The sequence below is a fragment of the Choloepus didactylus genome, chromosome 16 (assembly GCF_015220235.1).
Source record: "Choloepus didactylus isolate mChoDid1 chromosome 16, mChoDid1.pri, whole genome shotgun sequence".
NCBI lineage: Eukaryota > Metazoa > Chordata > Mammalia > Pilosa > Megalonychidae > Choloepus > Choloepus didactylus.
The window spans coordinates 6371884-6516062 of record NC_051322.1 but is presented as its reverse complement, the minus strand read 5'-3'; the positions used below and the strand labels follow the sequence as shown (position 1 = coordinate 6516062).

Here is a 144179-nt window from a genome sequence, read left to right as displayed (position 1 = left end):
CGTCTGCTGGGGTCATATTTTTAAGTCTTAGATAGATACATTCATCACTCCTTATGGAGTTTGGCCAGAAGCAATAATCACAGAAGTTCGGAAACTGACGTTAATTTCTTTTTACCAAGAGTGATCATTTTGGTTACAATTCAGAAAATCATGTGTCAGGTATTAATTATGAGCCATTTCCAATAAAAAAAAATAAATAGTTCTGAAGTTCTCTTTTCCCAAGACTCTCTCTTTCTAATTCAGATGATCACACTACCCAATCACCAGGGTTTGGAAGCCTTTTCAAGCACCTGCCTTGTCTGGAGCCTGGGACACATTCTGGTGTAGTGAAGGTTGATCATCTATCAGCCTCTGCCCAGAGGACTTGTAAGCAACTCCCATGCTTTTCTGCGCATCTCAGTGATGCAGACTAAGAAATCACCCACATCAGTTTTGTACATTCCATGAAAATATATGGCTTGTTTATATGGAGTATTTTCCATTGCATAACAGGACTGCTTGTTAAGTTTCATTTAAAAGCAAACGCGAAAGGTCTCAAATGATGGGGCAGAGGAAGAATCTTCCAAGTGCTAAGAAGAGCCTGGTCTTCCACTGCATTCTTCTCCGGAAGGCGAAGTCAGGTAGAGCATCAGCGTTTGGTCTCGGCAGCACACTCATCCTCATGCCCTAACCACGAGGTGACGAGGCCACCTAATCCTGCTGTGCGAGGAAGGCTGTCCCCGTTTCCAGCTAATGTGAGCGCTGATCGGCCATGCTCCTGCAAATATGTTGGCATACATACATACAAATTTTGCTACACCAAGACACACACCCTCTTGTGGCTCAGGCACATAATGATCCAGGAGTTGAGGTCACCTGACTTCCTTAATAAACGGTGCTGAATTCAAATCAACAGACATGACTGGAGTACATGCTACGCCCAAGGCCTCGAGGGAATTACCGAGAGAGGTAAAGGCCAGCAAGTCCTGCAGTCCCTCCCCGCGGGCGCGTGTCATGGAAGAGGCGGGGGGGGGGGGTGCACCAGCCACCCGGAGTGCAGGAGGCGTGGGGGGCAGCGGCGGGGGCGCGGAGAGGGGCGTCCCCTTCCAGAGGACAGTGGTGTCTGTGTGCGCCTAGGAGGGTCGTCAGGATGCCGAGGGCAAAGAGGAAGCTCCAGGACAGCAAAGGTGGGACCCGCTGGCCCAAGGCTGTTGGTGGCTGTTCAGGCGGCGGGAGGGGAAGAAGTCGTGGGCGGTGCAGCGGGACACCGAGTGGGAGGCAGATCATCCGAAACCCAGAACGCCACGCTGCGAAGCCCGGCCTTGGCTCTTCAGGCCCTGGGAAGCCACTGGAACGACTGCCGGGCCGCCTGGACGTTGAACAGGTGAAGCCAGCGAGCTTCCGATTTTGCTGTTCAGGATGAGCTTCTGCCTGGGAACACCACAGCAGGTGCTGGCTCTTACTCTGGGGATGCAGTGTCTGAGCCTCGGACCTGGGGAGCCCCAGAGAGGGTTCTGTCACCCAGAAACAGCCTCCTGAGAGCCAGGCGTTCAGCACACTATTTAGTAAAGGAAGCTGAGGGTGCCTTTGGCCTGGTGAAGAAGGCATGTGGGGTTGTGTTTGCCTGTGGATTGTTTCCTGGTACCGCCCATGATGGGTGAGAGTGTTTCTGCGTGGCATGTGCGCGTGCACCCGCTGTCTGCTCACGGAGGCACAGCATGAGAGTCAGGGGGGCAGATCTTCCTACACCTCCCACCCCAGGGAAGGCGGTAGACTAAACAGGACCCCGCGCAGCCTGGGCAAGGGGCTGGGAGCTCTTGCCCACCCTCAAGTGCCCACCCTCCGGCTGAAGGCACCCTCCACTCCTGCAGAGCTGGGGCCGAGGCCTGCAGGGTGCCCGATCCCAGTATCAAAAGACTACACTTACCAAAGGTTTGTCTGTGCAGAAATTCTGCTTTTCTACCTGAATTGAATGATACGTAAACATGATGCAAATGGAGAAGAGCAATTTCTATCAAGTCAAATGCTTGGAAGAACTCGCCAAAGATGAGTTGCTGAAAATGTTGTCAAATCAGGTGTTGGCAAGAGACTTGTGAAAGATTAGAGGAAACAAGAATACAAATCTAAAGGACTCTGGCAAAATATTAATTAAAGGTTTTAGGTTTTGCATAATTGAGGTTCACTATAAAATTCTTTTATCATTTCTGTAAGTTTGGACATTTTCATAGTAAAATATTAAGGGAAAGGCATTTTGGAATCTAGAGGGATGATTCTGAGTTTTGGGCAAGATGGTAAAGCAGCATTCAGTGTTGACTGCTTCCCCCAATCCAACACTAGAGATCCTACACAAGGGCAGGGGAAGGGCCAGGACCCACGAAATAAAATGAGGGTTATGCAGTGCAAAAACCTACATGGACCATTTTCCAATTTTTTGCCCTTTCCCTTCCATACTGTAAGTTTCTAGTTTCTGAGTCCCACTTCCAACCCTCACAGGCATTCTGTGGTTTAACTATCAAAATTCTAGAGCTTGGCCAAGAAAACAACACAGCCTCCGAACTTCCCGCCAATGAAATCTCAGCAAAATGGTAAGATGAAAATGTGGCCCCTTTATTTGCTACTAAAGAAATGAAGATCATCATCTTCATTATAAAACTACCCTTCAAAAGTTATTTCCACCAAGATATCTAGTAAGCACTCAGCTTGAGGATCTGCTTCTATGTTCTGTGACAGTTACTTTCAATCTCCAGACAGCTTGTGAATCCAATAGGGAGCAGGGTGTGCAAACCAGATTTAAAATTTGTGGCCCTGGCAACAATATTAATGTTTACATCCTTTTTTCTTAAAGGCAAACATTCTTGTGAGTTTTCTTTGTAAACCAGAGAAGATAGTCTGTAACTTATTTAAATAACTTTTTATTTAAAGAGTTTTATTGAAATAACACTTTGAGGGCTTTTATTTAATCCTTTGAATTATCAAGGGCGGCACCTCCTGGGGACAATGGCAGCCAGGGCAGAGGGGGCTTGGAAGGCGCTTGGGGGAGCAGACGTTCTCCATGGCGCCCCCTCGGTCACACAGCCCCGGCGGACTGCTGCCCACCCCTGACCACCGCAAAAGTGAAAGGCAGCGAAGGCCCCAAGCCCGCAGATGTTGGTGGGGGCAGGGGGACCCCAATGACTGGCCAGAGCCAAGTGGGCCGCAGAGGGGCTGATGACCGCCCCTGACATTTCCCCGTTTATGCTTCCCCCTCCACCCCGAACACCCGGCCTCTCCATTCTAGGGAGAAAGTCCTCAGGGGCAGAAACTGAGCAGACCAGAAATGATAAAACAACCAGATGGAGAGTTTAAAACAAGCCTAACAAATATTCCCAAAGAAATGAGAAGATACAAATAACATAAACAAAGAGCAGGCAGTTAAAAGAAAAACCATAGGGTGTGAAATAATAAACTCAATAGATGGAAAACAAAATGGATATAGGTAGAGAAAAAAACTTGGGTGCCAAATAACTAGGTAAAGGAACTAATGAAGAAGTACTGGGAATAAATACAGAAAATATTAAAGAAAAGATAAAAGATACATAGGGCAAGAAGGAGAAGTGTTTATATGCAAATAATGAGAATGTCAGAGGGAGAGAAAAAAATTAATTGAGGGAAGATATTTGAAAAGACAATACCTGAGAATGTCCTGACATAAAGAAAAGTGGAGGACTGCAGATTAATAGGGTACCTAGAGAGACAAACAAAAGAGATAAAGAATAAAAATTTCACATGTAGACATATTATAGTAAACTTTAAGGGCATTAATAGTGAAAAGAAACTTCTAAAAGGTTCTGGTCAAAAGAATAAATCATTCCAAAGCCCTGTCATCAGGCTTCCCAAGAGCATCCCTGGAGGAAAGAAATGAATGAGGTGGTATTTTCAAAGTCTTAAAAAAAAATTACCCAAAGCTTGGAAATGGACAAAAGAGATGACTGGGCCCCTTCAGTGGGGTGCCAGCTGATGTCTGATGGACTTTCTAAGGGATTATCTGATTCCATGGGGACTTGCACCTTGGATTGTCTGTCTATTGACTACAACACCATTGGGGTAGAAGTTTACTTTTAGAAAACAGAAATCAATGCAAGTGATTGTTGTCCATTTTTGTCTGGTTGAGATAAAATTAATTTCTTCCTGGTAGAAAAGATAACCTCAAACATTACATTATAGGGACATTTGCATCCACTAAGAGATTCATTTCAGTATCCTAAATGATATGCATGTTTATATGTGTACTTATACACAAATATATACTCTTCAAATTCTCCCTGGAATCCTACCGGTTCCCTTGAGTTGAAAAGTTTGAATTTGATGTGTGCTCATTTTTTATTTGCATGAGAGCCATGCTTTTAACTTTTGAAAATTGTACTCTGACAAAAGACTTAAAGGAAAAGAACTTTGGAAATTTTTATCCAGCTAAATTATTCTGTAAATGTGAGTGGCCAATAAATATATTCTCAGACACATTTAGACCCAGAAGGATTACCAGACAGAGACCCTAAAGGAAGCTCTCTCAGTAGACTTACTCTAGTAAGATGAGAAATAAATATAGGAAGACCACTGAAATACGTGGCAAAGGTGAGTAGACAACTGGTAAGTAGATAATTGGTAAGCCAAGTTTAAGGAAACAAGAACCTAAACAGAGGAAAGGAGAAGGGAGAAAGGGAAAGAGAATATCTGTACCAATCCAGAATTTAAAAGCTAAAGGAATATGAAACACTGATTTGCACCCACCAGAATAGCTAAAAGGAAAACAAGGAAAATATCAAGTTTTGACAAGTATGTGGAACAACCAGAAATCTCCTAAACTGCTGGGGGGAAGTAAATGTGCCCACCAGTTTGGAAAACTCCTTGGCAGCATCTACCTAAGCTAAACATATGCATACTCTATGTATGACCCAGCAACCCTCCTGCAGGGTGTGGGCCATGAGGACCAGCAGCTTTACCACTGGGGTCGAGGGTGGTGCCCTCAATTTGGAGTGTCTGTGGATGCTCACACCCAGCAGCGTTGTTCCGGGGGTGAGGGTCTCCACCAAGTCGAGCCAGAAGGGCCTCTGACTGGGGCCACGTGGGGGCAAAATCATTCCCGGCTAAGGTTGCGCACATGTTCTGCAAAGACGGGAGAAGACCCAGTCAGTCCTCTCTCTCAAGGCCGACCCTGAACTGTGTTCATGTGCATAAGAGACACAGAAGGCCCCCTGGACACTAACACTGGGCAGACCCGGAAATGGCCTGCAGCTTGACGTGCTGCCCTAACCACTCACAGATCCAGCGACAGAGGATTAGAGCTTGCCAGCTCCCGTGTTGGTGCACAACTTCCATCCGCTGAGATGCACTCACAGGAGCCATCTCTAGGAAGCCAGGCTTAAAATAAAAGCAAGAATTAAAAGGAAATCTGAGCACAGACATCAGTGGCCACACACTGGGGAAAACACAGATTTCAAAAATTTAGCCCAGGCATGTTATTAAAAAATGAACAAACAAAAACAGCAATAACACTAACCATCAGGGGACAAATGAGAATCCAGTGTTGCCACAATATATTACCTAAAATTTTGTTTTCAACAAAGAAAATTTTGAGACATGCAAAGAAACAGGGAAGTGTCACCCATATTCAGGGAGAAGGGAGGATCGGTAGCAGTAAATAGAAAATGTCTTTGAATTTCCCCAGATGTTAGATTTAGCAGACAATGACCTTAAGCTATTGTAAATAAATTCAAATAAATAAAGGAAACCACGTTTAAATACTGTAAAGGAAGTATGAAAATAATGAGTCAACAAATAGGAAATCTCAGCAATGTGAAAGAAATTATAATAAAGAACCAAACAGAACTTCTGGAGTTGAAAAATACAAAAACTGAAATAAAAAATTCAGTAGAGGGACTCAGTAGCAGATTCTAGATTGCAGCAGAATCTACATGGAGGAGGAGAGGAAAAAGAAGGGAAAAGAAAGGAAAAGAAAAATTAAAGGGATCTAGTTTGGAAAGGAAGAAGTAAAACTGCCTTTATTAAAAATTGAAATAATTTTGAAAGTAGAAAATCCAAAGGAAAACATACACACAAACAAAAACTACTGTAACAAATAAGTGAGTTTATTAAAGTCACAGAATGAAAAATCAATATACAAAAATCAAATACATTAATGTATGTTAGCAACAAATCTGAAAACTAAATTAAAACAATTAAAACAATTCCATCCACACTGGCTCTGGTAGGAAAGCATCTGACTCACGTGGAGAAGAGATGGAGCAAGGTCAGCTTCACTTGGGGGCTTCGGTTCCCCATCACCAGCAGGTCTCAATCCGTGGCCTCGGGGAGATGCTCTGTGCACAGAAGCCCCCCACCTCCCGTCCAGAGAAAGACATACCACGGGTGTGCAACGGGTGCACTGAAACATGCCCACCAGTCAGACTGTTTCCACTGAACACTTATATGCTTGGGGCAAAAGGGGAAGGAAGGTAGCAGTGGTCCCCATTATCTACCAGGGGTTTGGGTTTCATCCCGCCAGGCCGGCACACTTGGTGCTGTGTTTGTGGGTCCCAGAAACAGACCTCAGGCAGAGTTAGGGCTGCCCCCTACCACACCAAATAAATGGAGAAACTTTCCATGTTCAAGTATTGGAAGATTTAATATTGTCAGGATGGCAATTTTCCCCATATTGATCCATAAATTCAACTCAATCCCTGTTGAATTGCCAGCAGACTTTTGTTTTTGGTAGAAATTGACAAGCGGATCCTAAAATTTATATGGAAATGCAAATAATCTAGAACTAGTCAAAACAACTTTGAAGAAGAAGAAGGTTAGAGGACTTACACTGCCTTGTTCCAAACTTACTATAAAGCTACATTAATGAAGACAGCGCAGTCCTGACACAAAGGTAAGATGCAGACCAGTGGAAAAGAATCAAGAGCCTAGGAATAAACTCTCGTATAATGGTCAGTTTAATTTAGACAAAGGTGCCAAGATAATTCAATGGGGAGGGAACAGTCTTTCCAACAACCAGTGCTGGGAAAACTGGATATCAAAATGCACCCAACATACCCCAAATTAACTCAAAATGGCTCATAGCCCTAAATGTCAGAGATAAAATTATAAAAAAAAAAAGCCTAAAAGAAAACATGGGATAAAATTTTTCTGATCTTGAGTTAGGCAAAGAGTTCTTGGCTATGTGACTTCCACAATAGAAAAAAATCAGCGTTAAATGATTGTTCAACTAAATAAATGTAAAAGGAAGGAACAATTCTTAAAATGTAAGGGCAGAAATCAATGAAATAAAGAATGAAGAGCAATAGAAAATATTATCAACATCAAGAACTATTTACTTAAAAAAGCAGAAAATCCTCTGGCCAGGTTAATTTTTTAAATAAAAGATGCAGAATGGAGAGGAAGATATAACTACCTATGCAACATATAACAAAATATCATAAATAATTGCATGCTAATAAATTTGATAACTGAGAAAAATAGATAAATTCTTGGAAACATAAAATGACAAGATTGGTACATGATGAAACAGAGTAGGTTAACAGGTGTTTTGAAAGTTTGACTAAACTCATCCATCAAAATATTTGGTTCAAGGAATCTAGAGTTGATGACTTTAATTGCTGCTTCTTTTATGTGTTTGTGCTACTATCATTTTGCTTTTTATTACTGTGGATTTGTGGAATGTTAATTCGCTCCAAGTGAATCTATAAATTCAATACAATGTCAATCAACATTCCAGAAAACTATTTTTGAGGAATTTCTCAAACTCATATAAAGAATGATAAAATTCCAAAATAGCTAAGTGAACTTTAAAAAAAGAAGAGCAAAGAGAGGGAACTACTGTTACTAGACACTATAAAAAATCCCACAAATTTGTGCAACAAAAGTAGTATTGCACTAGTACAGGAACAAATATTACCATGAGATAGAATAAAAAGCTAGCAAACTTGCCTGTGATTGCAAGGAAAATAGAGCAATGAAAGGTTGTTCAGCAATTTTTGGTAGGAAAAGGTGGCACATTCTATGAGGAAGGACATAGTTGGATTCCTATTTTACACCACATACAAATTAAAGACTCAGAAGTAAGGTGTGAAATGATAAGGCTAATAGAAGTAAATATACAGGAATCTTTATATGACCTAGATGGGGAGGGAAAAAGCTTCTTAAGCAAGACCAAAACACAAGCCACGTGGAAAAAGCTGACAGATGAGGGACTGCAAAATGTGATACCTACATTTATAAACAACTCCTGCAATCAACGAGCAAAAATAAGCCTGATGGAAAAATGGGCAAAGGATATGAATAAAACAATTCGTCAAAAGAGAAGCCCTAATGGCTAATTAGTATATGAAGAGCTACTCAACCTCACAAGTAGTCAGAGGAATATTAAATAAATGATACGTTGCCTTACAACCATCAGAAAGGTACAAATTAGTAAGACATAATATCACACACTGGTGACGAGCAAGGAGACAAAGTCTCTTATGCACAGCTGGTGGAACTGGTACTGCAGCCCTGGAAGGCATGTGGTGAGTATGGTGCAATTTAGAGAAATAAGGTATGTGCATGCCCCATGATCCAGCAAACCCACTCCTCGCTCTATTTCTCAGAAAAAGTCTCACAGACCCTTGAGGCTCAAGTACAAGGATATCCATCACTTTGAGTGTCAGGAAGTTGGAGGCCCCTTGGCATCTGTGCTAGGTCACTGCAGCAATGACCCCCATGCAGAATCCACACCCCGTGAAGCCCCGTTCTCTCTTGCCTGGCCACGTGGCATGCTGTTGCCAGTGGGATATTAGCAAACAGCACACACAAAGACTCGAAAAGTGCTTGCACATCGGGGCTTGCCCCCTCTCTTGCTGCCTTTGAGCCCTGCGACAGCCAGCACTGCCAGGACACACACCAGGCAGCCACCCTGACGACCCAGCCCGGGAGGTCAACCAGATGGCTGCAGCCTCCCGAGGGACCTGGGCAAGACCAGATGCTCCCTCTCCTGTCACCCCACAGAATCACGAGCAAGGAAAAGAGCTGCTTTGAGGCACCAACTAGTAGAGCTCTCTTTTGCTGCAAGAATGACACCAGAGGAATGAGTTAAGAATTAGGTGGGAAAATACATACTTTAGGTGAGATTGTGATATTACAGTTAAAAGCAACAAACTGGCTATGTATTCAGCAGAATGAACAGATCACAAAAAGCAGAAAGTTGAGAGAAAAAAAGAGTAACGGTAAGAAGTAACGCAATTTGGGTAAATTAAAAACAAAAATCACCCTATATTTTACAAGAATACCTGTATACTGAAGTGTAATCAACATGAATGGGTCTCTCTGGAGGAGGGCCATGGACTGAAGAGAGGTGACGAAGGTGGCCGTTTAACACATAAAAGGGCACGGCACCATGCACCTCCGTGTGTAGCACACGTAGATATATAGTGCCGTGTCATTTCATAATAGTTGCAGAGAGTGGGTTAATCTAACCCCAGGTCATAACCTATTTATCACAGTCCATGCAAGGCGCCTTTCCCAATTCCCCTCCAGCTTTTGCATTTCAGCCCACGTATACCGCTAGGTAATAAGACACAGACATAATTCATAATACACGGCTCCCTACAAATACACGGACAGGATAAGTGCACGAGCTGAACATTATTATGGACAAGGAGCTCCACCTTGCACTCAACATGCACAGCTATCCACTCCATTACACAGGTGACATTTTAAAAATGACAAAAGTGAGATGCAGAGAATTAAGTCGCACACGTAAGATTACTCAATTGATGGTGGCAGAGCACAGACGGCCAAAGCAACCACGATTCCTGCCTGCCTGCTCGCTGAAGGTCACTTAGAGATAAACAAAACCCAAACGCTCCCAAGAGAGACAAAAACTCTTTAACTTGTTAAAATTATCTAATTTCTACCATTCAACCTTTTTCTCTTTTTTTTTCCATTCTATTTAGATCACCACATTAAAACCTCAAAATAAAGTTATCTGAAAAAGAATTAATAAAAAAACAACTTTTCTGAAAACTTAGGGAGAAAATGTTTGTGAGACCAGACAATCCTTTTCAATCTTACCATTTTTTTCTCTCAAAATATTTATGTATATTTCCTTCTCTTCTCCAAAGATGTCAGTGTGTTTCCTATTTCACACACTCAGACACACTTTCACACACACTCACATGTGCACAGATCACACACAGTGAGCCTTACTACTTGTCATAAATTTGTTTCCATTTCCTTGTTTCCTAAAAAGAAACAAGGGGCACTGTACCTAATTATGACGGGCAGATGACTCTAAACCCCACCATATAAACTGTGGGCGTGAAGTACAGTTTCAGAAATGCAGTCTCTGGAAAAGATGCCTCATAGAGCACCTGGGGTGACAATCCAGAGCTCAGTGGGGGCGAGCAGCTGGCCCAGGCTGTCACGTCAGCACAGGGCCAGCTGCGGAGCCCCGGGAACTGATGGGCAAGTCCACAGGGGTCCCTCTGCCCTCCACCCTGCTACAGGCACGGAGAGCTCCTGGAAGTCCAGATCATGCAATCAAATGAGCACTCTGAGCCACCATTCCGCTTCAGCAGAAGGAACTAGAGCAGAAGTTCAAACAAGTACTCATCCAATATTCGACCCCAGAAGCACCTGCACACGGTTCTGCCGAATGGAAAGCCCTGAGCAGCCCTTGGGCCACAAAAGGCTTTGTTCTCCCCTGACATTGCTTCTCTGCCTCACACCTGTTCAGATTCCCCAAGTCGCACCGGAAGAGGAAGGCTTTAATGGGTGAAGGGCACCTACCACGTGCCCACCTGCATTGTCTCCACACGGCAGAAGGGAACTGGGAAAACTGAGCAAGAACACATTTCCAGCAAGTGGCAGGTACGGTTTGAGTCTGGATCTAACTCCAATGTGCATATGCTTTCCACATCACCCTCCTGATTTTACATTTAATAAAATACCGTTTCTCTAGGAAACTCAGGTTTTTAAAGTGACTGTATTTCAATACATCCAACAGGCATAGCCAAAGCGCAAAGACAGAGGTAAAGACAGGTTCCTTTGGCTTTTGGAGGAGCCCTTCTGTTGCCAGGGCGATCTCAGCCCCCTTCCAGAGCTGACGTGCCCCCAGGCCCAGCCGGCAGAGGGGCCTTTTCCTCACACCTCCCATCTTCCAGGTCCTGGCAGCCAAAACTCATGGTAACGCTTCATTCTCCCTGCTTCCCATTACTGCTAATAAAAACTGTGCTTAAAATCGTAAGACTACAACTTTTCATTTTATCAACTGTTTTTATCTTCTCCAAAGCACTTGCCCATTGGAGACATCATTTTATTTCTTCCTTCTGGGTACCTCAGGGCCTTCTGATTCACACTGACCAGATAACGGTTAGAAGCGAAAGGCCAACTCAGAGAACAGAATGAGGATGCGGGGCAATAAAGTTACAAATGCAAAGCCTCAGGACTGCCCTTCACTAGCCGAGACATCAACTTGCTTTTCAAATATTAAATAGCAATTATCCCCCCGATCTACATAAAGATACAAGAGCAGTAAGGAATTTGCCAAGCGTGGAAAATCAGGCAGTGTATGTTCAGAAATAAAAGCCATTAACGTGTTACCCACTAAACCAACATGGGCTATGGTGGCAAACTAATAACTGGATTTCATTCATTTATTCATTAAGTAAATTACACTTTTGCTGGGTGTTAATAGTGTGCCAGGCATTGTGGTTGATCAGTGCTCCAAGGGGAAACAAGAAGTGCAAATATCTTGTCCTCGCTTCTCCTCTACAGTTAAACTGAACCTCCCAGCACTACCCAGAAACAGACAAATACCTGATGCTACCTATCAGCTGAGACTGAGCTTGCAGGTGGAAGACAGAGGGAACCTCTGAGAATTTTAGAAAACTGGTATTAGATATTAGGTTAGGTTAGGATTGTAGGGTATGTGCACTGCCAACTTTATTAGAGAAGACAAATTTATTTTCCAAAATGGATGTATCAATTTGTGCTCCCACAAGCAGAGCATATGGGTTTCTGTGTTAAGAACCCTGGCCAATACCTGGGATTGTCAGATTTTCACATTTGCCTTCTCTGTTGACTAGCGATGCTGATTATTATGCATAATTTTAGTGCCATCTGTGGTTCCTCTTCTGTGACTTGCCTATTCCTTTCCTATGCCATCTTTCATTAATTTTCTGGTCTTCAGTTTATTTCTTTGAAGGATTTTTTTCTATATTTGGATAAGAATCATTTATCAATTGTATATTTTGCAAATATCTTTAATCTGGGCTTTTCTTTTCAGTTTGCTATATGGAAGTTTTTGTTTGAAAGTAGTCAATTTGAAAAAAAAGCCAGGAACTGCGTGGACTGGACACCACAGAGCAATCTGTCTTTGGGCATACTTCATACAACACTCATGAAAACGTGGAACTGCTGAGATCAGCGAAATCTGTAAGTTTTTGCGGCCAGGGGACCCGCGCCCCTCCCTGCCAGGCTCAGTCCCGGGGGAGGAGGGGCTGTCAGCTCCAGGAAGGAGAAGGGAGAATTGCAGTGGCTGCTCTCATCGGAAACTCATTCTACTGATTCAAACTCCAACCATAGATAGACTGAGGCCAGACACCAGAGACTCTGAGAGCAGCCAGCCCAGCAGAGAGGAGACGGGCATAGAAGGAAAACAACACGAGAAGCTCCAAAGTAAAAGCAGAGGATTTTTGGAGTTCTGGTGAACACAGAAAGGGGAAGGGCGGAGATCAGGCCTTGAGGCGCATATGCAAATCCCGAAGCAAGGCCGATCTCTCTGCCCAGGGCACCTTTCCTTAATGGCCCTGGTTGCTTTGTCTATTAGCATTTCAATATGAAGCTAACATCAATCTAATACCAAAACCAGGCAAAGATGCTACAAAAAAGGAAAACTACCGGCCAATCTCCCTAATGAATATAGATGCAAAAATCCTCAACAAAATACTTGCAAATCGAATCCAAAGACACATTAAAAAAATCATACACCATGACCAAGTGGGGGTTCATTCCAGGCATGCAAGGATGGTTCAACATAAGAAAAACAATCAATGTATTACAACACATTAAAAACTCAAAAGGGAAAAATCAATTGATCATCTCAATAGATGCTGAAAAAGCATTTGACAAAATCCAACATCCCTTTTTGATAAAAACACTTCAAAAGGTAGGAATTGAAGGAAACTTCCTCAACATGATAAAGAGCATATATGAAAAACCCACAGCCAGCATAGTACTCAATGGTGAGAGACTGAAAGCCTTCCCTCTAAGATCAGGAACAAGACAAGGATGCCCGCTGTCACCACTGTTATTCAACATTGTGCTGGAAGTGCTAGCCAGGGCAATCCGGCAAGACAAAGAAATAAAAGGCATCCAAATTGGAAAAGAAGAAGTAAAACTGTCATTGTTTGCAGATGATATGATCTTATATCTAGAAAACCCTGAGAAATCAACGATACACCTACTAGAGCTAATAAACAAATTTAGCAAAGTAGCGGGATACAAGATTAATGCACATAAGTCAGTAATGTTTCTATATGCTAGAAATGAACAAACTGAAGAGACACTCAAGAAAAGATACCATTTTCAATAGCAACTAAAAAATCAAGTACCTAGGAATCAACTTAACCAAAGATGTAAAAGACCTATACAAAGAAAACTACATAACTCTACTAAAAGAAATAGAAGGGGACCTTAAAAGATGGAAAAATATTCCATGTTCATGGATAGGAAGGCTAAATGTCATTAAGATGTCAATTCTACCCAAACTCATCTACAGATTCAATGCAATCCCAATCAAAATTCCAACAACCTACTTTGCAGACTTGGAAAAGCTAGTTATCAAATTTATTTGGAAAGGGAAGATGCCTCGAATTGCTAAAGACACTCTAAAAAAGAAAAACGAAGTGGGAGGACTTACACTCCCTGACTTTGAAGCTTATTATAAAGCCACAGTTGCCAAGACAGCATGGTACTGGCACAAAGATAGACATATAGATCAATGGAATCGAATTGAGAATTCAGAGATAGACCCTCAGATCTATGGCCGACTGATCTTTGATAAGGCCCCCAAAGTCACCGAACTGAGCCATAATGGTCTTTTCAACAAATGGGGCTGGGAGAGTTGGATATCCATATCCAAAAGAATGAAAGAGGACCCCTACCTCACCCCCCTACACAAAAATTAACTCAAAATGGACCAAAGATCTCAATATAAAAGAAAGTACCATAAAACTCCTAGAAGATAATGTAGGAAAACATCTTCAAGACCTTGTATTAGGAGGCCACTTCCTAGACTTTACACCCAAAGCACAAGCAACAAAAGAGAAAATAGATAAATGGGAACTCCTCAAGCTTAGAAGTTTCTGCACCTCAAAGGAATTTCTCAAAAAGGTAAAGAGGCAGCCAACTCAATGGGAAAAAATTTTTGGAAACCATGTATCTGACAAAAGACTGATATCTTGCATATACAAAGAAATCCTACAACTCAATGACAATAGTACAGACAGCCCAATTATAAAATGGGCAAAAGATATGAAAAGACAGTTCTCTGAAGAGGAAATACAAATGACCAAGAAACACATGAAAAAATGTTCAGCTTCACTAGCTATTAGAGAGATGCAAATTAAGACCACAATGAGATACCATCTAACACCGGTTAGAATGGCTGCCATTAAACAAACAGGAAACTACAAATGCTGGAGGGGATGTGGAGAAATTGGAACTCTTATTCATTGTTGGTGGGACTGTATAATGGTTCAGCCACTCTGGAAGTCAGTCTGGCAGTTCCTTAGAAAACTAGATATAGAGCTACCATTCGATCCAGCGATTGCACTCCTCGGTATATACCCGGAAGATCGGAAAGCAGTGACACGAACAGATATCTGCACGCCAATGTTCATAGCAGCATTATTCACAATTGCCAAGAGATGGAAACAACCCAAATGTCCTTCAACAGATGAGTGGATAAATAAAATGTGGTATATACACACGATGGAATACTACGCGGCAGTAAGAAGGAACGATCTGGTGAAACATATGACAACATGGATGAACCTTGAAGACATAATGCTGAGCGAAATAAGCCAGGCACAAAAAGAGAAATATTATATGCTACCACTAATGTGAACTTTGAAAAATGTAAAACAAATGGTTTATAATGTAGAATGTAGGGGAACTAGCAGTAGAGAGCAATTAAGGAAGGGGGAACAATAATCCAGGAAGAACAGATAAGCTATTTAACGTTCTGGGGATGCCCAGAAATGACTATGGTCTGTTAATTTCTGATGGTTGTAGTAGGAACAAGTTCACTGAAATGTTGCTATATTATGTAACTTTCTTGGGGTAAAGTAGGAACATGTTGGAAGTTAAGCAGTTATCTTAGGTTAGTTGTCTTTTTCTTACTCCCTTGCTATGGTCTCTTTGAAATGCTCTTTTATTGTATGTTTGTTTTCTTTTTAACTTTTTTTTTCATACAGGTGATTTGAAAAAAGAAGGGAAAGTTAAAAAAAAAAAAAAAAAAAAAAAAAAAGAAAAAAGACAAACAAGGGGAAAAAAAAAAAAAAAAAGATGTAGTGCCCCCTTGAGGAGCCTGTGGAGAATGCAGGGGTATTCGCCTACCCCACCTCCATGGTTGCTAACATGACCACAGACATAGGGGACTGGTGGTTTGATGGGTTGAGCCCTCTACCATAAGTTTTACCCTTGGGAAGACGGTTGCTGCAAAGGAGAGGCTAGGCCTCCCTGTATTTGTGCCTAAGAGTCTCCTCCTGAATGCCTCTTTGTTGCTCAGATGTGGCCCTCTCTCTCTGGCTAAGCCAACTTGAAAGGTGAAATCACTGCCCTCCCCCCTACGTGGGATCAGACACCCAGGGAAGTGAATCTCCCTGGCAACATGGAATATGACTCCCAGGGAGGAATGTAGACCTGGCACCGTGGGACGGAGAACATCTTCTTGACCAAAAGGGGGATGTGAAAGGAAATGAAATAAGCTTCAGTGGCAGAGAGATTCCAAAAGGAGCCGAGAGGTCACTCTGGTGGGCACTCTTATGCACACTTTAGACAACCCTTTTAGGTTCTAAAGAATTGGGGTAGCTGGTGGTGGATACCTGAAACTATCAAACTACAACCCAGAACCCATGAATCTCGAAGACAGTTGTATAAAAATGTAGCTTATGAGGGGTGACAATGGGATTGGGAAAGCCATAAGGACCAAACACCACTTTGTCTAGTTTATGGATGGATGTGTAGAAAAGTAGGGGAAGGAAACAAACAGACAAAGGTACCCAGTGTTCTTTTTTACTTCAATTGCTCTTTTTCACTCTAATTATTATTCTTGTTATTTTTGTGTGTGTGCTAATGAAGGTGTCAGGGATTGATTTAGGTGATGAATGTACAACTATGTAATGGTACTGTAAACAATCGAAAGTACAATTTGTTTTGTATGACTGCGTGGTATGTGAATATATCTCAATAAAATGATGATTTAAAAAAAAAAAAAAAAAAAAAAAAAAAAAGTGATTCAATAACTAGAAGTAAATACCTGAAACTACCAAACTCCACCCAGTAGCCTTGACTCTTGAAGACGATTGTAAAACAATGTAGCTTACAAGGGGCAACAGTGTGACTGTGAGAACTTTGTGGATCTTACTCCCTTTATCCAGTGTATGGATGGATGAGTAGAAAAATGGGGACAAAAACTAAATGAAAAATAGGGTGGGATGGGGGTGATGATTTGGGTGCTCTTTTTTAGTTTTATTTTTTATTCTTATTCTGATTCTTTCTGATGTAAGAAAATGTTCAAAAATAGATTGGGGTGATGAATGTATGACTATATGGTGGTACTGTGAACAGTTGATTGTACACCATGGATGATTGTATGGTATGTGAATATATCTCAATGAAACTGAATTTTTTAAAAAAATGAAAGCATTGAAAAAAAAAGTAATTCAAGTCATGACACCAAAAGCACAAGCAACAGAAAGTTAAAAAAAATAATAATAATAAATTGGACCTCTTCAGAAGTAAAACCTTTTGTGTACCAAAGGGCGTATTATCAAGAAAGTGAAGAGACAACCTATGAAATGGGAGAAAATATTTGGAAATCATAAATCTGATAAGAGTTTAATATTCAGAATATGTAAAGAACTCTTATAACTCAACAACAAAAGGAAAAACAACCCATTTTAAAAATGGGATGATGTGGATGAAGGCACAACCTTATGTATGTAATTAATACCACTGAATTGTATATTCAAAAAGGGGAAAAAAAGAGGAAATTTTAGGTTATATATAAGTGACCACACACATCTACAAAAATAATAATAATAATAATAAAAGCCATAGAGCTTTACAATACAATATAAAATATAAACGAAGGGAAAAAAGGGCCAAGGACTTGAACATACATTTCTTCAAAGAAGATACACGAATGGCCAAAAAACACAAGAAAAGATGCTCAGCATCATTAGCCATTAAGAAAATGCTAATCAAAACCACACGGAGATAAATGAGGTACCACTCCATGCCCACTAGGATGACTGTTATTTAAGAAATAAAAAACAAAACAAGTAAAACAACAAGTGTGAGTGAGGATGTGGAGAAATAGGAATCCTTGTACATCGTTGACGGGAATGTGAAACGGTGTAGCCTCTATAGAAAACAGTTTGGCAGTTCCTCCGAAAGTTTAACACAGATCTACCATAGCAATTTCACTTCTAGGTTATACCCAAAAGAATTGAAAGCAGGGACTTGAACATACATTTGTACACCAATGTTCATAGAAGCATTGTTCACAATCAACAGAAAGTGGATAGGCAACCCAAGTGTCTATCAGTGGATGAATGGATAAACAAAATGTTGTATTCCCATAAATAGATCCATAAATGGAATATTATTCAGCTATGAAAGGAATGAAGTTCTAATATATTTTACAAGATGGATGGACTTTGAAGACATCATATTGAGTGAAATAAACCAAACATAAGACTATTCTTACATGATTCTACTTATATGAAATGTCTAGAATAAGAAAACTCATAGAGACAGATAGTAGAGTACAGGTTACCAGGGGCTGGGGGGTAGGGGAAGGTGGTTCTACTGCTTAATGGGTACTCCATTTCTGTTTGGAGTGGTAATGAATGGTAGTGATGGTAGCACAACAGCGTAAATGTAACAAACATCACTGAATTGTACACGTGAAAGTAATTAAAGTGGGAAAATTTATGTCATATATATGTTAACACAATAAAAGTGTTTTAAAAAGTGAAAAAAAAAAAAAAAAAAAAAAAAAGAAAGTAGTCAATTTGACCTGCATATTTTTCAATTGTCTGTGTTTTTATGTCTTCTTTAAAACCACTCTCTACCCCGAGTGTTAGTCTCTAAATTTTTCACTACAAATTTGAAATTTGCTTCTGTCTTTAGTCCACCTGGAAAGGAGGGGGTCTAATTTTAATTCTTTTGCTTATGGATAGCTAATTGTCCCAGCACCATTTATTGAACAGTCCATCATTTCCCATCTGATTCATATTGTCATTTTGCCACAACTTGTTTCCATTATGCATGATTTGGTTTCTGGGTTCATAACTGTGTTTGTCTACAAATCAGTGTTTTATCCTTGAGCCATTTTCACACTATCCTAACTACTATAGCTACAAAATAAGTTTTAAAACTAAGTCCAACCACCCTGACTTCAAAGTTGCCTTCTCCATTCTTAGACTTACAGTTTTCCATATGATTTTTAATTTAACTTGCTAAGTGAAAAGCTTTTTGCATCTATTACTGCAGTAGTATTGAGTTTGCAGATTAATTTAGTGGAAACTGACATTGTTAGAGTAAATCTTCCAAAGTATGAATATGGTAACTCATCATTTTAGGTTTTTCTTAATGTCTTTTGAGAAACTTGTAAATTTTCTCTATAAAGGTCTTGCATATATTTTGTTGGGTCTGTTCCCAAGTATTACAGACTTGCTTGTTTGTTTATTTTGGGTGGGGTGGATTTGGGGGCAATTATAAACAATATATTTTTTAACTAAACTTGATGATTGAATGATTTTTAAAAGTAATGACACTGATTTTTATACATGATATTTTATCCAGAAGTCTTGCTGAACTCTTGTATTCTAATAATCTGTCAAGAGGTTAGTTTTGGGTTTTGATTTAAAAAAAAAAAAATCATATCATTTAAAATAATAGTTTAGCTAATTCTTTCTAATCCTTATTCATCTGTTTCTCTTTTTCTAAGTTTAATGCACTGACCAGGACCTCTATACACAGGTCATTTACAAAAAGTTCGCAACCAGGCAAAATGAAGGTGTTTTGGAATGCATACTTAGAGCATAAGAGTGTGAAGTGATTATAAGGAAGTGATTAACAGAAAGTTAGGATAGTGGTTACCCTTAGGGAAAAGAGAGGGGGTTTGTGATTGGCAACGGAGCCATGGGCCTTCCTTCTAGAGCAACTGTAATATTTTATTTCTTGCTTTTGGTGGGGGTTACACCAGTTTTTGAATTATAGTAGTTCATTAATCCCATAATTTTATGTAGTTTCTCTGTATGTGTTATATTTTACAATTTAAAAGTTGTTTTTTTTTTTTTAAGTTTAAAAATGAATTGGGACTGATGCTGGAAGATGACAGAGTAAAGAGAGACAGGACATCTCCTCCTACAGAAGCAGCGGGTGCCTAGGCAGAATGGTCTGAATAAACATTTCTGGGGCTCTGGAGACCAGGGGAGAGTGAACAGCATCCAGGAAGAGCAGGGTGGGGAGACTGAGAGGTTGCAGCAAATCCCGTGGGTAAATCACTCCCGAGGCAGTGGCTGGCTGCCCTGGGCGGAGAGGGGCATTAAGGTATGGGGTGGGGAGGCATGGTCAAGTGCTCGGAGTGGCTTCTGATCAGTGAGTTCAGACCGCTGGGTTCCAGCTCTCAATCTCAGTTCTAGACTGCCCGGAACTGCAATCCCTACCACCATTGTTTCAACACCGCCCAGTAGAGTTTGAAAAAATAAACTCCTTCCTTAGGGCTGTGGGGAAAGGTTGCCAAAGAGCACCATCTGCTGGGCAGGCCAGGAAAGTGCAGCTTCAGGGATGAGGGGAAAAAAAGGCTTTTTGGCATCTTTCCTGACCCTGTCTCCAGGGCCCTTTGGAACTATGCCCCATTTGTGGGTCCTTGGCCCTGTTTTTATCAGTAAAACATGGGAAATTCTAAAGGTCTAGCATAAGTTGAACCGATTGTCAAAGAAGAGCCTTAACACAAAGCCAATCAACAATAAAACCCTAGGCAAGAGAGAGAAACTGACCATCAGATTAAACACTTCCAGATAATCAGATGCCTAGACATCAGCAAAAATTACAAGCCATACTAAGAAACAGGAAGATATGGCCCAGTCAAAGGAACAAATTAAAATGTCAGAGGAGAAAGAGAATTTGGAACAACTAAGCAAAGATGTTCAAACAAATCTCCTAAATCAATTCAAGGAGATGAAGGAAAATATAGCTAAAGGGATAAAGGGCATTAAGAAGACACTGGATAAGCATAAAGAAGAATTTTAAAGCATGCAAAGAAAAATAACAGAACTTACAGGAATGAAAGGCACAATAGAAGAGATTAAAGATACACTAGAGGCATACAACAGCAGATTTGAATAGGCAGAAGAAAGGATCAATAAACTAGAAGACAGGATATCTGAAATAACACAGACAGAAGAATGGACAGGGAAAAGAATAGAAAAAAATGAGCAGGGTCTTGGCGATTGAATGACAGCACAAAGCACACAAACATACATGTCATGGGTATCCCAGAAGGAAAAGAAAAGGGAAAAGGAACAGAAAAAATATTTGAGAAAATAGTGACCAAAAATTTCCCAACTCTTATGAAAGACATAGCTATACATGTCCATGAAGTACAATATACTCCAAACAGAAAAAAATCTAAACAGATCTGTCTACTCCAAGACACATACTAATCAGAATGTCAAATGCCAAAGATAAAGAGAAAATTCTGAAAGCAGCAAGATAAAAGTGATTCCTCACATGCAAGGGACATTCAAAAAGACTAAAGGATGAGTTCTCATCAGAAACCATGGAGGCAAAAAGGCAGTGTTACTATATATTTAAGAGACTGAAAGAGGAAAAACTGACAGCCAAGAATTATTTACCCATAAAAATTTTCCTTCAAAAATGAGGGAGAGTTTAAAATATTCACTGATAAAAGGAAATTGAGAGTTTAACAAGAAACCTGCCCTGTAAGAAACACTAAAGGTAATTATGCAGGCTGAAAGGAAAAGACAGAAAAGAGAGGATTGGAGGAGAGGGTAGAAATGGATATTATCAGTAAGGGTAACTAAACAGGTAAAAAGAGAAACAAAACAAGATATGACATATAAAAGCCCAAGGATAAAATGGTTGAAGTAAGTACTACCTTTATAAGAATAAATTGAATGTTAATGGAATAAACTCCCCAATCAAAAGACACAGATTGGCAGAATGTATTTTAAAATATGATCCATCTATATGTTGTCTACAAGAGGCCCACCTTAGACCCAAGGGCACAAATAGGTTGAAACTAGAAGGCTAGAAAAAGATATTCCATGCAAACAGTAACCAAGAAAGAGCTGGGGTAGCTATACAAATATCATTAAAAAAATAGACTTTAAATGCAAAACTGTTATAAGAGACAAAGAAGGACATTATATATCAATAAAAAGGACAATCCACCAAGGAGAAATAACAATCATTAATATTTATGCACATAACCAGGGTGCCTCAAAATACATGAGGCAAACAGTGTTAAAACTGAAGGGAGAAATAGGCACCAATACAATAATAGTTGGATACTTCAACATACCCCTCTCATCAACAAACAGAACATCTAGACAGAGGATCAATAAGGAAACACAAAACTTGAATACTATGATAAGTGAGCTAGACCTAACAGACATATACAGATCATTGCTACCCAAAACAGCAGGATATACACTCTCTTCAAGTTATCATGGATCATTCTCCAAGATAAACCACGTTTGGTCACAAAACAGGTCTCAATAAATTCTAAAAGACTGAAATTATGCAGAGCACCTTCTCTGACAATAATGAAATGAACCTAGAAATCAACAAATGGAGAATAGGAAAATTCACAAATGTATAGAGGCTAAACAACACACTCTTACACAATCAGCGAGTCAAAGAAGAAATAATAAGGAAAACCAGTAAATATCTCAAAATGAATGAAAAAGAGAACACAACATATCAAAACTCATGGGGTGCAGCAAAGGCAGTGCTGAAAGGGAAATCTGTAGCTCTAAATGCCTACATTAAAAAAGAAGAAAGCTAAAATCAAAGACCTAGCTGTACACCTGGAGGAACTAGAAAAAGAACAGCAAACCAATCCCAAAGCAAGCAGAAGGAAAGAAATAACAAAGATTAGAGTGGAAATAAATGAAATGGAGAACAAAACAAAACAAAAGAATCAATAAAATCAAAATTGGCTCTTTGTGAAGATGAATAATATTGACAAACTTAACTAAACTGACAAAGAAAAAAGAGGGACAATACACATAAAATCAGAAGCAATGAAAGAAAAAATACATAAATGGGACCTTTTCAAAATTAAATACTTTTATGCATCAAAGGACTTTAGCACAAAAGTGAAAAGACAACCACTCAATGGGAGAAAGTATTTGGAAACCACATATGCGATAAGGGTTTAAAATCCTAATAAATAAATCCTACAGCTCAACCATAAAAAGACAAACAACCCAATTTTAAAATGGGCAAAAGATTTGAATAGACATTTCTCCAAAGAGGTTATACAAATGGCTAAAAAGCACAAAAAAGATGCTCAACATCACTAGCTACTAGGGAAATGGAAATTAAAACCACCATGAGATATCATTTCACAACCACTAGAATAGTAACTATTTAAAAAAAAAACAAAAAATTACAAGTGTTGGAGAGGATATGGGAACCAGGAACACTCGTTCACTGCTGGCAGGAATGGAAACTGGTGCAGGTGCTGTGGAAGATGGGCAGCTCCTCGGGGAGCTAAATATAGAATTACTTTTGACCCGGCAATCCTGCTACTGAGGGAAAGCAGGGACTCAAACGGATATTTGCACACCATTGTTCACAGCAGAATTATTCATAGTGGAATTGCCAAGAGATGGCAGCAACCCAAGTGTCCATCAATCGATGAATAAACAGAAAGTAGAATATACACACGATGGAGTATCATTCAGCTGCAAGCAGCAGTGAAGTCCTGATGGATGCGACAACAGGAGTGAACGTGGAGTACCTTATGCTGAGTAGAATAAGCCAGGCACAAAAGACAAATATTGTATGCACCCACTGATATGACCTAATTATAACAAGCAAACTTACAGAGTCAGAATCTAGAATACAGGTTATCAGGTACAGGATAGGGGTGGAAAATGGAGAGCTGATGCTTAATTTGTACAGAATTTCTATTCAGGTTGAGTGTAAAGATTTGGAAATGGATGGTGGTGATGGAGGCACATATGTGAGTGTAAAACAATGCTCAACTATGTATGTGAATGTGGTTGAAAGGGCAAGTTTTCGGTCATGTATGTTTCGAGAAGGAAAGTTAGAGGATGAAACATGAGACTGTATAACCCAGTGAGCACTGTTGTGGATGATGATCTGTGGTTAATAGTACAAGAATGTTCTTTCATGAAATATAACAAATATATGACACTAATACAAGGTGTTTAATAATAGGATTATTATTTGGGAAAAATACACCTGATGTAAACTATGGACTTCAGTTAATTTTACTTTTTAAATATCCTTTCATCAGCTGTAACAAAGATACCACACTAATGCAGTGTCAACAATAGGGGGGCATATGGGAACATTGTTGTTTTTACATGACTTTTCCGTAAACCTACAACTTCTCCAATTAAAAATAATATCTTTTAAAAATGTTCTGTTTCTCTAAGAAATTGTCCATTTTTAAGTTTTCCATCTTACTGGAAGTTCATAATGTTCCCTTATGTTTGAAGTCCTGCCCTATCAGCAGTTCTGTCCATTTTTCATCACTAAATATTGTTTTTATCTATCCACTAGAGGGTAATTTTTATTTTCTTCTTTGTTTCGTACTTTTTAATTTCTTGCAAAGGGCACATATTACTTTTATAATACCCAAAAATCTAATAAGGCTATTTCCATGGAGGAAAAAAGTCCTCTGAGAATTCTTTCATAACGTGAAGCACTTCATGAAGAGAAAAAAATCTCTCCACGGTACCTAGTTAATAATCTAATATTTCATACATCAGGTTTCTTTAAAATGTACTTCTACTCATGAAAAATGGATGTCAGATGACACTTTTTTTTAACAATGTACATATGGGGAAGTTTATCCCAGGAACTAGATTCACCTTCCTATTTGCATCTGACCCTACAGAAACCCCCATGGTTTTAAAAGGTGCTGTGAGCAAAGGCAGCACAATTTCTAGTATTCATTTGCCTCTAAAAATAACATGCTCAATCACACAAACAAAGCACTGCTTTTCAGACAATATTTGCAGTTTAATTCTTTGAGTCAAGTCAGGAAAAGATGCTTGATTGCATTCACTTCGACAAACTCCCTATGGTTCAACATTTCCTGCCTGCCTGCCACATAAGGGATTATGTCAGTTTATTACTGTAATTTCTTTCCCTCGGCAAACTTTAATGAAGTACAAAGCTTTGTCAATTCAACACGTCCTCTGTGAGGGCTTTATTTAGCCTCCTTTCTTGTTCAGCAAGATTCTCTTCTAAATGACACTCTAAAGGTCATTCTGAAAGTGAACCGTGAAGTTGGAACGGGGACATAACATCCTCCCCACTCTCGTTCAATGCCCAGATGGTTACAGTAAACGCCATAACCTCTACGCCAGCACAGTGCTCACTTTCTAAAATTGAATGTTCTCAGCTGCATCCTGCCTTCCTCGGCCACACACCCAGTGCCCTCCCTTCCTCTGGCTGCACTCAGAGTTGGGTTGCTGAGCAGGAAGGAGGGAATTAAGCTGCAGCATTCAAAACCATCTGCAGCTGGTGGTTATATATAACCGGATTTCTGATCCCATGGTGGGCATAACCAACTTCCTTTCATATGGAACAACTTCTCTAAGATTCCAATACAGCAAGTGAAAATCCAAGTTATGAACCCATTTTCAACTCGTGGGGAGTGCCACTTTCCTCGTGGAAAGTTATCTGGGAACTTGAACTGGGGCTCTGAAACTTTAGGCGTATCTTTGAGTTAAATAGACACTGAAGGTTGAAAAGAGGGAAACTGTCCCATCGTAGACACATTTTAATATAGAGTAAAGTAAATGTTGTAGACAGACAAGCAATAATTTGTACCTGCTATATACTCAATAAATAAGTGTTGAATTGGATTTAATCACTTGGGAAGAGACCTGAAACACAGTTGCTTTTTCAATCTATCATAGCTGTGGTTTCTTCTGTATTTCTCAGTCTGAGACCCTGTCCTCCATTTGACTTTTTAAGGACACACATGAGCTGCACCAGGGATTTCTACTCTCATTTCCCCGTGATTTGTCATACTGTACACTGCACCAGCGGGACAGTAAGCACACAATTATCTACCTGCAGGTGAACTCCTGGCAGACTTGATTTATGATTCAGACTTCTTATGGAATATTTTCCCAGAAAAGTTAAACCTGCTGATGTTTCTGGAGGAAAGAGAGGGGATAGGGAATATGATTGTGCCTGAAGAGTGTCATTATGTGTTTGCCACTGCCCCCTCCTCAGTCCTCCCTTAGGTCTACCTCCAGGTCTGACTCTGCTCTGTGCCTGTACTACACCATGGACTTGGACTTGCATCCCTCGCCTATTTCTTTGGAGAGCTCCAATCTGGGTTTTATGAGGCCTGAGGATTCTCACCCTATTAGCAAAGGGGCCACTCTCTGCTAAGAGAGCCACGCCTATTGGGTTCAACAACATTGACCATTATTGTTGTTCATTGTGAACCTGCAGGATAAGTGGCCCTAACCCTTGGTCCTGCCCACCGCAAGGCTCGTTTCCAGCCTCCTCCACCTCACTTGGCAGCATGTGCCAATGTCTGGGAAGGAGCGGCCCCATCTGCAGCCAGCACTGCTTCATCTCGCTGAGCAGGGATCTGCATCCCCTTAGCCCAGAATACAGTTCACAAGATGGTCCGGGGCCAGGCTGAGCATGTCTTGAAGGCAGGGAGAGACTGGGACATCCCCCATGTGGATAAAACAGAGCCTGCTGCAGTCAGAGCTTACAAGGGTTTAGGAAATGAACGAATGAAGGAGTGAGTAAATGAATGAATGCTGACCTCTTGGGCAGATTTTTACTCTGTAGTTGCTTCTGCGAGCTGCTAGTATAATCCTGAGTTTCCCAAAGGGAAAAGAAAAGTACAAACATCAACTGGTGGATTCAGGACAGGTAAGAAGAGAATAAGTCTTTCTGCACGGATTGAATATCTGCCATTACATAGGAGTCTGACATCTAGTTCTGATTTCTATATTAGTTCAATGAGAGACAGACAGACAACAGACAGATGGACAGAGCCAGAGCCAGAGCCAGAGCCAGCAGCAGAGGGGAAAGAGCTCCCCAGGGGCAGTGGGCCCTCTTGCTGTGGCTCGCTGGTCCCCTCTTGGCTAGGCGGGTCGCAGCAGTTGCTGATGCTGCTGCCAACAAGCCCGGGCCCCTTCCAGGGACAGCCCGTTCCATCGTGTCCAGCCGGCATCCCAAGCACTAACCATCCCCACCCTTGCTCCACGCCAAGCTCCCGTCTGCCTGAGTCAGAACCGGTCATTTTCTCCACCACACCAGAATGTGTGGGGGAATGACACGTGTTGACAACACGCTGAGGGGGTGGCTGGCAGCACCCGAGGCCAGGGCAATAGCAACTGTATGCTCCGGAGACATGCCATGACGCTGCGGCTCAGGGGACAGGTACAGGAGGGTGGTGGCATTCCCCCGGGTGAAATCCCTCCTTTGAGCTTGCTTACTCATCACTTAGCTGTTAAACGCTTGCATTTCTCTCCCTTTCCTTTTTTTCCCTAGTCTTTCCTTCGGGTTCCTAATCTTTGGAGGGTGACTCAAATGACAAGTCATCCACTGGACACTGAGTTAGTCATTCTGCATTAGCTGACTCGCATCGAACAGTGCTGGGACAGGTGGGCCCGCCAGCGCTGCGTCCGGAGACCAGCATCCCTCCTGCGCGGGTCTGGGGTGTGGCTTCTGACATGGTCCATCGATTTGTGAATAAATCCCATTCATCTTTGCCTGTGGTAGGAACTCAGCAATGCCCAGTTACCTCTGCAATTCCCCCCAGAACTTCTGCCATCCATGGAAACCCCATAACTAAAGTGCACTGACGGATAACACAGAGCAGTGTAAGCAACATGTATTGACTGAGAATGTGAGCGACCCATGATTACACTCATATCAAACACATCCGAGTGAGAGACCAACAGCAAGGCTATCATAAGATTTGAATCCCTTTAGGCAAAGGAGAGGCAAACACTGGTCTTTGGAAGCGGCCACTTTGCCCGGTTTCCTCTCCCCCACTCTGCTCCAACCCATTTCCTTCTTTTTCCTTAAGTTTCCCTCCTCCTACTTCTGCCTCTCTCTCCCCACACGCCTCTTGCCCTAGGTTCTAATTTCTCTCTTACTTTCCTTCTCTTTTTCACACTCATGTGAAGAACTTTCAATTGTTGTTGTGCATACTGAATTCGCTCCAGGCTCCCTGCTCACTGTGAAAACCAGGCCTGTTGGATATCGAAAAGGCAGCTGACATCTTCACCTGTTCTCTCATTTTCTTTCCACCCTCCACGTCCATCCTCATGATCGTCTCCCTCCCGGACCTCCTCAACTCTGTTAAGCAAAAATCTCCCATCCGTCGAGGCCACAGCCGGCTAGCACACCCCTCTGCGGGTCTGGGGCGTGGTTTCTGACGTGGTCCATTGATTTGCGAATAAATCCCGTTCATCTCTGCACCCACGGCTCTGAGCCCTGTGCCTCACGCTGCACAGACACAGCACACGTTTGTCACGTTTCATTCTGAGGGTCAGTGGCCCTGGCTGGGGTGGGGGGATTTTTCTTACCTGAGGCTTAAATGTAAATAAAGTGTCAACTGCAGCTCAAGGAATTTATATGTTTAAAACCCAGAGCTCATGCTGAAGTCTGAAACAAAGAGCTTAAATTCATTTGCTACACTATAATCTCACTAATTTGTAGAGAGTCCAGTATATTTTAAATAATTGAGTGCATTATTAAGTATTCTGTCCAAGAAGCCATATCCAACTCCTGATATAGGACCAGGTCTCACACCCACAGAGAAAACTAAGGCAACTGTCTATTCCCCACTCCCGCCATCCACAGGTGGGTGGGACAGATTCTGCACCCAGGAGTCACACTTTCATTACTGTTAGGTTTTGATCCTGAATCACGGTGAACAAAACGCATGGTTCTACTTCTAATTTACTAACACCCCTGAGGAATAAATGTGAATGGTACATAAATCTATGAGATTACAGTATTCTGTCGGCCTCCAGAATGAAACTTTTTACATTTCCTGATGCCAACATCTCAGGTTTCCTATTTTCCTCCCTCCAGGAAATAAAGTTTAACCACTAGGGACTTTTTCCTAGAGGATAGCCTTGAGATTCTATAAAAAAAAAATTTTCAATATGCCATAATTATCTCCTTGTGAAAAAGAAAAGAGCAGACACCTACAATTTGTGGCCAGGTGCCCTGCAGGTCTATCTTAGCCATCACAGTGCAGGGCAGGTAGTAAGCAGAAACGGCGGTGAAGCGATTCCAGGGCCTGCTTCTGGAACAGTCTCTGCTGCATGACCATTTATTCCACTTAAGCAGGAGGCATCAGCAAATTAGCAATTTAGTTGTGGAACAGTGGCCAACAGAATCTTATTACAGAAAGAAAGAATTCTGTCTGGGAAGACAGGTAGATGGAGTTTATAATTCTGTAAGCAAACAGATACCACTCAATCTCTTGTACCGTGACAACTGCAATTTCCTTCCCTAATGAGGCCAACCAAGATCAGTACATATTGGAAAAGAACGAAATGCAGGGACATTAGAGGACTGCTGAATTGTAGGTTGTATGTCAATAAAAGATCAAATAATTTTTATAGCAGTCTCCATAGTCTAGCTACATCAGAATTCAACATTAGATTTAATGTAACCAGAAACTAAATTTCAGACATTTAAGTATTTTATTACATTAGAGGAACTTTAATAGAATTACAAATAAAATGTATTCAAAGTCCCATGACTTCAAAAAATCAAACTGAATTTATTTATCCATTTTTCCTTCTAGTCCTTGTTATAACCATGTATAATTTTTGCATAGTTTAAAACACATTGCACTTAAGAACTGCCTGGCATTTTAAATAATTATAGAATGTTCAGAATGTTTTTACCCCAACATTTTGACCCCGAGGATGTTTAGACTCAGGGTTAGTTTCCTCAGAACTGTAGCAACATTAAATGTCATTAAACTAACCTAATCCTTTGATATGGTTTCTAAAATACATAAGTAAGTTGTTTGCTTTTTGGGACCAATTCTTTTCCATGTACGTTTCACAACAAAGATTTGATTCATTGTTTTTTTTTTTTTTTGGTCCCAAATTTCACCAAATGAACATTTTTGAAACTGATCATTTTCTTAAATGTCTATAATTTGTTTTAACTCTTATTTGGGGTCTACTATTTCCTAATAACTCATGCAATCACAATATCATTTGGGGTTAAAATGGTAGAGTCAAAATATCCTGCTTTATTTATAAAAACACTGTACCAAAAGACACTCCTTTTGCTTCTCATCCAGATAACCGTCAGTGCCTGAGCCAGTTCCACCAAGCAGATGCCAGAGGTCTCTCCTCCGGCTTGTTCCATGGATTGGTCAGACTGGCTGCAGCTTGCCCTTCAGACACCACTGTGTGGGGCCAGGTGAGAGCCGGTGTATTCTATCTGTATCTAGTGGGTGGAAGTAAGACCAAGGGGTCATATTTTTTGGACAGCTACAGAGAGGCAGGTGCTGGCTCAACATGAATAAGGAATATTCCAGCAAAAGTTATCAAAACAGAGAATATGTGTCCTAAGATAAGTGCGTGTCCTGTTCTAAAGATGAAAGGGACGGTGCCCGAGCAGAGGCTGCCACGGAGGCTGGCCCATGGACACACAGCCCCCACTGTCTTCCAGGAGCTCCCTTAGTTTGCTCCTCACATTTAGGTCTATAATCTCCCTGGAAGGTCTTTCTGGCCATCGTGTAAAGTAGGGTCCATGTTCTTCTTCCAATATGGCTGCCCTACTGTCCCAGCATCACCTATAAAAAGACATTCTGTCCCACTGCTGTGCTAGGAAAGAGCTGTCCATCTGGGTGGGTCTGATTCTGAGCCCTGTACTCAGTTCCATTTTTCTCTGCTCTTTCCTTGCACCAAATGGCACTGTCTCGTTCACTATGGCTCCAGAGTAAGTCTTCCTATGTGGTGGAGCAAGTCCTTAGAGCACAACCAAGAGTGATGTGGTTATGTTCAGTTCTTTCCATTAGTATAGACCAGTTTCCTGGATTCTAAGACGTAATTCCTTTAAACAGGTTTACCCCCATTAGACAGAATTTGTTTCATTACTACATGTTGGTTTGTGTTCTGCTAAATATCTATGGATTACATTTTCTCACGTTGTAATTGTTTGCAGTGGTTCTCCCACCTCCCAGCAAGGCATCAATTCCGGAAGGACAAGTCTAAGACCTACAACATTCTGTGCAGCTCTGGTGACAAAGGGGGGCTGGGGTCCCTGCCTGAGGTCTCACGGTGCTCCTCGTGTTGGCGGATGCTTGGCCGTCATGCTGGCAGCTATGCCATCAGCCCACAGGGACTCCTCCTCGGTGGCCTGTGGATCCCTGGGCAGCAGAGGACACATCAGAGGCCAATTCAGCGTTCTCGAAGGGGTCTTGTTACAAGGCATCCCCACGGCATCTCCTCATTTCCTGGGGAGGCAAGTGAGCACTCTGCAGTGAGCTCAGCGTCCTGCCCCCTGGGCTCCTGCCTCTCAGGGATTGACTGGTGGTGATGCTTCGTCCCCAGCCACTCACACCAAGCCACATGTGGTCCTTGAAGCCACAGGGGCCCACGAAAGACTCTCCTGTCCTAAAGTTTGGATCCACAATTTCCACAAACAAAATGTATCCTGGTGCTGAAGACCAACACTTAACAACCAGTTTTTTGAAGGCATAATTCCTTTACAAGATAAGCATTGAGAAGGCATAGCATGTAGGGTAATTTTCCTTTGTGAACATTTTCTTTCTAGAACAGTCATAATCATTAGACTGATAAATATATGTTAATGAGAATAAGAGACAACAATCAAGTTAGATATAAAAATCATCTTTCCAAAGACTGATTTCATCTTAGATTCAATCTTAAATTAGGCAAGATTTTACATCTGGAGTTTACTTGGAAAAACAAATTTTCCCTTTTTTTCTGTACAAGTGGTAGGTGTGCTTTTTTGTGTGTAACTCATGCTTGTTTCCTTTGCCAAGTGCATAATTAAGAGTTTGCACCTGTTACTTTTCTTGAATTGATTGAATTCAATGAGCCCTGCATCAGATCCTCTCTTTGTATTTCAGATATTCCAGCATAATAACTCTTCTTGCTTTGCAAACAGAAGGCTTTCTCTCCAACAAAGGAGTAATATTAGTAAATGCTTTTACTTCAGGTGTCTGACAACTGAATTTCGATACATGCAGTACTAAGGTGGCCAGCCCCCCAGAGGGCTATTACTTACATAGGGCATAATCTGTGAACATTTATGACGCACAGAGCCAACAATGTAATGTCAGCAGCCAGTATTTTTAATCCTGGAGAAATGCCTTATTTTGCCTCCTAAAGCCATTAAGTGGGCAAAGCAAGGCAGGCATCTGCTGCTGGTGGGATGGGGGTCGCAGTGGTGCCAAGCAATTGTGGCCTGCCATGGGGGCAGAGCCCAAGGAAGGTGTGGCCTAGTGCAACGCTCTGATGAGGGGGCACACGCACAGGTAGGGGGCACTCGGGCAGGAGATGGCGGCCTGGTGGAGGGAAAAGGGTTTCGGCATGGTGGGGATCCCAATGACATGGCAGCAGAGCCAAAGAGAGGAAGAGGCAGTGTCTGCAGGCGGGCAGTGGGCACACGGCGGCAGCACTGGGAGCCGGGGTGCATACAAAGTGATTGTCAAATAAGTGGACAAATTCAGGACACTGGGAGCTGGTGGACAAGTTGAAAACTAGAATAAGCTCTGTGGTGTCTTGGATTTGAAGGCATTGGGGTGAATATGGGTCTCATTATGGAGAGATATGTGTCTTGCCTCATTTCACACTACAACAGCATACTTGAGTAGTTGCAATAGACACTGAATGATTTAGGAGTATTCCCCCCTCTTCAATTTTGGAGGAGTTTGAGCAGGAATGCTGTCAATTCTTCCTGGAATATTTGGTAAAATTCCCCCGTGAAGCCATCTGGTCCTGGGCTTTCCTTTGTTGGGAAGTTTTTGTTACTGTTTCAACCTCTTTACTGGTTTATTGGTTTGTTGAGGACTTTTATTCCTTCTTGAGTCAGTGTAGGTAGTTTGTGTGTTCTAGGATTTTGTCCATTTTCATCTAGGTGATCTAATTTGGTATACAGTTGTTCACGGTAGCCTCTTATTTCAGTGGAATCAGTAACAATGTCCCCATTTTCATTTCAGATTTTTATATCTGTGCCCTCTTTTTTCCTTTATCAGTCTAGCTAAAAGTTTGTCAATTTTATTGATCTTTCCAAAAAACCAACTTTTAGTTTTGTTGATTCTCTCCATTTTTTAAATTATCTACTTCATTTATCTCTGCTCTTTGTTACTTTCTTCCTTCTGCTCACTTTGGGTTTAGTTTGCTGTTCTTTTTCTAGTTCTTCCAGTTTTGGGTTAGGTCTCTAATTTGAAATCTTTCTTCTTTTTTAATGTAAGCATTTAGAGCTATAAATTGCCATTTCAGCATTGCCTTTGCTGCATCCTAGAAGTTTTGGTATTTTCATTTTCATTTTCATTCACCTCAAGATGTTGTCTCAGTTCCCTTGCGATTTGCTCTGTAACTCACTGGTTATTTAAGAGAATGTTGATTAATGTTCACATATTCATGAATTTTCCATTTCTCCCTCTGTTATCGATTTCTAGCTTCATTTCATTGTGATCAAAGAAAACACACTGTATAATATCAATATTTTTAAATTTATTTGGATTTGTTTTGTGACTTACATGGTTTATCCTGGAGTATGATCTATGTGCACTTGAGAAGAATGTGTGCTCTGTTTTTGTTGGGTGAAGTATTCTATGTATGTGTTAGGTCTAGTTGGTTTAGAATATCATTTGAGTCATCTATTTCTTTATTGATCTTCTGTCTAGATGTTCTATCCATTATTGAAAGTGGTATATTAAGGTCTCCTACACTTAATGTAGAACCTCTATTTCTTCTTTCAAATCTGTCAGTATTTGCTTCATATATTTGGGGCTCTGCTGTTAGGTGTATATATATTTATAATCTTACATCTTCCTGTAGAATTGTCCCTTTATCAGTATATAATGACCATGTTTGTCCCTTGTGACTGTTTTTGACTTAGAGTCTATTTTATCCAAAATTAGTACAGCTACCCCAGCTCTCTTTTGGTTGCTACTAGCATGGTATATTCTTTTCCATCCCTTCACCCTCATCCTACTTGTATCTTTGAATTTAAGGTGAGTTTCTTTCAGACAGCATATAGTTGAGTCATGCTTTTTAATCCATTCTGCCAATCTTTGCCTTTTGACTGGGAAGTTTAAACCATTTACATTTAAAGTCACTACTGATAATATAGGACTTTCTTTGCTATTTGCCATTGTAAATCTTATACCTCCATTGTCCCTCATTTTAGTTAATGCCTACTTTTACACTTATTTAATTTTTTGTGTTATACCATATTGACTATCTTCTCATTTCTATCTGGATATATTTTTCATCTATTTTACTTGTGAATACCAAGGGGTTAAAATTTAACATCCTAAATATATAATTATATTTCGTTTGATACAAAATTAACTTCAATAGCATACACATATACTTTTCCCATACTCCTCTGTTCCCCACCACCACCAATTTTTTGTATGTTACCACTTATATCTTTGTACATTGTATACCCAAAACCATACATTTTTCACTACTTCTCATGCATTTGTGTTTTAGCACCTGAAGAAGTGGAGTTACATACCAAAAAATACAATAATATGAGTATTTATATTTACCCAAATTGTTACTTTTATTGAGGTCTTTATTTTCGTATGCTGCTTTGAACCCTGTCTAGTGTCCTTTCCTTTTAGTCTGAAGAACTACCATTAGCACTGCCTGTAGGGTAAGTCTAGCAGTGATGAACTACCTCAGCTTTTGTTTATCTGGGAATGTCTTCATCTCTCCCTCATTTCTGAAAGAAAATCTCTCTGAATATAAAATTCTTGGTTGGAAGTTGTTTTCTTTCAGCATTTTAAGTATTTCAACCTCCTGCCTTCTTGCCTCTATGGTTTCTAATGAGAAGTTGGGACTTAATCTAATTGGAACTCCCTTGTACATAACATTCTGTTTTTCTCTTGCATCTTTCAGAATTCTCTCCGTGTCCTTTACATTCAACGGTTTGATCAGTATGTGATGGGGCATATTTTCTTCAAGTTTATGCTGCTTCGTGTTTTCTGGGCTTTTGGATGGATAATCACATCTTTTGCTATGTTTGGGAAGTTCTCTGTCATTATTTCTTTGAATACTCCTTCTGTCCCTTTCTCTTTCTTCTTCTTCTTGGACTCCACATGCAGGTATTGGTACACTTGATGGTGTCCCAGAGATCTCTTAGGCTGTTTTCACTTTTTATAATTCTTTTTCCTTTCTGCTCCCTATCCAGCCTCATTTAAATTGTCTGCTGATTCTTTCTCCTGCAAGGTCCAATCAGCTGGTGAAACCCTACTGGGAACTTTTCATGTTAGTTATTGTGGTCTTCAACTCCAGCAGTTCTGTTTGGTTCTTTTTGAAGTTTCTCTCTTCATTGAGAGTCTCATGATGTTCATTCATTGTTTTCCTGATATCCTTTAGTTCTTTCCCTGTATTTTCCTTCATCTCCTTGAGTACATTGAAGACCATTTTTTCAGTCTTTGTCTGGTATGTCCACAGTCTGGTCTTCTTCATTAATATTTTCTGGGTTTTTATCTTGTTCCTTTAGGTGGGCCATCATTTCCTGTTTCTTTGTTATTTTTGTCGTATTTGGTTCCACACTGTATATTTTAATATTTTTAAATGTTGACTCTGGGATTTATTCTAGGAGATGTCTGTTTCTTGCATTTGTAACCAGCTGGTGATATGACAGAGATATTCTTGAGATTCAGGAACTAACAAAACCAAGGAAATCTAAGCAAAACACATCTTTAACCATATTTGCAAATTGGCTTTGCATTGGCTGGCGTTTTCCATCAGAGATGAACCCTCCTACCAGGAAGGTCAGCTCAAGGCCAATGCAAAATGCAGGTTCCTCCCTATCTTTTCTGAGTCTGTATCTTGGTCCAGGGTTTGTGCCTGCTAGTGATATTAGGAGTTCCACTGTTTACAGGAGTTTGAATGCCCTAATTCCCAGGAAACAGATCTTCTCCCTCTCCTGGGTCTTCTACTATAAGACTTAAAGCAGGTGAGCCTTGGCCCCAGGCTGTCCACCTCAACAGTTTCTTATACTGCTTTCATTGTCTTAAGCTGTTTTTGCCTGGAGGGCAAATCCTGGGAGGAGGATCAGGGACTGGAGAGAAATTTCCCAAGCCAGTCTTTCCCAGTCAGAACAAAGCCAGGGACCCACAAAAGGAGCACAAGCAGGCTCCAAACTGCCCTGAGAATGGGGAGGAGGGGAGGAGGGAGAGGCCAGGAAGGGAACCAGGAGGTTCTTCCATGGCTCCCCAAAGTTGCACTTTCTTGATTCAGCCCCTGCCCCACCAAAGCAGCCCTTCACTGTCCTCTGCAGCTCTGAGGCAGCACACCATCTGTAAGACTCCTCTACCAACTTTGTCAGGGGTAGATTGGAACAATGGCGCCCCTGTGAGCTGGGCCCCCAGAGATCTGAAGTAGCTAATCAAAAGCAGTGATCAGCGATGCCTACCACCCCTGATGTTGTAAGTGGATTTTTATGTCCCTTCCAGGCCCCAGCAAGCTATGCCAGGGGCTAGACCTCACTGCTGCCTGCTGCGAAAGTGGAGATGGGTGCCAGTAACTGCCACGAGGAGACAGCAACTTACTGTTATTCACCATAATTTACCAGCCTCTTCCTCCCGCTCTTCCCTGGATGCTGTACAGTGTTCTGGATTCTGGAGTTTCGAAATAGTTGACTCAGACAGCTCCTGTCTTTTAATTGTTTTTTTCTAGTGGAGGAACTGATTCCTGAAGCTTCCTACTCTGTCTTCCCACCCAAGATGAGAAGAGCTATTTTTTTATCTACATAGGCCAACAGATGTTTAAAACTGACAAATCCAGAAACAGCCATAGCAGTACAATGTACAGAAATATGGAGGTAAATACCAAAAGAAACACGTTTAAAAGCTGAATATGACCTCAGAAGAGTGAAATGACGGTGGGGCAGGGATGAGTCTTCTGGCAATATTTTGTAATGTTAAAGTGCACATAATGCTTTGAAGAAATATTGTAAAACTCTTGTGAATACTGTTTCTCTGCCTCACTTACTCTTTCCCCACCACTGCCCAAGAAACTTCCCTTCAGAAGCTAACTCAGCTTTTTCAAGAGACTCCAAAAGTAAAGAAGGAAGCCTCTGCCCCTCCCATAAATGAAGCTAAAGCAAAAGCTCTGAAGGCCAGGAAGGCAGTTCTGAAAGGCATCCACTGCCACACAAGAAAAGATCTGCATGCCACCCACCATCCAGTGGCCCAAGAAGCTGTGACCCCAAATACAGTCCAAATACCCTCAGACGAGTACCCACAGGAGAAATCAGCTTGACCACTATACCATCAAGTTCCCACAGACCACTGAGTCAGCCACAAAAAAGATCAAAGGGAACACCAGGCTTGTGTTCATTGTGGATGTCGAGGCCAATGGGCCCCAGCTCAAAGAGCCGTGATGATGCTCTATGACATTTACGACATTGACACAGCCAAGGTCAACACCCTCATCTGGCCTGATGGAGAGAAGAAGGCATAGGTTTGACTGCTTCTCACTATGATACTTTGGATGTTGCCAACAAAATTGGATCATCTAAATTGAGTCCAGCTGGCTAATTCTAAATATAAATTTTTCACCATAAAGAAAAAAATTAACTCAAATGTCACCCCTTCTGTGAAGTCCTCCCTGACTCATTCAAGTCAGAAGGTAGCCTTGTCTCCTTTGTGCTCCGGGAGCTGCTGGTATATTCCTTCTAATTGCTTTCATTGGTTCAACGAGTCATCGAGTACCTGTTAGGAGCCTGGCATTGACAGGTGCTGCAGAGAGAGCAGTAAGCAGGACACCATAGTCCCTGCTCACAGGACGAGCACTCTGGTGGAACAGACAGACTTCAAACATGTATTTAATTCCAACATCGACAAGTATTATAATAAATCTTGATCTAAAACTTGTTGCATTGTATTGTCATCACCGAAATACCGTGCTTCCCCCATTCCATCCAAATATAGTTAAATCAGGGGTAAAAAGAACAGTACTCTTTCTCAGGCTCTCTACCTCACTTCCAATTCTCAGGACCTCTAGTCATTCCGCAAATTTAACCCGACAAGTTCAGGGAGTCCCCACACATTGCTTTAGGGATGTTTTCCAACACGGTCCTGTGGCCTGCCAGGTGGCTTCGCCATCCTGTTTCCTGGTTCGTGGTAGCCCCTTCCTCCCACTGCCTCGCTGTCCTCACCAGCTCTGGCTCGCTGCTCAAGCCCACGTCTCTCCATCCTCCAGTTGTCACTGGGCGGGAAAGGTCTACTACCTCCCTCATCGAGGACACCATAAAACACCATCGCCTCACACACTCACTGTCTTCCACAGATAGCTCAGTATAAGAAGAACGAAAATACAGAGGAGGGAAATTTCAATCATGCATGCCTCAGTTGGAGAAAGGCAGAATGATACCAAAAAATCAATTCTGAGAATAATTTTGAGTGGAAGATAAAAATAAGACATGACCAAAAAACTATCAATACAATCTAAAACATAAACTTCGAACTAAATGCCCTAACAACATATGCTTAGCTTCATGTCACCCCCTATTTGAACCCCAAGCATCTGTCAATTCACTTAAAATATTTCTGTGGAGGAACGGATTGCTAGTGCATCTGTGCTGGTTTGAATGTATTATGACCCCCAGAAAAAGCCACATTCTTTGATGCAATCTTGTGGGGCAGACATATTAGTGGGGAATAAGTTGGAAAATTTGGATTAGGTTGTTTGCATGGAAATGCGCCCCACTCAACTGTAGGTGATAACTCTGATGAGATATTTCCATGGCGGTGTGGCCCCACCCATTCAGGGTGGGCCTTGACCAGTGGAGCTATATAAATGAGCTGACGGGCAGAGGGAACTCAGTGCAGCTGTGAGTGACATTTTGAAGAGGCGACACAGCCAAGAGGGATGCTTTGAAGAAAGCACAGGAGCTGCAGATGAGACACATTTTGAAGACAGCCGTTGGAAGCAGACTCTTGCTCCAGAGAAGCTAAGAGAGGACAAATACCCCACGTGCAACTAAGAGTGATATTTTTGAGGAACTGCAGCCTAGAGAGGAACATCCTGGGAGAAAGCAATTTTGAAACCAGAACTTGGGAGCAGACGCCAGCCGTGTGCCTTCCCAGCTAACAGAGGTTTTCTGGACACCACTGGCCATCCTCCAGTGAAGGTACTCGATTGCTGATGTGTTACCTTGGACACTTTATGGCCTTAAGATTGTAACTGTGTAACCAAATAAACCCCCTTTATAAAAGCCAATCCATCTCTGGTGTTTTGCATTCTGGCAGCATTAGCAAACTAGAATACCATCCATCTCTAACCTAACATAAATTGGGGTGTCTTAATAGTACTTGTACTCTGCCTTGCTATTTAATAACAATTTCTTCTGACAATTTCAGATACATCTTTCCTCATGAATTAGGCCATATGTCTATGTTACTATCTTTTGTTCAATACTAATGTGGCTGAAGAATGCTGTGAATATATAGCACTTTTAATTCTAATGAAGTCAATGAAGTTCATATTTAAATGTATCTTCTCGCAGGGTTCTTATCAATTAAGAACAAAATCTTATCTATCCAACACACGCACACGTGCACACACACAGAGTGATCACATACTTAAGGAAAATTTCTTTGTAAAATAATAAGAGAAGAAAAATAAGTATCTGCTTCCTTTTTTATATATGATTGTTCACTGGGGTGTGCTATTTTTATGTTTTCAAAATTTAACTTACTCCTCCAACAGTTAACTTATTAATGACCCATAAATCATGATTTCTAACATGAAATAAGGTGGCACCAGACTACTGCAAATATCTTTTATTTTCACTTCCAATAGTATGAACAAAATAGGCTAGTCAAAAATAAACAGATAAATAAACAGCAACAGTAGTTTGCCATCTACTGCTAATATTTAGTATTTTGTTCCAAACCAGTGATTGACTTTTGCTACACTGAGGTAGAGGGCCAGGTCAACAATGAAGTACTCCTCTGTCTCTTCGATCCACACCAGCTCCAAGTGCACCTTCCCCGCTGAGTCCAGGTAGTCAACGTAATATTCCTGTCCCAAGAAATTAGGACCTTCAGAGGGTCTGGGAGGAGAGCGCATGCAAACAGGGGAACTGAAACACCAAAACGGTTTCCCAGATTCGTCCAGAAGAGTAAGGTCCATTACATAACAGCTCTACAAAATAAACACAAATATGTATAACTGTAAGGATAAAATAGCCAACTATACCCAATTCACAGATAATCGTGACTGTGTGAAACTAGAAATGCTACATGAAGTGTTAAATCCAGGCATCTATCGTGGTCCTCCATGGTCTACTTTATACCCGAGACTGTAATTAGTAGCTAGTGTGTCTCATCTCTCAGTATTCACATTCACTCAAATACGTTTTCAGAGCCACTGGGTCACCTGGTGCAGTCCTTGCACTGGGAACCCCGAGGTGCACATAACAAACACGGCCCTGTCCTTGGGGGCTGCACAGCCTGGAGGTGAGAGACCACCGTGAGCCCCGCTCCCAGGAATGAGGTCTGCAGGAGGCTTCCCCACGGGAAAGCAGTGGGGACGTGCTCCCTGATCCTCATGCCACCTCCAGACTGGGCCTCCCATGCTGGTAGAAGTGTCTGCTTCTGTGACCCTCAGAACATGGAGCCACAGCATCCTGCTTCATCCTGGTTTCTATTACACTCCAACCTCCTGCTCACTCTCTCTCATTTCCAAGGCTTCAAGAATCAGCTCACAGTCAGTGCCCCTCCTCCCCGCCTTCTCCCTCTATTTCCCCTCTCCACCCCTCTTCCCTGTCCCCGCTCTCATTGGTTTACTCACTCCCTCCCTCCCAAGTGGCACCAGGGATCTGAATGACTTCAACATGCGTGGGGACCCCTGGCGGAGCCACTCAACATCCTGGACTCTCAATCTCTGGACTGTTCAACTCCAGTGACCTGCTCCTCTACTTCAGTTATTCACTCCCACTGTTACACCCTTAGACTTGTAATGCTCCACTTCCAAAATCAATACCTTAGGAACCCTGTTTTCTAACTACAACTCCTTCATCTTCATTCAACCGCTTTTACTACAAATATACTTCGGACTCACCTAGTATTTTTAAACTGAAAGCCACGACCTACTGGTAGGTAATAAATTAAATGTAGTGGGGCACAATTATCTTAAAATAAAACAGAACAAAATCAACAAGTATCATGCATCATAAGCATAAATTTTGCTTTGTGAAACTTCTGTTTTAATTATACATGAACGTGTGTATAGCTTCATACTGCAGTCAAAAACGTAGAAAGTTATGAAAAGAACTGCCTGTGAACCAGGTCTACGACCCTCCCACTCTCCTTTCCTCATGCCTCATTTTAGACTTCACTGTCTCTCACTTGAGTAACACTCTTGCCAATGCACATAACTCTCTGCCTCTCTTTCGTCAAACCTTGGATCTAACAAAAACCCTGCAATTATTCCCTTCCTCTCGGACGCCTGCACTTGAGCGCCCACGCATTGCTGGAGGAAGTCACACAACCGAGCTGCGTGGTTCCACCATGACTTCACAACCATCCTCCATACTGCTGTCAGGCTATCATATTTCTCTGGTTGATTCATTCTCCTGCTCACTGAACAGCCATTTCCAATCTTTCCCTCTCTCCTCGAGTTTCTGCACCTCACTCATAGATGACCTTACTCTTCGTAGAGAAAATAAAAGCCATCAGGAAAGGTACTTTTCTCATCTTTCTAATACCAAATATACAAACCCACTACATCTGTGCCCACCTTCTCCTCCACCTACTTGCTTCTTTGGTTTTAACACCATCATCTTTGTATCACCCAAGAACTGAACACTGTGGATTATCCCCATTCTCTCATAGGTGCCACCTCTCCTTCTCAAGATCCTGCCCATCTTTCCATCAGCATTCACACTTTAAACATGTTCAAGCAACTCCATCTAGATAGATAGATTAGATAGATAGATAGAGAGAGAGAGAGAGAGACAGATAGATAGATAGATAGATAGATAGATAGATAGATAGATAGATACACACAGACAGATAATAGATATAGAGATTTGACAGAGAGGTAGACCCCACATTTCCTTCCTAGACCCCACATTTCCCCCCGCTACCATCCTTCTTTCCATCCTTCCCAACAGACTTGTCCAAAGAGCTGCCTTCACTTAATCTGTCCATTTCTTTAACTCCCACTTATTCCCCAATCTATTCCAACCTGATTTCCTCCCTTTCATTCAATCCAAACATTTCTTGATAAGGTCACTAAATCTAGTGAACACTTTTCAGTCTTTCATGTCAGCAGCATTTAACATTACTTAGCACTCTTTTCTTGGAGACATCATCTTCCCTCTTGTTTCCAGAGCCCACTTCATTGCAGCTCTCTAGCATCTCAACTGTAGGGATTCCTCATGACTTGGCCCTAGGCACTATTTTCACTCTATACAATTTTTATCCCTTAATGAATTTTTTCCACATCCACAACTTAAGTTATAATCAATGTGCCTGTGATTCCCAAAAGTATATCTCCAGGTTGATCCTCTTCTCTAAGCCCAACACCCATATATCCAACTGCCAATGTCATGGATGTTTCAAGGATCTGTCAAATTCAGTATGATTAAATCCAAACTCATGGTCATCCCAGTAAAATTCCCCCAGTATTCCTTGTCTCAGTGAGCAGGGAAACCATAATCAATTTACCAGCTGTGCAAGCCATCTTAAGCATCTCATACCCCTGATCCTCCATATCCAACACATCACCAAATCCAGTCAGTTTCTACCTCCCAAATACCCTTCAGATATGTTCACTTCCCCTGCCGCCTCCACTGTCACTCCCCTGGTCCAAATTACCTTTATGCCTTTACTGAACCACAGCAACAGCTATCAAACTAACCTCCTCCCATTCATTTTCGTCCATGCTCCACAGGTCAGAAGATGGATCTTTACGAAACACAAGTCTGATTACATCACCCACAGCTTAGAATCCAACAACAGCTTTCCACTGCTCTCAATCTGGGAACAGGTTCCTTATCATTGCCCGGCCTGGCTTCTATCACCCTCTCCAACCTCACCTCACGTGGCACTATCACTTGTCTGTGCTTGAGCCACACAGGGCCATACGGGTTCCCTCTGCCCGAGAACACTCCTCAACTTCATCACCCCTTTGCCTAACTATCTCAGCATTCAGAACTCAGTTCAAGTATCAGCTCCTCCCTAAGTTTCCCTGACACACTCCCATCTCTACTGCCCATAAGCTCAATGGGCAGAAATACCATTTGTAGAGGGTCAGCAAGAATAGTGATAGGATATTGGTTACTGTTATACCCTAGGAAATAGATGGTAAAAATAAAAACCTAAACTAGCAGTGGTAGTAGTAACAGGAAAGAAGAGATGGAAGAAATATTTACAAGATAAGCCGGGCAGAAACTAATATCTGGATGTGAGAAGGAAGGGAGAAGGGGGAGTCTAATTTCTTTGCCAATCCCAAAGTGATGATTTGGATTTGGACATGCTAACTGTAATGTACCTGTGGGGCACCCAAACACATACCTCCATCAGGTGGGCAGACAGAGCTACATGGGGGACCTGTGCCAGGGGAGGAGTCAGTATGGGAGAGACTGATAATCAACAATATTATTAATGAGCTGTATTTTTAAGCATGTTCTATGTGCCAGACACTAACCTAAGCAGTTTACATATACCACAGTATTTTAATTATCATGATGCTATGAGGTAGTGTCAAGGATAAAATCTTCTCCTAACACTCACCTTTTCAGATATGGTTCATCAATTGCCATTAATTATGCTGTATATTAGTGTTTCATCAATTGGAATTTAAATGTTAACCCTTAGATACCAGCATAAACTGGGCAACTGCATCCCACTGTCACTCGACCTGACTACGATCAGGAAAAAGGGTCTTGACTCAATAGATGTATATCAGAAAGATTGCTTGAAGAAATTTAAGGAAGAAGACATTCCAAAAATTGAAAAAATGAGATGATTTAATAAGTGACTCACCTAAAACTGTTCCTCACCTTTGTAGGACACTAAGGGAAGAAACGACTAATCCTCGTCATCAAAGTGAGCACATCAGAGCCGGAGCCCCTCCTCAGGTCAGCAGGGGCTACACACAGCCACACTGCCCACGGGCTCCCTCAGAGACCCAACCTTGCTCCCCGCTGCCCTTTCCAGGTGAACAACTGCAGAGCACCTGAGATGGGCCCAACCAAAGCCCACTCCATCACGCCTGCTGCTCCTCGCAGCACAGAGACCACAGCTTACAGGCCTCATCTGCAAACAGAACCAAGGAGATGGGGGCTGGGGCAGGGAGAGGAGGGACTGCTGCCTGCTTCCACCCCACGGCAGGAATCAGGGGAGAGGCTGGGAGCTAGCGGAGGCCTCTGTCTGTACTCGGGGCGCAGGGCCTCTGGGAACAGGCAGCCACCATTCTAACCGTTTAAGGGAGGCAGCACGACCTAGATCATACAGCTGGCGACACTGTAAGGTGAACCTTATCATTTCTTTTACCCCATCACCCTTTAGGATCCTAACTACTTGTTTAGGCGTCACTTATTTTTTACATAAAACCTCACTGAACTCCACCACAAGCAAGGAGGAGATGGTTGAGGGGAGAAAGTGAAGCCCCTGGAGTGCCCCAGTTTAGCTGCAGAACTCATTCGCGAACTGGCCAGAGCATTTTTTCTCAAGCAGCACAGCCACCCGCAACATGGCAACCTCGGATATACACAAAAGCCAGCTCTACTAAATTATTCTTGTGTAAAGCAGAACTACAGTTACATTAAAATATCTAGTTTAAATTAAAATTGATGGCAAGCTACATGGAAATGTAGAAGTAAAATTAAAATAACATAAAAAATGTCAAGGCATGAAAGAAGAAAGTAAAAGGAACAAGGACAAGAAAAGCAATGCCAAAGGAAAATCCATCCGTCAGCAATTCTGACAGCAGAGAAGGCAGATCAGAAGGTCTTTCATTCTGACTCTACTGACGAGTACGGCAGAGCTACCCTGACGGGGTAACCTTGCTACTCGAAACCCCTTGGCACACCATGTTGTCGCCATTTACACAGCGCCTGTCCTGCCTGCACTCAGTACTAACATTTCAGTCACTATAAGCATCTCTAAAATGTATTTAGGATCAGAACCTAAGAAAAAGAAACTGATGTGCTTATAATGTGATTATTTCATTTATAAGCTGAATAATTTACCACATAAAATTATGAACTGTTAAAGTTAGACTCCAGGAATTCAAGCTAAAGATACTTTCAATTTGTGTTATGCTTGTGCTAAGCATTCGAGGTCATTATGCTCGTGTGCTCCAGTGAGAGAGAATCCTTCCGGAAACAATAAAAGCAAGAAGACAGTGGGGAGCCCTTTCATGACCACATATTACTTCAAATAATCCGACGTAATAAGCAGTTTCCTCTACTTACCATTATCATCATTAATATTATTATTTCAATTTTTTTCCACTTGTGACCAGAATCACAGATTTGTATGACAGTTTCTTACTAACCTTTGATATGATGGCCATTTTAAGAATTAGGGGAGATTTGTTTCTACAATCTCCAGGAGAAACTGGGTTTGTTGGTTTTTTTAATGGTTGTAAGTACCTAAGAAACTTTTCTATCTTATGCCCTTGCTTATACAAAATTTTTAACTCCTTGAAACCAATTTCTTAGAATATATTCTAGGATTTCTCTACTCTTAGGATGGTAAGATACATGAAGGTAAATTCCTGACCTGCATGGCAAACGCAAGGAGTGTGACATCACTTACCTGACTTCTTTTTTTTGGGAACTCGAAAGACATCTTGATCTTAATACTAAACCCCACATTACAAGTGGCAAAATGCAAACAGACTGTGATGGTCAGGTTCATGTGTCAACTTGGCCAGGTAATGGTGCCCAGGTGTCTGGTCAAGCAAGCAATGGCCTAAGCATTACTGCAAGGACATCTGTGGCTGGTTAATAAACAAGAAGGCTGGTTTATTAAATCCTTAGTCAATCAACTGCAGCTGTGACTGACAACATCAACAAAGGGTGTGTCTTTCACAATGAGAGAATTCAAACAGCTGGATTTAATCCAATCAGTTGAAGACTTTCAAGGGAGAAGAGAGAGAACGTTCACTTCTTCTTCAGTTAGCCAGCCAAAGCAGTCTCCTGAGGAGTTCATCCAACACCTTCATGGGAGTAGCCAGTTCGCTGCCTGCCCTATGGAATTTGAACTCATGCATCCCCACAGTTGCATGAGACACTTTTATAAAATCTCATATTTATAAATATCTCCTACTGCTTCTGTTTCCCTAGAGAACCCTAACTAATACACACACCACACCACATTCCAGGCCTAAGGAACTAAGGGAGAGAGGACAAGCTTTGGAGGGATTCTCTATCTTCTCCCAAAGCCCAGATGAGGTAGGAATTTCTAGAGTAAACTGGCCAAGGACATGCAGTCCACCCCTCTGTAAGGCATGGAATCCCGTTTTCAGACTAAGCTACTTTGCTAGAAGCCTCCATAGTTGAATCATGTTGGTTTAGAATCACCTACTTAAAGATCATTTTGAGGTTTCTCCCCTCAGTCTCTAGGAGGTTTGCAGTAAAAAATCTGTAATTGCATTTGCTGTTAAAATGCCCATTATGTGACTTAGTCTGCCCTATATAAAGGCCCATTGGAGCTTTTTTTCTGTTTTTTTAAATGACCAGAGCTAGGACAGACTTCAGTTCCTTTTTAAATTTACTACACTTCCCTTTTTTCCCAATGAGGACTAAAGGACTGCCCTCATCTTGATCCAACTGCCAGGAGACCCAAAACAATTTAAATTAGTTTTTTAAATTATGCTGACATTTAAGTCTGGCATATCCATATTCTCCTCTCCTGGGTCCTCAATGTTGATTTTTATTATGTGTTATTTCAGTACATTTTTTTTTTATTAGAAGCCCTATGTAAATCTATCAAAGAAAAATAAAGAAGTCAGATCTATGCTCTTAAAGACATGGGACAATATTCTTTCATATGCGATAAGCATAAATTTTACCAAAGTTTAAACACTGGCTTACAAATAACTAGGATCAATAAAACACCTCCTTATGGCAAACAGAAAGTGGCCCGAGAGATAAAGCCCCATGGGGACTGAGCGCTTTTGTGTTCCATGAAGGCAACACCCTTGGCCTTGGTCAGCAGCAGCTCGAGGGGCTCCCTGCATCCACATAAGCGAGGTTCCCTGAGCCCGGAGTGTGGGGACCCTGCTGGCCCACAGCCCAGGGATGGGGGCGGTGAGAGCCCGCGGCAGCCTGGGCACAAGGACCGCAGAGGAACACGAGGCAGGGGCACAGCCCTCCTTCCCCCACCCCCCAACCACCGCCTCAACTCCCCTGTCCTCGCGGCTGATTCTGACAAAGGCAGAAACAGGCTGAACCGTTCAAGGCAATCTCTGTATCTGGGAACGAGAGCATGGACTGCAGCCAATCTTCCGCGGGTGCAGGAGGGGCGGCGGTGTGTGTCAGTGTTCTTGTCCGCCCAACCCAGCCACCGCTCTCCACAGAACAGACAGAGGGGAGGCCCCGTCGGAGGACAGAAGCACTGCTGCCTGCTGCCCACCACCCCAGCGGGGCAAAGGGCTCTGCGCTCTGCCACACGCAATAGACAAAAGGCACTCAAGGAATCTGATGACTGAATTGACTGTAGATAACTGAGAAAATGGTGGACAAATCTTCAGAAACCAGAATAATAAATCCAGAACTTTAAAGAAGCATCATACATATATATCAACATACATTTGTTATTACATAGCAACTAAGCTACTTTAAGAAAACAAAGAATTACCTTTAGACAGCCCTCAAAAATATCAGTTCTCCAAGAGAGGCCAACTTTTCCAATAAGAGGTAGGTGTTGTGCGTTGTTTTTCAAACTTATAACAATGAGCTTCACATATCCATTTTCAATGTTTCCTGAAAAGATTTAAGATGTTTAAAAAATACTACTATATACCAATGCAGGACCAACAAATCAAGATTCTTCAGGCTGACTGCTCCATAAAGGATGCTTCATACAGCTAAGGACTAGACTCACATTAGCCCAGCTAATTCAGGCCTCTAGCTTGAGGCCATAACAATATACTTGAGTTCCACAGATAGAAAAATTCATAGGTAGTCGGGAAAGGTGATCTCAAAGGTGAGCCAGGGAGAGAGGATGTGGGGAACCTGGACGTCCCTCACCACAGACGGACACATGCAGACTGCTAGAAAGGCAAAGGGTCTTCTGACCTGATCAGGCCAGCAGCAGGCATAAACACTAAACGAGAACTACGGAGCTTAAGAAAGCAGATGACAGAAACTAAATGTGAAGGGGCAGTGAGAGAAACACCCAGACATCTGAGGGATCTGAGAGCAGGGGAATATGGAAGAAAGAAGGGAAGAAGCCCAGTACACACAACAACAACAGAAATCCTTGCACTTGCTTTCCAGAAGCGTGAGCTTAACTAGCTTAAAACTCACTCATCTCCCACTTGCCATTACAAACGGAACCTTCACCACACTGGCCCCACACACACTGTGCTTTCCAAGGCTTCCTGCGGTAGAGGACAGCCTTCAATACTGAACTTCACAAGCCCATTTGCAGTACAGCAAGGAAAGGGACTGCCATGCACAATGGCCCCAGAGCACCTTCATTCTCACGTGGGTTTTTTCAGAGTCAGGGACCTGGGACATCAGTCACAGAGCCAGGCAGACCAAAACAAGAATGGAGGAGGGCAAGGGTTTCTGGAACCTAGGTTATTTATTTCACAAGACAAAATAAAACCAAAGCCAAGTTGCTTGGCGGCCAAAGCCCTGCTCTAGAAATTCTATCCAGTGTTCTCCAACTGAAGTGCAGCCAAAAGATAAAACCATTGCTTCTCTGGTGGCATCCCCTGTGCCGCTGTCTGTGCCTGCAAAGACTGCGTGGAAGCAGCGCTCTGAGCCCACAGGGGTGTTGGAGGCATAGCTGCCAGGCTGCCAGCTTCTGGAAGTCTTTGTTGTGATCCAAGGACAGAGCTGTGTTTACTCTTCACTGCTGCTGAGTAACTAGGAAGAACTGTGCAGCCTCTCCCGTCACTCTCCCTGGGTGAATGAAAGGATGGCAGGCCTGGACCGGAGCAAGGAGGAAATCTATGAAAAGCGAAACCTCCAGAGGGCAGAGTAATGACACTGAGAATGAACCAGATGTGGCTCCGCTCGGCTCTGTACTACTGCACAGCTGTGTGCAGGAGCAAAAGAGACCTTTGGCTGGCGGCAGCTACGCAGGCCTGTGTGTTGGCAGCCAGACTGGGGTCACTCAGAAAACCAGGAGTGCTCTTAGGACGCTGCAGAAAGTAAACCCCAAAGTACAAATGCCAATCATATCTAAATGGCAACTGTCTGAGCTAGTAAGCATGAATTCTCTGTAGGAAGCAAGACTCATACTGTGTTATTACCAGATACTCTTCCACTTTAGAATAACTATAACGTGTGCTATCTTAAAAGGTCAAAGCTCTTTCCACCAACCCTTAGTAACGGCTTATATCGATAAGATAGAAAAATGTTAAGCTATTCTCATTGAAACTGTCTGCACACAGAATGTATGTGTGGAAGTGTGCATATATAAAACAGTTAATATTTTGGGGTACTTACTGTATTCCAGTCATTGTGTCAAGCATTTAATGTATAAAAGAATACTTTAGAGGAACACCTTAAAAGGATATTAACTAGGTATTACAAGTTTTCTGAACTCACAAGTGAGAAACTGATGCACAGAGACGTAACTTGGCCAAGGTCACACTGCTGGTAAGTGGCAGAAACATGATTCAAATCCAGTTCTGTGTCTACAGTCTAATTTATAATGATTAAAACACATACAAAAGGGACAAAAACCTAATAACCCATTAATTCAAATACTAGCTAAGAATGTATCATGTAGATTCAAATTCTTATGAAGCTTTATTTTCATATTATTGCCAATAGAGAAAAATCTATCTGTAAATTAACAGACAAGATGTACTGCAGCATCATTTATGGCTCAACACTTTTGGTAACTTCTCAGCCGGGGAATCCCAGGCTCGCGATCTCACATCCCTGACCTTTCTTATAACCAGGACACGAGTGCCCTCAGTGCTGTCAAGAGACAGCCCCATGCAAGCCTGGAGTCCAAAGTGAGCAACATGGGAAGCCACCACAGAATGGGAAAAACAACCTTCTAACAAGTGCAGTGGCAGACGGGCCTAGTGCCCTGAGGCTGGCAGTGGCAGAGCTCCTGGAGTCCCCTGCCGAGGGTGAGAAGGGCAGTGTCTCCAGAAGAGAAGGCCACGGGCTGCTTCCACACATGTATACGCACCGTCTGGCTCTTTGGCTCTCCTGGAGAGACTGAGCCGACACAGCCTGTGCTGCTTAACCTATTTGGAATGAATGCTGTTGTTGGGGACTCTAACCTTGACCTGCCAACACAAAAGACCAGCCCCAAAACACAGCACAATCCAACTCCTGGCTCACCGTCCAGGCTTCCAGTGAGACCTGACAAGCACGGCCTACAGCGTCACAGAGACCTCGTTTCAAACCCTGCTCGGCCATTTACCAGCTGAGTAAAATAAGGATACAAATAGGATGAACTTTATAAGGTTGTTGTGAGGATTAAAGAAACAAGTAATAAATATTCACAAATATAATGTTATACCATAGCTTATTATATACGCCAGGCTAAGTATATTAAGAACTGTACATGCATAATCTCAATACTATTAAAAGAGCCAAATCCACTACCAAGCAAAATGTGAAGACGTATCAAATTCATGGATTAAAAGATATTAAGTCGTCCATGTACCCAAACGTATCTATAGATTTAATGCAATCCAAATCATAATCCCAGGAGGCATTTTTTATAAAAATTGGCAAGCTGATTCTAAAATTCATATGTAAATATTAAAATAGCCAAAACAATCTTCCAAAGAAGAAAAAAGTTGACTTCAAGACTTACTAAAGACCTACAACCATCAAAACAGTGAAGGATTGCTACAAAGAAGCAAATAGAATAGACGGGTCCAGAAATTGACCCATACTTTTACAAATAATTGATTTCTGACAAAGACACCAAAATAATTTCATAGGAAAAGAGTCTTTTCACAAATTATGCTAAAACAGCTGGATATCAGCAGGGCGGAGCAAATGAACCTTGATCCCTACCCTCTACACAGAATTAATTAGGGATGGATCATAAACCTAAATATAAAAGCTAAAACCATAAAGCTGCTGGACAAAAACAAAGGAGAATATCTTTGTAAACTGAGGATGAAAAAAAATTTGAAGACAAGATAATGAAAACAATAACCACAAAATAAGAAACTGATTCATCAGATTTCATCAAAATGAGAAATATCAAAAGAAGCCATTAAGAAAGGGAATAAGCCAGCCACAGATTGGAAAAAATACTTGCAAAACATATATCTAACAAAGGACTGATATCCAGAATGCACAAAGAATTCCTACAATTCAGGAATAAAAAGGCAAAAAAGTAATTAAAAAAGAAGCAAAAGGATTGAGCAGTCACCTCAAAAAGAAGATATGCAAAAGGCTGATAACTACATGGAAACATGCTCAACATCACTGGCCATGAGGGAAATGCAAATTAAAACCGCAAAAGATTCTACAAGAGTGGTTAAAATTTAAAAACCTAACACTTCATATGTTGCCCAGGACATGGGACAACCGGAACTCTCAGACGTTGCTGGTAGGAACACAGAATGGTACAAACGCCCTGGAAAACAAAGTTTGGCAGTTTCTGACACTGTTAAATATAACCCTAGCCTATGACCCAACAATTCCACTCCTAGGTATCCAGCCAACAGAAATGAAAATATGTCCACAAAGAAAGACTTATAAGAATTTTCTAGCAGCTTTATTCCTTATAGCCCAAAGCAGAAAACAACCCAAATTCCCTGTCCATCAACAGGAAAATGTTTGATAAAAAATTTGTGGCATATTCATTCAATGCAATACAACTCATCAATGAGAAGGAATGACTTATTAATGCTTGCAACAGTATGGGTGAATCTTGGAGACATTATACCGAGAGAAAGAATACAGACACAAAAGAGTGCACACTGTATGAGTCTACTTACATGAAGTTCTAGAACAAGCAAAGCTAATCTCTGTGGAAAAATTCAGAGAAGTATACAGGGGAGTTTTTGTGCTGTTCCTGCAATTTTTCATAAGTTTGAAATTATATCAAAATGGGGAAAAAGCAGCAGTCAATAAATACTAGCTATTTCAGCTGTATCAACCTTCCTGGGAAGACCCCTACTGCTTACTGTGCCAGCCACTCTTTTCTATTCAGCCTTTAATTCTAGGTGTGCCCCAAATCGTGGTCCCCAGATCTTCTTCTTCTCCTTTGCCCTCAGGGTGATTAATCCCCTAAACTTTGAACATTCACTGCAGTGGTTGAGGACACCCTTCAGCCTATTTTAATTCCTTCCTTTTCTAAACCCCTACCACACATGCTTTAACGTTTAATTATACCACATTGTTTCTGCATGTTAGTTCTGTTTACTCAAACACCTTCCAGTCTTCTGGGGATAAAAGTCACAGCTTATGGCATAGTAATGGCACTACTCTAACATTTCTCACTTCTCAGCTATGATTAGAGTTTGTTTTTGCTTCATATATAGAACACGCAGGAGGGGGAAAGTAAAGATTTCGGGGGTGGGGAGAAAGATTGACTGATTAATATTCCTAAGGCAAATAGAAAGAAGAGTGAAGGCAGTTAAATAAGATGTAGAGCTGACTGAGGCAGGAATAACTGAACAGACGTTAACTAAAAAAGATAAGCCCAAAAAGGGGAAACCAAATGAACTAGGACCCAAGGCCACCATCTCAGCGGCTAACTTGGTAATGACAATAAATGGAATGGTTATCAGTAAGTGACTATCATACATATGTGTAGAACTTTGCTAAAGAGGCAGGGAAACACTATAAACTCAAAGAACAGTTGCCACAGAGTAACAACAATTTAAGGCTACAGAGATCTGATACTAGAGAGGAATACTTAATGACAAAGATGGTACAATCATTAGACTCTAATGATCAAATAGAATTGGTATGAACTTTTAAGGGGAAAAGGGTGTTTTAGGTCTTCAATATAAATCTGAAGAGACAAACACTTGAATAATGGCTTTTCAACATTTCTCAACTAATCATTTTCAGAGAATTCTGTTATTTTTCAAATCTCTGATACAGGGGAAATTTAAGTAGCTAAGTAGAGTCATAGATCATAGATATCAAAAAAGATAAGTCCTCTGGACATAATAAGGATCAGAAATCTTTCAGTTTCTTTGGTTATATGGGTTGCAACGGTGAAATGAACTAGAACACTACTGGTGGGAGACTGAAAAAACAGGACCTTCAAATCTTGATGACAGTTTACCCCCCACCCCCCATTCAGGCTTGGACCCAAACAATGTCTGGCTTCATGGCCTGATGATGTGACAGCATCACTAAAATCTCCTATAATCTTTTGAGCCACAAGTCTCTACTTTTAAACTAGCTAGGATGTGAACACACATAATACACTAGTGGTATTATTCCTGATATTGGTGACACTTATGCTGATTTTAAAGAGAATTAAATGTATACTTAGACTCTTTTAAAATTTACTGTTCATTAACTCAATGGTGTTTGAAAAATAGCTTTTTCTGTTACTGTATTTAAAGGTTCACACTGGTATTTTCACAAGACCCAGTTCTATTTTCTATGTCCTTGTATCAGTTTTTCCTCAGTCCAGTCCATGTGATATAAATTATTTTTTTCTATGCTAGTCCTTCCAAAGAAGTTTAAGGGAAAAGTACATGAATATTTGTTTTGGCTAACACTTGTTTCTGCTTCTTTTATTATTTATACACTCAAGTGAACCCAGGTTCAAATATGGAGCAACCCATGCCCCGGCCAGCTGACTAACTCAGGGATGAGCACATGACCCAACCATGACCAAGAAGACACAATGTGACTCTCGGGCCTGGAATATGAGATCCAGAGCTAGCAGAGCTGCCTGGTAAGGAGGAAGTGTGACTAAGAATGAAGTTAACCAAGAAGAATCAAAATGGGAGAGAAAAAAAAAGACAGGCTGTCTAGATGTATCCAGTCCTGGTGACAGGCACTGAGCCCTACAGCAAAGTGCACTTGACACAAGACCTACCCCTGAATATTTCAACAACATGAACCAATTTGATTTAGGCTGGACTTTCTGTAGATTTCACTGAAAAAAAAATATATATACCTGATACAGAAATGTTTTCTCTTTAAATATAATTTTTGACATAGAAAACTGTATTGGTTAGGGTTCTCTCGGGCAACAGAATCAACAAGAGATATCTATAAATATAAGATTTATAAAACTGTCTCACACAACTGTGGGGATGCACAAGTCCAAATTCCATATGGCAGTCCAAATTCCATATGGCAGGCAGCAGACTGGCAACTCCAATGAAGATGTTCGATGAACTCCTCAGGCAATGAACTGGCAACTTCAATGAACTCCTCAGGAAATGCTTCACTGGTCAGCTGAAGAAGTGAAGATCCTTTATCTGTCTCACTTAAACATCTGACTGCATTCTCTCATCGTGGAAGACCGCCCTTCATTGATGTAATCAGTCACAGCTGCAGCCAACTGACTGATGATTTAATAAACCAGCCTTCCGGTTTATTAACCAGCCACAAATGTTCTTGCAGTAACAGGTCAGTGCTTGTTTGACCAGACATCTGGGTACCACCACCTGGCCAAATTGACACATGAACTTCACCACCACAGTCCACCCTTGTCTACTTGGCAGTTATACACATCACCTTAAACCATAATTTATCTCTAAATAGAGAACAATAACAGACATATATTTCGCCTAACAATATTCCGCTGTCCTGCGTACAACTGGAAATGAACTGAATCTCTACAGAATAGGGTGCAAGTCCTTGGGTGACATTAACTCTTAAAATTGATTTCCTTTAACTTAAGTACTGCAAAAGGAACAACACAGCTTATGTTATATGATATGGGAATAAGACAGAGAAGAAAGTAAAGATATTTGCTTTACAGACAAATACAAACATAGTCTTAACAAAACAAGGAGGAAATATTCATATCATCATAGTCCTCATTTCTATAACTGGTCACATGGCCGTAGTTCGTATTTATCACCACCTTCTTCCACTACCCATTCCATGTTCCCTTTACCCTCAGCAAGCACTTCAGCTGGCCGTGGCTCTTTGCCTGGTGGGGTGACCCAAACTTTCATTCCTGAAGTTTCTTGGCCATTGGTAGTCCTGCCTGGATTGGGTTGTTGCAGTTTTCCACTGACTTTAATCACAGGGCATGGGAGGACTAAGATACACCCTAGGGGATCTCCTGTATTCCAGGAAAACTCTTCTTTACCTCCATTGTATGGTTGCAGTGCTATTTCCCCTTGATAGTCAGGATCAATCACCCCAGCCAGTACAGCAACCCCCTTCCTTGCCTTTTGATTCAGAGGCATAAGAAGCCCAAAGTGGCCAGGTGGCAGTCTTAACTTCCAGTTCAATGGGATTATTGTTGTGTTTCCTGGTGAAAGCACTCTTCCTTTTGGAACAAAGACCTGTAGACCAGCAGAGCTTAAGCTTGCAGGGACAGGAAGCAAAACTTTTCCTAGTGGATCACTAGGAGTGATAGTGAGTGGTGCCACTCCTGTTTCCACCCCTTGATTCCCAGACCTGTGAATCCTGGCTATGGGAGAAACAGCACCATAGAGTGGACACTGATTCAGAGCATACACAGGCTCCTGGAGAACGCTGCCCCAGCCCTGCAAGGTATTGCCACCTAGTTGGTGCCATAGTTGAGTCTTCAACAGGCCATTCCACCGTTCTATCAACCCAGCTGCCTCTGGATGATGGGAAACATGGTAAGACCAGAGAATTCCATGAGCACGTACCCATTCCTTCACTTCATTTGCTGTGAAGTGGGTTCCTTGGTCTGAAGCAATGCTGTGTGGAATACCATGATGGTGGATAAGGCATTCTGTAAGTCCACAGATGGTAATTTTGGCAGAAGCATTTCATGCAGGCAAGGCAAACTTATAACCAGAGTACGTGTCTATTCCAGTAAGAACAAATCGCCGCCCCTCCCATGAGGGAAGTGGTCCAATGTAATCAACCTGCCACCAGGTAGCAAGCTGATCATCTTGGGGAATGGTGCCATATCAGGGACTGAGTGTGGGTCTCTGCTGCTGGCAGATTGGGCAATCAGAAGTGGCTGTGGCCAGGTCAGCCTTGGTGAGTAGAAGTCCATGTTGCTGAGCCCATGCATAACCTCCATCCCTACAACCATGACCACTTTGTTCATGAGCCCATTGGGCAATGACAGGAGTGGCTGGGGAAAGAGGCTGATTGCATTCTCTCATTGTGGAAGACATGAACTTCATTGATGTAATCAGCCACAGCTGCAGCTGATTGACTGATGATTTAATAAACCAGCCTTCTGGTTTATTAACCAGCCACAAACGTCCTTACAGTAACAGGCCAGTGCTTGCTTGACCAGACACCTGGGTATCATCACCTGGTCAAGTTGACACATGAACCTAACCATCACAAAAACATTTTTTTTAAGTGCAAGAAGAGTCAATGGGGAAACAGATTGGAGATAATAGAGAGATAAGGGACAAATGGCTAAATTAAGGTCACAGAGTAGGTGTGAGCAAATCTATTTAGGAATTAAATTGAGAAGTTGGTTTGGGAGAGAAATATGACTCCTTTTGCTCTGAAACAGGAAATATAAAAGGAATAGAGAGATTCTGATGCAGTGAAGACGTGATAGTAGAAGAACGTCAGGAAGCACACTACGGTGACAGTTTTTCCTAGCATAGCAGGTAGTGAGTGTAGGAACAAGGAATACAGGAGGAAGACAACTGTGAGTGTTTCAACAGAATTTCCGTGAAATTTAAGGGGAAACATGAAGAGCTGATGAAAAGAGGTCTAAGCAGCAACAAAGATAAGCTGAAGTCTGACAGCCCCAATGGATATGTGTTTGAAATTTTCCCCCAAGGAACTGCTAAGCATTCAACAAGCTAAGCAAGTACCAGCAACATGAACCAGTGTTCCAGATTATTTACGAAAGAAAGAAACAGGACAACAAGCTAAGGGATTCTACAGTGCTGTACAAAGTATGAAATGACTGGCAATGGAATTCAAGGTGCCCTATGCGACAAATGAAGTCAAAATGGGACCAATGACCAAGAAGAATGGGAAGAAACCCAAACATTCAGTAGGAATAAGGAAGGAGTAACCCTGGAAGATAAAAGTGTGTGATCTAAAAAGATGCTCTAAGCTCAGTATCTTGGAGATTTAAAGCCCTAACACCAACTAAATTCACACCAGGGAAAAAAGCAGAAAATTCATTACTTACAATACTTATCTTCCCCAAACTACGTGCTCTAAGTTAGAGATCGTTTCAAGTAAGAAATTCTATTTCCACAAAAGCTGTAAGAATACCTATGAAAATGATACATCTCATTTAAACAAATATTCCTGAAAACAAAAAAAATAACTCATATCCTTCCTTTTGAATGGTTAAAAGAATTCAAATTACCAGAGAAAGAACTAATCAAAAACTGAGGTCGTATCTCAAACACAAGTCAAAGTCCAGAAATGCAAGATTAGATGAAAAGGACTCCCACAAAGGCCTTCAAACCTTGGCTGCCACCGGGGCTCCTCCAGAGCATGACCCATCTGACAGGCATCCAGCTCCATGGGAGGGCTACCTGTGCAGGTGCAAAGGGCCTCACACTGGTTTAATGCCCTTCTGTTGCCGTTTTGAAATTCTTGATACTTTTTTAACAGGAACCCACATTTTCATTTGCACTTTGCCCTACAAATGATGGCAACTGCCCTGCTTCCATGTAAAGCACTGCTTATTCTTGAGCTATGACATAAAATACATGAGTATGAGGGTTCTCCCATTCTGTGAAGTGTGATTTGTAATATTTATTTTTTGTGCTCATCAGATGCACAAAACAGAAAAAAAAAAATGTACTAATGACTTCTAATGAAAATGCTATCATGAATTATCTGCTATAACTCTTCTTGGAACTCACCACCCAGAAAAGACTGCACTGCTTCTAATGCCTTCCCTGTTATGATAAACGGTTGGAGAGGACAATCTGACCCAAAAACATGCAAAGCAATTAATATCAAGGAACAGAAGTGGACTGAAAAAGTCATCTATGTTTGGAATCACAAGAAAAATGAGATAACATAATACACAAAAAACACATGGAATAAGCAACAAAAACTGTAAAAGGAGACTTTCTTAAAGGGAAGTTATCTAGGTTTATCAGGTTCTGCTGCGAAGAGTTGTACAACCCCACATATTTGCAGGAAAAAAGCAGTTAGTTTGGTTTCTTAAGTCCAAACTTCTTTCTCACCCCCTCAACATTTTCTATCATGTTTTCAAAGCACTAAATACTATTTAATCAGTATTTTAATGAAAAGTATATTTCAAAAGCTCTATAGGACATCGCCAAGGATAATGAAGGAAAACATAAATAAATGGAAAGAGATTATAAAAGCCCAGATAAAAACATGTCAATTCCTTCCTAATTAATTTACATATTTAAAACGAATCCAATTCAAATCCAAATCAGATATCTTCAAATCTGGCCAAGTAATTATTAAGTATCTCTAAAAGAATAAATGAATAAAAATAACTAAGAAATCTTTGATAAAAGTTCTTTAGTAAGAAATGTTATATTGGCTGCAGGGAGCATATCTTTTCATAACAAAATACAAAAAGAAACCTTGAAATAGCTACTTGCCTAGGGAAGATACAAGAAGGAGGTAAGTGATTCTCAACAGAGGAACAGCCCTCAGAGAGAAGGGCATCGGAACCTACAGGCTGGGTAAAATTTTTATATTTACCAGAAGAAAGCATGGGTAACGTCACCAGCATGGTGAAATAAGAAATTCCCTGAGAAAGTCTTCCCTAAGAATCAACTAATAAAAGGACAAATCCCACTTGCATAGGACTCTGGAGGACAACAGAGACTGGAGGAGGACTCCACAAATGCTGAATTGGAGAAAAAGAGGAATAATCTCCAAGAGCAGGTAGGAGGTTTTCTTGCTGGAGCCGCCCATCCAGACACCATCCCTCTCTGGACTCCCGCAGAGACAGCCCAGCCCAGGTCCCTCCTGCTGTACCTGCAGACCAGACAGCTACCCACAGCAGCGAGTTAGAATCCCACACACAGCCAGGCACAGGGACCCAAGTCTGCAGAGCCCAGGGCAGAACACAAGCCCCCAGGGAATAAAATAGATATATATATAGAGAGAGAGAGAGAGACCATGGCAAAACTGTTGGCAAGAGGTGCACTCACTCAATCCAGTCACTGTCTGGAGGACCATTAAACACAAAACAGATCTTTCCGGATTGACCCACCTTTCTAGATTGACCCCTCTGGGCCCATGGGGCAGGAGGAAACTGGAGGAGAAAAGACTAACAGCAAAAAAACAAAAGGGGGAGGAGGGATGACCTGCTGTCAGATAGGGTGGATTCCAGAATAGAAAAGTGTAAGAAAAAGGGGACACTGAGTGAAAGAGAAAATTTAAAGAAATAATAGGAGCTGAGGAGAAAACATGGCATAAAAACAAGCAAAACAGTTCAAGATTTCTGGAGAAGGCACAGAGGAAAGGAAAATTTCTCCTGGAGGTAAAACAATTGCAATCTTAAAATTTGTACTGCATATCTAGGGCTAGACTCAGGTGAAGAAGAGGTGAGAAAATATGAACAGTTAAACACAGGCTACTTTAAAGGTCCAGAATAAGTTGGACCAAGTGTCAAAGAAGAGCCTTAACACAAAGCCAATTGACAATAAAAGCCTAGACAAGAGGGAGAAACTGACATTCAGAGTTAACACATCAAAATAATCAGTTGCGCAGACATCAACAAAAAATTGCAAGCTATACTAAGAGATGGGAAGATATGGCCGAGTCAAGGGAACAAATTAAAATTCAGAGGAGACGCAGAATTTGGAACAAGTAATCAAAGAAGTTCAAACAAATCTCCTAAATCAAATCAAGGAGATGATGGAAAACACGGATATAGAGCTAAAGGATATTAAGAAGGCAATATGTTGGCGTAAAGAAGAATCTAGAAGTTTAAAAAGAAATATAACAGAAATTATGGGGATAAAAGGCATAATAATGGATATTAAAAATATACTAGAGGCATTCAACAGCAGATTCGAACAGGCAGAAGAATCAGTGAACAAGAAGACAGGACAATCAAAATCATATAGTCAGAAGAACAAACAGAAAGACTAGAAAAAATTGAGCAGTGTCTCAGGAATCTGTGCGACAGCATGAAGGATACAAATATACATATCATGGGTGTCCAGAAGGAGAAGATAAGGAAAAGGGGAGTAAAGAATATTTGAGGAAATAATGGCTGAAAATTACCACTCTTACGAAAGACATAAATATACATGACTGAGAAATGCAACGTACTCCAAACAGAATAAACTCTAACAGACCCTCTCTGAAACATAATCAGGTCCAAATGCCAAAGACAGAGAATTCTGAAAGCAGCAAGAGAAAAGCTATTTGCTACCTACAAGTTATCCTCAATAAGACTAAATGTCTATTTCTCATCAGAAACCACAGATAAGAGAAGATCATGGTATGGGTAGTGAAAGAGAAAAACTGCCAGCCCAAAACTCTTTATCCAGCAAAACTGTCCTTCAAAAATGAGTATTTCAAATATTCAAACATAAACAGAGGCTGACAGAGTTCAACCACAAGAGACCCACCCTACAAGACCTAGTGCAGGGAGTTCTGTAGGTTGGAAGAAAAAGACAGGAGAGAGTGGCTTGGAGTAGTGTGAAGAAACGAAGAGCCTCAGTAAAGGTAAAGGTAACTAAAAGAGTAAATGCATAACCCAATAGTAATGTATCCTCAATATACAACTCTACTCTTTTATTCCTATGAGTCAGAATTCAACTGAACAAGAAAAAGGCGTATTTCCTGATAATGGACATGCAAAACATAAAAAGGTAATGTGGGACAAAAACAGCATAAAAAGAGCAAGCAGAGGAATATAGGAGCAGAGAACATGCATGCTATCAAAGCTAAGCTGGTACCTTTTCAAATTGGTACCTCATACATGTAAGTTGCATAATCTAAAGCCCAGGGTAACCACAAACAAAGTAATCTGAAACCATACAGGACAGGTTTCTTCTTCTGGGAAGCACTGGAGGAAGTTCCCTGCTGAGGCACCATGATGTGTGGGGACTGTGTGGAGAAGGAATATCCCAATCAGGGTAATATCTGCTTGGAGAACAGATCTCTCTCATTGAACTTTACTGGCTGTGCAGTATGCAACAAGCGGGATCTGAAAGAGGAAGATGGAGAAGAAATAGTTACCTATGATCATTTGTGTAAGAATTGTCATCATGTAGCAGCCAGGCATGAGTACACATTCAGCATCATGGATGAATTTCAGCATGAAAGAAAGCACTTAATCACCCATCAGAATCTAGCCTGATATGTTGTGGTTAATCTTCTCAGCAACATCTTGACCACATCTCCTTAGCAACCAAAAGTTATGACTCAAAAATATTATATGATATATGTAACATAGAATAAAATTGAATTCTCCATGAAGTAGACTTTAAAATTAAGTGTGGAGGAGATGGAAGAAGATGGCAACATAGAGAGAAGAAGTTAGTTAGTCCCCTTGGAGCAACTAATAAAAACCAGGAACAACTAGTAAATGATCTGGAATAACTGCTAGGGGACAAACGTGACTGTCCACACATTATGCACCAACATGGACTGGGAGGAATGCCTGAGATTGCAGCGTGGAATCTGAGTAGAAACTGCGGACCCGAGCTGGGAACCCCCTTCCCCCAACGGCAGCCCAAACTGCAAAGCCTTGCTGTGACAGAGAGCAGCACTCTCTGAACAAGTGAATATACCTCAGTCCAGCTCCAACTGGGGTTTTAATTTGCAAACATGGACTGCTCAATGCAAGCTGCAAATCCCCAACAAGCAGACAGAGGCTTTTAGTGATGACTGACCTTGAAGAGCCAGGGAACGTCTCTGTCCCAGGAGGGGGAGCCCAGAGGACCAGGTGCTATCTCTGGCTGATGGGTGAAACTGGAGACCATGGACAGGCCCTGAAAGGGGGCTACTGTCCCTTTTCCTCTCTCTCTCAACCTGAGCGGCTCAGTGGAGGAAGCCTCAGCCATTTTGTTTGCAGCGCTTTGACCCAGACAAGGGTAGAGATAGCAGAGTCAGAGAGCCAAAGAATCTATTTAAATGCAAATGAAAACTCCCTAGGTTATGCATCTTCCCTAAGGGGAAACAGGTGGTGCCCAGCTCTACTACCCGCCTTCCATTCAGAACCAGACCCCAGAGCCGGGAGGAAAAGAGCCAAAACAGAAATTAAGGACTAAGGGAGCCACCTGCTGGGCACGTTAGGAAAAGCAGAGTGGCTTGAGGCTCACAGGGTGTGTCAATCTTCTAAGACACACCCTCATGGAAACCTGATACTGAGTATTGTACCCTTCTGGGACCTGAGCCAGTTCTGGTCTAGGAAAACCTGATTGGGGTAACCAAGGAAACTAGATGTCTAGACAACAGAAAACTATGACCTATAGCAAGAAAAACGAAGCTATGGGCCAAAGTAACAAACTGACACTTCAACTGAGATACAGGAATTGAAACAACTAATGCTAAATCAATTCAAAAAGTTTAGGGAAGATATGGAAAAAGAGATGAAGGCTATAAAGAAAACACTGGGCCTACATAAGGTAGAAATTGAAAGTCTGAAAAAACAACTGCCAGAATCTATGGAAATGAAAGGTGCAACACAAGAGATGAAAGACACAATGGAGACATACAACAGAAGATCTCAAGAGGCAGAAGAAAACACTTAGGAACTGGAGAACAAGACAACTGAAATCCTACACATAAAAGAACAGATAGGGAAAACAATGGAAGAAATATGAGCAATGTCTCAGGGAACTGAATCACAACATGAAACACAAGAATATACATGTCATGGGTATCCCAAAAGGAGAAGAGAAGGAAAAACGGGCAGAAGCAACAGTAGAGGAAATAATCAATGAAAATTTCCCATCTCTTATGAAAGACATAAAATTACAGATACAAGAAGTGCAGTATACCCTGAACAGATTAGGTCTGACTAGGCCTACACCAAGACACTTAATAATCAGATTATCAAACATCAAAGACAAAGAGAGAATCTTGAAAGCAGCAAGAGAAAAGTGATCCATCACATACAAAGGAAGCTTGATAAGACCATGTGTGGATTCCTCAGCAGAAACCATGGAGACAAAAAAGGAAGTGGTGTGATATATCTAGGACACTGAAAAGAGAAAAACCACCAAGAGTCCTATATCCGGGAAAACTGTCCTTCAAATATGAAGGAGAGTTTAAAATATTCTCTGACAAACAGACAATGACAGAGTTTGTGAACAAGATACCTGCTCTATAGGAAACACTAAAGGGAGCACAGCAGGAGACAGATAGGAAAAGACAGGAGTGAGAGGTTCGGAACACAAGTTTGGGTGATGGTAGCACAGCAATGTAAGTACACTGAACAAAGATGACTGTGAGTATGGTTGAAAGAATATTCTAAAAATTGAAAAAAAACACTGTGGTGATGGATGCACAGCCGTATGATGGTACCGGGGGCAACTGACTGAACACTTGGAATCTTTGGATAATTGTATGGCATGTGAACAATCTCAATAAAAAAAAAATTAAAAAAAAACTATACAGGAACAAAAATGAGAAAGGAATCCATAAGACACATCACAAAACATCAACTATACAGAAAAGGAAGTTGCCATAAAGGAAAACTGAAGGCAAAAAAAAAAAAAAAAGATATGACATAAAAAACAAAGGACAACATGGCTGAAGTAAGAACTGCCTTTGCAGTAATAATATTAAATGTTAATGGATTAAACTGTACAATCAGAAGACAGAATTGGCAGAATGGATAAAAAAGCATGATCCAACTATATGTTGTTTACAAGAGATTCATCTTAGACCCAAAGACACAAACAGGTTGAAATTGAAAGGATGGAAAAAGGTATTCTGCGCAAACGAAACCAAAAAAGACCTGGAGTAGCTATACTCAGTATCGGACAAAATAGACATTAAATCCAAAGCTGCTACAAGAGACAAAGAAGGACGCTATATATTAATAAAAGGGGCAGTCCACCAAGAAGAAATAACAATCATAAATATTTATGCGTCTAACCACAGCGCTCCAAAATACATGAGGCAAACACTGGCAAAACTGAAAGGAGAAACAGCCACCACTACAATAATAGTTGGAGACTTCGATGCACCACTCTCATCAATAGATCGAACATCTGGACAGAATGTCAGTAAAGAAACAGAGAACATGAATTATATGATAAATGAACTAGTACCTAATAGACACATACAGAACACTGCATCTCAAAACAGCAGGATAAACATTCTTCTCAAGTGCACATGGATCATTCTTCAGGATAAGCCACATATTGGGTCACAAAACAAGTCTCAACAAATTCAGAAAGACTGAAATCATACAAAGCATCTTCTCTGACCACAATGGAATAAAGCAGGAAATCAGTAACAGGCAAAGAACTGGAAAATCTACAAATACATGGAAGTTAAATAACACACTCTTAAACAGTCAGTCAAAGAAGAAATTACAATGGAAATCAGTAAATATCTTGAGATGAAAGAAATAGGAAAGCAAAATATCAAAACATGGGATGCAGCTAAGACAGTGCTAAGAGGGAAATTTATAGCCCTATATGTGTACATTAAAAAAGACGAAAAAACAAAAACCAAAGACCTGACCCAAATACCTGGAGGAACTAGAAAAAGAACAACAAACAAAACTCAAAGCAAACAGAAAGAAGGAAATAACAAAGATTAGAGCAGAAATAACTGAAGTAGAAAATAAAAAATAATTGAGGGCTTTAACAAAACCAAAAGTTGGCTCTTTGAAAAGTTCAATAAAATTGACAAACCCTTAGCTAGACTGACAAAGAAAAAAAGAGTACATGCAAATAAATAAAATCAGAAATAAGAGGGGGTGCATTACTACTGACCCCACAGAAATAGAAAGGATCATAAGAGGATACTACGAACAACTGTATGCCAACAAATAAGACAACCTAGATGAAAAGGACAAATTCCCTGAAACACACAAACAATCTACGCTGACTCCAGAGGAAATAGAAGATCTCAACATTCCAACTACAAGTAAAGAGATTGAATCAGTCATCAAAAACCTCCCTATAACAACAAAAAAAAAGCCCAGGACCAGATGGCTTCATGGGTGAATTCTATCAAACATTTCAAGAAGAATTCATACCAATCCTGTTCAAACTCTTCGAAAAAACTGAAGAGGAGGGAACCCTAATACCAAAGCCAGATAGAGACATTATAAGAAAAGAAAATTACACACCAATTTCTCTTATGACCATGGATGAAAACCCCGTAACAAAATACTTGCAAATCAAATCCAACAGCACATGAAAAGAATTAGACACCATGACCAAGTGAGTTTTATCCCAGGTATGCAAGGGTGGTTCAACATAAGAAAATCAATTCATGTAAAATACCACATTAACAAAAGGAAGGGAAAACACAACATGGTCATTTCAATTGATGCAGAAAAGGCATTTGAAAAACTTCAGCATCCTTTCCTGATAAAAGCACTTAGCAAAATAGGAAGAGAGGGAAACTTCCTTAACATGATAAAGGGCATATATGAAAAACTCACTATTAGCATCATACTCAATGGTGAAGACTGAAAGCTTTCCCTCTAAGACCTGGAACAAGACAAGGATGCCCACTGTCACCACTGTCATTCCACACTGTACTGGAAGTTCTAGCTAGAGCAATAAGGCAAGAAAAAGAAATACAAGATACGTAAAACTTTCACTATTTGCAGACAAGATCCTATATACAGGAAGTCCCAAAAAAATCTACAACAAAGCTACTAGAGCTAATAAATGAATTCAGCGAAGTGCCAGGGTACAGGATCAACATGCAAAAATAAGCAGTGTTTCTGTACACTAGTAATGAGCAATCTGAGAAGGAAATAAAGAAAAACATTCCATTTACAATATCAACTAAAAGAAAAAAATATCTAGGAATAAATTTAACCAAGGATGTAAAGGATCTGTATACAAAAAACTACAAAACATTGCTAAAAGAAATCAATGAAGACCAAAATAAATGGAAGGACATTTCATGTTCATGGACTAGAAGACTAAATTAAGATGTCAATCCTACTATGAATGATGTACAGATTCAAAATGATCCCAATCAAAATCCCAATGGCCTACTTTGCAGAAATGGAAAAGCCAATCATCAAATTTATTTGGAAGGGGAAGGAGCCCCAAATAGCCAATAACATCTTGAAAATCAAGAACGATGTTGGAAGATTCACACTTCCTTAGTTTAAAGTGTATTACAAAGCTATAGTGGTCAACACAGCATGGTACTGGCACAAGGATAGACACATAGACCAACCGAATCAAACTAAGAGTTCAGAAATAGACCTGTACACCTATGGCCAAATTTTTTCACAAGGCTTCCAAGGCCACTCAATTGGGAAAGAACTGTCTTGGCAACAAATGATGCTGGGAGAACAGGACATTCATATGCAAAAGAATGAAACACGACCCCTATCTCACACCATATACAAAAATTAAGTCAAAATGGATCAGAGACCTAAATTTAAGAGCCAGGACTACAAAGTTCCTTGAAAAATATGTAGGAAAGAACTTTCAGGTCCTCTTCAGGGTGGTTTCTTAAGACTTTACACCCAAAGCACAAGCTACAAAAGAAAAAATAGGCAAATGGGACCTTATCAAAATTTAAAACTTTTGTGCATCAAAGGACTTTATCACAAAAATGAAGAGACAACCTACTCAATGGGAGAAAATACTTGGAAACCACATATCTGATAAGGGTTTAATATCCAAAATATACAAAAAAATCCTACAACTCAACAAAGAAAAGACAAACAACTATTTAAAAACAGGCAAAATACTTGGAGATATTTCTCCAAAGAGGATATACAAATAGCTAAAAAAAAACACATGAAAAGATGCTCAACATCACTAGCTCTTAGGAAGATGCAAATCAAAACCACAATGAGATACCATTTCCCGCCCACTAGAATAGCTACTATTTAAAAAAAAAAAAAAAAAAAAAAAAAACAGAAATATAAGCGTTGAAGAGGGATGTGAAGAACTAGAACACGCACTCATTGCTGGTGGGAATGTAAAAGGTGCAGGTGCTGTGGAAGACAGTTTGGCAGTTCCTCAGAAAGCTAGACACAGAATTACCACACAACTTGGCAATCCCTCTACTAGGTATATACCCAAAAGAACCGAAATCTGGGACTAGAATAATGTTCATAACAGCATTATTCACAATTGCTAAAAGATGGAAACAACCTGAGTGCCCATCAACCAATGAATGGAAAAACAAAATGAGGTATATACAACAATGGAATATTACTCAGCATTAAAAAGGAATGAAGTTCTGGTTCATGCGACAACATGAATGAACCTTGAAGACATTAAATTTAGTGAAAAAAGCCACACACAAAAGGACAAATAGTCTATGATCTCACTGCTATGAATTAATTGGAATAAGCAAACACAGAGTTAGACCCTAGAATACAGGTGACCAGGGCTGGACTGGGAGTAGGGAATGGGGAGTTAATGCTTATTGTACAGGATTTCTATTTGGGTTGATGGTAACGTTTTAGAAATGCATGGTGAATGTAATTAACAACACTGAATTATTTATATGAATGTGCTTAAAAGGGGAAATTTAGGTTGTATATAAGTTTAAGTTACTAGAATAAAAATTAAAAGGTGAAACATAGGCTGTTACAACATTGCAAAGTCTATTCTAAACAATGGACTATAGTTAATAGTACAATTATACAAATGTTCTTTCATGAATTATAACAAATGTACCACACTAATGCAAGGTGTTTATAATAGAGTGGTAAATTGGGAAAAAAAAATTCCCCATGGACTATAGCAAACACTACAATTATTCTTTCATTAATCGTAACAAAGGTTCTATACAATAATACAAAATGTTAATAATGGGGGAGGAGTGCTATATGGGAACATTTTATTTTTTTACATGATTTTTCTGTAAACCTACAATTTCTCTATCTAAAAAAAAAAATTAAGAAATACTAGCTAATGTCAAAGAGAAAGCAATCCACTCTAGCATAGCACAAATTCCTTCACCTCCAAAGGCTAACATTAGCTTATTACAAAATCAGTGTTTATGTTAAAAAAAAAAAAAAAAAAAAAAAAGAGGAAGCATGGGTTGAAAAAATGAAGAGAAATACTTGATCTGAAAGAACTATAGATGGATATTTGTCTTATTTGTGGGGCTTTCTGCACAAAAAAAATTTTGGAAGAAAAAATTTTTTAAAGACTGCTAGTTTGTACACAATTCAAAACCTTTGAAAGATGTAAAATAATATATATAAAATTAAGTCAAATAACATATTTGACTTAACTGACAAATAAGTGACAAATAATATTAATTGACAAATAATATAAAAATAAGCCAAAAGGGAGAAAATATTTGCAACAAATAAAATTCACATACATCTTGTAAACATTTAAAATAACGGAGCCAAATGCAGGTAAATGAATATTTAATTATAATAGAAATAGGAAACTGACCAAAAACAACAGCAACATCATGCCAGCCCAACCGAAGCCCTCTTTATTACCTCATTTTAACCACACAACACCGTGTAAGGTAGGCTCTACTGTCATCCTCTTTTTGCAAGTTAAGATTGAAACAGAGAGATTGAGTAGAGGACTTAGTACTACACAGTAGTCACCTGACCACTAAGAGGATTCAGATCTTAAGAAGATGCCCCCAAACACCCTGCTATCTGGCCTCGATAATAACCATAAACCTTCATTATGGCCAAAAATTATTTTCAAATAATCAACCTAAGACGTAAATTTAAAACCATCAGATGTCATTTTCACCTCTCAAATCAGCAAATACCAGAGGCGAGGAAATGTTCACAATGTAATGTCAAGGGGGAAAAGCAAAATACAGCACTGTCATATAATGTGGTCCACAAACACAATTATATATCTGAAAATGAACCAAAATATAAACAATAGTTGTCTTTTGGTGATTTTTATTTGCTTATTTATGAAACTCTATGTATTAAAATTTTCAAATCCCATAATAAGAACAAGATATTCTTCTTACAACTCAAATAAGTCAAACTGCAGAAGCAGCATACCTTAGGTTACTTTAAAATTCTATCCCCTTGCTTATTATCACTGGTACTCTGAATGCAGATTAAAAAGACTGCAACATGGTATACCACGCAAAACCTATTTTTCTCCAGCTTCTGGACATTGGTGATAATAAGCTTGATACAATGATCAAATAAATACACATTTCTTCATTACTTTACACTGCTGATTGTGCCATTTTGCAAGCTCCATCCACACTTCAAAGACACAGTTGCGCTATTTCCTGTCTTCTCTTTCTCTAAGCTGTACCATGCTCTTTTCAGAGTGTTAATGGACACTTAAACGGAAAAGAGTTAACACAGCAGGCTGGAGACTGCCATCCTTAGAAAGCCCTGCTTGCAAGGGTAGCCCTTGGCTGGAGTCTGGGAACTTGGATTCTCGAAGTGTTCCTACCCCCCCATTTTGTAACTGATGGAAGTGCCTTGGAAGTGCCTTGCTGTGCCGAAACCATTTGCACAAGCAAATGGGGTTTATGCTGAACACCTGCTTGCCTTCCTGGAGTCTGGAATTTTGGTGGTGCCGGGCAGGGGATGCCTACCTGACCATCCCCCAGTACACACTCTGGGCACTGTCTCTCTAACAAGCTTCCCTGGTAGACTTCACTCCACACCTGTCGTCACAATTTGCCGCTGGAGGAAACATGCATGACCTGTGTGACTCCACCGGAGAGGGGTCTGGAATCTAGTGACTGGTTTCCTACAGACTTCATTCACCCAGTGTCCCATTTCCCTTTGATGATTTTGCAATGTATCCTTTCGCTGTAACAAATCATAGACGTGAGTACAACTATATGCTGAATCCTGTAAGTCCTCCTGGCCAATCACCAAACTTGGGGGTGGTCTTGGGGACCCCCAACACCCATGATCAGTTTATATTTCCAAAAGAACAAAAAACAAAATGTATATAGAAAACCCCACATGCCAAAAGTTTCATAAGTTTATCTCAAGTTTCCACTGACAAATTTTCCTTTCAGTATATCCTCCATTGTTTGTCCCTCCCTCCCTCTTGCCTCCCATGGAGTCACACCTCTCCTACCACTCCTCTATATTTATTCCCTACGCCAGTGGGTCTGGGAATCTAGTAGAAAGCAAGTGATCATCTCCCTCCATATGTGCATACATACATTCATACCTACTCTAGCACACAAATTCAGGAGATGCACAGTTTCCCCAGAAAATCACTCCTTGACCCCATTGTCTCTCTGTCCAACAAAGCCATTGTGTATTGCAGTTTTCTTTCGAACCATCTGATCTCCACGAAGAACACAATAAAGGAGTGGCTGTGCTAAAAGATGGTGAGTATCTTCCCTAGGTCACAGATCGTGGGTTGCAAACTCAGTGCTCCAGCTCAGGTCTCTATGCTCCCATATAAGCCAATATGTTTCCAGTTGCGACAGAACTTTGCATCCTTCCGACCCTTGCCAAGAATGTGTGAAAATATACTTTTCCTTGTTGTGCAAACACCTCCCTACTTCCACCTCCAGATTCTGACCACCCCTTTGCAGGAGAGTGGAATGAGGGGAGAAGATGCAAGGGGAGCCGGCACGCTCTTCCCTCTCCTTGGGAACTGCCCGCCAGGGTGCTGGGGAGTAAATACTTGTGACCAAAGGGCTGAAACACACTCTTCAAAGCACCCTTCATACAGCAACATGCTACAGCACACTGATTGTTCCGCCACATTCAGAAACAGTGGCACTGGAGTCAGCCAGCCAAAGGCAGCCCTTGCTTAAGGGCCATTTTTTAAAAAGAGATACAGCACCACAAAAACTGGTGCCCAGTCAGGAGACTCAGAGGAGAGGGGAGGCAAATATTCAGTTAACCAAATTTAACCCTTCTATATAACATAAGGATAAAAGGACACAGAGTTAAAGAAACCATGAAGATGGAAAAATAATGAGTGGTGAAATGAGGAGGACATCAGAAAGATGATTCTACATGGCAAAGAAGGTAAAATAGCACTCATGACAGCTCATACAGATAAATAATTTTATAAGTAAAGGATAAAAAGAGGAAAAAACATTGGTTAAAAAGATAACCATAAAATACTCCCAAATAGACGAGGCAGTGGTAAAAGAGAGCTTTCACCTGTAGAGTATCTTATAATCTCAAGATTTATCCTATAAAACTTAAGCTAAAATACGCAAGAAATAATGCTATCTAACCTATCTGTAAGATCAGGAGGAGAGGCGGTTGCTGAAGAGCCTGCAGGCCTGCAGGCCAGGCCAAATATGCACACAGGTATACAGACAAATAAATACATGAATCAAGAAAAAAAAAGGCAGACAGAATTTTAATATAATATTTGGTAACAACTATCATAAACTTTTCTTTGAAGAGAGAGAATAAGGATCCTGTAGAAAACTCTTGGGGCCTCAGTGACTTGACCAAGTGGCAGAAAACAGAAAAATGGAGAAGACTTCCCAGTTCCTGAGATTGAGGGGGGAAATAAGACAAAGTTCCAAGGAGAAACTGCCCAGCAAACCTTTAAGGTTAAAAAAACAATTTTCAAGGGGCATAGATCCTTTTATTCCCTGTCTGGTGGTGCTGAGAAGTGGAAAACTCACCCCAGAAGCTGGCGTGGGCACACGACACAAAGTCAGAGGGGCCCAGGGGCGGCGGCAGAGCCACAGCGGAGCTGCCCGGTCTGCAGGGGCCACAGAGCGGGGAAAAAAGCAGCAACGGCGCTCACCGGCCGGGCCCGCTGGAGCATCGTTGGCGCTCAAGGCCGTCGCGGCTACGAGTCCCCAGCCTGCCAGGCTGCGGGCGGCCGACTCCGACGACACCTGGACGTCCGTTCTGACCGCACAGGCCCGACCCTCACCCTGCTCCGGAATCCTGCTAAAGGCATGAAGCTAACTGGGTTTTTCAGTTTCTTTTTAGCAATACGTATTTTTTACAAGGACCTTCCCACAAGGCATGTGGAACAGAGCGTAGGCCATAGAACAGAGGGGTCTGTCGCTCACAGGGACCCCACACCCAAGAGGGCAGGGCAGAGACGGCCAGGGCTGGCGCTGAGCGTCTCCTTGGGACTGTTCCCTCTGAAAAGACACAACATCATGAAGCTGGTGATTACTGATGGTCCCTGCACACTCAAGTCTAGAGACCCTTGTAGCTAGTCATAGACAAATTCCTCTGTACAATGTATCACATACTAACTCTCTAAACGTATACACATATCCTCTAAAGGATGACAGTACACAGATACATAGATGCATCATGGGGCAATTAATTAAGAAAGCTGTTAATTGCTTTGCTTGTAAGTCCAATGTTTATGAGAATGTGAATAAAGGATTTATAGACATAAAAATAATATGACAAAAGAATCTGGAGCCGTACAAAAAGTGCAGCGCCATCTCCCCCCACCCCTCTGTTCACCACGCGCTCCTGGTCTCTGCAGTTTCCAGAATCTCTGCCATCTGTGAGGGCCAGTCCCCTCTCACTGTTCATTTTCTAAATTTAATCAGGGCCTTGGTGGTGATCACACAGGAGTTTGCTTTGCAATAATTTGTTTTATGCATTTCTCTCTGTATTATTTCACAATACAAAGAATTGTAACTACAAGAAAAGAGAGAAAAGCAAGGGAACAATTAACACAATCTACAGAATGGTGGTTCCCTTGGGAGGCAGAGAGGTAGGGGGAGCAGGCAGGGGTGCCCCCACCTGCTGGTCACGGTCTGTTTCTTACACTGTGTGGTAGGGAAACGGGTGTTTATTTATTGTTTTTCTGTTACCTGGACACATACCATATGGAAAAGACTACACTATCTCATAAATAAAATTTTAAAACAGCAATTTTATCAGCCATTCCAAATGCATATGTATACATCTAAGTGGATTTTACACTCAAATTTGCAAGTTTCATAATATATTCCCATTGGGATTTTTTAAATAGAATTCAATGAATTTCACAGATTAAAATGGTCCATCCTCAGAGTCCTTACTCAAAGAGCGAATGCTGGAAATAGCCCTGCAAAATTACCAAACCGAGGCTCTATTTAAATAAATTATGTTGTATTTACAGTTCCCAGTCCCATTGCTGCATGGCCGCTACTCTCTTCTGTCTGGACTGTTGCCCAATAACCCGTCTGACACGGCTCCCCAGGGTGTGCCCTTCTGCAGAGCCCTCCAGGAATCCCTAGGACCACCCCTCCCAGCAGATGCCTGCAATCTGGGTCACCAAGTGTCCTGGTGCCAACTTTTTTTTTTTTTTTTTAATCTTCATTTTATTGAGATATATTCACATACCACGCAGTCATACAAAAACAAATCGTACATTCGATTGTTCACAGTACCATTACATAGTTGTACATTCATCACCCAAATCAATCCCTGACACCTTCATTAGCACACACACAAAAATAACAAGAATAATAATTAGAGTGAAAAAGAGCAATCGAAGTAAAAAAGAACACTGGGTACCTTTGTCTGTTTGTTTCCTTCCCCTATTTTTCTACTCATCCATCCATAAACTAGACAAAGTGGAGTGTGGTCCTTATGGCTTTCCCAATCCCATTGTCACCCCTCATTAGCTACATTTTTATATAATTCTTAATAGCAGGAATCTCTTCTGATATAGCTTACCCCTCCCTGACTCTGTATCTATTTGTTAATGAAAGACTCTGACAGAAGAATCGGTCTCACCCCACTGATCTCCCCACTGCCAGGCCAGGTCCCTCACCAGCTCACCGGGGGTGAACAAGGTACACAGCCTCCTAACTCTAGGGGCATGGTAACAAAACACTTTATCCTTGACAGGGAGAAAGTGATCTTTTAAAATAGGGGCAAAGTGCTGGCATCCCCAACAGCAATGTCATCGCTGGAATTCACTAAACATACTACATGGTACCACAAGAGAGTGTCTCAAAAACTGCAGAGGACATTCTATTTGTATTTTTTTAAATGTTAAAATGAAACTCTGATGGCAACAGTGCCCTCTGCTGGGTTTGTGACAACAGAACCATCAGAAGAGTGAATGCATTTTAAGTCCTTATTGTGTAAAGTTTTTGGGAAAAAGAAAACAAAACACAAAAGGTAAATAATTCTCATCTCCATTTCTCAAGTTCTCCTTCATTTAACTTAGCCTCTTAGGTGTTCTAACAATCGTCTAACCATCTAAGGATTTTAGTACGCATTAACACAGAACTGGCTTAAACGTACTTCGGCAAGTCAGCAGTGGTGGGCCCTACCCCCACTCCCCTTACGATGCCGACCTTAGAGAAAGACAGTCACAGTCATACACACAAAGAGACACTATAAAATATCATCAAAAAGTAAAAACACACAGGAGGTCATACAGCAAGTGCTGATGCCCCCCAGCACTGGAATCAGAGAGAGGAGCCCGAGTTCAAAGTGGAGCTTTGCCACTTGCTAGCTGCAGGGAATTAGAGAATTCACTTCAAGTCTCAGAGTCAGTATCTTCAATAAGATGGGAGAGATGACAGGACCTATTTCATAGCACTGCCGTGACGGTTAAGTTAAATAATTAATATAAATAGACAACATTTCACGTCACCTAGAAGTATCCAGTAAATGCTCCCTGTCACCTTCATCTCAGGGAAATACAACATAAAACTTAACCAGCGTTGACCGTATTTGTTTAGAACAAGGAGAGGGTGAGTCCTCCTCTCTGCAATTCTGGATCCCACCCTAACACAGACCTAAGACCTAATGGACCTGATCCTTTCAGACTAGAGGAATCAGGATAACAAGGAGATTCTAAATCACGTCACATGAGGAACAACTGAAATTACTGAGGGGACAAGACAAACATGTAGCTGTGTTCTGATTTCTAAGAATTTTTACATGGGTAGCAAAAAGTTCCCTACCATAAGTACCCAGGTACAAAGGACTTGGCCAGAAGCTGGATTTGTAGGGCTTTTTTCCTTCTTTAGAGAGAGGGACTCATAGTGAGTCACTTTGGGTTCACTGATACTACTTCAGAAGGGGAGCTGTGAAAGAGCAGCTCTGACAGCCCTCTTCTGGATTTTCAGAGAAAGGAAAAGGAGGGCGTGAGGAAGACAAGCAGAGGCTGTGCCCCTCTCTGAATTACAGGCCCAGAAACAGGCCTGACTGCACTCCAGGGGCTAGCTTGGGCCCTGCACGCAGGACGAAGATGGGCTTCACCATCTTCCACAGAGGCTCAACCACAGCAGCCACTCGGCATCCAGTCCAGCAAGGAAGCCGAGAGGTCTAAGGCACCACCAAATCCTGACTCTCCTCCTCATCCTCAAGAGACAGAGGACAACCGGAAGAGTGTAAACCAAAAAGACCCTGGCCCATGTAGCTTAGGGCCTTCTTCTCTGAAGGAAAAGAAAGGGCTTTTATATACAGGCCCAGGACAACTGGTCTAGGAGTCCTTGAGCTGTATGATCGCTGGGTCATAGTATTTATTTCCATGCCTACTGCATGCCAGGCACTGTTTCTGAACAGAATAGACAGAAACCCTGCCTCATGGAGCTTACTTTTCTTAAATACAATAAACAAAACAAATAAGTAAAATTCTACAGCGACCAGAACAGGGCAATGGAGAAAAACCAAGCAGGGGCATGGGGGAGGGAGAACAGGAACTTCCAGGTTTAGAGTGGCCAGGGAGGCCTCGCTGACCCCGGAGTTAAGTTGCCCAGGCAGAGATCTGTGGGAACAGCATTCCAGGCAGAGGAAAGAGTAGGTCCACGGATCTGAGTTAGCTGCATCCCTGCAGTGTCCAATGAACAGCCAGGAAGCCATCATGGCTGCAGCAGAGCGAGTACAGGGGAGGAAAGCTGGAAATGGATGAGTCAGATGGTAACGGGAGTGATGTGGGGTTACATGGTGGGAGGCAGTGTGTGGGGTAGGGACTCACTAAGTCTGGAGGAGAGGGAGAACCCCTGGAGGGTGGCTGTACTAAGGGCAGCTTCTCCCAAGTCAAGCTGGATGTCCATCTCAACTTGGAGGGAGGAGGTACTTGAGGAAGTGAGGGTTGGGGTCATAGAAAGCAACAGATTAAAACTCTCTGCTAATGCTAGCACATGAGGCCCAGCATTTGTCTGCTAGGTATGCAGTAGGGCATGTTAGTTACACCCTCAACAGGGTATCCTTGGAAGAGGGAGGAGATTTTATCTCTCTGGCCCTCAAAACAGAATGAAGATAAATGGGTTGAACCTACAGAGCAATCAATCTGGACTCAATAAAAGGAAGAGTTTTCACACTTTCACCAAGAACAGCATGGGTGCCTTCCAGGGCAGGCCTCCTCTTGATGCCATCAACACTGGCCAAGCCACCATCTGGTGCAGCCACTGCAGGCCGCATTCCAGAACAGGAGAGGCAATTTGCTCACGTCAACTATGCAGCCCATCCTAATTCTGAAAGTTCACAATTCTGGGTATGGTAGAAATAGCTCTTAAGAAAAACAAGAGGAAAAACAAACTAAGCCATCAACTCAGGAGGCTAGAAAAAGATCAGAATAAATCTAAAAACAACAGATGATTTTCTAGGAAATCATAAATGCTAAAGTTGATTCAATGAAAAGCAAAATACCTGATTATGACTACATCATTAACAGAAGAAAAAAAGAGAACTATAAATCATCTAATCTGTAAATGACAATGGAAAGACAGTAAATATCAAGTAACTTAAACCAGTACCTTAAAAAAAGCATATATATGACAAGAAGACCTTATCTTAGAAATTCTACGATGATTACCATTAGAAGATATATTAATGAAATTCACTATATTAATTAATAGTGTCAGGGAGGAAAAATAATATGACCATCAATAGTTGGCCAAAGATGTATTTGATAACATTTAATAACCACTCCTGATTTTTGTAAAAATCTAAGAAATATAGGAACAAAAAAAAACTTCCTTAACTTGGTAAGACAATATAACAAATACCTAGAGCAAACATACTCAATAATAAAACATTAAAAATATCCTCGCTAGTTGGAAATACAAAATGGTTCAATTTCCACTAAAGGGAATTTGCCAGTCTTTGAAATTTTCATATGCAATCCTATTTCTGAGAAAGTATCCCAATGAAACACTGACAAAATATTAAATGACACATGAACAATACTATTCGCTATACTACTACCTGTACTAGCAAAGACTAGAAACCTCTCAAATATCCATTAACAGACTACCTATAGAGCTATTTTAAAAACAGAATGAGAGGAGAAGGAAGAAGATGACAGCATGGAGAGGAGTGGAAGTTAGTTAGTCCCCCTGGAGCAACTAATAAACAACCAGGAACAACTAGTAAATGATCTGGAATAACTTCTGGAGGACAGCCATGACTGTGCACACATTGTGTACCAACCCGGATTGGGATCGCAGCATGGAATCTGTAAGTAGAAACTGCGGACCTGAGCCAGGAGCCCCCTCCCCCCACGGCAGCCCGAACTGCAAAGCCTCACTGTGATAGAGAGCAGCACTCTCTGAACAAGTAAATATACCTCAGTCCAGCTCTAACTGGGGTTTTAATTGGCAATCATGAACTCCTCAGTACAAGCTGCAAATCCCCAACAAGCAGACAGAGGCTTTTAGTGATGACTGACCTTGAAGAGCCAGAGGACTTCTCTGTCCCGGGAAAAGGAGCCCAGAGGACTGGGTGCTATATCTGGCTGATGGGTGAAACTGGGGGGGGGGGGGGGGGGGGGGTGGGGGGTGTGGACTGGCCCTGAAGGGGGGCTTTCTGTCTCTTTTTCTCTCTCTCAACCTGAGCAGCTCAGTGGAGAAAGCCTCAACCATTTTCAGTTCGCAGCTCTCTGACCCACACATGGGTGGAGATAGCAGAGTCAGAGAGAACCTATTTAAATGCAGATGATAACTCCCTAGGGTGTGTATCTTCCCTAAGAGGAAGGAGGTGGTGCCCAGCTCTATTACCCACCTTCCATTCAGAACCAGACCCCAGAGTCTGGGAGAAAACAGCCAAAACAGAAACTAAGGAGGCCACACCTCCTTACATCAGTCAGGAGTGGCAGGCTGACAGGCTCCCCCTGCTGGGCAGGTGAGGAAAAGCATAGCAGCTTGAGGACTCACAGGTTGTGTCTAACACACACCTTGAAGGAAACCTGATACTGAATACTGCCCCCTTCTGGGACCTGAGCCTGTTCTGGTCTAGGAAAACCTGATTGGGGTAACCAAGGAAACTAGATGTCTAGACAACAGAAAACTACAACCTACACTAAGAAAAATGAAGTTACGGCCCAGTCAAAGGAACAAACTTACACTTCAACTGAGATACAGGAATTGAAATAACTAATGCTAAATCTATTCAAAAAGTTTAGGGAAGATATAGCAAAAGAGATGAAGCGTATAATGAAAACACTGGGCATACATAAGATAGAAATCGAAAGTTCGAAAAAACAACTGGCAGAATCTATGGATATGAATGGCACAACGCAAGAGATGAAAGACACAATGGAGACATACAACAGCAGATCTCATGAGGCAGAAGAAAACACTCAGGAACTGAAGAACAAGACACCTGAAATCCTACACAAAAGAACAGACAGGGAAAAGAATGGAAAAATATGAGCAATGTCTCAGGGAACTGAATGACAACATAAAATGCATGAATATACGTGTCATGGGTGTCCCAGAAGGAGAAGAGAAGGGAAAAGGGGCAGAAGCAATAAGAAAGGAAATAACCAATGAAAATTTTCCATCTCTTATGAAAGACATAAAATTACAGATCCAAGAAGCAGTGCATACCCTAAACAGAATAGATCTGAATAGGCCTATGCCAAGACACTTAATAATCAGATTATCAAATGTGAAAGACAAAGAGAGAATCCCAAAAGCAGCAAGAGAAAAACGATCCATCACATACAAAGGCAGCATTATGAGACTATGTGTGGATTTTTCAATAGAAACCATGGAGGCAAGAAGGAAGTGGTTGATATATTTAAGATACTGAAAGAGAAGAGCCACCAACCAAGAATCCTATATCCTGCAAAACTGTCCTTCAAATATGAGGGAGAGTTTAAAATATTCTCTGACAAACAATGACAGAGTTTGTGAACAAGAACCTGCTCTACAGGAAATACTAAAGGGAGCACTACAAACATACAGGAAAAGACAGGAGAAGTTTGGAACACAATTTTGGGTGATGGTAGCACAGCAATGTAGGTACACTGAACAAAGATGACTGAGTATGGTTGAAAGAGGAAGGTTAGGAGCATGTGGGACAACAGAAGGAAAGAGAAAGATAAAGACTGGGACTGTATAACTCAGTGATACCTACAGTGCTCAACAATTATGATAAAATGTACAAATACGTTTTTTCATGAGGGAGAACAAATGAATGTCAACCTTGCAAGGTGTTAAAAATAGGGAGGCATTGGGGGAAAATACAATCAATGCAAACTAGAGACTATAATTAACAGAAACATTATCTTATGCTTCCTTTAATGTAACAAAGGCAATATACCAAAGCTAAATGCATATAAGAGGGGGACATAAGGGAGGGGTATGGGACTCTTGGCACTGGTAATGTTGTCTGACTCTTTATTCTACTTTAATTTAATATCTTTCCTTTTGTTGCTTCCCTGCTGTCATGTTTTGTTTTGTTTTTCCTCTTTCTTTTTTCTTTTCCTCTTGTCTCTCTACCTTCTTTGACTCTTCCTCCTGCTTTGTGGAAGAAATGGAGATGCCCTTATATAGACAGTAGTGATGGCGGTGAACATATAAATACGTGGAACCATCAATTGTTTACTCAGAATGAAATGTATGGAGTGTGAACAAAACTGTCTTAAAAAAAAATGGGTTGCTGAAGAAAACTTGAGGGCACTATATTGAGTGAAGTAAGTCAGAAACATAATGACAAATATTGCAGGGTCTCAATGATATGAACTAATTATAATATGTAAACACATAGACATGAAACGTAAGTTACCAGGATACAGAACGAGGCTAAAGAATGGGGAGCAGTTGCTTATTATGAGCAGAATGTTCAACTAGGTTGAACTTAAATGTTTGGAAATGGACAGAGATGATGGTAGCATGTTGTGAGAATAACAGTGCTGAGTGGTGCATGAATGTGGTAGAAGGGGAAGCTCAGAGTCACATATGTCACAGAAGGAAAGTTGGAGATTAAAAGATTGGAATGTATGAAACAGTGAACCTTGTTGTGGGCAATGTCTGTGATTAACTGTACAAATATTAGAACTCTCATTCATGAACAAAAACAAATATATGACATTATAACTAGAAGTTAATAATAGAGGAGCATATGGGAAAAAATATACCTGTTGCAAACTATATAGTACAGTTAGTAGTATTTTAACGTTCTTTCATCAACAGTAACAAATGTACTATACCAATACGATGAGTCAACAATAGAGGGGGGGTGGTTAGGGGTATGGGAGGATTTGAGTTTTCTTTTTTTGTCTTGACATATTTCTTTTCTGGAGTAATGAAAATGTTCTAAAAATTGAAAAAAAAATTGTGGTGATGGATGCACAGCTGCATGATGGTACCAAGAGCAACTGATTGTACACTTTGGATCTTTGGATAATTGTATGGTATGTGAACAATCTCAATTAAAAAAAAGAGAGAGAAAGAGAAAGATCTGTAACTGCAAAAGAGTAATCTCTAGAACACATTATTTAGCAGGAAAAGACTAGGAATTTGAGAGGGAATATAGTATGCCTTTTTGTGTTTAAGAAAACTAAGGGAAAATATCAGTGTATCTGTGTATTATATTACCTTTCTGAAAACAAACATTGGAAGAATGAACCATGGACTAAAGGGTTACTTTTGAAGAAGGGAAACAAACACAGATAAGAAGACCTTGATTTATGTTTCAACTTCGGAACCAAAAAGATGTGGTACATAATTTTTTAAATGTAAAAATAAAAGCAATGCAATCCCCTCAAAAAGAAAAATTCCACTGAAACAATTTACTCTAATTGTATATCAACGTGGTAATATAACCAATAAAGAATTATTTTTGGTGACTTGACTACATCTTCAATGGGATATATCCAAAATACATAAAGAACCACAAAGAAAACTTTAATTAAAAGAGCATTTGATAGGCTTATTCTTGGTAATAAATATTAGTGTTGTTATTCTAAAATTATTATATATTGTGTAGGAACCAAGATTTCCAGCATAAGAGATATAAGTATGTAATCAAAAAAGTTCATTAAAACACCTAAGATCTTTAATTTAGATGAATATTTATTTCCTTCAAATTATAAAATCCGCAAACTTCCTAGCTCTGCCCACTGAAAATCCTAAAAGAAATGAAACCCAAGAGCAACAGGCATCCCTAGGATCCAGATTATGGTCTCTGGATCCCATTTCCCATTAAAAGGAACCAGAGCTCTTGGGAAAGGACAGTTTCAGTTTGAGCAGGAAGTATGACGAAATGAGGCTAAGGCAACTCATCTTGATAGAATACAAGCAAGGTATCAAAGATGACCGGAGTTGTATCAAAAGAACACAGGATTAACTAGCTAAAGACAGGCCAAGTTCAACATCAAAATAAAAAAAAAATTTAAAAATTTTAAAAAAAATCACTGCAATAGATTAAAAGACATCAAATATATTTTTAATCCATGAGTTCATAATAATCCCCACTCCCCCTGAAAAAAAACTTACCAGGCAACTTTGAAGACTACTAGAGCATCAATTCACTATTCTATAAATTAGTAAATAAAGGGAAAGAATCAAGCATGTATCTTGCCTTTCCTATACAAAATATAATTCATGGTAACTAAATAGTTGCCAACAGAAAAATTCTTACAGAAAAATCCTCCCTAACAGATGTAGAAGAAATGATAAAACTAGAAAATCATCCTTTTGCAATTTCTAATAAAATGATGGATATAGGAACCCATCATCAACAAATGCTAAAACTATTTGGTAAACATTCACAGAGATATTTATAATTGAAGGAGCAGGCTAAAAAATCCCTGAACTTACTGATCAATCATAACATCACTAATGTTTAGAGAAGCAGACAGTATGGTCCCTCTGGTAGAATCCAACAGGAAGTACCCCTGAAGTATTCAAACCTCTAGATAAAATTGTCAGTATAAATGAAATATGAGAGAGAAAAATGTTAATACTAGAAGCAATCATACAAAATGCAGGAAATTGGGACAAAAAATAGATCCAGGTTATTCAACAAATAAATGTCATAAAAAGGACCGTCATAGATTACAAGAGACTTAAGAAGCATCTTGACCAAATGAAAGGACTCAAATAGGTTTCAAGTAAAAGGAAAGAAAAAGTTAGACCACGGTTAACAGGAGTCAAATGAAAGCTGAATTGTTTATATTTAAATCAGACAAAATAGATTTCAGAGCAAAGAATATTACCAGGGATAAAGGTCATTTCACAACAACAAAGGGGTCAATCAGTCAAGAAACAGAACAATCTTCAATGTTTATTCATATAATAATAGAGTTTCAAAAACACACAAATTAAAAATTGAAAAAGAGCAAGGAGAAACAGACAAATCCACAATCAAAGCAGGAAATTTCAATATTCATCTCTCAATAACTGACAAAAGAAGTAGGCAGAAATGAAAACAAAACATATCAGAATTTGTGGGATGCCACTAAAGCATTATTTAAGGGGGAACTAGGAGGAAATACATAGCATTACCTGTATCCTGAATCAATTACCTCAGTTTCCACCTTAAGAAACTAAAAAAGAAGAGCAAATCTAAAGTAAGCAGGAAAAGAAAAGGAAACAATAAAAAAGTATACATCAGTGAAGGGCAAAACAGGAAAAACAACAAAAAAATAAATGAAACCAAAAGCTGGTTCTTTGAGAAGATGAATAAAATTGATAAACTTCTAGCCACAGCGATCAAGAAAAAAAGAAAGAAGACACAAATTATCAATTTTGGGAATCAAGAGACATCACTACAGATTCTACAGATATTTAAAAGATAATAAGGAAATATTATGAACAACTTTATGACAATAAATTCAATAATTTATATAAAATGCACAAATTCCTTGAAAAAATAGAAAATACTAAAGCTCATTCAAGAAGATATAGATAACCTACTTAGCCCTATGCTATTAAAGAAATTTCAACTGTAGTTAAAAACCTTCCCACAAAGAAAGCTCCAGACCCATATGGTCTCACAGATAAATTCTACCAAACGTTTAAGGAAGAAATATTATCAATTCTAAACAAATGCTTACAAAAAATTCAAGAGGAAAGAGTATTCCCCCAAGTCATTCTATTGAGATCAGCAGTCCCCTGATATCAAAATAAGACAAAGACATAACAAAACAATAGGAAGATACAATGGAAGAGAAGTAACACAGATGGACTACTTACTAAAAATCTTAACCAGAGATGTGTAACACTGGTGTGAAGAAAACTCTGAAATACGCTTAAAAGACATAAAAGTATTCCTGAACAAATTAAAAAACATTCTACAAGCTTGGATACCACAATTCAACAGCAAAAATGTCAGTTCACGCCAGGTTAATATATAAATTTGACATAACTCTAATAAAAATTCCAAAAAAGCACAAGAAAAGCCTAGAAACTTTCTTGTGCCAAAAAGCAAAGACAACTCAAAGACTTAAGGTGGTGGACCAAACAGATACCTGCTTAAAATAGATCCCACAGAGCAACTGGTGGACAGTTTTAGTTTCAAAAAGAATATTCTGTAATTGATTATAAATTACTGAATGAATAAAATCCATTAGAGTCCAAAGTGACACTAAAAGGGAGGAGAGAGGAAGGAAAGAGAAATAAAGCACATACAGAACAATTTCCAACATAGGAGGCAAGCATTATATGTATTTCTTAGTCTGAAAATTGGTGGTTAAAAAGGAAAGAATTAAGCACTTACTCTGCCTTTTTAGGAGTTCATCTCAGTTGATGAGGGTGAGTTCTTTACAACAGATTAGCTAATAAATGTAGTACTGTTTATATAATTAGAAAATCACCATTCTCTAACCCCAGACCATAAAAAAAAAAAAAAAAGATTTAGGCAAGGATCATTAATGGATGTCAAATCAAATCCATTAGGTGAAAGACTCTTGGGGAACAGGATATCTGGGAAAATATACCTTCATAACGAAGATATATAGAGGTCTCAAACTTAACCAAATGACTGAACTTGGTATTACTAATAACGAGACAACCTGAAATGATGTGCCCCTTAATATGATACAGAGTGGAGTATATAACTTCCCCTATAACATATTCCTACAAAAATGTTAAACTTGAATCTATGCAAGTGTTTACAACAAACTTCAAGTTTACTGAATACAGAAATTTGATTTCAAGAGATCTTATCAGACAAATCAGAATATGAGACATTCTACATTCCTTCTTTCCTTTTGCTTGGCTTTTGTCCCCTCCTTTCCTTTGTCTACTCCAGCCTCTATCCTAGCTTTGGTAAGCTTGATAAGCTCTTAATGCATACAGAAAAAGAAATGGTTTCTCTTTATTCTTACCCTGGACACGCTCTACATTGCCCCTGTTGGAAAATCTGCCAAATTCCTTTGAGAAAGAACCAAAGAAGTTTGGAGAATAGGGGGACAGAGGATGAGGAGAGGAACAATAAGGACAGTATCAGTAGGAAAGATGAATAAAGAATATGCCCAAAGGTAGAGTGGGGATGGTTACAGAGACAGAGAGAGCATAAAGAGATCAGGTCTAGCTGGGGTACGTCACAAGTCCTAGAATGGCAGGGGTCAGGGAGGTCAGACATGCCACCAGATGATAATGTGACTAGGCAGGACAATTCTTAGCTCAGACATAAAAGCTGGTCTCCTGTTCTCTCCAACCTCTTAATTCCACAGTGAAACAAAAATTCAATTAATTTCACCTTTCTTGGAAAAGAGATTGCGAAATGTACCACACAGGTAGGAAACTCCACCACTGTGCATGTCAACATGGAGGTGGTAGCCGTGCAATCCGTACTCCGGGTCATCGTCCAAAAAGGGGCTATGTGGGGGCAGTTCGTAAGGGCTAAAAAGCAAAACAAAACATACACACACATTTATCAGCACCAGCAAAAAAAGCAGTGAAACGACTTTCTTTTTAAACTAATACCCGTACAAAACACCACATCCTATCAATGAGACTCTATAGGATTCCCAATAATCTTCAATATCATGAGCTCAAAATCACTACCCCATGTTCTTTTACCAGCTGCCACACAAAGAAGCACGCTAGGTCGGGAGGCCTGCAGGCAGCCACACACACCAAGGGGTTAACATGTTTCTGAGAACCCCCAGGAGGCAATTCTACAAAGGCAGCCCTGCTCCTCCACCTTTCTTGTCAATATCATGAGGGCAGAACTACTGAGCAGGAAACTACACCAAACAACAGACCTCTATGTGCGTAACCTGGGCAGGAGACCCAAGCTAAGAGAAGCAAAGCTTTATTCACAAGAAAAGGCTTACTACTTAAAGTAACACACTCAAAAGCATCCAGGAGTTTCTCAGGTCATAAAAACAAATAAGTAAGGGAGAGGCTAAGTCAACAGGAGAAGGGTGAGAGCTTTAATGGAACGGAGACACACAGCCCACCTAAAGGCCCTCCGACTCACTGAGATACACACACTGCAAAGACCAAGCAAAACCACATTTGCAGGCCAGATTCAGCCAAAAGGCCATGAGTCTGCACACCTTGCTATAAGAGCATTTCCTAGCAAGATATGAAAATTCACTTTAATGCAAAGAGCTTGAGGGATGGCATTGGCATCTTGCAGTAATGAAGCTTCCCTGCCCCTATAAGTAATGTTCTACTAGGTACCTATTTCTTACCCGAACAAATAAAGCAAATCTGTACTCATGAATAGTCCAATTACTTTAGCAACAGCTAAATAATTATCCCTGTTAGCTTGTGTCTACTGATTAAAAACTGTTTGCAGTTACTCTTATAATGTTAACATGGTATCAACCTCTAGTCCTTTATATTGAGTATACAATAATTCAATACACATGCATATAAAACTTCATACATACACAGTGGCCGAGCCTAAAGTGCTCCTCTCCATAAGTTGATGGAAATGAAGATGTGCCATAACAAAAGCCAATTCTTCCTCCATCTGAAAAGTTAATGAAAAAGAATACACTTTTCAACTGAAATGTTTTAATTTTTTACAAGGTCTTTTTGAAGATCACAGCACATTCATCTCACAGATAGATGCAGTTTCTTACAACTATAAGATTACCACAGTACTAACGTATTATTACTTCTAATATATTATTACTATTCAATAAGACTTATATGTCATACTGACAGCAGGGCCACAATTCACCCAAATATGTAGAGCATGCAGTACCAAAAGAATTAACATCATAGTACCTGTGACATATCAAAGAACTATATTATACATGATGCGTGTGAAAATATACACTGTTAGCTTCAGGCTGTTTCAAACTCTTTCTAAAGATAAGGACAATACTGGTAAGACCTTTGCATATTCAGATGAATTCCACAAACACTTAACATTAGTGGCATCCTGTTTTTCTCTCGATTAATTGCTTGACTTAGCACACCCAGTCGGAATGATTAGCTCCAACCTCTTCACTTGCCCATCACACTGAGTAACAGAATATGTGATTGTCTAGGAACAGATAGTGATTTCTCCCCAAATACACAGCTGATGCAGACTAGGGAGAGGTAACCTACAATCGTAAGTCTGAAAGTGCTTCTCCACCACCAGACAGAGGCCAATCCAATCACCCAGAGAGAGTCCTTGTAACCACAGGCCAGTGTGGATGGATGACGTCCAGTCATGGAATGCAGAGCAAGCAAACTGCTGCCTTGCCCATGAGTCACACTCACACACAGAGGCAGGAAGCGGAGGGGAGAGGGAGGGAGGGAAGAAAACCTGCCTGCCGGTAATAGGCTGAGAAAAGATGATTCAAGATGATGTCACTGAAGTCATCTAGTTATTGTACCCACATGTAGACTGCTATTCTCAGAATCAAACTGCTGAACCACTATCATAAAACATTGCAACTGAAGCCACAGATTTAAACAACCCTGTAATGTACAGAGGTACATCATATTGTTATCCTTTTCACTAAAATGACTGCCCAAAAAATGACCCCCAAAGGAGGGAGCCAGGAATCAGCTTCACCTAGTGAACAAAGAACTCTTATCTACTGGGAAAGGACAGCCTCTTACACACTTTACCCCAGAAGGGTGGACGTTACCCACTGCCACATCTATAGGATCAGAAAACATTTTTGAGAGACCACTATGCTAAAAGCATTCTAAGAGATGCTTTGGCAGACAAAGGGCATAAAAGAAACAGAAAGAAGGAACATGAAATGATCGGAAAGGAAAGGGGAAAAGTCCCTTATTTTAAAGGAATAACATGAAAATAAGCAACAAGGCAGGAACAGGCAATTTGCCATTTGCAATGGGAGAATGGCAGAGCAGCCTCAGTGAAATAAGGTCACGTAGCTAGACAAACGAAGCTGGTAGGATGGTAAAAATGGAATGCATTGGTCAAAAGTCTTAAAGGATTTTTGATTTGTCACATGATGGTGACTGGCTGTGGGGCTGTGAACAAGGTGGTAACACAGCACATACAGGGAACTCTGCTCTTACCTTCCATAGTCCCAGCAGGAGTCCCGGGTTTAGGCAGAAGATCCGAATGAGCCCGTCACAGCCAATCATGGTAGATTCAGTTAAACTGCTCAGATTGTACTTTGCAATTAAAGAATGCCATCGCGGTCTTCGAACATTCATGCCAAAGAAAGGAAAGAGAGAAGTGAGGTTTCATGTCAGCATAGTTGTTAATTCTCTTTGGTCTATCTAAAAACACTTTTGAAGAGCATGCTAATAATTTGCTCACACTAAGAGGCACATGGAAGACAGGGAAAACAAACAATGCTGTAAATAAAATACAGGATGGGTATGTCCAAATTTCTCACCCAATTACCTGTTCTTCCCCTCCCTTGCACTTTTACTGTCAACACAATGGCCCAGTGAGAAGTAAGTGGAACAGTCAGGAAGGTGAGGAAGAGACAGAACATCTTCTATTCTCTTCCCCCCAAAACCCAGCATAATGCTACCATCAAAAGTAGAATCTCAATATACATTCCTAATCAAATGAGTCAAACAATACATAAGCAAAAATAAAATACTTTAAGCGACAAAAAAACAGGTAGTAGCCTATTTGAGAACAGATGTACCTTTTAAAGATATTCTCAAGAATAACTCAGAGACAGTGAAAAATGCAACAAAAAAATAAAGGTAAACCAAATTCATGAGTGTTTTCATGAAGGAGACACACTGAATTCATATCTTGGTGTCCAAGGTTAAGTAACTCAGCTAGTGTTTAAGAAAAAGAAACTTAACTCTGCTATGCATCATAAGGCTTCAAATCAACTGCAGCGAAATATTCTCTGAGCACGATAATGGCAGACAAAGATTTTTATCATTGTTCTATTTTGCTAATGCTGCTGGAATGCAAAACACCAGAAATGGATTGGCTTTTATAAAAGGGGGTTTATTTGGTTACACGGTTACAGTCTTAAGGCCATCAAGTGTCCATCAACAAAGGGTACCTTCACTGGAGAAAGGCCAATGGCATCAAGAAAACCTCTGTTAGCTGGGAAGGCACGTGGATGGTGTCTGCTTACTCCCAGGTGGCGTTTCAAAATGGTGTTCTCCAAAATGTCTGCATCAGCTTCCAATGACCATCTTCAAAATGTCTGTCTCAGCTCCAGCTAGCTGTGAGCTCCTTCTGTCTGAGCTTATATAGTGCTCCAGTAAACTAAACAAGTCCCACACTGAATGGGTGGGGCCACGCCTCCATGGAAACCATCCAATCAGAGTTATCACCTACAGTGGGTGGGTCACATCTCCATGGACACTGAACTAACCGGTTCCAACCCAATCCACACTAATACATCTGCCCCCACAAGAATGCATTAAAGAATATGGCTTTTTATGGGGGACATAATATACACAAACCAGCACAACCATCAATCTAGAGATGTTTCAAGAAACAATAATGGAGACAAGATCTTCATGGAACCTCAAGTCCGGAGTGAATGGTGATTGCCATAGCACAGTGGAAGAAGCCCCCGGGAGATGCTTCACCTCCAGCACCTGACACCCAGGCACAGGCCATCACGATCCCCATGTTCATGAATTAAGAGAATTGCAGAGACAAGGAACTTCAGCTGCAGCACCGATTCAAAGCAGATCCAGGTTGTACAGCATCCAAACCAAATCTGTGGTCACCACACTACCCGGGTCCATATCAACGTTCGAGAACTTTGTGTGCTGAGGACCACAGCTGGTTAAAGGGAGGTAGTCGGGGTGGGGGGGCGGTATATGTGTGTGCTGTTCAACCTAAAACACTCAGAGGACACAGAATATGCTCAAGGACAGCCGCATGCAGGCTTGAGCACCTCAGGGTAGAGTCAGAGAACCCTTCTTGACAGTGACCCCACAACCACCTCTGACTACTTCTTCATCTGCCTGTGGTGAGATCACCGCCCGCCTCAGAGAGGGGGTGGGAAATTAAACGAGAAAGTATCACCGAAACACATGGAACACGGAAATGCAGGTGACCAACAGAAGGTATTCATTGCCATTACTGTAATTAACGTGATTAGACAAGGCTGGGTGGGAAAAACCCTCCTCTCTCCCTCTCCTAAGTGTGCAAAAGTGAAAGATACTCATGAATATAGCCAAGAGGAGTCAAAATAGATTCTACTGAGAATGTGCTGAGTCCTCATTTGCCTTGGACTTAAAGACTATTGACACAGAAACAGTGCTGGTATTTACCCAACATTTCTCACAAATTTTGGAAGGTGTGGCATAAACTGCAGGATGCAGAACACTGGCAAGGAAGAATATGTAATGAGTCTGATAAGAAAGGTATAAATTACAGGGAAGATCTAACTGCAAATTACATAAGTAAGGATTTCACTGTTCTTGAAAAAAATTCTCATGGAAGAAACAAAAAAGACCCAAATAAGAGTCACAAAGCTCTCCTTTCCTGCCACAGACACATATAAGGATTTCTATTCCTGCATACTGGAAGCATTCACTTACAAACTTGCATTAAAAGTGCCTACCCAAACAGATTCATGAAAAACTACTTCTAGTGTTTGCTTACTACAATTTATCAAATGCTAGCTGAAGTCCATTGCGTTTTAATGAAAATAAATTACATTAAATGACTTTTCCCAGTGAATTCTAGCATTTGTCACTGTGTAGCATAAAGTGTTACTGATATGGATGACAATTTTCAAGAACATCTCTCTTTAACTGAAATTTATAATTCAACACTATCCAGTAAATTAGTCTTTCATGATCATTTTAATTAATATTAACAATTTTGTCCTAATGTCTGTAAACAATATTTCATAATTTGTCAAACAACATAAAGTCAAACTAGTGCAGAGGTCATAGAATCATTCCGCAGACATAATTTCATCATACATAAAACCTAAATACTGCATTACAAAAAGTCTGGCATCAATCATGATACCAAATGAAATTTCAGAGATTTATCTGTACCACTTTAAAAAATATTTTGTACCATTTTTAAAAGACACTTAAAACTACCATTTTAAAAAGTAACAGTGTTTCCCATATGACAACACAGATGAACTCTGAAAACATAGTGCTGAGTGAAATAAGCCAGACACAAAAGGAGAGATATTGAATGCTACCACTAATGGGAACTCCATGAAAAATGTAAAATAAGTGTCTTATAATGTTGAATATAGGAGACCTAGAAACAGTCAGAAGCTAGTGAAGGGGGAATAATAATCTAATATGTACAGATGTGATAATGAGGGTGAAGTTAACAGTATGGGAATGGTCAGGTGCGATTATGGTTTGTTAATGGGATTATAAGTATCAGTATACTAATTGAAGGCAAACACATTTGTAAATAGTTGTTTAAAGGCACGTAACCCACAAACCTAAATAAGCGTTAGCATGATATACTTATAAGGTATGACACTGGTGCAAAGGGTTAACAACAGAGTGGTATATGGAAAAACTACCCATTACATATTAAAGACTATATTTAATAGGAATATCCTACTAACACTACACTAATACTAGGGATGAATAATTACCAGCTGATAAGAGCTCTGGGATGTATTATGTTATGATAATTGTAAAGTTGAGAGGGATGAGGATTCTACAACAAAGTGAAGATAATGTAAGAAACTGACAGTTTAGCTTGGGATAGAATATATATTAAGTGAAATTCGGAGCCCACTACTTAATAAATCAAGCCCTTGACTTGAGGCATACTCTTGTGAAACTTAGGGTTATAAATGCAAGGCTTGCTCTCCTATAATTATGCCTAAGAGGCACCTCCAGGGAACCTCTTTTGTTGCTCAGATGTAGCCTTTCTCTCTCTAAGCCCAACTTGGCAAATAAATTCATTAACCTCCCCCCCACCTCACAAGGGACATGACTCCCAGGGAAATGAATCTCCCTGGCAATGTGGGATATGATGCCCAGCAATGAGTCTAGCCCTGGCAGTGAGGGATTGAAAATGCCTACTTGACCAAAAAAAGGGTTAGGGGGAGAAGAAAGGTAACAAGCTCAGGTCACAGCAGCTGAGAGATCCCAAATAGTGTCTAGAGGCTATCCTGGAGGTTTCTCTTATGCAAGCTCCAGCTAGACATCCCAAATGGCTGCACTATGCCATGCCCTTACCAGAAGTAGTCCCCCAATATCTATGTCCCTACCTGAGATTCTATAAAAGATTCACTCACTAAGTTTTATCTTTCAGAAACTTAAATCCACCAGAGTGTTCCTATGCCAGACAAGTCCTAAAACCTAGAGGCATCAGTCTCTTTAAGAACAAGAATCAAATGCAGCCCCCTTCCCCATACTGTCAACATCCCCTTTCAATATGAGCAAGTTAAGGTGCTCACTGTCTAGACACCTGAAGATGGGGAAAGAGAGTAAGTGAGAGGGAGGGGTAGCAACAAACAAGGTAAGGTTTAACAAAGGTGTATGAATACTGAAACTTTATTTAAAAGTAAATAAAAGTAAATTAAAAAAGTAAGAGTGTTTCCAAAATATCCTCAGTAATATAATCCGGGGGAAATACACCTATTTTTCATCACGGTATTTAGGATATTTTTAGAACACAATAAAACCTGGATTTGCCAGCACTAAGAAGCCTGAGGTGCGCACATTTAAAGTCTGGGTAGAGAGCTCAGTGGTCACTAAAAAAAAAAAATCCTCAAAGAGCCAACACCCCAGAGAGGGCCCCAAAACAAGGTCCCCACTTTGAGTCACAAACCACGCCTATATCCAGGGAAACCACAAAAGAATGCCGCCCCTCCATGGAGACAGCAACACCTTCCACAGCAAGGAGCCACATGAGTGAGACTCACGGGGGTAAAAATCACAATGTGCTAAACGCAACTGAAAGTCAGAGGACACTGACAGCGAAGACGATGCTGCGGAGAGCAGGAAGCCCACAGGAAGGACAGTCATGAGCTTTGCAACAGAATAAATTTTACATGAATTTCCATTAGCTTGCTGGGAGGATCAGGATGCTACACATCCCAGAGTCCAACGTTTATGAGTAAACGACTAATGAGAAAAAAGAGCAGGAGAGATTTGTTGGGAAAAGCAAGCTACAAGTTTTATAACGTGTATGAAATCAGCTCAAAGCTACCTTACAACAGAGTGATACTCAGTACACATTAACTATGTGATATACATTGATCTACATACTTAACAATTATTACTTTTAATCTTCTTCACAGCAGCCATACATGCTAAACACTACATCATCATCATCATCATCATCATCCCATTTTACAGAAGAGAAAACAGAGGTTTAGAAAGAGTAAGTTAACTTGCACAAGGTCACATACCCAGTATGTCCAACAGAAATAACTATTAATGATAACTTCATTACCCAATGTTTAAACTATGATTAGTGTGCTGTTTACTAAACAAGGAAAATAAAATAATTTTATATATCTTTCATTAAAATGGATAAAACTTAAAACCTCAGAAGGCTGACTACCAATCATCCAGGAAATTTTGTTAACTAGACTATCATTCCCTAACTACTATAGAGAACCACGGTATGAGGAACCTAAATTTAGACCTAGTTTTTAAAGGTGATAAACCCATTATTTTCCTATTCTATAGTGATCTGGAATGATAGCGAAGTCTTTTAAGATGCAATCAAATTAGAATATACTGGTAGCATTTTTGAATTACAAAAGTAACGCCAACTAGTATTTACAGAGAAAATTTTCTCACCCAACACTTCTGTGGAATTAGTACTTACCCATTTTTGGTGGGGACTTTATGCTGGTCCATAAAAACTGGTGTCACACCACACAAATCTAAGGTTGACAATGTGGCTAAACTTGGCCAGTTTTTGCTATACCACACAACAGTAACTGATGCATCATTTATGGAAAGATCAACATGCTCCATGATATATTCTTTCTCGTTTTTGTCTTTCAATATAATTACCCATCCCAAACCAGATACTCTAGAGAAAGAAAAGAAAGCTAAAAATGTTTGCTTCATTGTGGGGAAAAAAAAATGTGAAAGGCAAATTTCACATGTCATCTCTAAAACATCTATTCCTTAAAAGCCAAACAGAAAGTTCTCAGAACACACCCAACAAAAATTTTCACTTCACCAGCAGTTCTCTTTAGACCTTCAACAAATATTTACTGAACACCTGCATCCCTTATGTTCCAAGTGCTGGCAACACACAGATAGGGAAGACAGAGGTGCTGCCCAGGAGGAGAGAGGCCTTGACAGCTCAGGCATCACTGGAGAAGATTACTAGTCCATTTGTGCTTTTCATGACATGCAACAGGAAAATACTATTATAATTATGGATGCACAAAAACATTAGAGGCAATGCCCCACAAGCCAAATTACACAATTTCCTATCTACATGATACTCTGAACCTATACCATCATTCTTTTTAAAGGGTTATAAATTGAAATGTTTGACAGTCCTACTGTCGAGTCTCTCCTATTCCTACTTTTCAAGAAGACATTGCTTACCTGAGCGCCTCTTTGACTTTAACAGGAAGGCCTGTGTAAGGATTCACAGGTCTGAGAATTGGAGCTAGTGCTGCTTTCACAGATGCTATTTGTTTTGCAATATATTCTTTCTTCCAATATCCTGCTTCTTTATCCTTAACTGACAGCAGGCTCACAGACACAGCTGTCTTCTCCACTGAATTAACTTTCCAATTAGACCTCTTAGGTGAAAAAGCAGTGGAGTAGATTCTGATCCAAATCAAACTGGGGAAAAAAAGAGGAAATAGGTTAACTGTCTAGGATACAATGTCATGCATCTGAGGCAGTAATATATTAAATTAGAGATGCACAACAGTTCTTCAATAGCTTAATTCCGTGAGTAAGTCAGGCTGAACATTTACTGTTGCTCATGTGTTAAAATGAATTACAACTGAGATGAAGTGTTTTAGATTCGCCAACTCCAGGAACACAAATTAAAAGGAAAATCCTATTCCCAGGGTTAGGTTTAAAGTGAGTGAGCACAGGTTATTTAGGATCATCCAAACTACTGCCTTCCTACATCAAAAACTGAATCAGAGATGTATAATAGAAAAATAACAGGAAGTACAGTGTCCTTACTATCTTTTAATTCACTATATACACACTTTTTAAAAGATCACAAGACACACACACACACAAAGAGAGAGAGAAATGCCAACAGTAACTGAATTGTATGTTCTTTTTGCTTTTTATTTTTTATTTTTTTGACAACAAATATGCATTGCCTTCACAGAGAAAAAAAAAATGATGGTTATTAACAATAAAACTAACAACAACAGTTAACATTTTGGGCACTTACTTTGGGTCAAGCACCATTTACACCCTTCACATACATTTACTCATTTAGTACTCAAAGCAAACCCATGAGGCAGCTACTGTTATTGTCCCCATTGTACAGCTGATGCAATCGAGGCACAGAGCATCTGCCCAAGGCCTGTGTCTGCGAGCAAGCCTTGCAAGCAGGATTTGAACCTGTGCAGCCCCAAGCAGGGCTCACAGCTTAACCACTGGACTCACTGCTCTTCAGTAACATAGAGAAAAGGGTTCAAAGGGACTCAATAATTTTTCCAAGTTCATATGGCCAATAAGCACAATGTTAGTACTCAAATTCAGGTCTGACAGCAAAATCTGTGTTCCCTCCACCTATGCTAATGAGAGGCCCTTGAGAAGTCACTAAGCAGCAGTAGGCAGTAGTGAACCCAAAGGCTGGACCCCCAGGCTCCCTTCTCCCAGCCAGTACTCTCATCAGGGAGGAGAAGTAACATTCAGGAAAAACTGATACAAGAATTAAAATCAATTTTCTAATCTGAAAGGTGAATTCAATTATTTGCTGATTTATTTCTCTGCATTTCTATTTCGAGCAGTGAGGGAAGAAATGGCCAGTGACCAAGGCAGCTGGAAGAAGTCCATCCTCCTGGAGAGGAGGATCGGGAACTGCAGGAGGTCCCTGTGAGATGCCCAAGGACCCCTCGGAGCATAACAGCTCTGTCACCAACTGGAGCACAGAAGGATCATTTCTCAAACATAGGACCTGGGAACCCACCTCCTTGATTCCAGTACCACATGGGCATCCCAAACACAAACCTACACATGCAGACCCGAGCTCACACCCTTTTTAGTATGGGTGTTTCGAGTCATTTCTTGTTCAACAAACTCATTTCCCACCAAGCTTTTAGTCTTAAAATGTTTATGCTCTCAGTTCAGAAATTTCTGGGCTTTCATACTGAATTAACAGATACAAGTTGATGATCAGTTGGATACATCTGGGCAAATGTGAAACTGTTTCACCAAAATGCCTTCAATAGACACTTAAAAAAACTTCCTTTGCTCATCCATGTTTTCTTCAAATTCACTGTACTCAGACTTCCCTCAAATTCACATTCACTCTGAATGGTGCTTGACCCAAAGTAAGTGCCCAAAATGTTAACTGCTGTTGTTAGTTTTATTGTTAATAACCATCATTTTTTTTTTCTCTGTGAAGGCAATGCATATTTGTTGTCGAAAAAATAAAAAATAAAAAGCAAAAAGAACATACAATTCAGTTACTGTTGGCATTTCTTCACCACCACGTTCCAAGGTTAGGCGCCACCACAGCCCTCCCTCTGCCATACGTGACCCTTTGCTTTAGCAAGACCTTTACTGAACCTTTCTCACTGCACAGCTGTTGCTGAGTCTACTTTCCACAAGCTCCAGCCATCCCAAACTGCGAGATCAAACACTGCCGTGGGGAGGGGAATCAGAACATAAACTACGTATTCTTCAGCAACAATCACTACACCTAACATTTGTATTCTGAACCACTTTCACACACATTATCTTACTTAATTTACTAGAAGTGAAGACTGAAGAAAATAAAAACAGTTTATACTATATACAACAAGCCAAGGAATTAAAAGATTGCATTGATTGTCTCTTTTGATTGTTTATAAAATAAAAATGTTAAGTTTAAGATGCTTTTAAGAGTCTCTAAAACCTAAAGATCTCTGAATGTTAGTGGTAACACATCTACTTCTTGATCTCCAAGTGCTCCATCCTATTAGAAAGCTAAGGTAAATTAAAGGAGAAGAGCAGATTTATCTAACCTGACCATCAGTCAAACACAGAAAAGCTTTAATCCCACAAGTTGTTCAGAAACGGGGCTAATTTAACGTTCTGATAAACGTCACCCAGAGTACATGGGAAAAAAAATCCAAATGTGATGACCCAGATCCAGCCAGAAATTTTACAAACACAGATTCCAGACCACTGAATTAAAATCTCGAAAACTGCAGGCCAGATCTGCAGCAGTCACACTTTCCCAGCTGATTCTGAGGCAGCCGTTCCAAGGACCGGCATTTGAGAACCACTGTCCAGATGGTGTTTCTTCACCACCACATTCCAAGGTTACACACTACCACAGCCCTCCCTCTGCCGTGCTCCGTGTCCTCGCCTGTTAAACACAGCCACCAGTTAGAACCCACCTTCCCTTTGATTTTGATGTTTTCCCTAGGTGATACAAGGGTTCTATGTAGGACCAATATTTGCCTGATCTTTTGATGTTCAATGAGAGGAGGACCGAAAAGCCAAGATGTTCAGTTGTAGGCCACTAAATTCTCACTAGAAGAAATTTCCCACCATCCTTTCCCCCAAGATAAAATTCTGAATTAAAGGCAAAGATCACAGTGACAAAACAGAAGTAGGGGTTTCATCTCTCTTTTTCCCCAATGCCTTAGTGGCCCAGCTGAGGGTGGGTGAGCGCCTCTCCGCTGGCTCCAGGTTCCCAAGCGTAAGGACTCCATGGGAGTCTCACCTTTGGCCTCCATCCCACCCCTCACTGACTTTTCCCCACAGAGTGAGTTTATTTGATTGGCAAATGTGGAAGTTAGGCTTGTTTAACTCAGCTGCTTCCTGTGGAATGTACTTGATAGCCACAGAGCATACATTCTGCTCTGCAAATCCAAAGTCAGGGTGAGTCGGGGCAGGTTCCTCTAGTGCAGAGAGGAGTCCATGATTGTCCAGGGCTGCCTGATCCTGTCTGTTCGGGTCTGTTTATTCTGGAGGGAATACGACCAAGTCCTCTTGGCTGACAGACCTAGAGCTACATTCTCCAACAGCTAGGTCAACGGTAAGTTTGATCTTTTTTGGTCCATGCGAAGAATATTTCCCTAAGCATATAAATGCAAATATCTGAAAACATCATAAGACTACTAAAGCATGATACATATTATTTGTTTATTTTTTAAATACTCTTGAAATTAATTCTTTAAAATTTTCAAAAATGGTTAAAAAGCTCTTACTAGTTTGTATAATATCCATCAACATATCATCAAAACCCAATAAAAAGATTTGGTTTTCTCCTTACTTGTCACTGGCCAGATGATACAAGCGCTTGTTCACACACCCAATACATAACAGGGTCACAGCATCCAGGTAAGAAAATATTTTCAGTAAGAGCTCTGAAGGCATACTAAGAGGAGGGGGGAAATGAAGAAAGGGGAAGAGTGTTTAATTTGCAAATTACCAAGAAAACAACTGACTTTTCATCTCTAAATAAAAGGAGATAAACACTCTCCCTTACAAGAAGCAAACTGTACCCTCTCCTTCAGTTATTTTCTGATTGCAGTGTCTAGTTATTACAATTCTCATGACATAAACTATAAAGAGACCCAGGGGTGCAGAGAGCTAACTTCCCTGGCATTTTAATCACATCCCCACATTATGAATCAGCAGGCAGAATTTCACAGCCTCTCCCATGAAAGGATCTATTATTCTTTGGTGAGGTAAATGGGAAGAAAAGAAGAAACAGAGAATGCATTCTTAGCTATCAGTAAGAAAACCAAAATTCCTCTCTTCCTCCTCAAAAACACTGAAGTGGACAGGAAACCTCACCGTGCAGCCCAGCTAACCTTCGCACTCCCATGCGCCCACCCCTGGGTGGCCTCACACTTTCGGCACTTCCCAAGGCCTATAAGGGTTGCTGAGGTGTTTTTTTTTTTTGGTTTGTTTTTTGTTTTTTTTTGGTTTTTCTGTCATTTATATGCCTAAATAAACATGTCATTGAGATGCATTTTAAATAGCCCACCAATTTCTGTGAACTTATAATTCTACAAAACACTGTAAGAATCTGCGAGCACCAAGACACTTTGCTACCTACCAGTGCAAGGAAAGCCAGGAATAGCCTTGTCATGAACCTCAGACAAAAGTGTACAGAACAACGGAGCTACGGAAGATGGTGCCAAGGAACGGGGCTCCAGTGCAAAGGATGGGGCAGGGGGGACTCTGGGCTAATTTAAAATGGCTTGCCCATACTCTTCTTGTGATTTTTAACTATTTTTAAATTTTTAATTATGATGAAAATCAGGTTCTCAAACACTTGATAGGGAAATAATCAGTTCTAAAACTCAAATATCACTGAGAAAGAATAAAGTGAATCCTCAGAATAAAGATGACTAATGCAAGATTTTTGATACATGCTGCTAGTTAAGCGCTACTACTGCTCAAGAGCTTCTCAGGTATTTAACAAGAGACTCTTAAGAGTTTAAACCAGAAGCTCTGCTTAGGGATTAGTCAAACCCAGCCCGTCCCGCACCTGGAAATCTGTACATTCAGAATCAATAAACGAGCTTCTAAGAGAAAAGATCTCTAATGCTAGAGACAGCAAAGATAAAAAAAAAAAAAAATAACTTTTGTGTCCATTTGGATTATCCATTGCATATAGTTTTTACATTCTGATTAAATATTTCACAAAAATTCATAGCTATTATTTTTTTAAATCAGTGTAATTCAAAAAACTTAGCATTGGGTTCAAAGAAAAAATTTTGGAAAGATATTCAGCAACTGAAAAAATGACTTAACTGGCATAAAATCCCATTTGACAGAGGTATAAAGTTTTACCATGCTACCCACCAGCCTACCATCACGAAGGGGGCTCCTCTCAGTTCATTTATAGCAAAAGGAGAAAACCTCCATTTTATAGTTAAAACACTTGAGATCGAAGATGTTTTTAATTATTGTTCATAAGGTTTCCTCAAAGCTGGCACAATCAATTTTTGCACCCATATTGCTTTCTGTCGGATTCTATTTTACATTGCAGTTTAGCGTGAAATATAACATACAAAAAAAGTATATAAAAATAAATGTCCAGCCCAGGCCTCTCGGGTCCCCTCCAACCCAGCCTCATCCTCTACCCTCACCTGTGACAGCTCTCCGAGGGGGCCCACAACTGCCTGCTGCCAAACCACGGGTGGCCCCTCCCACTGGACCTCTCCCAACACCCCCGCACTGGCCCTCCCTGTTTGGCAGGAAGCTCCTCTTTGGCTACACAGCACCTGTCCTCCTGGGGCCCTGAGACCTCACTGGCCTTCATGGGCTCCTCTAGTGGCTCCAAGGGTGCCAGTCCTTGGAACTTGCTCCTGAGCCACCTTCTCTTTGCTCTCTGCACTCTCTCCCTTCCAGGGCCACCACCTCCCCCACCCCCAATGTCCATTTGAGACCCACATGTGCATGTGTCACAGGCACAGCTGTTGCACAGCTGCCACAAGCCCAGTGATGGTGGCATCATTCTCTCTCCTTCCTCCAACCCTAAGGGATTCCCATTCCCACAAACAGAAGCTCAACTCACACTCCGGTGCAAGCCAAAAGTTTCTGACCCCTGCATGCTGCCTGTTTCCCTTCAAGCCCACAACTAACTCATGAACAAGTCGTGTCTGTTAGGCCTCCAAATACATCTCCAATATGTCCATGTCTCTTCGTCGCCCCTTCTTCTAGAGAAGGGAAACAGATAAACAAGATAATTTTAGAAATCAAATTACATCACACTTTCGTGCTTAAAGCCACCTCACTCCGAACAACACCCAAATGCCTCTCTGTCCCCACTCCCTGCACTCACTGCTCACAATCTCTCAACTGCTCCTACACTTTGCACCCTCTCTCACCTCTACAACCCTGAACACCTGGTTTTCCTTTTCTGGTATGTTCTTCTTCAAGCTCTTTAAACTCAATTTTCAGTTCTCAGGTTCCACGTCACCTCCTTCCCATCCTGCCCACTGTTCTGGATCATGGAATCCATTTGTTTCCTCAACAGCACATACCCCAATTTATCACTGCTTCCTTTTCTTTGATCTGTCTCCTTCTCTAGACTGTGAGCTTCATGAGAACACAGCTCACCATTTGTATCCCCAGCTCTCAGCGCAGCATCTAGGCCCTCAGATAGTTAATAAATGCAGTCCCTGAATGAATGGCTCCTCCCTCTGCTTCTCGTATCAGAGCACTGTAATAGAGTTTCTATTCCCAGGGTATAGAATTCAAACTTAAATTGCTATCTTTAACTAAATCTTTCTTATTGGCTTTAATTTCTTTTTTAAAAATACAGTAAAAACATGTACACTGTTAACTGAGATACTTAGGTTCCAGTAGAATACACCCAGAACTTGAATCCAAAACTGCAGCAAGCAGACCAACATGAGCCTTACTTTCTCCTCGTGAAACATCACCCATCCTAACAGCAAGCCTGAAGGGCCTCACACAATGACTAGCACATAGTCACTGTTCCATAAATGTCAGTACAGTACAAATCCACAGACATCTCAATCTAATTTCAAATAATAATTCATTTAAAAAAAAAAAAAAAAAAAAACAGCAAGGAAAAAGACCTGATCTTGAGCTGAGGGTCACAGCAGAGAACCTTGCCATGGCAAATGGGTTCCCCAAACTCCAAAAGGCAAGAGGTTCAGGGAACTCTGGAGCTTTTAGAGGAACACATTTGAATCTTCTCATTCCTTTTACAGGTCTTTATAAACTGGAAAGTAGATACATTTGAAGAACATTTTAATAAAAGGAAAACTAAATTTAATTGTCACTTTTAGAAGTTTAGTTTCAGAACAACTAGTCTAATAATGATAGTGGTGACGGACTGATGACTCACAGCAAACTCTCCGTGTTGTACACTCTTCCCACACCATTCTATTCTTAGCAGCTCGAAACAGCATCTCCGTATATGCAGCATGAGAACCTTCACTAATAACCCCATTCCTAGAGCCCCCCAAAAAAGTGGTAGGATACTTCTGCTACTTACCTATCCAGGGACACAGAGCAACCAGAGAAGGATTTCTCACACTGCTTTTGATATCTGGCATATTGCTTCAGAGAGTCTGCAGTTACTTTGACACCTGGCCCCTTTCTGGAAATAAACATGGGAAATTCAAATTAAATAATGACCAAATGAGAGATAAACTGTCTGTTCCCCTCTACAAAATTTTAAAGAATTCATAAACTTCTAAGATTATTCCCCATGAAACTTCATCTATGCTGAAAGAAAGGGGGAGAAAAGAAAGAAGAGAAAAAGGAAAAGGAAGGGAAGAAGGAATGAGGGAGAGAAAGAAGAAATGAGAGAAGAAATGAGACACGGTTAATATAGGCTGTCAGTATGTCAAAGAGTTTTAAAATGTATTTAATAGAAACAAAAAGGATAAATATAAAATATATCAATTGGCCAGTTTCAGTAATACAATAGAAGCCTAATAGAGAGAGTCCATAGTTTGTTTTGTTTTGTTTATTTCGATTTGTGAACCAGAACCGTCCACACAACCTACTCCTTTGCTGATCTCTGAGGGGTAATGGCTAGTTCCAGCTCTAACTCTGGCCATGATGGCTGCAGAAATACTGACTATTCACTCACAATTTTTTTCTTATTTAACATTTCACATTCAATGTAATATATTTTTATTGGCCATATTTTGTTAGTGGCACATAAAATAATGGTGTATCTTACAATCAATGAATGACCTTTCAGATTCAATAAAATATAGGAATATTTTATGCAGTTAGTCTTCTTCAGAAGTTTCGAAAAATAAATTTTAAAATCAACTCTCAAAACCAGTAGTGTTCAGTTGCAGCTTGGTGGAGACTTAAAACCCCAGAAAAGTCACAGAACCTACAGCCTTCCATTCCAGGCAGGGGCCCACAGAGAACTCCTGATGGGTATGTTATTTCTCCTGCAAAAATGTTTGGAAGCTGCTTCTTTAAGCAATCTACAATACACACATATCAGCTATTGACCACTTCCCACCCACCATAGTCTTTAAGAAGTGACTAAAATCTACAGTGTACATCATTTATATGCACACAGTTTGCCAGTGTCACCACTTTGGGTATCTATATGTTCATCAAGAGCTCTACCACCCTGTTTTTCATATCAGGCTGATTCCCAGGATAGTTTGGAATAAAACTTCAAAAGGCTGTGGGCAATAACTGAAGCAAAAATGCAGTGTCCCCAGGACTTGGAAGGAAGAGGAACAAACTCTCTGTAGGTGGAAGTATGAAATCCACACACAACAGATCTTAGCAAAAGAGGGCCATCAACTCGGAGCACACGCTGCTAGAAGGTGGTCTGGCCAAGGCTCACTGCAGCGGGTGGCAGTGGTAGACTGCTGCTCACCGGTGGGGTGAGGTCACATGGTATGCCCAGGGCCCATGAGCAGTCACTCCACAGCTCACACTGTTAGCGTGACAGCACGCACTTGCCACACTCATCAAGCGTGATATCCCGTGAGCTTCCAGCAGTCAGAGACTGAGTGTTCCTTTCCCACAACAGACTTTTCTCTTCAGAAACAAGCACGATGGCTGGCACACAGTCAACCCTCAATAAATATGAGCTATCATCGGAACACTGGCCTCCCAACATATGAGAGGCCATATAAGGCAAGTTCTTCCACCACCAGATTTCTAGATCCTGGAGGGCAGCAAATCCAGTGAAGGCAAAAAGCTGGCTACACGTGCTTCTACTTCAGCTTCAGCAAGAGGCACTCAGCGTGCTTTCTCTCTAGTCTGACTTTCCAGCCAAGGTGTACTTGGGAATGCAAAGCAGTTTTCACGTTTTGCAATCAGTGTTCCACCAAGCAGGAAAGAGGGTAGAGACAGCTGGAAGAGAAACTAAGGAGTAAAGTTTTGCAGCGCCCCTCCCTCGTTTATCTGAGAATCCCATTTGTGTTACATATTGTTTCATTTCAGTTTAAAATTTGTTTAAACAAAGATTTCCACAGCAGAAAAGCATCAACCTGGCCCTAACACCAAGAAATCAGGTATAAAATATAATTTGCTAATTTAAAAAAAGAATACATTCAGAAACAATTTGAAAGCATTCCTTCATTTTAAATGGTTAATTATTCTGATAAGTTCAGTGCTGACCTGCATTACATATTCAAAGACAAAATATCTTTGGTTGACAAAGGTTCCTAACACTTAAGCTTTAAGAAAAAGGAATTTCTATTGCTCTTTGATCAAATAATAATCATTTCTATCAGCAGTTCCCAACCCATGACCCTCAAATCCCTGAGAGTGAAAGGTTATCACCAGAAGGCTGTGGAGTGATACACTAAGCACTGTAGGAAGACCAAGAAATATCTCTCACCAATGTACACTATTATTTTTTAATATGAATGAATACTGTTGTGGTGAATAAAATGTAAAATTATTCTAAAGTACTACTAAATTGATAACAGCTTTTTGTCTTTATGTATTTCCAATCAAAAGATGGGAAAAATAAAACCAAAAAAATATTGCCCTAGGATTTTTCCAAGGCAATCAAAGAAAAGTTAGTTATTATGATGCATCATTCTTAATCTAACAAATTGGCAAAGACTGAATAAATAAGAACCAGTGCTGGCTATGATGCAGAGAAATCGGCACCTCATTCGCTGCTGACAAAATAGTACAATCTTAAGGAAAGTCAATCTGGTAATGTGTAACAACATCCTTAAAAGGAACATATATTTTTTTTGGCCAGGAAAAACATTTCTAGAAATGCATCCTTAAATGGAGAAAATGCATCCAAAGATTTTACTCAGGAATGCCCACCTCAAAGTTTCTGGCACTGGGAAAAAACACCGGAAACAGTGTGGGGATTGGCTAAATCTCCTTGCACCCACACAGTTAACAACGTTTAGTCAATCAAAAGGTGCAACTTCAACCACAGGCAGCAGCGTTTAAACAGATATAGGTTCATGATCTCTCCCTAATGGCTGCGTGGTTTGCTCGCTCCACTCCTTCCAGCCTCTCCTCCCGTGTTACCTTCTCACTTCTTGGCCGTGCTATCTAAACCCGCCCTCCACTTACCCTCTCACCTCCCACCACACATGCGCGCTTCATGCGCCCTCCCTAGGTTTTCTCCTTAACCCGTTTGCGCTGTCTTGTTTACTATCATTGGAATGGAAGCTCTATATTTCAAGCATTTTGCATGAGCTTTGCTCACTACTGATTGCTCAGCAGCCACAAAATGCTTGGCATACAGAAGGCCTAATAAGAATCTGCTTAATTAATAACATACTAGTTGAAAAAGCATGTGATATCAGTATATACCACATAACCTTACTTTTGCATTCCTCTCAAGATAAAAGTAAACACATATGCTCAAAGAAAGGAGGTATGGAAAGACAGACAAGATATAAATAGTGACTATATCTGGCTTATAAGATTACATATTTTATTAGTGATGGTTGCTTCTAAATGGGGGTTGAAGGATTGAAGGTGCAGAACTCCATGTATTTTAATTTTTCTTAATTTTTCCTTATTTAATATGTAACAAAGGTCTTTTGTTGTTCTTACTTCAGTTTCAAAATTGGGAGTCCCACATGCAAGAAGGCTTGGAATCACATTTCCTACCCAGCACAGCCCTTTAGACTGGAGCAAGTTTCTCCAAAGAACAGTATCCCGTCACACTAAAGAAAATGAAACCAGGTATAACCTACAGCAAGCTTGAAACATCTTTGAAGTCTCTCATTTGATCTTAAAACTTAATGCAAATTCCACATTCTACTGGATCAGTTATCTGTGTTTGTCTTTGTTATAAAAACATACTATGTCACTCACCACTTAAATTGTGTAACATTCTCCCTAAATCCTCAGTGTTAATTTTTTACACCAATAAGACCCCCTGCAACCCCTGCCCATTGGCACCTTCCCCAGCTGGAGAAGCACAGTGCCAGGCGGCTCAGATGTTTCAAGGAACACACACTGAGTCAATCCATCAACAAGTTCTGGCAGAGAAGTTAACTTATGAGTCCAGAATGTATGAAAGACTGCTGTGAAAATGTTCATGAAGTAAATCATTTATTTTGTAAATATAAATATAAAATAATCTCAATGGATCCCTCAAAATCACCCTTGTAACTCTCCCACTCAAAAATTCAACATTTTAAATAACAATGAAAAGCAGGTAAATCCTACCTGAGTCTAGCAATTTAAAGAAAAAAAAAAACTGCCAAACATCAAAGGCTTTTCCCTCATCTGAATCCCTAATCCAATAGCAAATGCATATTCCTCTCTTTGACTAGAACGTTTAACATGGTTTATTTATTTGGCACAATTCTACAAAAACTTCTTGGTCACATATCCCATGCAAGGTAATATGCTAAACGCTTTAGAACATACTTCATCCTCCGCTCCAGAATTGGAATATGAAGGGTATGTTTAATCACAGACACAGTTCACATTTTTAAAATGTTCAAGCCTATTTTTGCTGTTTTGTTTTTCTGCAATTAAAACATAGTCGCTCATTTTGCAGATGAGAAGACGAAGGCGCTAACTAAGCAATAAGCTGCTTGTCTGAGGTCAGAAAGACAGAGGCGGAGCACGCACAGACACCCTGTCCCCTGCCTCCCCCTTCGGGCCTTGTTTAAGCACTTCATTATATTATAAACCTTATCAATATGGCTTCTGGGTACTATTAAAAGCCCGTCTCCATTCCTCATTAAAATAAATTAACTGCACAGTTTTAATGACCAATGAACAAATCAGTAATTCCCTGCATGCCCTCATGTGGACTAAGTGCATATTTGACTAATATAATTAGTAAAATGATATTTAGTTTAAAAATGCTTTTTTTTAAGTGGCAGATTTTTGCCTCATAGCTTTAGGTTCAGGTTTTTTAAAAAAAAACCTACTTTCTGGACCTGATTATTTAAACCTGGTAAATCAAAGACATTAGACCAGGTAGAAATTAAACTAACTTGGTAAGCTTTCTGTTTTGCCTCTTAATTTGTTATACTTACACAATGCTCCCACCTTGTGTCAAAGGAAACCACTCATTCCTGATTAACATCTGATTTTTCTGCACTGAGACATTAAAACTAACCCCTGCTTAGACCACAGCAATCATCCTTAGCAGCTGGCTGTCCTTTACCAAAAGGAAGGTGTGTATCACCAAATTGCAGGGCCACACAACACCTCCCCATCCCCCACCCCCCACCCCCGCCCCGTCTCACTCCGGATTCAGGCCATTACAAATAACAAAAAATTCATCACCCAGAAATCATTCTGCTCCCCCACAAAAGAGCTCTTTATATAAAGACTAATTTTGGTAAAAGTGGCAAGTTGATTGAAAGTTCAAGTTTCCAATTTAATCCCAGTCTTTCTCCTCTACATAATAGCATTTTTGCAGGCATTGTCACCATTTTATTTGTCACAAGGTTTGTGGTATTTCTGGCATTATAGCTATTCAGTCAAGAACCAAATCTATTATCATGACACCAAGGGAAAGTTCTGTGCATCTGAAATCAGGGTCAGTGATGTAATGGAAATCTAGGGGTGAACACGGGACACAGTCCTCCAGATGCATGAAAAAAATGTTAGAACAGTTTAACTAGAAAGTAACAGAATCCTTCACTATGCTTAATATAGCTATTCTATTAGAAAGCAAGATATTTGTGACTTTATATCTGCAAATCAAGGAGACTTACTAAAAAAATAACCCTCAAGAAAGCAAATCATTCTCAGTATATCCCTCCCCATGGTAAACTAACTGGGGAGAAGGATACCAGGCTGGGAACCACTTATGATAAAATGAGAAGGGTTTCATAAGGTGCCATCAAAGCACTGTTATACCTTGGACGTACTGGATCCTTTGCAAAATGCCATACCCCTTTTGAGTTAGCTGAAGAGCCTTTTGGAAAATGGATGCAGACTCTTGCCTCCTGCCCCCCGCCCCTTCCCCATCTCACTCCTCACTCTCTCGCTGTTGGAAAGGGCTACCCTTCAGTTCCATGATGGGTGAGCCTCTAGGACCCAAAACAAGAACAGAACAGACCCCAGCACGGAGACAGGAAGACAAGGCAGTTGAAACAAGGAGCTGAGCACCAAGGTGTGGCTTCCCAGAAGGCATCCCGCCAGTCTGTGCTCAGAAACAAAGACTTGGACTTGACATCAGAGGTGCAGAAAGTCTGCCCCAGGAGACCCTCCCAGACCAGCCTGCCTGCCACAGAGGTCTCTGCTTAGGTGGGAAGTGTCCTCCAATCACGAACTGTGGGCAGAAGAGAAAACCTACAGTATCACTCACCAGAGCGTGTGTATGAGTAGACTCTACTTCTATAAGTCATAAAGCCATAAGAAACATGAACAGTGATTCTTGGTTCCAGAGTTATGAAAACACTCACACAAGGGCAGAACACAAGTGAACTTTGGGGACATGTTCTAGAGGGGTGTTCCTTTCAGAAAGCTGAAGGTGGGGACTGGTTATGGATACCTGACTTCACAGAGGCAGCACACACACACAGGCAGAAAACTGACATGGCAGGGTCTCTGCAAGGCACCACTGGAAAGTCAAGAAGAATATCTTAAAGAAATTAGTTAACATAAAGCCTGTTGACCATGATCCCACAGTGCCTATTAATTGTGAGTAATTAGAAGACCAAAAAATATATATATATATAATATATATATAATATATAAATATATATATATATTTTATATATATATATATATATGTATTTGGCCTTTGGAAGCTACTGAGATTTGTATAGTACCTTGGGGCATCCCATGTCTCCAAGTTGAAGAGATTTCCTTCAGCTAATCATCCACCTTCCCTGCATAAAAAGAGCTGTGAGTTGAAGCAGCAAGACAGAAGTCGCTCCTCAGTTCAATTAAGATTAACACCAATTTCCCATCAGAAACCATGGAGGCCAGGGGGCAGTGGGATGATAGAAAAAGCTGTCAACAAAGAACTCTATATCCAGAAAAACTATTCTTCAACAATAAAGGAAAAATTAAGAAATTCCCAAATAAACAAAAGCTAAGGGAGTTTATTACTGGAAGACATGCCCTACAAGATGCCCAAAGGAAATCCTTCAAGCAAAAAGGAAAGGACACTATACAGTTAACTCAAAGCCATAAGAAGAAATAAAGAACACTGGTAAAGGTAACTACATAGGTAAATATAAAAGCCAGTATTTTTGTACTTTTGGTTTGTGTTCCCATTTGCTAACGCTGCCAGAATGCAAAACACCAGAAACGGTTTGGCTTTTATAAAGGGGGGTTTACATAGTTACAGTCTTAAGGCCATAAAGTGTCCAAGGTAAGTCATCAACAATTGGGTACCTTCACTAGAGGATGGCCAATGGCATCCAGAAAACTTCTGTTAGCTGGGAAGGCACATGGCTGGCATCCGCACCAGAGTTCTGGTTTCAAAATGGCTTTTTCCCAGGACATTCCTCTCTAGGCTGCAGTTCCTCAAAAATGTCACTCTTAGTTGCTCTTAGGGCATCTGTCCTCTCTTAGCTTCTCCGGAGCAAGTCTGCTTTCAACGGCCATCTTCAACTGTCTCTCATCTGCAGCTCCTCTCTCAGCTCCTGTGCGTTCATCAAAGTGTCCCTCTTGGCTGTAACAAGCCTGCTCCTTCTGTCTGAGCTTATATAGTGCTCTAGTAAACTAATCAAGGCCCACGCTGAATAGGCAGGGCCACACCTCCATGGAAATTATCTAATCAGAGTTATCACCCACAGTTGGGTGGGGGCACATCTCCATGGAAACACTCAAAGAATTACAATCTAATCAACACTAATATGTGTGCCCACACAAGATTACATCAAAGAGAATGGCTTTTTCTGGGAGACACAATACCTTCAAACAGGCACAGTTTGTAACTCCTTTCCTTTCCTATATGATTTAAAATAGTTTTAAATTTATCCTATATATCATTTATCCTATATGCATAAAATAGTTATAAATCTATGTTAATGGGCACATGATGCTCATAGATGTAATCTGTGCCAATAATAATATAAAGGGAAAGGGACAGCAATGTACAGGACAAGAGTGTTTATATACTACTGAAACTTAGTTGGTGTTCCAGTTTGCTAATGCAAAATACCAGAAATGGATTGGCTTTTATAAAGGAGGTTTATTTGGTTACACAGTTATAGTCTTAAGGCCATACAGTGTCCAAGGTAACGCATCAACAATCAGGTACCTTCACTGGAGGATGGCCAATGGCGTCCAGAAAAATCTGTCAGCTGGGAAAGCACGTGGCTGGTATCTGCTCCAGAGTTCTGGTTTCCAAAGGGCTTTCTCCAGGATGTTCCCCTCTAGGCTGCAGCTCCTCAAAAATGTCACTCTTAGTTGCTCTTAGGGCATTTGTCCTCTCTTAGCTTCTCTGGAGCAAAAGTCTGCTTTCAAAGGCCATCTCCAAAATGTCTCTCTAAGTTGCAGCTCCTCTCTCAGATCCTGTGCATTCTGCAAAGTGTCCCTCTTGGCTGTTGTAAGCTCGCTCCTTCAGTCTGAGCTTATACAGTGCTCTAGTAAACTAATAAAGGCCCATGCTGAATGGGCAGGGCCACAACTCCATGGAAATTATCTAATCAGAGTTATCACCTACATTTGGGTGGGTTGCATCTTCATGGGAACACTCAAAGAATTGCAATCTAAGCAACACTAATACATCTGCTCACATAAGATTGCATCAAAGATAATGGGGTTTGGGGGGACATAATACATTCAAACTCACAGTTGGTATTATTCAAACTAGGTAGTTATAATTTAAAGATGTTAATTGTAAGCTTGATAGTAACTATTAAGAAATAACTATAAAATACACAAAAAGGAAAGGAAGAAGGAATCAAAGTAGTACATTACAAAAAATCAACTAAATACAAAAAGGGCAGTAATATGGAAATCAAGGCCCAAAAGATATAAGATATACAGAAAACAAATAACAAAATGGCAGAAGTTAACTCCTTTCTTATTGGTAATTACTTTAAATGTAAATGGCTTAAACCCTTCCATTAAAAGGCAGAGACTGGCAAAATGGATAAAAGAAACATGATTCATCTATAAGCTGTCTATAGACACTCATTTTGGGTACAAAGACATTGAAAGTCCAGATGGCTTCACTTGTGAATTCAACCAAATATTTAAAGAAGAATTCTTACCAATCCTTCCCAAAATCTTCCAAATAACTGAAGAGGAGGAAACACTTCTTTGCTCACTCTATAAGGCCAGCATTACCCTGATATTAAAGCCAAAGACCCTACAAGAAAACTACAGACAATATTATTTATGAATATAGATGCAAAAATATTCAACAAAATATAAACAGAATTCAGCAGTACATCAAAAGGATTATACATCATGATCAAGTGGAATTTACCACAAGAATGCATAGGTGGCTCAACATATGAAAGCCAACCAACGTAATAAACCACATGAATAAAATGAAAGGAAAAAAAGACACATGATCATCTCAATTGATGAAGAAAAATCACTTGACAAACTCCTTACTCTTTCATGATTAAAAAAAAAAAACACTAGGAATAGAAGGGAACTTCTTCAACACGATAAACACCATATATGAAAAACTCTCAACTAACAACATACTCAATGGTGAAAGAATGAAAGCTTTTCCCCTAAGATGTGGAACAAGACAAAGATACCCACTTGCATCACTTCTACTCAATATAGTACTGAAAGTTTTAGCCAGAGCAACTAGGCAAGAAAAAGAAATAAAAGGCATTCCAATTGGAAAGGAAAAACTAAAACTAAAACTATCTCTATCAGCAGTTGACATGAGTTTACATCTAGAAAGTTCTAAAGAATACACACACACACACACACACAAACTGTCAGAGCTAATAAAGTTGCAGGATGCAAAATCAACACCAAAATGAATTGTATTTTAACCAAGGAAGCACAAGAGTTGTATACCGAAAACTACCGTATACTGCTAAAAGAAATTAAGGAAGGCATAAATAAATGAAGACTTCCTCACATTCATGTTAAAGACTGAGTATGTTTAAGATTTCAATACTACTCAACATGAACTACAGATTCAGTGCAATCCCTACCAAAATTCCAAGTTTTTTTTTTTCAGAAATGTAAAAGCCAATACTCTAATTCACATGGAATTGCAAGAGGTCTCAAAGAGCCAAAGCCATCTTGAAAAAAAAACAAAGCAGGAGGATTCACAATAACTGATTTTAAAACTTACAACAGTAACCAAAACAGACATAAGGCAGACATACAGACCAATGGAATAGAACTGAGAGCCCAGAAATGTACCCTAACATCTACGGTCAACTGATTTTTGACAATGACGCCAAGACCAAGCAATGGGGGAAGAAAACGTCTTTTCAACAAATGGTGCTGGGAAAACTGGATATTCATAAGCAAAAGAATGAAGTTAGACCCTTACCATACACCATATACAAAAATTAATTCAAAATGGATCACAAACCTAAATTTAAGAGCTAAAACCATAAATCTCCTGGAAGAAAATATAGGGGCAAATATTCACAAGGGTGAATTTGACAACGGCTTTTAAAATATGACATATAAAACCCAAGCAACAACAAAAACGAGATAAATTATATTTTATTAAAATTAATAGCATTTGTGCCTGAAAGGACACAATGATGAACGTGAAAAGATAACCCACAGAATGGGAGAAAATATTTGCAAATCATGTAACTGCTAAGGGTGTAATGTACAGAATATATAAAGAACCCCTACAATGCAATAACAAAAACAACCTAATCAAAAAATGGGCAAAGGACTTGAGTAGGCATTTCTCCAAAGAAGATATAAAAACAGAAAACACAGGAAAAGATGCTACATCATTAGTTATTAGGGAAATGCAAATTAAAACAAGGAGATACCAATTCACACCAAGGCTATAATTTTTAAGAAGAAGAAAAAAGAAAATATTAGTGAGGATGTGGAGAAATTGGAACCCTCATACATTGCTGACGAAAATGTAAAATGGTGCAGTCACCAGCAATGTCTGGCAGTTCCTCAAAATGTTAAACATAGAATTTATATGACCCCGCAATTCCACTCCTAGGTATATACCCCAAAGAACTGAAAACAGGGACTTAAGACTGGTGTCTCAAGTGAGCATAGCAGCATTACTCACAGTGACTAAGGTGGAAACAGATGAATAAACAAAATGTGGTGTATGCATGCAATGGAATATTCAGCCACAGAAAAAAATGAAGTTCTGATACACTCTACAACATGGACGGACCTTGAAAACATCACGCTAAGTGAAATAAACCAAAAACAAAAGGAAAAATATGTTCTATTCCACCTAGAATGAAATAATTGGAATAGGCAAACGCAGGAAATAAATGAGATTACCAGGGCCTGGGAGGGGATGAAGAATGGGAGGTATCAGTGGATACAGGGTTTCGGGCTCAGGGTGATGTACTCGGATTGGGCGCGATGTAAAAATTTTTAGAACTAGTGGTGATGGCGGCACAACATTTGTTTATGTAATTAATGCCACTGAATTGTACACTTAAAAAAAACGCTAAATTGGCAGCTTTCATGTCATAGATACATGTGTGTACATCTGTACTAACCACAGTAAAAAATAAGCCACGATAGATCTTCCAGAGGGAACAAATACGGAAAGGGAGGTGGGGGACGGGACAGTGAAGGGTTGCACCGTGCAGAGGTCAAAAGAGCCTCCGTCAAGTCAAGGGCGCCTCCCTGTCGGCGCACGACCACCGGTACGACCTGCGGCGGCCTTCCCTGACCGTCACCTGAACAAAGTGGCCCCGGCGCGCCCGGCAGCTTCCACCGCGATTCCCGGCGCGACTCCATCAACCCCGAGGCGGCGGCGCAGCACCACCCCGCAGAGGCCGCGCCGAGGCTGCCACAGGTTCCAGCCGCGTCCGGTCGCCATGGAGACTGCGACTCACCCCGACGCGCGCGGATTGATGACTCAGCCCCGAACTAGGGCCCCGAAGCGTTGTTCTAGAAACTTCTGGGAGCCCGTCTTTTTCCCACGCCCAGAGCGAGTTAACCAGTGCAAGTCGAGGAAAGCCGGGTGTGGTTGTTGTCGGGCCTAGTGGCTTCTCATTTGCCGATTCGCGCCGCAACCGCCTAGAGGCCTACACATTACTAAAAGCCGGGATGTGAATCATCTGGTTTTCCAGAGAAAAAACTGAAACGTATGTGCCAGAAGGAATTTCCCAGTTTACCCAGCCTCTCCTGTTAGGTCACCAGAACGGGCCCTCTGTAACCGCTAACTTGACTTCAGGGAATTAAGAGCGCTACTTATACCAGGGGGAAGAAGCTCTTCCGCCCTTCAGCCGCTCCAGAGCTGTGAAGCGTAAGCGCAGGCGACCTGCGCAGGGGAGCCTGGGAGGAGGCCGAGGCCCGGCGCGCCCCGTGGCCGCCTAGCATTATGGGAAATGTAGTCCCGGGCGCCTTACCTGCTGCGGCAACTCCGTTAGGAGAGAGTTTCTTGAACTACTGCTCCCAGGACTCCTGGACGTTTCCAGGTTACTTTGCAAAGGCATGGCGGGGAGAGTGTGAATATCGGCAAAGGCGGTAGCCGGAGCGTTTTAATTCCGGTGCAAAGAGGGCAGAAGAGAAGGGAAGGTAAACATCAACTTCTCTGCGGAGACTTTCCTTTCATATAAACTACAGGAGCTGACATTCTTCCTGAACACGACGTGGAAGATCACTTTTACTTAAGTAAAAGGCCGGTCGGTTGTTTAGTGGCTTCTGAAGTTTTGCAAACTGTGGTTACCGTTTTTCCCAAGCGGAGCAGCTCTCTGTGAACATGATCTGCACTTTTCTACGCGCCGTACAGTATACGGAGAGGCTGCACAGGTCCTCGGGGAAACGACTGTTTTTGCCACACTCTGTGCTTCAGAAAGCTGGCTTCAAGACGGAGCCCAGTTTGAGATGGGGGCTGCTAGAGCAGAGGAAACCTGTGCGACTTAGATGGATCCTTGGAATGACCCAGAAAACCCTCTGGACGCAGGGCCGGAGCCCCCGGAGGGCGCAGGAGGACAGCAGCAAACAAGTGTCTGTGCACAGAAGTCAGAGCGAGGGAACCGCAATCTCAACGGCACAGAGAGGTAAAAAGGAATACGCCAGTAGTGAGCAGCCTGTTAGCAAACGTGATAAAAGCCCTTCTACACAAAGTTCAGACCTATAGATTGAAAAATAGTTCACACATCTTAAAAGGTAGAACCCGTTAGGCACAATCTAGAATCGGAGAATGAATTTTCTTTGTAAATTTGAACTCGCACTTGAAAGTTGATCCTGAATTTGGTATACCTTTGTTGCATTATGTCTGTAAAAATGTTTCTCAGCTTGTGTTAGTTGTAGTGTAGTAGCTATATAAAACTTTTTAGTTAACAGAGAGATTTCCCAGATGTTATTCTCTCTTATTTGAGTCTCATTCATTCTTTCAGGTAGACATTAGAGTTCTTCGTTTTATGTGCAAGGCGTACTTCCTGAATATCACATAACTGAAAATTAAATGCAAGTTTTTCCTATCTCAGTTTTCCTAATATCCAGGCCCATGTTCTTCGGAACAGAAATTCACCAGATGAGCTTCCACTGACTCTCTACTAAGTACTTGGATGGGTGCCCATAGGTGTGTCAAAGGAATTCTACACACAAATAGTTTACTACTTAATTGGGAAGAAAATAGCTACAGGACATGAAACAAACAATGAAAAAAGATACATTGTGCTACAAAGAAAACACGCTAGATAGCACAGAATAAAGGAGGAATTAGAATAAATAGAAAGTAGACAGATTATTGAGTAATTATCAATATGGAAAACCATATATAGTTACCTCAATAAACATTTCCATTTAGTAGCTATCTGTTCATGAGCCCATGAGTCAGCTGATGACAGAAGCTGGCTGACATCAACTGGCTAGGTTCTGTATCCTTGGCCTGGTACCTTTTCCACGGTAAATACTCTGGTGGGCACTAACCTGTGATTCAGTGAACTTCGTACTTTGTGCCCATTCAACATACCTTTCCCCCAGATCTGCTCCCTTACCTTGTTGTCTTTCTCTTTCCAAGACCCTGACCAAACAGCCAAGCCCATGTCCTTGAATCTCTGTATATTCATATTTCAGGCTACTTACCTTTCTACAAAAAACGGGTAACCAGAACTGTCTACTGGGAAATGCTTGCTATGTGCGAGTTCCCCTCATCTCTCTCTTTGGAGCCACCCCCTGAACGGGGTGCTAATGCAGAAGCAGTCTGTTTTCATCTTGCTCCCACATAGCAAGCTAACCCATCCAAGAACCAAGTTTGGCCTTCTTGCTCCTATGTCGGCTGGTTCATAAGGCACCCCCTTGATGTGTGCTGAGGGGGTGCTGTGCAGGTCAGGCAGAGTGAGGCCTTCTTGCCCTGCTGAGACCTGATCACAGGTGTCCACTTCCATCCACAATGGAAAGCTGCTGGACCTGCCTAACTTGATGACTTGTGGTTGCACTACAGCTGCACGCCAGATACCCTAGGCGAGGCAGGGATGACTCTGGTGCAGGGGCAGTCAGGGATCTGGGGTATTGGAACCAATGACCTGAGCCAGGTAATAGAAAAAATATGGCTGCTGTATCCTACTGATGCAGGCGTCATTGTATTCTCAATTTGGGGATCAGCACACAGCTGGCAGTTCGTACTTATTAAGTATATTTTGTGACATTAATAAAGAACGGCATGAGATGTTCTGATTGGAGGCCTCGCCACTACTGAACCTGCTAAGGAGATTGGCTCTGTGGTGAACATTTATCGTTTGAATCAATCCCATGAATTATACAGATTTTGGCAGATGCAGTGTTATTTTTTGGGTTTTTTGGCTTTTTTTGCATCACATCTTTTAAGTTAAGAATCTGCAAAGAAAACTAAAACTTGAAGAATTATGCTATGCTAAAGAGTACTTTTAAATGTGTTGTTTTTTAAAAGTAATATATGCTTATTGTAAAAAATTTATATAACAAGAGAAAAGTGGGGAAAACAATAACAATCTCTGTTAACATTTTATTGTTTTTCTGAAAAAATTTTGTAAGATTGGTTTTTTTGTGGGGTTTTTTTTTAAATTACTGTATTTATCAAAGAAAAAAAATTTCCAATCAAAATAAAGCAAAGCAGTGGGAGAAATAAAGCAAAGCAGTGGGAGAAACAAATATCCTGAAATAACTTCATTCCTTCCAATATGCCCGTACCATACCAAAAGAAAATTAACAAACCATAGTCACACCTGAGCATTCCCATATCATTGACATCAGCCTCAATATCTTGTCTGTTCTTATTAGATTATTGTTCCCCCCTGCCCTAGCTGCTGTCTATCTCTAGGTCCCCTATATTCTATAATATAAGACACTTATTTTACATTTTTCTCGGAGTTCACATTAGTGATAACATACAGGATTGTTATTTAGGAAGTCTGTGTTCATAAGGTGGTAAATAATCTGAATATCATATCGGGTGAATCATTTTCTCGGCATCAGTGATAAAAGCGTATTTGTAGTTGTGGTGTAATATTAAAGTGGTGTCATTGTAACGTTAAAGCTCTTTGCATATCTTTATAGACAACTATGTCTATGCATGTACATGTATACTCTGTCCCAGGATACTGCCCTCAGTGAATTTCTTTAATTCTCAGAACCTCTATTTAGTATACATACAGTATCACGTGCATCTTTTACTAGTGCCGAGAACAAAAATAAGTATAGTATCATGTGCAGGTTCTTCATTCTCTGCATCTTCCATTCACAGGTATTTTGGCCACCCAGATTTCCACTCTAATTCGTTTCTGTTTTCATTTTATACTGCAGCCAGTGGAGTGGCAGACTGGGAGGTAACTGAGCAGTGAGCCTGAGGCCCGCTTGCTGTCTGCCCCAAGCAAGCAAAGCCGACACTTGGAGCCTCATCAGTAAGGCTGTGTCCAGAGGCCTCTGGGCGTGGCTGTTGTTCTCACTCGGAGGAGATTTGATCACTTGTTGAAAGTATTTCTTCATCTTAGAAAGAAAGGAGGTATTCAAATTATTACATAAAATAAAATGAAATATAGATTCCTAGGACCTCCTCCCAGAATTCTGCTGAAGTAGGGCCTGGGAGGCTGTTGCTTTAAAAAGTTCCTTCAAGTGGTTCCAATTCACCAGGAGATTTGAGAACAGCCACTCCAGAAAACCACTCGGCTAGAAAGCCTGACGCAGTAAGCATTCCCAGCTGTATCTGGCACACAGGGAACTTATTATCATTTTCTCCTTACAGTGAAAGAAGCTGGAAAAGATTTCACCTATTTAATGGTGGTGCTTATTGGAATCAGCATTACAGGTTGCAAAAAACAGCAAGTATAATGACCTTGCATATCTTTTTAAATTTTGTTTTTATCTTGCGCTTGCTTTGCTTCATCTTCTTTTTCTATGATTTTCAGGTGGCTTGTTTTACGTGATTTTCAAAGAACTCTTTTCTTCATTCAGCCCTAATAAGATATACGGGAAAGCCTTAGAAAAATGCAGATCACATCCCGAGGTTAGTTCTCAAGATTGAGTTACACAGAGTCTGATGATAGGAGAAAATGTCAGGGGTAAGGAAGTGGGCAAAATTCAAGTCCTGGTTCTGAAGCTCGTGAAATTTATATAACAATGCATAATGGTTGAATTATGATTATGAGTTTAGGTCTTTGTTCTGTACTTGAAAAGATTTTAAGAGCATCCGGAGAACAGAGGTCAGTGGGCAGGTGTCTTCAACCTAACTGTACAAGAGAGAGCCATTTTACCAGTTGTTCACATACAGTAAATGCTTAGGAAATACCAACATATTAAACTTACATGATCAATTTTTAATCTTTTAGAAACCCTGATTCCTAATCCTTGTTATCAAATAGTAATCACTTAATAAAAGCGCATGATAAGCCAGGCTTGGTGTTCCAGTGCATCTAAATCTCACAAAACCCATCCTTGTTAGGTTCTGCCGTTATCCCGTTTCCAGAAGGGGAGCTTGAGGAACTGGGCTGTGACCACTGAGTTGGGAAGGGGGGGTGCCAGAATGGGAAGAGGCTGTCTGATTCCACAGTCTGCTAATCCCCCCTGGGAGAAGGCAGACCCCTGGGAAAGCTGCCTCAGTCCTTTGAAGGGCCCTGTCCAAAAGGAAGGTTTTCTGTAATGGCTCTCCAGTCCAGATAAAAAGTCAGCGTAACCTGACACGTGCCAAGATGAAAAGCTTTTCGCATCAAAAGATATTACTCATGAAAACCTGAACTCTTCCAACTTGAAAGATAATGGCAGATACAAACATCAGGGCTGTTCTTCACACACAGACCAAAGAAACATACAACACGTGCTCCTATTGATGAGAAAGATGCAGATCCACAAATCACTCCACCTAGAGTGCCCCAAACGTGTTTTCCCTGGAGCCCTCCTACTCAGAATGCTCCATCAGTTTCTCTAATTATGTCAGGGAGGAAATCTCAGAAGCTAGGGGTCTGGCCTCTTTCATTTTAAATCTGTTCATTCTCTTCTAATTGGACTTGGGGCTGTCTGTGAGAACCACAGAGGAGGCAGGGATAGAGAAGCATCCCTGAGTAAATTTAAAATTAGCAGAGAAGGAGGAAGGTTTCCAGTAGAGTTATGGGGGATCCCAATTCTACCTCACGAAACCTGCTCTTTACAGACTCCAGAAATAAACCTGGGTAGTGGCATCGTCACCATAACCGTGGTAGTGGATGCATCTCTAGAAAGATAAAGAGGTGCTGTGTTAGTCACAGACCCTACCTGCCATGGATTTTTCTGCATTTTGAGCAGAACAGAACTCCACAGAATAAACACAGAAAATGGGATACTATCAGTCATAACTTCATTTGCTGCCTAAAAGAGCTCTAAGATTTAATCATTAAACTTTAACATTCAATTTTATAAGCATATAGTAAGGGCCTACGGTTTTCCACTGCCATGCCTGGTTGAAAACTAGAAAATCCTAATGTTCTGATATTGATGTGTTTAATCTCTTAAGTACATTATTTGAACAGTTGTTCCATTTGTTTCAGCTACACCATTCTTAAAAGTCTGTCATCTTACACATTGCGTCTCTTTATTTATGCCTGAAAAAATGTGATACTGAAGAGCCTCAACAAAGAAAAAAATAAAGTTTATGTAGTTACAGCTGATGTTTGTTTTAGTTTGATATCAAATTTTTATTCTTTAGAGAGGGTCCCAACGTGATTGCATTTTAAATTCAGTAAAAACTATGTTTCCACTTGATTGTGCATTCCTCCACTAGCAATAATTAATTAACACCTCCAAATCTGGTCTGTCTTAAATACGTCACTATTGTTTGATTTTTTTTTCCCCATACTCTGTTTCAGTGACTTAAAAATCATTTTGGTTGCATAGCTTTTAATATTAGACCCCATTCATTAATTGTATTAAAAACGTTTAAAAACATTTTATTTCCAAACCATAGGGTATTATTAGAGAGATAATTGAGCGCTTGTTTTGTGGTGTTTGTTTTTTTGTAAGGGGGGTGGGGAACTGCTTTACTTCAACCTGTATGTTCTGAAATCACATGTACCACCATGAAGCCACCTGTTTCAATCTCTGTGTGTGAAGTATTTTTTAATTATTTACAAGTTGATCCTTACGTGATAATTTCTTTGTCTATTTTCTCATCATTGGAATTGTCATTTTGATAGGACCCTGAACCCACTGACATTTTCCTCCTAGAATAAACCACTTAGTTGATATCAATGAGAAAATATTTTCCTAGGAAGCTTTAAAAATACCGTTACTGTAGAAAGCATTGTCTCTATTTCTCCAGGTCATAGGTGTTTTTGGTGAACCTATCAAGGGCTACGGGGAGATGACAAGACGGGGTAGAAGGCAGCACGTCAGGTACTCGACTGTGATTTGCGTGAATTCAGAAAGATCAAGGGTGATTTTCAAATGAAAGGAATTTAGACTTATGCTCTTTCATTTCCTTGACAGTTTTATTGAATATGTAAAAGATGGGCTGAAGCACATACGCCTGAAATTCTACATTGAGGGCTCAGAGCCAGGGAAGCAAGGAACTGTACACCTGGAAGTGAAAGAGGTGCGCAAATCCTCATGGGGGCAGGTGATGCTGAGTTCAGTGTTACTGAAACCACTGGAAAATAACCCCTTGAAATACATTTTTTTCAGAACCCAGAAAGTGGCGAATGTGAATTTCGATATGTATTTGTAGACGTCGAGTCTTATCCTAGAAGAACTATTATCGTTGAAGATAATCGATCCTCAGATAATTAAAAGAATCAAACAAGCATGATGGTTACTGGTGAATGTGTAGTGGCACCAAGTCACAGCTCTGACTCTTCACAGCTTTCGTTCAGAATCTGTTTGAGTAGGATAGGAAAGAGTGTATCTATCCTAAAGGCAAATGAAACGGCATATTTGTTGCATATGATAGACTAAATTGAAGGTTTTCTCATAGAGTAAAAAACCACAAACTAGAACATATTTTATGTTACCTTATCAGTTGCCAGGCATGGGCAGTATTTCTGCTCTACTTACCATCATCTTTCATAATAAGAAATTTTTGTTATTGAAAATTGTATACCATGTAAATAAATAAAATGGATTTCAGTATTTTATGCTTTTTTTAGTATTGCATAACTGTATTGTCTGCAATAAAATTAAAACTAACAAAAAGATGTCAGAAGCAGCTTCCCTCCAGGAAATTTGCAATCCAACTTGACCTGAACATGTAAAAACATTTACAACTGCTGTGAGCAAAATGATAAATATGCTCTTCGAATTCATCATAGAAAGGTTGTATATGTTGTATAGTTTTTTGGATTTCCAGTATTGCTCATTTCTTCCCACTTTGTTCATCAAGGGTATTAGACGTAGTGGGAAAGGGACGTGCTTTAAAGTTGGGTGGACCTGGGTTTGCACCCCGCCTTTTCCAGCAGGTGTGTGAGCCTATGCAGACACCTGAGCCTCGTCAAACCTCTGTGTCCTGTGGATGGTTAGAGTGACCGAGTGAGATGACACGCACAAGTGCCTGGACCGTAGAAGGCACCTAGGACGTGCCCCATCCCTTTAGAATGTGTGCTGTTGCTTTATACTGCCAAAAGGACATGGAAATAAATGAGAGTCATATAAATATTGGTGTCAATATCTTTTCCTGCTATGGACACCATTAATTTTATTTATTTATTTCCTGGTGACTTGGAGAAGAGTGACTTTAACTTACACAGTCCTGATTGTGTGTCTGAGAAATGCCAGCTGCCCTGGGAGAGGTCTAGGAACCTCTGGATCTAAAGGAGCTTAAAAGTTGAGGTAGCCTATAAAATGTTTCTTCCTTCCCCTCAGAACTGTTCACCAGGGAATTTCTGATAGGTCCTTGAAATTGTAGGGTATTTGAGCTAGCAGTGGCCCCAGGCCATCTATCTCCCCTGCTTAGTCTATCTCCCTGCTTAATTCAGTCCATTCTTTCGGTCTGTTTAATTGTTTGTTTTCAATTCTTTTCATTTTCATTATGAAAAATTTTAAACATTTAGGAAGTACAGAAGATCTCAACAGCAAACACCTTTGTCTCCAAATCATTTTTTCCCCAGCCTTTCCAGGAGATCATCCAACTTCAGTATTGTTATCCTTGACTGAAATGTCAACCTTTAAAAGGCTGGGAAGTTCTGCTTTCTATCCTTCACTCAAAAAAGCTGTCCCTCCCCAGTCTTAGAACCTGCTCAAACTAACTTGAAAGAAAGCTGGTATCAGAGCTCATTTGGGGATTTAGTCCCTTCCCTGTCCTATTTTTACAGTTCAGGATCGTTTTTTTCTATATTCATCTTCATATCGCTCCTGTTTTATGATATGCCCGTGCCCCTTTAAGATCTGAGCTTATTGTTACTTACCTTTATAATCAGAAATAAAGTGAAATTATTTTTTCTAAAGGAAAAAAAGGACCATGAGAGATTTTTTTGTATAACCATGGGAAAATGTAATATGTAATTATTTAGATACCTCTGTTTTTTTTCCCTTTAATATAATTTGTTAAAATGTTTTCTTAAAAAGAACTCCTTTAATCAACTTTAATCATCTCTGTCTATGGGCCTATCCCAATCTACCCATCTTTTCTCTGGAATCTGTTCTAAAGTCCAGGAAACACATCTGACCAGGCCCCGGTAGCCCCATTTGTCATGTTTATGAGTGTGATGGTGATAAGGTCATTTCCTTCCAAAGCCTCTGTCACTTCCTCATCCCCAATCACTGAATCCTTTTGTCAAAATTAAGTCTAGAGCAGTGTTCCAACCCAGATTAACCCCAAAACCAAAGAACATGCCTGGCGCGGAGTTCCCGATGAGTTTAATTAGGGATTTACAAAACAGGAGAGGGTTTTTCCCAGTGGTGGTGGGTCAGGAAAGTGAGGTCAGTGTTCCACATTCCTCCATTCTGTAGAAGGAGAGAGCGCCAAGGGGGTACTTACAAAGGTTTGTGACAACGGAGTTTCTCCAGAGATTTGGTTACCATCAGTGATTAGGGGAGGGAAGTTTTAATGCTTCCACCCCACCCTGGGTCGGGGGGGAGCTGTTGCCTGGTCACATGGGCAGCCTGTGGATCTCAGTAATGGAGGAGGGGGCCGGCCCTGGGCCCTGAATCCTCACAAGCAATATCTCCTCTCATTGTTTGCTCTAATCAATTGTTGTAGGAATCTAATCATTGTTTCCTCTTTAATCAAGAAATTGTTGGTAAGGTAGTTGAAGAAGTTATTAAGGGTTCTGCTTTTAGCAAAATGAGATTTCCATCACATCTAAATACCTCACAGGCTACCTTTACAGCTTTGTTGATCAGTGCTCGCAATAATTCGTCTGTAGCCTCCATTTAGTAAGCCTCCTTTTTTCTCTTACTCCTATACAAATATCATGGTTCCCCAACCCTAATTTATGTACTTCCATTTAGGGTTATACTTCGTCAATATAGTTCTAGTCATATGTTCCATCTGTTGGATTTCATTCATTCATTGAACAAGTATCTGTGAGCACACTGTTTGCTTGGCACAGAGAACTTGAAAAGGAAAACCAATACAATGTGATGATGCTCTAATGGAGGCCTGCACCCGTGAAAGCAGAGGGCAAGGAGCACCCCTGCTGCCCAGGGCTGGCCAGGCAGGGCTCAGAGGAGGCCCCACCAGAGCCGAGGGTGGGAGGAGCGGGAATCGGCCAAGCCCCCAGGAGCAGGGAGTGAAAGGTTGGGAAGGGGCTCCGGGCACTACCGGCCATTCGAGGGAGGGAGTGCCTGGTACTGAGGGGGTGAGGGAGCCTCCAGTGGGGAGCAAAGGTGGACGTGGCCTCTGCCCTCTTGGCACTTAGGGTCTGGGAGGGGAGCCAGACACTGGTCAGAAAGGCATCCTTGTGATTAAACGACTTGTGTAATTAAAACCGGTACCATATGAAGAAAAAGAACTTAGAGCAACCTCATCTAGTGTTGCGTTGGTCAGGGAAGGTTTTCGGGAAGCGCCATTTGAACTGTTTGCTGGCTTCCGAGGAAGAAAGAGCTACACATACAAACCCACAAGTGCTTGTAAGGCAGAGTGAAAATAGGCCGTGAGTCTGAAAACCCGGGCTCGAGAGGCAGGCAGGGCCTAGTGTGTCATGTAACAGGGAAGGCGTTTTGTCCTGGAGGCAAAAGAGAGCACCGAGGACGCCTGAGCAGGAATGAAGCTGCCACATCTGTGTTTTGGAGAGAACTGGGGGTGAATGCGACTCGATGCCAAGACCAGGGTGACAGTTGATGATGGTCTAGACAAGAGGAAGGTGATGAAGCTGGGAAAGAGGAAGAGGTAAAAGGACAGCACTTAACAACCAAGTGACGTCGGAAGTGACAGGAAGGAGTCTAGAGCAGCCTTTGGCTTCAGACTGGGGTGGCGGCAATAACTCCTGAGCACTGGGGTACATCCACCGCAGCGAGTGGGCCTTGGGGTGCCGCTGCGTCTGCCGGGGAGGTGTCCGGAAGGCAGCAGGCTCCTCACGCCCGGCGCTCAGGGGCCTTAGGAGTCACCTGCCTGGAGGGGGTCTGGAGCCGCCCGGGGTGAGGGGATGGCCAGGGGCGCAGGGCCTCCAGCGGGGGCCCCACATGGCAGCCGCCTCATCCCCTAAATGGCTAAAGGGACTTCCGTGTTTCTGTTTTTGTTTTTTTAAAGTTTGTTTCGTCCTTTTGTTTTGTTTTTCAAGATGGAAGAGTTTGGGGGACATGCTGGGGAAAAGGAGGGGATGGAATTGGGGCTGGAAATGCAGGAAGGTTGGGACCCCAGAGCTGCTGGAGCAGAGCTGGGGGAGGCAGGACCAGTACGCGGGACTGGGGCCCGGCTGAGGAGCTCGGGGTGTCACGGTGGGGAGGGGAGTGGGGAGGGGTCGTTGGGGCTTGAGGTGAGAGGTGAAAGCTTGCAGGGCCACTGGAGGAGAGGCAAGGGTCCCCAGCAGGACGGCCACGGTGGGGGCGGCAGTGCACCGACGCCCCTGCAGCCCCTCACCGCACTGCAGCTGTGGGACGGCCGGGCCCTGGGCTGGGAGGGGCGAGCCCTTCTGAAGAACGCTTTCCCTCGCGGAAGACTGGGGTGGCCGGACTTGCCAACCAGACCCCAGCAGGAAGGAGGAAGCTGTACTAATAAAAGCCGTCTGGCTTTCCTGCCGGGACAGACAAACCAGCAGAGCAAATGGAACGAAGAGAGGGCCCCGAACAGGTCTGCACACGTGTGGAGGCTGCTTAGCCGTCAGAGGGTGCGTTAGATCAGTGAGAAAGGGCCCACTAGTCCGCAAACAGTGATGGAACGATTAGTTACGCAGGTGGGAAAAAGCGAACTTGAATCTCTGCTTCTTACCTCAAAAGAGTCATGTCCAAGTAGACAAAAGCCTTTACAACTTTGGAAAAAAGAGAATAGCCTTGTGACATTACTGGAAAGAATTTCTTAAACAAGATGCAAAATTAGAAATCATAAGGGAAAAGATTGATTTTAAAAGTAAGAGCCCAATCAGAAAAAAACACAAAATAAAAGCAAGCCACAAAGGAGAAAATTTTAAAGCACAGACCACAAAGGTTTACTTTTCAGAATATAGAAAGAACTCCTAAAAACCAGTAAGGAAGAAGCAAGAACCAAATGCAAAAATTGGCAAAAATTCAGAATAGCAGTTTCAGCAAAAAGGAAAACACATAAATCTAACAAACTTCTGAAAATACTTCCAGCTTCACTATAATTAAGAAAATGCAAAATAGGTTACTAATTTTCATCCACCAAATTGGTAAAAACTTAAGTGGATGGAGCAAGGGAAACTCAACACTACCGGTGAGATGCACGTCAGTGCAACCTTGTGGCTAACCAACTTGGCATTATTCACGGAAGTTTGAAAATGCAGCTCCTCCGCCGCCCGGGATTTCCTCCCCTCAGTGGTTACCAGGGAAAACCTCTGGCACCAACCCTGGACCCTGGAGGCAAGAACAAGACTTATCTTAAGCGCAAAAAAAAAAAAAAAACTGCAAGTTTTGACAGGATTGATGAAAAATATGGCAAAGTACGATGTCATTGTCACAGAACCCTGCACGAGGACGCGGTGCTGCTGACAGGCGTTCCCATGATCCCAGCCCCGGGAAGCCTGTATTTAGACAAAGCGAGGGGAAGCAAACCGACGGCAGCTGCCAGCGTCAGCAAGGATGAACCTCACAAATATTTTAGGCCAAAAAAAGGGCAAATTGCAAATGAATTTTGGCTGGGGGAGACCATTTTAGATAAAGTACAGAAACAAGCAAAAGTAAATAAAATATTGCTTGGGGAGACCAGCACGTGGCAACACTCTGAAGAAATGCAAGGAAAAGCTAAGCCCATGTGCAGACGATGAGAAAGGGCGACGTGACGTGAGCCCACGAGGTGCACTCTGTTACCACACCCGACACCTTACGGAGCGCGAGGAAAAATTCACCCGGAAGTCAGGAAGTAAGCTTCAGGGCCCCTCCGTTTCTAAGACCCCAAAGTCCAGTATTGTATTCCCAATTCTGTGTTCCCATTCTTAAGGAAGTTTCCAGAAACCATCAGAGCCCTCCAAACTCAGATCCACCCCTGCCTATAAGTTATAAGATTGCTCTTATGCAAGCCAAGAATTTCTTGAATTTTAAAACAGAAAAGCTAAGCCGCTTACTCTACCAGGTTTGTGTTCAAGCCCCAGCTTATCCTTCAGCCACATCTCAGTCTTAGGTTTTATTTACCTTGTTATGGTGAATTTTTGTCTCCCCAAACTCAATGCATTGGGATATAGATATATAAAAACTGTTTCCTGTCCTTTTCCACTGTGTCATATTTGTTTCTTTCACCAATATTCTTTCCATATCCTAAGTAGTATGTCGGGTTTAGAACTCGGGCTGCCCTTTTCGGCTTCCTCCTTGTGAGATCCTTTAACCTGCTCCTCCCGTCCCGCCGCCTCCTGGGTGGTGCTCACCACAGCCGTGGGCCAGGACCTTGTCCTCAAGTGCTTGTGCCCCGGCTCCTCCCCAACCAGCCTCACTCCTCACAGCACGAGCTGCTTCCTAAAACCCGGACCCGATGGTGCTCTGACCCACCCACACCCTTCAGAGACTCCCGGTTGTCCTGAAAAAGCTAAACCTAATTAGCAAAGACCTTCATAATGAGGTCCCAGCCCCCCGCCTCGATGTCCACTGCGCCCCCCGGGGAAGGGCCCCTGCCTTCCCGCAGCCAGTGCCAGGCACGTGGGTGCCCTTCTCTCCCCGCTCCCCGACCACACCCCAGTCAGTCACAAACTGTTGCACTGTCCATGGGTGTCCTGAGCATCAGGGTTTCCACCTTCCTCTCAACACCCAGCCTGTACCTGCGTGGACCTGTACCCATGTGTACCTGCATCTGTGTGTACCTGTATCCATTTGGGCCTGTACCTGCGTGGACCTGTATCTGTGTATACCTGTATCTGCATTGACCTGTACCCACGTGGGTCTGTACCCAGGTAGACCTGTACCCATGTGTACCTGTATCTGTGTGTACCTGTATCCATGTGAGCCTGTACCTGCATGGACCTGTATCTGTGTATACGTGTATCTGCGTGGACCTGTACCTGCGTCAGTCTGTACCCAGGTAGACCTGTACCCGTGTGGACCTGTATTTGTGTGTACCTGTATCCATGTGGGCCTGTACCTGCGTGGACCTGTACCCACGTGGATCTGTACCGGGTAGACCTGTACCCGTGTGGACCTGTATCTGCATGTACCTGCACCCACATATACCTGCATGTGACCACATCAGACACTTCTGCATCCCAGCACACAGCCCAGGACAGCATCAGCCAGAACTGCATCCACGTCTCATGGCCACAGTGGTCCCACACACCTTACAGTCATGCCACCCACTACAAAGCTACTTGAAATGTGGCCAATCCAAAGTAAGATGTACTGTAAGCATAAAATATACACTGGATTCCAGGCTTCGTGTGAAAAAAAAGTGTAAACCACTCATTAACAACGCTTTAGATTCATTGTATGTTGAAAAGATATTATTTTTGATGTATTGGCTTAAATAAAATACAGTTTTAAAGTTAATTTCACCTTTATCTTTTTCATTTTTAATTTTTAATGTGACTACTAGAAAATTTAAGATTGCCCAAGTGGCTTGCATTACATTTCTTTTGGACAGCACTGGGATGCAGCTTTACACGGATTATCAAATTTAGACTCACAACAATCCTTTGAGGTAAGTAATGATATTATCCCCATTTTATAGATGAGGAGACTGAGGGGTAGAGAGATTCTTTTCCCCAGGCCCCAGAGCCAGGAGTAATGGCGGAGCTAAAGGTGGTTGAAATGGGTGTGGGACTCCAGACCCTCCTTCTCACCAGCAGCGGAGAGACTGGCTGACGGCTGACATAACAGAAAGCAAGTGTCGGCTCCTTGGTCTCAGGTGTGACTTCCTCCGAGCACTGGCCACCTGCAGGGGTTAGGGTCTCAGAGGCATGGCCCCCAGCGTCTCCTGCCAGCTCAGCTGGCGCAGGCAGTGTGAGCAGCAAGCACAGATCCACAGGGCAACTGCTCCAAATCCAAGGCAGGTTTTGAACTCTCCTGAGCACAAAGCCTCTGTTTTCTTCCATTTTCCTTAGAAAATAATAAAGAGTGTGCCAGGCATAAACTGAGACACTTTTCAGCAGTTCTGCCAATAAGTTCTTTGAAGATTGTTATGTCCATTTTGCTAGTAAAAGTTCTCAGCCTCTGGGAATTTTCTTGATGCTGCTTGTGTGTCCCTTTATTTCAAAAGTTAAGGACGTTACTGTTTATTGTGTAAGACTTCTCCTTCTGCCCATGGCACTTTCAGAAGCCCTCTTCAAAGCTCCTAAACTCCCACATACAATTTGGGACCTCAGGGCATGTTTTTGTGGCCCATGATTATTGACAATGCATTTGAAGAACAGGTAAAGACACGTGGCCAAATCTCCCAGGGCCCAGCCACAGGTTCATGTCAGCCAAAGCCAGTACAGGCCCTCGCTTGTTTCCTCTCACAGGCCTGGGGGGTCACCTAGGCAGGTTCCCCATTTTGCTCATGGGGAGCCTGGGGCTCAGTTAGTCTTTGGGGACATCTCCCAAGCAATAACCAGAAACAGGAGTTTTCGCTTATGCATCCATTCAGCTTTATCTTTAGCACCTAATAATTCCACACTGGGTGGGAGGCGAGACGGGGTTCCCTCCCACCAGGAGCTTGCACCCCGCAGGTTAGAGCCCTGCCCTTTGGGTTCCGAGTTCGGTTGGCCTCCCGCTCCACCTTCCCTGGTCTCATCAGATTACAAGCACAGCACACACACCATCTGACCGAGAGGCAACCGGAACAAGGGATGCGTTTCTTTCCTTCCTGCCCGGACGTCAGTCAGGTCATGGAGCTGGTAAGTGCGCTTGTCTTATCACATGAGAGCAGTTGATGACAAAATCTCCAATCACACATGGAGCCCCAGGGCCGAATCCAGCATTGGCTGAATTCCTGGCTAGTCACGATGTGAAGCTGAAAAACTCACAGGGTGCCCACTGGCCCCACACTGGTGGGAAAAATGAACTAGCCAACTACAGCAATAATCATTTCTGTTTCAGCTTCATTTTGTTCAAATCGTTTGGAAACTTTTGAAAAGACATTTACAATATGATTAATCAGATGCAACAAGTAGGCATGGCAGGAGGATAGACCCAGCTTTATTCCTGGGAAAGTCCTTTAGTGATTTTAATGCTGACAAAGGAAAAGACAAAACTAATCAAAAGATTATTTCCATATATGGAATGAATTTCACGTTTCTCGGAAAACTAAGACTTGGTAATAATAAATATAGCCCTCAGAATGCTTATTTCATCCTTACTGGTTCCTGTGCTGTTTCTTAAAAAGGAGCGTCTCAAGGCCATGGCGATGTCAAAACAGCATAAAAACAGGACTTCTTTCTGAAACTTCACATTTACTTAACAACAGTGATTATTTAAAAATAGACCTGAGCAAGAATGCAATGTATAGCAGGGGAATTCAAAGAAATGTTCTGCTGGTTATGGATATTTTGGGAGGTTGAGAAGCTCCTCATCAAGCTTGATAACTATATGTCAGTAAAATGTGATCCAGTAATTGTTTACTCTTGACTGGTTTTCATCTTTGTATTCCCATCAGCTTATACAAAGCATAACACGTAAGAGAAAGTTGGATAGATGTGGATTGAATCTGTTTTTGATGGTGCCCCTCCCCACTGATGTCTCCCCCCTCACCACCACCACACAGGTGAGTACAAGCTCCACAAAAGGGAGCTGCCTGTGTGTTCCCGTTTACTGAGGCTGCCGGAAATGCAAAATACCAGAAACGGACTGGTTTTTATAAAGGGGGTTTACTAGGTTACAAATTTACAGTTATAAGGCCATAAAACTAAGGCATCAAGAGGTAGATTCCGTCTCTGAGGAGAAGGCCAATGGCGTCCGGAACACCTCTGTCAGCTAGGAGGGGACGTGCTGGTCCTTTGCTCCCGGGATGCGGTGGTTCAGCTTTTGATTCCAGTGGCTTTCTCTCTGTGTGTCCGAGGGTTCTCACTTAGCTTCTCTGGGGCAAACTCTGGGCTTCATCCCTTAACTTTGCATCTCCAAATGTCTTCCGATCTGCATCTCCAAGCATCTGGGTCTGTGTCAGCTCTGAGCTCTCAATCTCTCCCTGAATTCTATTAAGGGCTCCAGTAAACTAATACAGACGCCCCCTGAATGGCGGGGTCACATCTCCACGGAAATAATTTAATCAAAAGGTCCCACCCTCAACTGAGTGGGTCACATCTGCATGGAAACAACCTAATCAAAAGTCCCCACCCACAATAAGTCTGCACCAACAAAACTGAATTAAAATCTGGCCTTTCTGGGGTACATAATAGATTCAAACCAGCACACGGTGGTAACTCCCTGTGTGGCCTCATGGTCCCAGAACAGCACTAAGTGGCCATCATCTGCCTAATGCTGAGTAAAATAGTCACTAAGTAATTACGCTGGCTCAGCTGATTAGTACAAGATGCGTGACCCTTGGCCTGTGTTTCTTTACATCAGTTGTTTCAGCAGAGGGTACCGGCAGCTTCCGCCTCGCCTGGGACTTGTTAGAAATGCAGATTCTTGAGCCCAACATAGACTTACTGAAGCAGAAACGTTGAGAGTAAGACACAAGCCTCCAGGTGAGCCTGGTGCAAGCAATAATTTGTTATCAAATTAACAAGTATTTGTTGAGCAAATCACCTGGTGGACTGCAACAACAAGGCTACACAAGGAAGCCACTGGTATTGTTCTTTTGATGCCCTCCATTTTAAATTAACTAGCTAAACGTGAGATAAGGAGTTCCTCTCAATATGTTTATTTAACACACACTTATGCAGCCCTTCCTACGTACCAGTCTTTGTTCTCAGCACTGTGTGGATAGACCTTAGCTCTTCAGAACAACCCCATAGCTACTACCAGCAGTTCCAGTCTATGGAGAAACACCCCGACACGCAGACAGGTCACAGAGCTAGTAAGTGATGAAGCTGCATTTGAACCTGAGCATTCTGCCACCAGAGTCTGTGCAACGTTACCCATGATGCCTCTCGTTCCCGACCTGATGAGGGGGCGGGGGTGGGGGAGAGGGGGGCACGGTCACTGCGGGAGGAGTGAGAACAGCAAAGAGCCTGGGGCCAAACCTGTGAAAGATCGACATCCAGGGCCTGGGGAAAGGACAGGGAGCCTTCCGAGGAGATAGTAAGTAGATGATAGATGCACAGTTAGATAGATAGATAGTAGATAGATAGATAGATAGATAGATAGATAGATAGATAGATAGGTAGGTGGATAATTGATGGATGGCAGATGATCGATATAGCTAGATACAAGGATGGACAGTTAGATGACGGGTGGTGAAGACTGAATTGTAACCCAACATAGACCTGTTCTGAACCTCAGTCCACCTCGCTGTGGTGAGAACCTGTTGTAAATGGGACCTTTTGAAGCTGTCATTGTGTGGTTAAGGTGTGGCCAAACCACAACGTGTCTCACCCCTATGACTGGAGGTCTTATGAGGAGAAAGCCCTGGGGAAGAGCCGGAAGCGGACGTCAGTGTGAAGCAGAAGGGAAAGGAGAGGACCTCTCCATGTGATGGGAAAGCCAAGCAGCCCAAGGATCACCAGCAGCCCCAGAATGCTACAGCCTTCAGGGAGAAAGTGGCTTCACTGACACCTTAATTTTGGACTTCTAGCCTCAAAAATGTGAGCCAATATATTCCTGTTGTTTGTCACCCCATTTTGTGGTATTTATGATAACAGCTCAGGCAAACTAAGATGGATCAATCGATGGATAAAAAGGAAGAAAGAATAAAGAGGTGGGAGAAGTGCGGACCAGGAGGGTGTGAGGGCACAGAAGCCGCGGAGAGAGGCCAGGGAGGTGCCGCCAAGGCCCCCGAGGGCTCGTCTGTTGTTGTTCTTTTTTTTTTTCAATTCAAATTAACATTATAACCTATTCAGATATCACCACGCTGGTTCCAGCCTTCTGCCTTAGAGAGCTCTTTGTGCTTCAAGTCTGGGCAGAGCTGGGCTCCCCTGCTTTGGGGGCAGGATGCACACAGAGGGGTTCGAGGCAACCCGGCACCTGCTGCAAGGTGGAGCTGGTCTGGACCTCGGAGACCTTCTCCGGGGCCATGCGAGCGTGTCCAATTGGCAGGTTTCTCAGGCAGCAACTCTGAGCAGCAAGCAGACGCAGCTGCTTGGTGGCGATTTCTCAGGAATGTTGAAACCATTTCGTGTTCTGCTTGTTACGGTGACATGAAAGTCATCTTTCTGGGAAAAGTGCTTACAGATAGGGCAATTTCCATCCATTTTCGCCCAAAGAGAAAATATTGATCGTATGGTGAGTCAAAACCCTTTCAGGGTTACACATAAAATCAGAAAGATATTGTATGCAACACAATATTGTATGCAATAAAATTTATATTTTTAATACTATCAGATGAATAAACTTGAGCCTTATTGGGTCAAAGTTAAAAATTTCCAACTGTTCCTTGAGAAGTTTGAATGCTTTACAGATGCCTATTAAAATGTTTCACAGTAGGAAAAAAATCTTCCCTATTAATTTAAATGTGATGGAAAGTCTAAATGGAGCCAGGTAATTCTAATTCACTTGTCTCAAAAGTGAAATTCAGCTATCAACAAAGGGAAACAGGCTATTTCACTTTTAAAAATTGGGTATTAAAACAGATAACTATGATTGCTACTTAATTTTGCTAGGGAAAATATAAACCATGAAATACAATTCCTTTGATAGACACGGAAGGGTATCTTTTTTCCTTTGGAACTCATGCACAAAATTGGATTAAACGTGGTCCCTGGTTCATCTCACACTGCACAATTGTGGATACAATCCTGTCACATCCAAAAAGAACTCTGCATAAGTAAAACAAGGTAACAAACAAAAGGACAAAAATGGGACACCTCTGGTAGGTTGAAATACCTCCAGGGATAGGGTTGGCCATAGGAAAACGTACACCGCTTGGAGGGTGTGGGTATAATGTTGCAAAAAAAAAAAAAAGTGGCTTATGGAACAACCAACTCATAAGGTCACCTACTTCATAATATGGCTAAACGAAATGCAAAGAGATGAAAGTAATATTCTAATCAGTTACTACACCTGCAGTAAGTGCTTTGACCTGTTTCTATTAATTTGACCCTAGAAATAGTTTTGTTCATTTTTAGGAGAGAATGTTTTCATGACAAAACATTTCTTTCACTGCAGTGAAAATGGTGCAACCATTTGCTTGAAAACCTCCAATATAAATAGCTAAGAATGAACATTTTGCATTGATCAGACAAAGTTAATATCTGCAATTATCCATTGACTATCCAAAGTGGCACCTTGGCCTCACCTTGCTTTTCATTGTACAGAATATGATGCTACCGACAGTCATGTGTCTGTGCCTAGTTTGCATGGAAGCAACTCTCAGAATGTCCCCCAGACAACTTGTTGAGGCATTCTGCCCCTTTTTTCCACCAATATCCTGTTTCCAGATTCCTTCACCCAATCTCGAAAAAGCTTAGTTGGTGCTTCTCTGGTTTACAATCATAACGCTAACATCTCTGATAAGTTATAAAATGCCTGTCCCCGTCCTTCTCTTTCCTCTTTCTTCACGGAGTTTGTGGTGGACTTTTGTCCAAAACAGTTAACCAAAATACGAATCCATCATAAGTTGTTTAGCATGTACTAATTCCATTTACTGCTTTGAGATCTGAGGGATTGATTTTTTTTTTAAGTAAGAGAAAACATACCAAAATTAAAGCCTAGTTCAAAGGGTCAAATTCATCTAACAGGAAATCCTGGCCATTCCCTGCAGTTGCTGTTGATAGCTGCATATATTGCTCCAAGTAACTATTACTTGATCTGCTTTATAGCATCGAATTACAGGAAAGGTGTTACAAGGACCCATGAAGAGAAGGACCAAATGACTGTCAGTCACGATCCTCCAGCCCAAGTGGAGTCACCCTTGTCGGAAATAAAGCGGTACCTGTAAGGGAATAAACGCTTACTCGGTTCTGGAGGAGAAAAGAATTTATTTACAATCTTGCAAGATAGGGCGTCCAGCCAAACACGTGGAAGGCTGGCGCCCCAGAGGAAGAGAATGGCGATCTTTAAATCTCCTACTCCTAATTCACAAGTCCCTCCCCTGTTTCCCCATTTACAGCCTATCCGAGAACACTAACTAATTCATCTTTTGAGATTTTAATTTGTACAGCCAGTCCCAGAGAGCCAACTAGCTCATTATTGAGATTTTGAACTGATCAGCCAATCCCCCTCAAATTTTTATTTTTTTTTTTTTGCTGTGAGTTCCCGCCTCTGATTTTACCTCATATCTCTTCACATTCCAGTAACTATGGTTACTTTTCCATATAAGGAGCAGGCAGATTCTCTCTTCTCTTTGTCTGGGGCTTGTTTAAACTGGTTTTGCCTCCATTTCCCTTATTCCATGCTGTCTCTATGTGAAAATGAAACTTATTCCTTTCTTACACCCTCAGGAGAAATCACCATTAGCATTCGCTTATCGTTCTCACCATGCGTGTCCGTGGAAATGGGAGTGTTCATTTATTTAAGCGGAAAGTGTCAACATTGTTTTGGAGGAGAAATGAATGCTATCAACAAATAAAAGCTGAGCAAGGCACATGGCGTTCTGCCCACAGAGGGAACTCAGAATGAATATGGATTGATTTCTAAATGAACCCAACAGATCGGGGAAATCAGTGAAGCTTTTCTGAAAACTGCAGGCTGCCCTGTGGGATGGGCTGCCAATAATTGCTGTCGATTTTATTTCGATACAATTCTGATAAAAATCATAAACTTATTAAGCTAAATATCACAGTCATTAATATCAATTTGTATTTAGTCTATGGAAATGGGCATGATACACAAAAATAATGAACAATACTTCAAGTAGTTTCAAATGATACAATAGGATCTTAACAGGCTCATTATTTTTCAAATCAAAGAATTACAGAAATGTTTATTTTGTCTTTACCAAATGTGATTGCATCATTCTTTGTGTAATTAATGCTGATTTATTTCATTTCTAATTTATTTAATCCAGGAATGTCATTGTGTTGGCCAAGACCCTTGCGGAAGTTTCTCGTGAACTGATGAGACGCGGTAGCCGGGGCTCGCCTGTGTGCACCCTCCCTGTTTACTGCCAGAGGACGGTGGGGGCGTCCAGCCCAGGGGTAAGGGCAGCTCTTGGCCTGATCGCATCCAGTCTTTGAACAGTTCTTGATTTGGCCCCTGTGGCTGCAATCCCGAAAACATTTTCCAGTGGGCTGCTTTCATTCCTCCCAGGCGGACGACATACCAGATTTCTAGTGTCTAAACTAGAGATCTGGGGTTCCAAAGGGTGGAGAGCTCTGAGCAATAGTTAAACAGGGACCAGATGCTTCAGAATCCAGGCGACTTCACACCGAAGCTCACGCCCCAGTTACACAGCGGGAGGCAAGTCTCCCGGCCTGCAAGTTTCTCTCCTCTTCCGTGTCCCTCTTCCCCATCACTGCCTGACTCTCGGCCCTCCTGTCTCCCTCCTCCCTACTCCATTTTCCCATCTGCTCCCCACTATCTCCTTCAGAGAATGTGATAAAGATTTGACCCTATTTATAAACCATCTTGACAAACATTTATGTTCCTTCTTCTTGATGTAAAAATCAGGCAAGATAACCTTTCAGGCCCCACTGGATTGGCAGAATTGGTGGAGTCTCACCAGTTGGGAGAAGCATCGAATTAAAATATGCTATTTCAAGAGTCAACTAAGGGGAGCAGAGGCTCCCTCCATCTTTCCCACGGTAACACCAGGTTCCATCTCCTATGTCCATCTTCCTATTGCAGTAAACCAGTCCCGGGACTCAGTCTTTTCTTTTCTTAAAAGAACTAATCCAGATTTATGATTAAGCATCTGTGCCCGGGACCCAGCGAGCCTTAGCTGAGTTCAAGTCCCAGCTCTACCCCTGTGATAGGTGATTTACTTTAATTCTCTGAAAATTTCCTATACGTTTCCTCATCCAGAAAATGGGATGATAATAGCACTGATCTCATAGTTTCTTTTGAGAACTAATTGCATGTAAAGTGTGTAGGACATAATACACCCAGGAGGACGTTGTAAAGAACAATTTAGCATTCCACAAAGGGAGACAAAAAAAGACTTGGATAAGGGAAAAGACATGCACTGTTCTTGGGAAAAAATATAGTTCCTTGGTGTAAATCATCCCACAGCACCTGCACACACTAAACACTCAAATGAGAGAAAAGTCAAAAACAAGAGTGTGACCTCACGTAGCAGATCGCTGCAGCCCCAACTGCCCCGCAGCAAGCACCAAGAAGCAGAAACAAAAAGACAAATAAAGTACTAAAAAACAAAGCAGGACAAAATCTTCAAGAACAGAGAAGTAAAGTTCTGTGAAACCAAATAATATATTTATTACAAGTGAGGGATCGGGGAGGCTTGAGGTTGTTTCCACAAGCAGGGGCCCAGGAAACAGGACGTGATCACTGGGCTTGAACCGTGAGCCCGTGGAGGAGGCCGCAGAAGATGAGCTAGAAATGTCCTGCCTGGTCACTGCCTTAAAAATCCAGGCTGACCCGGTGAGATGTGCCCGAGTCCGTGGACGCCCAGCAGACATCTTCTCACTGCCAGGCCTGCCTTCCCACGCCATTCTCTCAAGCCTCCCAGACCACAGCCTTCCCATTTCTTCCTTTCTTCTCCTGGTCATTCCAGCTGGATGCATTAGTTTGCTTCTCGCGGCAGCTAACTTTGGTCCTATTCTCTGGCTGATGCTTTCCTTCCTCCTCCCAGCCCAGTTGGTCCAAGGATGGATTTCCAGGTGGAACCACCCCCTCGTCTTGAGCCTGTCACTCCACCCGCCCCTTGAAAGCTGCTTTCTGCTTCCTTCTCCTCAGGAAAGCCTCCCACCTGGGTGGGGGAGCCCTGGGAGGAAGCGTGGACAGGAGAGATGGGCGGGCTCAGGAGCGTGGACTTTCTTCTCCACTCTTAGGAAAGAGTGTGGTCTGTGTTGAAGAAGACTATTCTGGATGCAGGAAACCAAAGAAGAGAGTGTGCAAGGGACCCTACAGTCGTCCTGAGAGGGGACGGAGGCCTCCAGCCAAGGCGGTGGACACGGGGACACTGGAACAGAGACACATGTGGGAGACATTAAGAAATAGAATTGACAAGGGTTGGAAATTGATTGTATGAATGTACAGGAGAGAGGAGCCATTACCCTATGGCAATATTTCCCAAATGTTACTCCATGGATTTTAATAGTATTTATATTTTTAAAAAAGTTTTATGGTCAAACAGTTTTGAAAAATATTGAATGATGTTTTAACTTTTATACAAAGTAAAAGAAGCTTCTCACTGCAGGACTTCTAAGTGCATGTTTCGGTTTGCTAATGCTGTCTTTTGCAAAACACCAGAAATGGATTGGCTTTTATAAAGGGAGTTTATTTGGTTATACAGTTACAGTCTTAAGGCCATAAAGTGTCCAAGATAATCCATCGACAGTAGGGTACCTTCACTGGAGAAAGGCCAATGGTGTCTGGAAAACCTCTCTTAGCTGGGAAGGCACGTGGCTGGCATCTGCTTGCTCCCAGGTTGCGTTTCAAAGTGGTGCTCTCCAAAATGTCTCTGTATCAGCCTCTTGGGGTAAACTCTGGGCTAGTACCTCCAAAGTGTCAGCAACACTCTGCTTTCAACAGCTGTCTTCAAAATGTCTCTGTAAGTTGCAGCAGCAAGCTCCATCTGTCTGAGCTCTTATATAGGGCTCTAGAAAACTAATCAAGGCACACGATGAATGGATGGGGCCACACCTCCATGGAAACTATCCAATCAGAGTTTCACCTACAGTTGGGTGGGTCACATCTCCATGGAAACAACCTAATCCAAAGGTTCCAACTTAACCAACACTAATACGTGTCCCCCCACAAGACTGTATCAAAGAACATGGCTTTTTCTGAGGGACATGATGTATACAAACTGACACAGTGCATTTATATGGAAATTCATAGTGGTCAGTATCTAAGGGAGGGAGTTAGAATGAAGACTGTCTCAAATGCATTTGACCATAGGACCCCTCCACCACACCCATCCCACACACACACAAAAATATTCATACCTCAGGAAACACTTGCCAGGAACACGGTTTGGAAAATGCTACCTTAAGAATGTCTATTCTTATATTAGAGGAGAATGATGGTGTCCAAGTGGTTATAAAAGTAAGTATGCAGAAAAGAGACCAGGTTCAGAATTTGAAATGCCACTAACACACGGACTTCCAGCATGCGGCAAATTTCAGAACTCAGAAGAAAAGCCAGGAATGGAGACTCTTTAGCATAGAGATGATACTTTAAAGACAGAAAATTAGAGACCCAGGAGAGGAGAAACAGAAAATGGGGGGAAAAAACATATTTGAAGGTACAATGGCCAAAATAATTACAAATGTGATGAAAAACAACAACCCCCAGATCCAGGAAGCTCAGTAAGAAAGGTAAAAACAAATAAAACCATACCTAGGCAAGTTGGAGTCAAGTTGACGAAAACTAAAAGTAAAGAAAAAAGTCTTAGGGGAGCCAGAAAAAAAAAAGACACAGTCCATAGGGGAACAAACCAACTAATCTATAGTGATAGACATCATAACATCGGTGGGAGAGTTAACAGGAAAAGGGCATGAGGACACTTTCGGGGACAATGTAAATGTTCTCTAATTTGGTTGGGGTAGTGATTACACAGGTAGACCACACCTGTCAAAACTCAAAGAACTGTATATTTAAGAGCTGTGCATTTTGTAAGTAAATAATGCCTCCGTTGAAGGAAAAAGGTACAGGCAGAGGAAATAGAGGAATAAAAGGCAGGAAAACGATGGTAAGGACGGGTGGACAGTTTTGAAGTCAAAGGAAAGGCATCACCTTTGGACTCAAAAGAGAGTCACCACCAGGGTTAGCAGCGACGAAGAAGTCAGGGGAAATGAGGACCAAGAGAACCAGCACCCTGGCTGAATAACAAGGGGTTCCACTTCTGTAGATTTATTTTTAATTAATTTTATTTTTAAATTTCCAAAATGTACTCTACTCACCAGTGCAACAACTCCTCCTATCCCCTAATAGTCTCTAATCTAATTTCTGACTCCATGAATTTGCTATTTCTAGATATTTCAGGTAAGTGAAATCGTACAATATTTGTCCTTATGTGCCTTGATCATTTCATTCAGTGTAATATTTTCAAGGTTCATTCGTGCTGCAGCCTGTCTCCGAATGTCATTCCTTTTTACTGTTGAATAACAGTCCACTCATCTGCAGATGGTCACTTGGGTTGTTTCCCCCTTTTTGGCTGCTGTGAACATTGGTGTACAAGTGTCTGAGTCCCTTTTTCCAATTTCTTTGACTATACACCTAGGAGTGGAATTGCTGGGTCCTGTGGTAACTCTGTAGTTAACATTTTGGAGAACCACCATACTGCCTTCCACAGTGGCTACACCATTTGACATTCCCAAGACATCTGTAGATCTTTCACATCTTGGGTAGCCGTTGGTTCTCAAACCTACTGCACATTAGAATCTGGAGAAGCCCAGTTCCACTGCCAACCCACTCTGAATGTGGGGCTCTTCTAGGTGATTGGATGAGCAGTAGGTGTCAAGAACCTCTGAGCTAGATTAATGATTCAGATGGCATTTCTCAAACCTATCCAAAAATCAGAATCCTTTTGAGAACTTAGCCTAGATCTTACCACAGGAGAGTGTCTTTCAGCAGGCCTGGGTTGAAACCTGTGTTTATTTTCCTGTGGCTATTGTGAGAAATTACCACAAACTGGATGGTTCACGAAATCTATTCTTTCCCAGTTCTGAAGACCAGGAGTCTGAACTCAAGGTGTCAGCAAGCCGTGCTCTCTGCAGAGGCTCAAGGAGAACATGCCCACCCCCCTCCTGCCTCTTCCAGCATCTGGCAGCTCCAGGCTTTCCTTGGTTTGGGGCTGCAGCCCTCTGATTCCATCTTCACACAGCCCCCTCCTCTCTTCTCTGAGTGTTTTCTCCTCTCCTCTTCTCTTCTAAGGACACTTGCCATTGGATTCAGGGTGTGCCAGTTTGTATTATGTCCCCCAAGAAAAAGCCATGATCTTTTAATCCAATCACATGGGATATTGGGATTAGGTTGTTTCCATGGAGATGTGACCCACCCAACTTTCAGTGACACCTTTGGTTAGGGTGTGACCTCTGATTGAATGTTTCCATGGAGGTGTGGCCCCACCTATTCAGCATGGGCCTTGATTGGTTCACTGGAATCTTATAAAGGGGCTCACAAACAGAAGGACTTCAGAGCAGCTACAGCTGATAGACATTTTGAAGACCGCCGTTGAAAGCTGCAGCTTACAGAAACATTTTGGAGACTGCAACCTAGGAGCAAGCAGATGCCTAGAGAGGAACATCCTGGGAAAAAAGCCATTTTGAAACCAGAACTCCAGAGCAGATGCCAGCCACGTGCCTTCCCAGCTAACAGAGGTTTTCCAGACACCACTGGCCATCTTCCAGTGAAGTTACCATATTGTTGATGCCTTACCTTGGACACTTTTCTGGCCTTAAAACTGTAACTTTGTAACCAAATAAACCCCCTTTATAAAAGCCAATCCATTTCTGGTGTTTTGCAAAACAGCAGCATTAGCAAACCAGAACAGATTTTGAGATCATGTCATTTTGGGGTTCAGGGGTTGGAATGGGCCAGTTTGGATGTATTATGTCCCCCAAAATGCCATGTTCTTTGATTTGATCTTGTGGGGGCAGATGTATTAGCATTGATTAGGTTGGAATCCTTTGATTGAGTTGTTTCCATGGAGATGTGACTCAATAATCTCTGGGCGAAACCTTTGATTGGATAGTTTCCATGGAGATGTTACCCCACCCATTCAGGGTCGGTCTTAATTGAATCACTGGAGTCCTGTAAAAGTGATCACAGACAGAAGGAGGTGCTGCAGCATAGACAGACATTTCGAAAACGGCCGTTGAAAGCTGACACAGACATTTTGGAGGACGCCATGTTTAAACACAGTCTGGAGGCAAGCAGACACCAGCCACGTGCCTTCCCATCTAACGGAGATTTTCTGGACGCCATTGGCCTTCCTCCAGTAAAGGTACCCAATTGTTGATACCTTACCTTGGACACTTTATGGCCTTAAGACAGTAACTTTGTAACCAAATAAACCCCCTTTATAAAAGTCAATCCATTTCTGGTATTTTGCATAACAGCAGCATTAGCCAACTGGAACACAGGGCCCACCCAGGTAATACACAATGATCTCATCTCAAGGTCCTTAATTTAATTACACCTGCAAAGGCCCTTTTCCAAATAAGGTCACACTCACAGGGCTGGGTATTAGAACATGGACGTAACTGTTGGTATACTACCTTTCAACTCACTGCAGTGCCCAAGAATCTCCAGTTGTCAGTGGATTGCCAGAGTCACATGGATTATTTAAGAACAACTGGACCAAAGGACACCTCCACTGTCTGCTGGAACTGCTTCAGAAGCCTCATTCTTCTCTGCTTCTTGGGTGTTGGCTTTGTCTCTTCCAATTAGTCCATCTGTTTCCAAGAGTCTTAGTGCAGATTCGATAAATCCACAGCTGTGAGGTAGCCACGTCTCTGCAAGCTGCTGGGCAGGGTTGTACTGACACAGCTGTTTTTCCAGAACTTGGATCTGACAGTTCTGTTCCCCTCCACAGTGAAGCTTCACAGGGGTCTGCTTGCATCTATTGATGCTGACATCTGTGGTAATTTACTAAAAACCAGCACACAGAAGGTAACTCAGTTTAGGAGGACACTTAACCTGCCCTGGGGTAAATTATTAGATTATATCCTGTGAGAGCAAAGAAAGCTGCTCTTAATGGAGCTTTTATTGGACTCCCCATGTGCCTGAGGGGAAGGAGCAAGCAGTGGGAAGGAGGGACAAGGTGTGTGAAAGCCACAATCCCCCCAGCTGAGCCTTTCCTGGACTTGAGGCTGTGGACAAGCAATTTAGCGCTAAGTGTTGAAAAGTAAAAGGCAGCAGGCTATAACTGACAGAGTGCTACAAAAAAATCTTGACTTCAATGAAGCAGCTTCTTTCCTTTCCCCCCAGATGGTATTATTCCATAAATGTGGGGCTTGTAACACGGCCGATCAACATTAGGAGCTTTGGTTAGATGTAACCAAAGGGATCAACAGTGTGTTATGGCCACAGCCCCCCAGCTGCTCAAGTGTAAAACTGCACAGAATATTAAAAAAACACGTCAGGCCTTTGTTCACCTTAATACCTTTTACAGATGTTGCTACGAAGTTCTTTTGACATGATTGCCCAAGGGAACCTCAGACATGATTTTCTGCTTACCTGAAATGGACTTTGGAAGTACCCTTTGGTTCTCTATGGAAATAATGACATTATGAAGTAGTATTCATGGAAACTAATAGTACATTACAATTCATAAGAGATCAGCTTTCAGATCTGAGAGTATTTGTCCAACAGGAAGGAAGCTTGACTTGTTTAAGTGTTTAAAAGCTTTAGCTTAGTTATATTCTGTCTCTTGGTCAAAATAATTTACATAGCAAAAGAAAAAATAAATTCCTAGCTCTGAAACATTTTTATATGCCACTCAAATGCCTTGTTTAAAATTATATTGAGCAGAACTATTTGGAGAGGTAGTAAAGCTACTTTACATGTCTGTTGTAAAACTTTGTCATCGAGTTTAAATGTTTTGAAAGTTATAGTCTGGATTTAGAACTGGAAAGATGTGGTTTCTTTGCACCATGAAACCTTTTCTCTTCCGTTGCATTCCATGTATGTCATTTTCTTTTATTACTACTGTTATTACTATTTTCTGCCCCTGTGATTTTACTTGGAGGAGTCCCATCTTGTCCTGCCCCGTTGCTGCTTTCACATGTGAGACGACATCAGCTCCCCAATCTCTGAAGCCCAAAGGAGTGAGCAGTGAGCGGATTCCAAACCCCCTGCCCCCTTCAGCGTCTGGGCCTAGACCCCACCCCAGCCCCAACACACGGATGCTGAGTTGTCCAGGAGAGGAAGCGGCTCCCGCCAGGCAGCTTCTCGTCCGTGCCTTGTAGAAATCGGCTATAAGATATCTAACATCTCACCTTCCTCAGGGTGGGACTGTGCACAGGGAAAAACAGCCTGGCAGACAGGATAATCAAGAGCCGACCACGAGGCAGGGGCAGGAATCCTGGGGTAAGAGATGAGCCTCAGCGACGATGCCCAAACAGAAGTGGTTTCTAGGAGGTGCGTGGGGAACGGGAGCATGTGCTCCGGGGGGGTCAGGAGGAGGAGGAGGAGGGGTGTCCTAGTTTGCTAATGCTGCTGGAATGCAAAACACCAGAGATGGATTGGCTTTTATAAAAGGGGGCTTATTTGGTTACACAGTTACAGTCTTAAGGCCATAAGGTGTCCAAGGTAACACATCAGCAATCGGGTACCTTCACTGGAGGATGGCCAGTGGTGTCTGGAAAACCTCTGTTAGCTGG

The 144179-nt window shown here is 41.4% G+C and overlaps 2 protein-coding genes across 9 annotated transcripts; one reads left to right on the top strand and one right to left on the bottom strand.

Moving 5' to 3' along the window:
* Positions 1-39529: 39529 nt before the first annotated feature.
* FBXO15 (F-box protein 15) lies at positions 39530-113978 on the bottom strand. Of its 8 annotated transcripts, none has more exons than XM_037805875.1 (12): positions 113571-113978; positions 101681-101785; positions 101259-101404; positions 100229-100370; positions 97970-98074; positions 94111-94353; positions 93371-93580; positions 87676-87802; positions 86076-86158; positions 84932-85074; positions 47582-47706; positions 39530-39908 (listed from the first exon to the last, which is right to left on the bottom strand). In XM_037805875.1, the coding sequence occupies exons 5-12, from the start codon at positions 98071-98073 to the stop codon at positions 39639-39641; spliced, it is 1305 nt and encodes a 434-aa protein (XP_037661803.1). In that variant the 5' UTR covers position 98074; positions 100229-100370; positions 101259-101404; positions 101681-101785; positions 113571-113978; the 3' UTR covers positions 39530-39638. The 8 variants fall into 8 exon arrangements, with proteins under 8 accessions (XP_037661803.1, XP_037661805.1, XP_037661804.1 ...); XM_037805877.1 differs by having other exon boundaries at positions 100229-100367; XM_037805876.1 differs by lacking the exon at positions 113571-113978 and adding an exon at positions 113412-113429.
* A 134-nt stretch (positions 113979-114112) lies between these two features.
* TIMM21 (translocase of inner mitochondrial membrane 21) lies at positions 114113-121259 on the top strand. The gene is made up of 6 exons (XM_037805883.1): positions 114113-114740; positions 117905-117967; positions 118068-118165; positions 120449-120522; positions 120616-120721; positions 120811-121259. Exons 1-6 carry the CDS (start codon positions 114440-114442, stop codon positions 120913-120915), a joined length of 747 nt encoding a protein of 248 aa, XP_037661811.1. The 5' UTR covers positions 114113-114439; the 3' UTR covers positions 120916-121259.
* Positions 121260-144179: the final 22920 nt, after the last annotated feature.

Coding starts and splice junctions, on each gene's coding strand:
- FBXO15 (XM_037805875.1), bottom strand. CDS start 98,073: ATGCCTTCAGAGCTCTTACTGAAAATATTTTCTTACCTGGATGCTGTG. Junction 93,581..94,110: donor AAAGTCAAAGAGGCGCTCAG/GTAAGCAATGTC, acceptor TTCTTTCTCTAG/AGTATCTGGTTTGGGATGGG. Junction 87,803..93,370: donor AAAGTCCCCACCAAAAATGG/GTAAGTACTAAT, acceptor GAATGTTCGAAG/ACCGCGATGGCATTCTTTAA.
- TIMM21 (XM_037805883.1), top strand. CDS start 114,440: ATGATCTGCACTTTTCTACGCGCCGTACAGTATACGGAGAGGCTGCAC. Junction 117,968..118,067: donor TATTGGAATCAGCATTACAG/GTTGCAAAAAAC, acceptor TATGATTTTCAG/GTGGCTTGTTTTACGTGATT. Junction 120,722..120,810: donor TACACCTGGAAGTGAAAGAG/GTGCGCAAATCC, acceptor CATTTTTTTCAG/AACCCAGAAAGTGGCGAATG.